At 42.2% G+C, this 144179-nt stretch overlaps 2 protein-coding genes, 1 non-coding gene and 2 pseudogenes across 5 annotated transcripts; 2 read left to right on the forward strand and 3 right to left on the reverse strand.

Moving 5' to 3' along the window:
* Positions 1-4736: 4736 nt before the first annotated feature.
* On the reverse strand, positions 4737-116484 carry INTS4 (integrator complex subunit 4). Of its 2 annotated transcripts, XM_053925291.2 has the most exons (24): positions 116398-116484; positions 102969-103351; positions 100364-100558; positions 94222-94339; positions 89132-89238; positions 75227-75412; positions 74562-74612; positions 71017-71105; positions 69971-70091; positions 59320-59391; positions 57361-57535; positions 50760-50965; positions 46328-46470; positions 43691-43806; positions 42325-42458; positions 40370-40527; positions 27306-27399; positions 24799-24879; positions 22638-22768; positions 16505-16564; positions 14279-14438; positions 13918-14061; positions 8670-8790; positions 4737-5150 (listed from the first exon to the last, which is right to left on the reverse strand). In XM_053925291.2, exons 2-24 carry the CDS (start codon positions 103020-103022, stop codon positions 4972-4974), a joined length of 2895 nt encoding a protein of 964 aa, XP_053781266.1. In that variant the 5' UTR covers positions 103023-103351; positions 116398-116484; the 3' UTR covers positions 4737-4971. The 2 variants fall into 2 exon arrangements, with proteins under 2 accessions (XP_053781266.1, XP_045037723.1); XM_045181788.2 differs by lacking the exons at positions 94222-94339; positions 100364-100558; positions 102969-103351; positions 116398-116484 and adding an exon at positions 89733-89867.
* On the reverse strand, positions 33177-33292 carry LOC112316118 (U5 spliceosomal RNA). Its single transcript, XR_002975960.2, has one exon. It is a non-coding gene; the product is annotated as a U5 spliceosomal RNA (small nuclear RNA).
* Positions 61484-63215, forward strand: LOC139440887 (glycylpeptide N-tetradecanoyltransferase 2-like; annotated as a pseudogene).
* Positions 111035-116529, reverse strand: KCTD14 (potassium channel tetramerization domain containing 14). Of its 2 annotated transcripts, none has more exons than XM_053925292.1 (2): positions 116398-116529; positions 111035-111821 (listed from the first exon to the last, which is right to left on the reverse strand). In XM_053925292.1, exons 1-2 carry the CDS (start codon positions 116464-116466, stop codon positions 111147-111149), a joined length of 744 nt encoding a protein of 247 aa, XP_053781267.1. In that variant the 5' UTR covers positions 116467-116529; the 3' UTR covers positions 111035-111146. The 2 variants fall into 2 exon arrangements, with proteins under 2 accessions (XP_053781267.1, XP_053781268.1); XM_053925293.1 differs by having other exon boundaries at positions 111035-112239; positions 116398-116520.
* A 6338-nt stretch (positions 116530-122867) lies between these two features.
* On the forward strand, positions 122868-123369 carry LOC128781068 (large ribosomal subunit protein eL43-like; annotated as a pseudogene).
* Positions 123370-144179: the final 20810 nt, after the last annotated feature.

Here is a 144179-nt window from a genome sequence, read left to right on the forward strand (position 1 = left end):
CTGGGTTTCAGACATGGCTTCGGCACTTAACTCAGGCTCCCCGGGCTTGCACCTTCGCTTGTAAACTGAAAGCGCCACACCAGGGTGACCTTCAGGCTCCCTTCTATCTTTGCAGTGTGTCGTTTTTTCATTCCGGTGAGAAAGTGTGGAACCAGATGCAGAAATATCAAGATTCTCCTATTTCACAGAACCTGAGAATTCAGTGTAAAAGGAATTTAAAAGGTTGAGCCCCACCCTTCATGTACGTGAATTCCTTTGCAACAAACTTGTCAGGAGCTTGTTCAACCTGTGCTTGAACACATCCAGCACAAATTCCTTATCTCCTAGTGCACTGAATTCTTAGTTTTAAAACACTTATCCTGATACTAAGCCAAAATCTGCCCCTTAGGATACCTCGACCTTTGGTGGAAAAAGTACTATATTTTGTGTTTTAAGACCTAAAATCAAGTCCTAGCTTTGCCTCTTAGGAGAAAGACATTACCTCAAAGCCCCAGTTTTGCCACCTGTAAAAGCATATTATATAACCTGGAAGAATTTTTATAAAAGGAGTACTATATCTGAAGAAGGACCCAACACATTCTTCCCTTAGGAGGCTTTCCACAGCGATGGCGTAAGGGGCTCAGCCAGCAGCCAGGACCTTACTGTGTCTGTCCATGCTCCAACCCAGCAGCAGCAGGAGGCGCTTGTATCCAGGCCACGGTGTCGCTCAGCCTGCTTCGGCTTCATCGTATCTCCAAGGCAGGTACTCTTTTTCAGAGCATCGACTGTCGTCACACAAGGGTCTACTGACGGCACGTCTGAGATGTACAAAACGGATGAGCATGCTAGAAAATAAGGTCCCTGGAGAAGATCCCTCTTCCCTTATTCCCTCTTTAATGGTTATAACCTCCTGAAGACAGACTGCCTGGGTTCAAATCCCAGGTCTGATATTTACTAGTTGTGTGACCCAGGCCAAGTTAATTCTCTGAACTTAAATGGTCTTTAGCAAATGAAGGTAACAGTACTTCACAGGGCAGTTGTGAGGGTTGAATGAATTAACTGATGTAAAGCGACAACAACATGGCTGGGCACACGTTAAAGTGCCTTAAAACCGAAAGTCAAACACGCCTGCATTCAAGCTCCAGCTCCACCTCTGAGTAATTGTATAATCTTGCCATTATTTTAATAAATTTCTAAGTACCGAATATGATCAAGACTGGCTACATATTCAGAGTCTACCAAGCATTATTTAATTAGACCCATCCAATAACCCTTACGGTATAACTGTATCTATTTTACACATTACGAGACTGAGGCATAGAGGGCTGAAGATTTGAAGGCTCTTTCCCTGAGGTGGTAGAACTCAGGCCTTTAGAATCAAGTTAGATTTGAATGAATACAAGCCTAGTACTAGTAACTACACGGTTTTCCTACCAGTGATGTAACTCTAAGTCTCATTGGGCTGTTGTGAGGCTTATGTATCAGGTGAAGAACCAGCACAGACCCTCACCAGTTAACATCTCTGGAGGAGTTACTGTCCCCACACCCCAACTGCACCTTGAACTCATATGCAACTCCAACACTGGACTCCTCAGAGACGTAGTGGGAAGTGACTTTATTTCTCACACTGGATCCCTCTTTCCCATAATCTTGGTTCTCTTCTAAAATTCAGCCTTTCTCTTTTATTTTGGGTCTAAGGATGGTGGCAGACAAGATCAAGACTCTCCCTCAGGGATGAAAATGATTTCTTGTTCAGTTATCATTCAGTCCTTGGCCCAGCTAATTGCCTGAGTTATGGAAGGAGACTCTCAGCAAGATAATCTATGTTAGTTCAAGGAACTATCTATGTGAAAAAGTAAAACTGCGAAAGCTGCCCTGAGTTGTCTTGGCAAACAGACTATTGCTTTAAGAAAAAAAGATTATGGGGGACTTCTGGTCAAGATGGCGCCATAGGTAAACATGGCTCACCTTCTCCCACAACCACATCAAAATTACAACTTCAGAACTGTCAGAAATTGAGCTGAATGGAAGTCCTAGAACTATGGAATTAAAGAAGAAACCACATGGCTTTTTTCCCCAGTGGCTTTTCCATACAAATGGCTTGACTGGTAGGAGGGGCAGAGCTGCAGAACAGGCTGACCTCACACCCATGTGTGGCAGATAAAAATCAGCAGCGGTAGCTCAATTTCATAGGACTCCCCTGAGGAGCAAGGGGTTCCAGCCTCACATCAGACCCCACAGCCCAGGGTTCCAGTGCCAGGAAGAAAAGTCCCCATAACATCTGGCTGTAAAAAGCAGCAGGGATTGAGACTGAGGGAGATGGAAACTTCTGGAGTTCCTCTTAAAGGGCCCATGAATGAACTTAGACTAACTCCCTCTGAGCTCCAGCATGAGGGCAGCAGCTTGAAAGGCACCAGGGACATACATGGAAGAATCGAACTGTCTGGCATCAAGGCAAATGCTGGGGACCAGCTTTCTCCCAGACAGAAGTGTTGGCAGAGGCCATTGTTCCTTTGCTGAGCCCCCCCCCCCCCATAGAACCAGCAGGTGGGCATCATATCTGAGTCTCCAACAACCTGGCTAACAGTGTTTACCCTGCTTGACGATTCCAAGACACTACCCTACCCAACTTTCAGGCCCACCCAAGCTGTTTCTGGTGGCTTTTCCATACAAATGGCTTGTCTTGGCTCATGCTTCAGATTTTCCTAAATTCTCTCAAACAAGCAGCATCTGGTCTCAGCATGCCCTATACCTGTCACCAAGTGGCGCCAGGCCAGGCACTAGCAGCAGCCAGCATTGGCCTTGCCTGGGCATCTCCAAGCCAAGCACAGGTAGCAGCCATCTGTAGATTGTGTTGTAGCTTAATGCTGGATGGCCACAGGCAGAACACAGGTGGTGGATGACCTTGGCCTGCACCTCCCAGGAGGCCCTAGAGTCAGTGTATCCAGGGGACCACCGCAGACCACGTTCAATCACCACCACACAACCACCTGCGCAAGCAACACACTCAAGAGGCAGACTCATTGGGGACCACAGCCCTGCTAAGTAAGTCTTGCTCTGTGGGGTGGGGACCCTACACAGCTGATCCTCCATAGTGGTCTGAGGTCAGTGGACAGTGGTCATAGCCAGTCCTTGCAGCTGACTGCCCTGGCTAAATCCCTCCCACTGATATACCAACAGCAATCAAGGCTCAACTATAAGAGCAGGGTGCATAGCCCACACAGAGGGCACACCTCGCATACCCAGCTTGGGTGATTGGTTGTGCCACTGGACCCTACAGGATACCTACTAGACAAGGTCACTTTACCAAGAGAGGGACAAGTAGCAGCTCTACCTAATACATAGAAACAAACACATGGAGGGTTAAGAGACAAAAGTAAGAGACAAACATGTCTCAAATGAAAAAACAGAACATAACTCCAGAAAAGAAAATGGAGACAAGCAATGTACTAAATGCACAGTTCAAAACACTGATATAAGGATGCTCAATGAACTTAGTGAGAATGTCAACAGCAAAAAAAGAACCAGTCAGAAATGAAGGGCACACTAATTGGCAGATGAAATAATGAAATAATTTACAGGGAATCAACAGTAGCTTTGATGAAGCCAAGAATCAAATCAGTGATTTGAAATATAAGGAAGCAAAAAATACCCAATCAGAAGAGCAAAATAAATAAAAATCCAACCCCCCCAAAATGAGATTATGTAAGGAGCTACTGGGACAACTTCAAATGTACCAACGTTGTCATCATGGGGGTGCTAGAAGGAATAGAGAGCAAAAATTTGAAAACCTATTTGAAAAAATAATGACAGAAAAACTCCCCAAACTTAGTGAAAGAAAAAGACATACAAGTCCAGGAAGCACAGAGTCCCAAACAAGATGAACCTAAAAAGGACCACACCAAGACACATAATTGAAATGCAAAAGGTTAAAGATAAAGAGAGAATCTTAAAAGCAGCAAGAGAATAGCAGTTAGTTACCTACAAGGGAGCTCCCATAAGACTGTCAGCTGATTTCTCAACAGAAACTTTGCAGTCCAGAAGCTTTTTGAAGAAATATTCAAAGTGATTAAAAGCAAGGACCTACAACCAAAATTACTCTATTCAAGAAAGCTATTATTTAGAATCTAAGAACAGATAAAGAGCTTCCCAGACACGAGAAAGCTAAAGTAGTTCACCACCACCAAACCAGCATTATATGAAATGTTAGGGTCTTCTTTAAGTAGATCAAAACTATGAACAATAAAATGGCAATAAGCAGGTATCTATCAACAATTGAATCTAAAAAAAAACAACAATAAATGAACAAGCAGAACATAAACAGAATCATAGATACAGAGAACGTTTTGACGGATGCCAGATGGGAGGGGGGTAGGGGGGATGGGTGAAAAGGTGAAAGGATTAAGAAATTTAAATTGGTTGTTACAGAATAGTCATGGGAATGTAAAGTACAGCATAGGGTATATATTCTATAATAGTCTATAATAGTTTATGTGTAGTGTCAGATGGGTGTGAGATTTATCAAGATAATCACTAAGTTACATAATGTCTAATAACTGGGGTGTACACCTCAAACTAATATAATCATGTATGTCAACTCTAACTGAAAATAAAATATGATTAAAAAATGATTATGACTTTGCTGACTGGTTCTTTGGAGATGGCTAAAATTTGGATCTTTGTTTCAAACCTGAGGAATGGAAGCATATGGAGTAAATGTTGATTTTATAGCCACACAAATTACTTTAAGGACCATCTTGGTGCTTTTTCAACTTTATTATAGAGAGTGATGGCGAAGAGGGAACGGACTGGAAGGTTTTGTTTTCTTAATGCAAAATAATTTATCTTGTGTGATACAAGATGACAGTATAAGGGTCACTTGTTTCTCCTTAGGCCTACACACCATTTCCAGGTGAAGTCCTCCAGGCTTCTGGCTCACTCTGATACCCAAGAAGGGCCTGCAAGGCCACAGGAATAGAGACTGCTTGTGACTCAGCGCCTTGCGGGTTTGGGCATTATGTAAACTTTTACAGACTTGCTGAAGGGGATGGTGCCCTCGATGCTGGTTTCCACCTGGGGTGGTATCTCGCCCCCATCGATCCAGGGGGACTTTGGAATGCGTGAGTTGGAGTTGTAGGCCAGCAGCAGCCTCACTTCCACCTGGCATGGTTCTGGAAAAAAAGACAAAAGAAATCTTCTATGACTGGGCATGGCTAGGAACTGGGATAAAATGTCCTGTAAAAGCAACATGAAAGATGAAAGCAGCAAGGCTTCAAGAACATTTTTTCATCTGTCCACATCCCTTCCTCCCTTCCATCAAACAAAAACACTTTCCCAGCCTGCATCCTCTGAGGCTGATCCTAAGCCTGCTTCTCTGCCACCACCTCCTCCTCAGGTGTCTGTGGGCTCCCTGCAGCTCAGAGCCATGGCTGCTGAGGATGAGAGAGCAAGCTAAAAATCTTCTATAAAGGTCTCCCAGCCTCAAGACAGAGGCCCACAAGGTACACCCATGTGGCTGATTCTCATGCCCAGATAATCATGCTCTTCCTGCGCAGCTGATCTCAGGCCTCAGGGCTGCGTGTACCACAGACTCTACCATTCTAGTAGAGAAGAAGCCTTTGATTTGAAAACAGTCCTCACAACAAATTCTCCCCAGTGAACAGGAACACGTTTCAGGAACCTAAAATCATGTCATTAAACTTTTTGTTCTATGATGTGACATTCCGATACTGATCTGGTGTCTGCAGGTGGCAGGCCCCAGTGAAAGTAAGACCTCCGTCAAGATGATGACCATTTGGTTTAAGAGGAAGAGACAGCTGCATGGAGCACAGAATATGTTCTAATAGAGTCTGTGGGCAGGATTGAGGATTGAGCCCAGGAAGGCCTTGGAATAGAACGTGTGCTCTGTGCAAAACACATAATCCCAAGAATTCTTACCCTGCCACGCCATGAAAGAAAGACTCATAATCCCAAAAAAGTTCCAAGGCTGTGAGAGGTTCTGAGTGATTGCCTAAGTCCACACCAGTGACAGACTTTGGGTCCAGTTCACAAACTGAAGCAATTAATGTTTCTATTAACCATGTGGCTTCAATAAAGGAGAAGGGGGAGAGGGTTTCAGAAAAACCTAAGGTTAAATGCAAAGGCTGGGAACAGCACAAGCTTGGGATGTCTTCCTTAATTTTGTGCCTGGAGCAAAAGGTCCAAGTATTAAAGATGAGCCCAAGGCTACAAGTTCAGCTAGCAGGAATGAGGGCTGGATAGATCAAAATGATCACGGGCAGAGGTCCCAGGACTTCTCAATGCCCCTCCCCCAGACCTCTTCCTACCTTCTCCCTAGAGATGAAAGCAGAGACTGAATTGCTGTCCTCAGTGAAGGGAAAGGTTGGCACTGCAGGCAGCCAGAGCAACCCAGCCAATCCCAGAGAGCAGCCTAAGCATCACCATTTACCAGGGTTCATGTGGTGTGGACATGCTTCTGGCTCACACCACACCTTATACCAGCCTCAAGTGTATCTAATGAAACCAGCATTGCTCTCTGGTACCAGACTCCAGTGTCAGCTCTCCCACCGTTTTCCTCTTTTGTCCCAGATGGCTGCTGCCAACCTCTGAACCCAGCCTCAACTCACAGTACTTTTAGGAGCTAAACCCTGGTAAGGTCAGAGGACACAGGAGCACCTAGTCATTATGCCTTCCCCACCAGCATGTGGTAAGACTGGCAATTCAAGTCACTGCCATCAGAAGAAGGGAGAGAGGAAAGAAAAAAAGAGGGAGGAGACTGGGAGAAGGAGACAAAAGATCATCTGGGACAAAGCATGCAACCTACTTACCATATTCTACAAGAATCTCTTATGAGGTAAAATTCTTACTCCCATCTTGTAGATAAGGAAAATAAGACAGAGAGGTAAAATAACTTTGTCAGGATCACACAGCAAGGGAGGCAGAATTCGCAACCTTGTCTTTGTGACTCAAAGCTTCTGACCTGGCAGCATCCTGCCTCCCTGAGGAGAGGCCGCTGGCAGGGAGCTGCTGAGGGTCTGGATGGAGAAGCTCCCTACCAATACCAGGCCCCACCTCCTGCATTGGCTGAAACAAGGCACAGGCACATTCAGAAGGTTTCACTGTAGGGTCCCAGGTCAGAAGTGCGGTATACTGGAAAACTAAGGGGCTTGGGGGTTAGGGAACTGAAGTGTCAGCCTCAGCTGGACTGGTAAGTGGGCCTCCATTTATTCACCCTAAAATGAAGACTAGGATACTCATCCCCCCCTCCCAGAAAGTTGGTCTAAAGATTAAATAAATTTTAATTGCACATTTAAAATTATATACTCAATTTTCATTTGTTGAGCACCTACTACAATACATGTCAGATACTAGGGACACAGGATACAGAGGGATACAGAGGGATACAGAAGTAAAAATGAGCAAGTCCTCTGCTCTAGAAGAACCTACATTCTAATTGGAGAGAAAGGCAGTAAACAGATGAGAAAACATCCAACATCACTAAGTGCCATGCAGGGAATTATGAAAGAGATCTGTAACAGTGACTGGGTAGCAACCTCTCAGAGGCAGGTGATCCTAAATGAATTTCTCAGGACTAGTGCCAGGCCCAGGGTCACTCGTCCCCCCAGGGGACTGCCCTGACATGCAGCAGCACTTCTTCTTTGTTGAAAACTTTATAAAGTCATCTGTAACTACCATGTATGACCCAGTGATACCCCTGAGAGAGGGAAACCATTAATAAGGACATTCAATAGTTATTGGTATATTTTAAATTACAGTAAAAGAAAATTCCAGAAAGCACCTGTTTCTAAAATAAACCAAGTTTGGTGGCATTAAACACTTTCTTCAGTAACAGCTGTACTCCTGAATCATCCTGAATGACTCAGGAAATACCAGCAAGGCCAATTCTCCCCCGCATTTTAGGTTCTGCTGACTGAGACTTCTTTTAAAGTTTCTGAAGCAGTCTTACTTAGGTTTGAAATGTAATGTCTTTGCGCTTGTGTTCTCCCATTTTGTTCTCCCAAATTAAAATAAATACTTATGCCACTTCCCAGTGTTTCTACAAATTACCGAGGCTCCATTCAGCCACCGTACGGGAGGGCAAAGCATAAGCAGACCAGGCCATCTTGCTTTGCGTTACCCCACACACTAGCCCATGTGGGAGGGGAGGACAGTAGCTGCTGTCATTCATTTTATTTGATTTGGGAGCATGAACTGCATTGTTCATATACAAAGAGAATGAATGACTTCACATTTTTGGTAATAAATATAAAATTCTTTAATTTTCAGACAGAGCAATCCTCAGAACTAACTAGTAGATTGAGAATTATCATCTTCATTTGAAAGGCGAGGAAGCATTTTCAGAAGGGGGAGTGGCTTGTCCAAGGTTATGCAGCAAGTCAGAGGCAGCGTTAGGACAGGAAGACAAGAATCCTGGTACCTAGCCCCAGGGCTCTTTCCGAGAGACTTCATTCTTTTATAATCTGCATTATCTTCTGATAAAATCTTGTGCCTCTTGCAATCAAAGCAATGCAGCAAACTGAATGTTCCTAGTTTGAAATTTTAAGCTCCCTTAGCAATCAAGCACAATCCTCAGCAGCCCTGATTCGACCATGCAAAAAACCAAATGCTTAGGGGTGGGTGTGACGCCAAGAGAGTATTTTCCTGCCCACCTTGGCCCACTGACTCCTTACCTGTCCAGGCACTGTGGGAGAGATACACCTGAGTGATGAGCCGGTGCCGCCCTGGGCCCGGATTCCGGAAGTCTGCAGGCTTGGGGTGGATCATCTGAGCCTGGCCATCTGGATATAAAACCTAAGAGGTGACAGAAATGAGAAGAGGCAGAAAGAACCATGAGCTTTCAACAAAATGGCTGGTGACATCTGTTGTGAAACCCCCATCAAGAGGAAAAGAAAGGTAACAAGAGCCTTCACCAAAGACTGCTCATTGAGGGGAGGGCGATGCTCCTGGCATCGTTAGACCCCTGCCCCAGCAAGGAGCAGTGTTTGGTACATGTTTCCTGAGTCCAGGGTGAACAAGCAAGAGTGATGAAGTGTCTCTAGAAAGTACAGGACAGGTAAAAATATTAATCCTGACGTCAAAAGCCTTCCCAGGCACCGCATCAGGATGACTCTCGCCCTCCCTGGCTCTGAGTCACGTCACGGCCCAGCTGCCATCGCCGTCCACCAGTGTTAAGAGTAATTTGTAACTGTATTCACTCCACTGGATTATTAGCAGTTAGGAAGCTCTTCATCATTCTTTCTGCAGAGACAGTGCTCAATGAAGGGTCTGCTCAAATCACTGACCATTCTTCAAATCTCATAAACTGTCACAGACTTCTTCCCTCAGCATCTCAGAGGCCCTCAAAGCTATCTGTGGAAAGGGTATGCTATACTGCAGTGTACAAAAAACCAGAATGACAAGTGAAGCTTAACCTAGAACCACACAGAACCTGTGCCATGTAAATTATATTGACAAGGTCAAAGTAGAGAAGTGAATGGGTCTTCCAATTTGAACTCTGGGAGGCATGTCTCAGAGCCCCTGCCCCATAATCTCACTTCATCTCTCAGATCTTAGCAACACCCCCTTGTCCCCCACTCTACCCTCTTTTTTAAAGCTGCTATTCATCACTCTATCTCCAGGCCCCAAATCTATACTGAAGCAGAAAGATGTAGGTATCCCAGCTTCCTGATTCTTGTTATCTTTAAAGACAATACGTGGGCTTCATTTTTTAAGAAGGAGGGACAGGGGAGGGCTGAAACAGTAATGAGCATGTCAAAGAAAATGATAAAGGTAGCAGAACCTCTCAGAGTTGTCAGCAAAACTGCCCTTGATGAAAGTGCCTGACCCCTCTGTGAAATGGTCACTGGAAGCCTGCCTTCATTCCTCCCAAGTGCAGCTTAGAAATCTGTGGCCCATGTAGGTGAGGGGAAGAAAATGGCCAGTATGAATTATATTCCGAATTTCAGAAAAACTAAAAAAAAAAAAAAAAAAAAAAATTACACCTCCTCTATCACCAGGTGTAATTCAGACACCTGATTTGGGCTAACCAAAGTGCTACTGAATAAAGTTCCTACATTCTGCTTTAAAAAAATCCTCATCTGAGGATATATTTATCAATTTTAGAGAAAAAGGGAGAGGGAGAAACATCAATTGGTTGCCTCCCATATGTGCCCTGACCAAGGACCGAACCCACAACCTACGTATGTGCCCTGACTGGGAACTGAACTTGCAACCTTTTTCTTTTTAACTTACATTTTATTAATTATGCTGGAACAGTTGTCCCAATTATTTTCCCTCTTTGCCTGCCTCTGTGTGGCACCCCTCTTCCCTCCAGCAACCCCCACACTTAGTTCAAGTCCATGGGTCATGCATATAAGTGCTTTGGCTTCTCCATTTCCTATACTATTCTTAACATCCTCCCATCTACTTTGTACCTACCAATTATGCTTCTTAATCTCTGTGCTTTTCCCCCATTCTCCCCCCTCCCCTGATAACCCTCCATGTGATCTCCATTACTGTGATTCTGTTCCTCATCTAGTTGTTTGCTTAGTTTGTTTTTGCTTTTTTTAGATTCAGTTGTTGACAGTTGTGAGTTTATTGTCATTTTACTCTTCATAGTTTTGATCTTTTTCTTAGACAAGTCCCTTTAACATGTCATATAATAAGGGCTTGGTGATGATGAACTCCTTCAACTTGACCTTATCTGGGAAGCACTTTATCTGCCCTTCCATTCTAAATGATAGCTTTGCCGGAGAGAGTAACCTTGGTTGTAGGTCCTTGCTTTTCATCACTTTGAATACTTCTTGCCAGCAAAGTTTCTTTTGAGAAATCAGCTAATAGTCTATGGAAACTCCCTTGTAACTCTCTTCTTTCTCTTGCTGCTTTTAAGATTCTCTCTTTATCTTTAACCTTGGCATTTTAATTACAGTATGTCTTGGTGTGGTCCTTTTTGGGTCAAACTTGTTTGGGACTCTTTGTGCTTCCTGGACTTGTATATCTATTTCCTTTGCCAAATTAGGGAAGATTTTTTTCATTATTTTTTCAAACACATTTTCAATTTCTTGCTCTTCCTCTTCTCCTTCTGGTATCTCTGTGATTTGGATGTTGGCATGTTTGGGAATGTTCCAGAGTCTTCATGTTCTCTTTTTTTTTTTTTTTTTAATTTTCTTCATTCTGTACTGGTTGACTATTGATTTTTTGGTTCCCTGTGTATTTTATTTCACTTAGTGTAGACTTCATGTCTTCCCTTATGTGTTTGCCATACTCAGTGAGCTCTCTAAGCATCCTTATCACCAGTGTTTTGAACTCTGCATCTGATCGGTTGACTCTTCATTTTGCTTAGTTCTTTTTCAAGGGGTCTTGTTCTGTTCTTTCACTTGGGCCATATTTTCTTTGTCTCCTCAATTCGGCAGCTCCCCCCCCCCCCCCCCCCCGTGCTTGTTTCTGTGTATTGGGTGGATCTGCCTTGGTGTACCTGTTATGTTGTAAGGGGAGGAGCCTTAGGTTTTCGTCAGGGTGAGGCAACTTGGTTTGCTGCTTTGTGGTGCTGTATGTGGGGGAGGGGCCCGAGAGGGAACAATACTTGCTTGGCTCTTGCCCCATTTCCAGTCACTTCCCGTATGTGACTGGCACCCTTCTAGCTGCTGCCCTGGTGCTGAATCCCAGAGTGAGTGGGTTTGCATGCGTTCTAGGGAACTTGTAGGTTCCAAAAAGAGACTGGTGGCAGTCTCTTCCACCAGCCCAACCCCCACTAGCTTTTACAGCAAGAAGTTATGAGGCTTTATTTTCCCAGTGCTGGAACCCTGGGCTGTGCAGTCTGGCCTGGGGCTGGGATGGCTTGCTCCCCAGGTATCCCTCCTGGGTTTTATCTGCCACAGGTGAATATGGGGCTGCCCGTTCCACCGGCTGCCACTGCACAGTGTCCCCTCCACCCCAGCTCCCTGTTTCTGCCCCTCCTACCTGTCTAGATGAATGTTTCTTCTTTAAATACTTGGTTGTCTAACTTCCACACAGTTCGATTTTCTGGCAGGTCTGGTTTGTTTTGTTTTGTGATCCTTCTGATGGTTGTGCAAGGAGGTGAAAGGTGTCCACCTACACCTCCATCTCAGCTGGAAGTCAATCCCGCAACCTTTGGTGTACAGGACAATGCTCCAACCAACCAAACCACCCGGCCTGTACATTCTGCTTTAAAGAGCTGACACACCTTATTTTAACAGATAATAAAATCCTGACGTAACCTCACGCTCACTGCTACATCCCTAACACCAAAAGCATTGTCCAGAACAGGAGAGTTGTTCAGGCGCAGTGGCTGGATTGGACAGCATTTTCCAATCAACAGAGAGCTGCCTCTGACCAAGCATCAGCTTCCCATCTCCCTGACTGTAGAAGCTTCCAAACAGTTTGGCCATGCGTGTAGTGGAGCTGCTTTGGAGGGGACTTTTGGGTAGAGTCCAGCAGATGACCCTTAAATAATCTCTCTACAATTTTATTTATGCTCAGTTGGTCAGTGAGCTCTTTTTCAGGAAGAGTGTAAAACAATAGTTCTCAATGATGGCTGTACATTGGAATCACCTATGAGCTCAGAAAGAAACAAACAATAAAACCTGGCACCCATGGGCCCTACTCTTAGGATTCTGATTTACCTGGTGTAAGCTGAGGCCTGTACATTAGTACTTTTTAATGCTTTGTGAGTAATTGGGAAGTGCAACTAGGATGAAAACCCACTAACATGTATGTGTATTGAGCAGGGAGGGCAGGGGGGTGCAAATCCCTAAAACAAAAAGCCAACTGCAGCACCACTTTACAGCCAGCTCAGAATTAGTTCTCTGTAGGTCTCATGATTTATAATTCCTGCTGGGAAGCCAGAGGTTTTTTTCCTCTACTGTCACCAGAGGCAAATATTACCATCTTTAAGGCCTGATTCATCCGTACCTTTTCCAGGAAGCTTCCCTTGTCTGCTCCAGGCTATTTTCTGTCCTCTCATTAGACCTGCGGCCTGCCTGGAATGCCTCCCTTTTACACGTATCCTTTGCCCTTACTCATCCTTTCAGACCTCACCATGCACCAGCATCTCCATGAAGCCTTCTTTCCCTCAGCCTCCACCACACTCTCCAAATTAAGTGCCAGAGTATTTTCAAAAGTATTTTTAAGTACATTACAAATGTTTTATATTAGCCAAAAATTAGAAATAATGATGTAGGGGAGGAAAAGTAATTTTATCTCTACACTTCTAGGTTCTTGGCTAGAACCATTTGTCTGTCTTTCCTTGAAACTGAGCATCCTGAAGGCAGGAATTCTGACATAATTACCTTTGAGACACTAGCACTCAGCATGTACAACAGAGTACACATTATTGCACGGATAGAAGGAAGACTGGATGGATGGAGAAATGGGTAGTACTCTGTGGGCTTCACTGCAGACTGTACAAACTGATTAGTATCTGCACATCTCTCGTGTCTCTAATAAACCTGTCTCTAACCTGGAAAAAAAGTACTCCCTAGTGTTAGTTTTCCCCACATATAAATTTTGTTCAACAGGCTGACCCACCCACAGCCTGAAAAGGATGTGTTTGTTGCAGCTTGCTGGAAGCCCTGAAAAGACCAAGTCTTAACTTCACATAATTAGAAGAGAAAGGGCCTGCTCATTTAGTGAACCCTTATACTGGGTTCCAGGGACTTTATATATAACATCTCATTTCAATGTCAACTATTCCTGTTTGTTAGTTGTAGAATCTTAGGTTCAGAGTTTGAGATAACTTGCTCCAGACCACACTCAGAAGTAAAGTTGGGCTTCGAGCGTAGGCTCTTTTCTAAAAAGACTCATTTCTTCTCCATTCCCATTTCCCATACCTCAGGTAGAGATTAAAGGGGTGCTAAAGTTAAATGCGAAGTTCAACACAAAGTCAGTACAGAAGCTCTGTGGGGCCACCCCCTGACCCACCTGGACCTTCACAGTGTTCTGGGGATCCCGCACATGTTCCAGGGTTGCGTCAACATCCAGGGCCACCACCAGCCCGGACGTAAACCGCAAAGGGTTGTCTGACTCGCCCGCTGGCTCAATGATGGTAGCCGAGGCCTTGTGGATCTGTAAACAAAAAGAAAATATAATGATTCTAAAGCCAGGTCATCCCTGGATAACAAAACATGACCTTTGCCTTTCTGTCTCCTTATCCAACACGTGGGCATGTGGGAGCCAATCAGAGAAAAGGCCCTAGCCCAGCTGCTCCCAAGATGAAGACCATCCAGGGGAGCAGCTCTGTCTGGCCAGACTTCACCTGAAGGGGAATGACAAAGTCCCCGACCTGCTCTGGAAGGGGGAGGTGCAGGAAGGTACTCTGCCGCAGCATGGTCTGTAGAATTTTGACCACTTCTGCAGGTTTGGAAGTCATGAGCCGAGGCATAAGGTCAAGAAGTTTGTCCACAAAACTATCCTGCAGGTGGGGTAAATCAGCGATGAAACACCTGGAAGAACAAACAGAAGCAAATAACTATGCATTCATTTTCCACAGGCTGAGCCTCAAACACCTGCCAAGCCCCAAGGCAGGAAAAGTAATGAACTGGAGGAGCTCATGGTTCCCCACTGAGGCAGCCCGCTAGTTATGCCTCAGTGACATGATCATCATTAACTGCCTCATTTACTGAATACCCATTATGTGCCAGGTATATTCCTAAGCATTTTACATTATTTCATCTTCCCGGCCATCCTGTGAACTGTTAGAATTTTCTTTGATATTATAAATTCATTAATTAATTTAACAAATATGTCTTTAGGATTTACCAAGTGCCGAGTACTATTCCAGACACTGGGGACATAACAGTGAACAAAAGAGATAAAAAGCTTGTTTTAAGAAAAAAATAAGAGAAAATTTATTTAGAAAGTCACAGAGGTAGAAGAAGTGAGCTGTAGAAGGAATGGACTCAGGAAAAATGTTACAGGGGCAAAAGTAGGGCCCTTGGAGCTTAGGAGAGAGATCCAAGAAAAACATGCCTGAGGAAGTGGGTGCAGAAAGGAGCTGGTATGCTCCAGAGAGGTAGAGATAGATAGATAGACAGATAGATAGATAGATAGACAGACAGACAGACAGACAGAACAAGCCAGATGCCAAAAATGCCTGTCTTAATGGAGCTTATATTGAAGCAACAGGAGCACTGAGACTCAGAGAGGATGATGTTTCATCAAGGCTTAAAAAAGTTAAGACACTTATTCCCAGCTCAAACTGACTCCACTGTACTTCTGCCTTGTGGAAGGGTAGTCAAAATATATTTCACTAGGGTGGTGACATCAGTGTAGGGACTCATAGGCTAAATTAAGAAAAAGTGTGCAGCTCTAAATAGATGAGGAACTTTAGCAATTCAGAGCTGTCACTTTTCCAAAAATCTCTTCAACCCACTACAAAAACAGACTACCTTAAAGAGTTGAAAACCAAAAGGCATGAACTTAGTGCACATTTGAAGGCAGGATCTTAGAGAGCCAAGCTAGACTCTTCATTTGCTAGAGAACAGCACCTATTGGAGGTAGGCACCTATTGGAAGGGCGGCATTGCAACCTAGCCCTATGGGAAGCTATCATCACCCAAATGAAAAAAGAATTGAGACATGTAGTCATTTAAAGCTGGGCTTGGTCAAGTTCATGGTGACAGGGACAAGGGGTGGCAGAATGAAATATCAGATGTAATGGAGTACTTTAAAATCCTATAGATGTCTTCCTCCTGGTATTACACAGCCAGGACGCCACTGGTTTGGTCACTGCCTGGACTCCCACTTCTTCACCAGGCCTTCCACTCATCTACTGCATCTGTTTTAACTGATCTGTAGCATACAGAACTCTGAGAAAACTATTCTACAAAATAAAAGTTATTTGGAACAATTTTTTTGTGGATTACAGAGAAATATACAAGTTTAAAAACAGTGGTTTAAGAAAAGACAAGTTGTGACTTTCCAACAAGAGTTTATGAGTTTTCCCACATAATACTTGTCTTTTTATGGTCTGGGCTCTGAGTGCTGAATCCAAATGATTCCTGATGGTTTTATTATTCTGTTGCTCTATGTTTAGGTTTGAAACTAAGGTTAAAGAGGTTTATATTCCGCTAAAGAAAATACACAAATTAGGACACACTGCTATGGATAATAGCTTGATTTTGTGGGCTAAACCAAGAATTCTGGCTTGTGATCACTCTTGTGGCTCTGTGAGTAATAGTCTCTGCATAACCAAGATTTTTTAAAAGATATATTTTTACTTATTTATTCTTTATCCTCACCGGAGAACATGCTTATTCATTTTAAAGAGAAGGGGAAGGGAGGGGGAAGAGAGACAGAGAGGGAGAGAAATATTGATACGAGAGAGAAACATCCATTGGTTGCCTCTTGCATGAGCCCAAACTGGGTATCAAACCCACAACCTAGGCATAAGGCCCTGACCAGGAATCAAACCAAACCCTTTGGTCTACGGGATGACACTACCAACTGAGCCACGCCCACCAGGGCCATGACCAACATTTAATAAGCTAGAAAAGAGATGAAATACTTACCTCTGAAAAAAATCCACTTCCTGTAAAAATTTTTCACACATCCCAAATAAGGGGTCAACTCTGTAGAAAACAAAAGTTATTTGCTTGTGAAATCTGCAAACTGGAATGAGGACCAAAGTCCCAGGCTCCTGAGCCTACATGAAAGGAGAATGAGAACATTACACTGTAAAAACCATCTTTAAGGGAAATACAGCACCGCTAATGAACCCAGAGGGAAATATTTGCCCGGATCCCAAGACTTATTCAAATACTGCAGGGCCCATTAGGCTCAATGACATTCAGAATCAAAGACCATCACAGGCCACACTTGGCCCCAGATTCACTAGCATATAGGACAGGAGCACAGCTTGCAGATGGTGCATGTCACAGTCCTCCTCTGTGGGAGTCCTTGCAGCGGCCCATGCAGCAGCCCTCCCACACAGCTATCTGGGAGCTTCGACTCTGCAGCTGACAGTTTGGGTGCAAGGAGATGAGATCTGTATCAGGCCAGTGTGGAGATCTTTCTGGCTTGGAAGCTTCATGCTCCATAGGTGTTAGTATGTCTTGAAACAACCCACAGGCACACCTTCCAGGGTCCCCACAAGGGATATGCTCAGTTACAAGAATCGCTGCACTCAATGAAGCCCAAAGCAACAGGGTCCGCATCAGGTAATTATAGTTCCTTCTAGTCTAGTGCAGTTTTGTCAAGAGACCATTTTGACCATAGCAATGCTACCTAACATAGTTGACACCACCAGGTTTCCAAGGAACAGATCTAGAAAGTTAAGCAAAGGTCAAATTCTCATGCAGTAAGGGGAAAGCTTCTGTTACTACTTTTCCCACAAACACCCACTGTGCTCTTTTCTTTGTCTTAACTTCTTCAGTCTCATAGTACTTAACAGTATTTTATTACAGTAAAAACTCACTGCATACATAAATAATCCAGGCAACACACTAGGCCACTGGAAGTTACTAATCACAAAACAGATTTCTCCTTTTGATCTTTGTGCATTTTCTTTCATTTCTTTTAATTTCTGCATGAAACTTCCCATTTTCATATTATTATTATACATATCAATACATTATTTATTGGAGGAGTAAAGTTCCATTGAAGAAAAACAAATGCTCTTTTCTTTATACAAACTATGTAAGAGAATGGTGCCCAGGTTCTCAACGACCTACTTGAGTCTTTCTACTAAAATGTAAGTTCCATGAGGGTAGGGACTTTGTATTGCTCACCATGTATTATCTGACATAAGCAGTTATTCAACAAATGTTTGTTGAATGAATAAATGAGAAATGGCAAATAAAAATTTACTCTACAAGCGACACTCAATTAAGTTAGTTTCCTAAACAGGTAGCACTTGACACTTTCTTAACTCTGATAAACTACCAGAGTGCAACTGAAATTTAACAGTGAGGCTAACTCAGCACAGACCTCCAGGATTGTGAAGGCTGGATAGGAGAACTCCAGCTAAGCGCGACTGAAAGTCAAGCAATTTGGCCAATCAGTGCCATTTTTCAGCCTGCATACTAGAACCAGCTTGGAGAACTTCTGAAGAGTAAAATACAAAAACATTTGGGGAACACTCCCCAAACCCCCAAACAGAGCAGGCAGGCTCACCTACATGCTACATAAAGTGGGCCTCTACCACTGAGAGCTCCCACATCTCCCTTGTGTGAGGAAGGAAAGCAGTGGAAGAGTGAGGCCAATTAGGAGATCAAGCACCGACCGACAACTGTGGGGAAAGCCTACATCAATTACCAATTTAAACTAGTCCAGACTTTCATGTATGCAAAGACAATGGACAATTACGAGATGTTATTAGGATAATCAGGAGCTGTATAGGAGACCAAGCAGACCTCAAAGAGATGAAGTCAAGGCAAGAGAGCAGGGAAACCTTTAAAAAAAATTTCAAATAAGTAACCACGGTGAGATTTAAGAGATTTGAAAGGATACTTCATTGATAAAGCAAGAGAAACTGCTACCAAAAAGGCAGGCAGAATAAAGCACACTGGAAACAACCAGTTTAGCAGCCCCTCTTTATTCACAGTTTCACTTTCTGCACTTTCAGCTACCTGTGGTCAACAGTGGTCTGAAAATATTAAATAGAAAATTCCAGAAATAAACAACTCCTAAGTGTCAAAATGCACACCGTTCTGTGTAGCATGATAAATATCACGGCATCACAGTGGGGACATGAATCAGCCCCCTGTCCAGCATACCTGTTGGGAACCGCCCTGCCTGGTTTTAGAAGCTGTAACCCCCCATGGCTAAGGCTGAGTCAGAGACCTTGGGACCATAAGCTACTAAGGAGACAAAGTTTATCTCCCTGGCAGGGGTGCCACCTCTGCTGCCTTTACTTCACCGTTCTTGGCCCCAGGCAGATGACTGGTTAGTCAATGACAGGTAAGTTTCCTCAAGGGAGGGAGGACCTAAGACAGCCATGGTATTGGAAGAGGCCATCAGGGAAGGACTTAGGGGACCTTATAAAAGGGGTGATGGAACCTCAACCCTCAGCTTTGTCATAGACTGAGTCCTCATTCTATCTGTAAAAAGTCTCCTAATTTCTTGGCTGCCGCATCCCCCATCTGACTTAAGCCTGAAACAATGCAGAAGGCAGGTGTGGCCCTGTGCTGGAATGGGCGGATTCCCTGGGGGCAATCAGGCCTAAGAGAGAATGCATAAAATCCTGTGAAACCTGCTTTGCTAAGAATGTCCTCAATTTAAATGATAAGGGTCCAAGCACAAAATGAGTTTGTTTCCCAAAGTTTTATGGCCCTTTGGCATTCACTCCATGTATCTGACCCTGACTCGGAATAAGCCCTCATAGTTCTTTGAATGTTATCTATTGTTTGATCCTTACTGCCTGACAATGATTGATGAGCTTTACCTGTATTTCTGCGCAAATTAAACCCAATAAAAGCCCACTGAGGAACAGGGTCAAGGCCCTTCTCCTTTGAGAGATCAGCCACCTTTCCTCCTCAAGCAGATCATGTCTTTGTAGAATTATTCTCATTCCTGGCAGCCGGGGTGGGGGGGAGGGCTCTGTGGGTGGAGCGCCCCCAACATGTACCCTCACTGTATATGCTGTGAAACCATCTGTCACTGGCCATCTCAGTTAGCAGACTGACTGAAGTTGAAGTATCACACAGTGTTTATATTTAAGTAATTTTTATTTTACTTAATAGTGTCCCCAAAGCACAAGAGCAGTGATGCTGACAGTTCAAATATGTCAAAAAGAAGCCTAACGTGCTCTCTTAAGTGAAAAGGGATATGTGTATAGGAAAAAACACAGTATACATAGAGTTCAATATTATCTGTGGTTTCAGGCACCCACGAGAGGTCCTGGAAGTATTCCCCTCAGATGAGGGAGGACTACTGTAATAATGAAATCAATATTCAAAGAACACTAGAATGAAAAATGATGAAAACTGAAATGGTAAATTAGAAGAGCATATTAAGGAATTTACTCAGAATACAGAGTACAAAAACAAACAAGAAATTATGACAGAAAAGATAAGATATAGGGAAAACAAACACAGAAGATACAATATCTGGTACGAGAGGCTGGACTGGCCAGAAGAAGTAGTAATTAAAGAAATAATGGAGGGGAAACAAAACCCTGAGCTAAAAACAGAGTTGAGACTTCAAAGTCCCAATAAAGGTCAGTCAGAATACAAGGAAACACACACCTAGACATATCCTGGTGAAATTTCTGAATTCTAAGGAGAAAAAGAAAAGTTCACAGCCCTGAGCCAGGAAAAATAAGCTGCGTACAAAGAAAAGAGAACCAGACTAACTTCAGACACCTTAACTGTAACATTAAATACTAAAAGGCAAAAAGCAATACTTACAGAGTTCTAAAAAACACTACTGGAGAACGTGTTCCAGTCAAATAAACAGTGAATTTGAACAAGAAATTTAAAAAGTCAAATGTGGTACAAAAAGAACAGTGGATGGCAAATTGGAGCTAAATAATGTTGATAATGTATGTAGAAAAATTAACACATGTTTTAAGAAAGGATTCTTAAAATAAGAGCTATATTATAAAAACATAATAAACTGAAACTAAATTCCAAATTAAATAGTATAAGATGATTTAAAAAAGCATGCTAAAACTTCTCATTTTGATCTGAGGTAATCGTGATAGAGGTGATCATAAATTCTATTTAATTTTCTTATGCTGGTAAGATAAGTTCAATATGTTAATTAAAAATATGAAAGTGGCCTTGGCCAGTGTGGCTCTGTTGGCTGGAGTGTCATCCTGTTGACCAAAAGGCTGTGGGTTCAATTCCCAGTCAGGGCACATGCCTGGGTTGCAGGTTCCGTCCCACAGCATGCCAGAGGCAACCAATCGATATTTCTCTCTCACATCAATGTTTCTCTGCCTCTTTCTCCCCCTCCCCTCCCCTCTCTAAGCATATCCTTGAGTGAGGATAAAAAGTATATATATATGTGTGTGAAAATAATATTTAAACAACAAATATGAGCTAACTTTTATCAAGTGTTTACTCTGAATGTGCTAGGAAGTATTTTAAAGGTTTTATGTATAAAATTCAATAATCCTTACAATAACCCTAGGAGGGAGAGGCAAGTACTACTATTAGCCCAGTCTAACTTATGAGGAACAAACTGAGACACAGAAGGTTTATATAGTTTATCCAAGGTCACTAAGTTTGCAGACGGTGGAGTCAATATCTGCACCCCTTCAAAGAGGCACCCCGGTGCCCTTCACTATGATCTGCCTCTCACTCAAATAGGTCAGAATTAGGTACAGAACTTTTAAACCCCTGGGGAAAAGAAAATAATCCACCAAAAAATCAAGATAGAAAAATAGCATACAAATGGAAAATACAAAATAATACAGCATGAGTAAAGACCAAACTAGAATTTTTATATAATGACATGGAAGGATGAAATATATTGTTGGATGAAAAAAAAGGAGGCAGAGCAGCAAAGTATCTTACAATTTGATTTATGTTAATATACACACAGTTATAGTCTACACGTGTTCATCTGGCTTGGGGAAGGTCTGTTGGCAGTTCAGGAGAGGTGGATTGCCAGAGAACCTTCACTCAATCTGCAATGTTTAAATTTTCACAATAACCACACGGAAACTGAAACATACATCTACTTTCTTTAAATATTGATAAAAAGTGTAGATGCCACCTCAAGTACCTATCACCTGCCTCAGCTGTGACTGAGTAGGAGGGATTAAACATCTGTTAAATGAATGCATGGATATCTCTAAGATTAAATTACTACCTGAGTTAATCAGGGCGCCATCAAGATAAGTAAAGAAATAAAATATTCCGAAAGGTCTTTCTGACCTAGTATTTTCAGTGCGTACTTAAACAGCCACATTAGTTCTCTGTGCCACGTGTCGGCTGAAACACCTGCTGAACCGCACATCAGGTACATCTTCGATGTGACGACGAGTTACATAAATGCTGTACTGTATTAAATCTATGATGCCATCTTCTTAAGACGCATCTTTATTTTATGAAACAACAACAAAAAACTCACTTTCAATCAAACTATGGCACAGCGATAGATTTCAGAGAAGTTAAAAAAATGTGCATTTTTGAAATGATGAAATATGGCAATTCCCATTATCAGAAAGTCTAAAAGCTACCATTATATTGAGTTCTTACAATGTACCAAGTACCATGCTAAGTGCTTTTACATGTATTATCCAATTCATGCTTCTCAGAAACCCGTGAGACAGATGCTTTCATCATTCTCATTTTACAGACAGGGAAACAAGGCAACAGAGAGGTTTAAAAACCTGTCCGTGATCAAACAACTAGTACGTGGAGAGGTCGGGGTTTGAAATAAGGTGATTTCACTGTACGGTGGATTCTCTTCATTTGTCTTGAATGCCTTGGAGTTCTTACTAGTCCTTTCAGAAGAGAAAAATTCTAAATTCTGATACTAAATTCTTAAAGAAATTTATCAAGGACCACACAGAATGCCCATGTTTCCAAATGAAGTCCTACGTTGTGCTGTCGACAATAAAAAGCCACTGGAGTGTATTTCCAGGGATCTCCTATGATCCAAGAACAGAACTTGGAATTCTGAAAAAACTAATACTAATACCCCTTAGCTAATGTTTCCACGCCACCCCTCTGGGCGTGCTGCACATCTTACCCTCGAGTCGTTCGCGCCGTTACTACAAGCTGCAAGGCTTTGGCCTGCAGCCTCATGTGATGTATAATCACCACCTGCTTATCCTCCACACCACTGTACATGAACTCCATTTTGTAGGTCTCTTCCATGATCTACAAGGAAAAGGTAATTAACAATCAGTGAAAATATCAACTCTTCCTTGAGAGCAGCATAGAATTGTAGGTGAAACTCTGAGCTGAGTTTTTTTATGCCTATACTTTAATTCTGAACTGAGATTTTTTTTTAAAGATATGTTTGTTTATTGTAGAGAGACAGGAAGAGAAAGAGAGAGAAAACATCAATGTGACAGAGAAACATTGATTGGTTGCCTCCTATACATACCCTGACAGGGGATTGACCCCATAACCTAGGTATGTGCCCAGACTGGGACTCGAACCCCCAACTTTTTGGTGTAGGGGATGACACTCCAACCAACTGATACACTGGCCAGAGCCTGACCTTAGGTTTTTAAGTTCCTATGTTGAGAGAAACTAACATAATTTGAGAGAAATTAATATGTGTCGAGAGAAATGTATAGTATTCCTTACAAAAAAGAAAAATTATTTTGTCAATTGAGAAACAAAAGACTTTCTTCTGGTAATAAAATCATCTTAGTTGATCATGTGATGATATGACAGTTTAATCACTGATGAATTGTGAAGCACGGCTTCTCACCCTAAACCAAACTTACTGTGCTGTGCAAACAAATGAATATATGCTATATATGGAAACGTAATCCCCAAGAAAAGTCCTCAAGGATCTGGCATCCAGAACCAAGAACCGCCTGTTAGTCATCCAGGCAGCCTGTCCTATGGGCCTGGACTTTGGCAGAAGTGCAGAAAACAAGGTCTGTGACCTCAGCTCAAGCTCAGTGCATCTTAAGCTCTTGCTCTATTCTAGCCAAATCAGCCACTCCCACCCAAATGATGCTTCTCTTCCCCTTCCAGGCCTGCCTTCCTTTGCAGACTCTGGGGTCAGAGAAATCATTCCAGGCTCTCCTACAACTCACAGCGAGACAAGGTATTTAATTACATGGCACCTCAGTTTCCCTATCTGGACACAGGGAAGAAGCAGTACCAACATTGTAAAATTTAAAGGATTAAATGGGACATGGAAAGAGCTTAACATGGTATCTGGCACAGAGCAGCTGTAAGTCCTTTCCCCTCTTTCTTCCAGACTACATCTCCCTCTCAACATGGCCCATTTGGGACTCCGGTCATTAAGTTCTACTCCCCTACAATAAGCCACATGGCAGGTCTGAAAGAGTTGAGAGCAGATGAAAGATCTAGCAGAATAAATTCTGGGTATCAGACGATCTCGGCTCAAATCGCTGACTCTACTACCTAGAGATCTATGAATTTAACTTGGCTGAGCCTTAATTGTTTCTCCTATAAAATGGGCTTTATACTTATTCCTACCTAATGGGATTACTGTGAGGGTTAATTAAAATAAACTTGAAGGTTAATTAAAATAAAGTTGAAATCATTGAGTGAACTGTCATGTAACTTCCTAGTGGGTCATAATCACGTGGTTATGCACAGACGCACTACCCACAAGACGTGCGTCAGAAGAGTGCACTAACTCCCAACACCTAGGAATGAGGGGAAATCGCTTAAAGGTAGAAAGAAATAAACTCAAATCAAATGAAGTGAAATGCTACTTAATGAACTGTGGAGAAATGTAAGAACCTTTAACATTCATTTAGTACAGGCTAAAAATAGAAACAACCTGAAAATTAGTTCAACTACATTTTCAGATAAAAGATTCATGATAGTATTTATTGGATTTTAGTATATCTGAAATACCAGTTGATAATATTTTAGAACACAAAAGAACCTTAGATATCATTTAATTGAACTGCCATATTTTACAGAGGAAAAAAATCCAGGGAGGTTAAATAACCTGTTCCATGCTGCCCAGAAAACTAGAGGCACACCTGGGACTAGGACCCAGGTCCCTTGACTCTGAAGCCAGTGCTGTGACCCCTAATTTTATGCTGCTTCTCGCATCACTGACTTGTTACACAGGCTGGAACTGGGGAGGCCACTGCAGAGAGGGGGCCATGTGGAGGCCTCTGGCCTGATGTGAATGAGACAGTGCCAGCACAGAGATCTACTGAGGAGAAGATCTCAAAGCAGCTTACCTGTTTTGCCGCTGCTGAGGCCAAATCACTCTGCTTCACATACAAAGGGGCGGCCACATTCCACAGCTTTTCCTGTAAGGCCTACACAGACAAAGCAGGAGAGGACAGGACACAGGCGTCACAAAGACTGGCATATCATTTAAGATTTACATGTTTATTTTGTTTTGAAAATCTACCAGGATCAGGACTTCCCTTTAGTCTTATCCTTTTAAGCCGGTAAGTCATACAAATGGTTTGTGCTAACTGAACTCCTCCCCATTCAATCTAATTCCTAGCCCAAAGGCCCTCTGTCCCGGACTCCTGCTTGCAGAATGCAGGGGCCTTGAGGGTCTCGCCAGAGTATCCAGGCAAGCCAGCTTCCAAGGCTGGGCCCTCCGTGTTCCCAGAGCCACTGGACTACCCTGACTGCCTAAACCCTTCTTGCTTGACTGTGGCTCTTTTTTCTTTTCCCCATGCTCACTATTCTTTGAACAGCCCCATCACTTTACTGGCACAGCTTTCCTAGATTCCACCCACTCTCAAGCTTTATACATTCAAAACTATCACTTAAAGCCAGCCACAGATTTAACCTTCTATCTCTCTCCACTTCTATCTATCCACATGGCCCCATCTCTCATCTCTTGTCTACACCTTTGTTATAGTGTCTAATTTCCACAATCCTTCTTAATTACAGAAATAATTCAATGACATTACAAAAAACCTAGACTAACGCCATCCAACAGAAATATGAAACAAGCCATATATATAACATTTTCTAGTAGCCACATTTTTTAAAGTAAAAAAAAAGGTGAAATCAATTTTAACAATATAGTTTGTTTAACTCAGTATATCCAAGATAATACCATTTCACTATGCCACTATTTTTAAAATTCCTGAGATAGTTTACATGTTTTCATACAAAGTCTAAGATATCCAGTGTGCACTGTGCATTTAAAGCACAGCTCAATTTGAACTAGCATTTCAAGAGGTCAATACTCACATGTGCCTGGTGACTATCATATTAGACAGTGGCAAGCCTAGACTATAGACATAGAAATCTTTAAACACCCAAAAAACACTGTCTAGTCAGAGTTATTGTTTTTGAGTATTTGCTTCCAGTCATTTCTCAAATGCTTATTTTTATATAGCTGTAGTCAGAAGGCTGAAGTAATTTTGCATGCTTTGTGGGTACATAACATTACACTGTATTTTGTGATGTTGTTATATTATTCTTCATAAAGATCATTACTGGCCACAGACTCTGCTGGGGAGTAGATGTGCCACAACTGGGGTAGCTCCTCCCCGATTTCCAAACACCTGCCTGCCTGCCTTGGGTTCTAGGCCTGGGTCCCTTACCTACCCTGCCACTCCATGACACTGAGTAAACAACATAGTTCTGTGTTCCTGTTAAGGAGTAATCTCTTCTCATTTCCTACTCTAGAAAAGCAGATTCTTTTCAAAGGCCTTCTTGTATTCCATGAATAAGACAGCAAGCCACCGAAGAAGCGAAGAGACCAGCAGTGACACGGCACTCACTAGGCACAGACCCCAGGCGAAGGGCACTCACACACACTGCTTGCTACCAGTCCTCACTTGGGTAGAGCTATTATTAGCCCTGTTTCACAGAAGCTTGAAAAAGCCAAACAACTTTGCAGAGGGGCATAAAGGAACTTTTTGGGGGTAATGGAAATGTGCTGTACCTTGAATGTGGTGGTGGTTATGCAAGTATATACATTTGAAAAATCTATCTTGCTGAACAAGGGCTGTTTAAATCCCAACTTACTCTGGTGTACACACGCACCTTCACATGCCTATATACACTTGCAAAACCCGATGCTCACACATCTTACAGTGGGAACCAGTTTCCGACTTCCATTTATTCTGACTTTGAACAAATATCATTAATTACTTTGAAGACTAACAACATTTGGAACTAAAGCCAAGATAAAGGCTTACCAAGTAAGAAGGGCTCTTCCACATCTTAAGCCTAAATTTATAGCAAAGCTCTGCACTCTGCTGCAGAAGCTGAAAGCTATCTAACTAGTTTAACTGGTTTCAATTCAGTAAACTGAAACAGGTTCTTGGGTACCAATTTTTTGTGTAAATAAATAATCTGACTACCTAGTATGAAACACCAGCAAGTTGGCCCTTTTAAGATCAACTTTTAACTAATTTTACTTTGACAAAGTGAAATTAGTATTAAAAAAAAGTTCATATAAGTTCTTTGCTAATCAAATTAGAAAAACAATGAAAATCCTTGGTACCCTATAAAGAAAATGGCTGTGTATTTGATCTGCTCTAATTACATGATGAAAGAATTCTACCAAATTTTAAAAATTCAAATTCCTATATGAGTTAACAACTCTTTAATTTGAGTCAAGTATAATTACACCACAGAGTGCATAATTCTCCACTGCTAAGTGGCTGCAGAAGACAATATATTTTTCCAGGTATAACCCAAACACTGCCAGGTCTGTTAAAGTACTCTCTTAGCATCATACTCACAAGCATAATGGGCCCAAACCTACCTTGATGAGAAGAAGTTGACACCGAAGATACGTAGCAGAGAAGTCAGCAACTCCTGCCAATTCAGACTGAAGTTCTCCAAGTCTTTGCAGATCCCTGTAGTAAACAAAACCCCAAGACAGACATAGGATAAGGAAAATAATGGCAATATAAAAATCATGTCAAAGCATTTTACCATTTTACACCTAATAAACTGGTCATAAATTTTTAAAATAGCGCCCAGTACTGGGGTGGTTATAATGAAAGGGGTTCACTCACACTATGATAGCAGTTTAAGCTGATACAATTCTTTTGGAAAGTAAAATTGTATTATGTTTTAAAAGTCACACATATGGTCAAGTATTTTGATCAGTAGCTGGATGCTGAGAAGTAATTCTAAGAAGCATCTTCAACAGAAACAAAATGCTCAATGCCTCCTCATATTCATTGTGTGGACTATTATAGTAAATAACTCAGTAACTACTTAAATATTCAATGGTAGAAGAATTTTAAACATTACTGTATATCTAGTCAATGAAATATTCTACAGCCATTAAAATATAAAATGGTAAGAAGGTATATAATGTCAACCATGTAAAAACTATATATAGGAGAAAACTATAGCACAGTGGTTTTCTGGATAGAGGTATTCAGGGGCTTTTTAGTGCCTTCTTCCAACTATGCTTTATTTTCCTATTGTTTTATAAAATGGACAAGTATTTTTTGTGGCATCAGCAAAAAAAATCTGCCTGTGGATGAGAAAATAGAAAGTGGCACACAGATAAAACAGTTGTATTGGGGGCTCAAATTACTAATTTAAAAGTTTTTAAGTTTTTGAATAGATAATACATGCCTATAGAATTACACTGATAAGATACAGAATTCAAAAGATACTGAAGAATATATATCAATTAAATTAGTCCACCTTCCTATACCTGTGCACTGCTATCCAGTACACCCTTCTAGAGGAACCACACTATCAGTTTCTTTTGAATTCTTATAGAAATACGCTATACATCTACAAAAAAGTATTATTTTTCTTTTCTTTTATCTCTTTTGGGGAGGGGTATGTGAGAGTGAGACAGAGACCCCTAACAATCCATCTCAGAAAAAATTCAAAAAAAGCTGCCTCATTTTTAACAGCAATATCAAAACTTCATATGGAAATGGTAACTATTGGAAATGAAGATGGGGTCAAGAGGAAAGCTGTTTCAGGGCTAGCACAATAGTATTAGGATTCATAGTAGCCTATACATATCTCCCCATCGGGTAAGCCCCTCCCTATAATCTCAGGCAAAGTTTTGATAGCTAATGCTGCCTCCTAAGAACCTTGATACCAGGAAGAAGATGCTCTGGAAAGGGGAACAAAGTAAACTATTCCCAAAGTAATTGAAGAAATTGGGGGCTGTACATTATGTATCACTGCTTGTAAGTTTTGGTGGCTTGAGCTGGTTCTGGAAAGCCTGCTCATGTGTGGGAATCCAGTGCAATAAAAGGCAAGACCCTGTACCAGCTAGTCACACCTGTCAAGTGCTATTTTTCTTTCTCTTTACCATCTCTAACATCTCTCTTACAAAAGACAGCCCTGAATCAGTCTACTTCTGAACCGTTTCCTTTCCACGAAGATTCTGCCTGGTGTTACACTGACCTGACTGTACATTATCTGACTGCCGCCATTGCTAAGTCAGTCTACATCCCTCACACTGTAGCAATTGTTCTGAACTGCACGGACCAAGATGTAACCCAACTAGCCATGGGAAATCTGACTTACTGAACAAACAAAAAATGGAAACTCGCTAGTCCTGGGCAAAATGCTCTATGTTCCAGTGTTTCCTCTCCGGACCTCTTTGTGCCCACGACCCTCAAGGACCAGTTCAGACATCCATCAGGAGACTATAGACCCTTTCATGGAAAAGATTACAAACAACACTTTCTATGTGCACTGTACTAGGTGTTTTCTTACTGGAGCTCATGGAATCCTTACAATGTGAACTGCAATTAATCTAATTTCATTGAGAAGGAAACTGAATATGAGAGTTTAAGTAGTGTGCAAAAAAACAGGCCGTGAACTCAGGTCTAACTCCAAAAGTCTTTTTCTTTTTCAACCGTATCATATTGCATTTCATTTATTCACTTGCTATGAAAAATCTTTTCATATCATTATGAACTATATCAAATACAGATGAGATCAAAGCTGATTTAAAATCAGATAAATATTAAGCCACATTTCTAGAGAAGTGATGTGTCAGGGCAAAAGAGCCCCTCCCAGGAACACACACCGTAGCAATCCTGAGTCAACATGATGGCAGTAAATAGCATTTTTAAAAAAATGTTATAAAAATACAAATTTACATATATTACATTTTTTTTAAAGCTTACATAACAAGCGAAATTCATTTTAAAATTATCACATAAAATAGTAAAAAAGACTCTGGATGTGTAAATCAAATGTTTCTGACTAAACATTTCTTTCAATCTCTAAACATCAATTTACAATTAATGTCTCTTAGTAGTTTGGCAGAATAACAAGGAATGTTAGCAAATGCAAAATGAGTACCAAATCCTGATGACTTTTCAAAAGCTATCTTTTCTTTGCACCCAGATGAGTACAAACAGCAAGCATTTTATTTCCACCTCTTTACTTACAAGACTAGTTTCCAAGCTAAAAAAAAGCACTGTTCCTTGGAGACATGAAACTGCACAGCAAGAGGAGGATTTTTAAAAATTTAACCAAGAAATCCCATGTTCTTTAGGGTTGATGTCTTGAAAATCTCCCATAAGGAAAGAAGTGTATTTTTTAAAATATTTTTTTATTTTTCAATTTCAGTTGATATACAATATAGTTTCAGGTGTATAGCTCAGTGATCGGACATTACACAGATGAAGTGATCATCCTCATAAATCCCATACCCACTGGATACTATACAGGGCCCGGCACAAATAACGTTCCCCCCACAAGATAGACAGACAGATTTATTTATTTATTTACTCGCTTACTCATTTATTTAATTTTGGAGAGAGGAGAAGGGAGGGAGAAATAGAGGGAGAGAAGCATCCCTTTTTTATTGCAAAACCATACGAATGTAATTCTGTGATATCACATGATATCACATGCAAGCACGTGACACGTTAGGTGAAATGTTCAAATTAAAACTATAAATTATTACACCCATATTATTACCCTACCAACCACACTCAAGCAGGTGTTACTTCTGCCAGACCCCGTAGCTAATACTGACTACATTCCCCATGCTGTATTTAACATCCTCATGACTATTCTGTAACTACCAACTGGTACTTCTTAATCCCTTCACCTTTTCACCCATTCCCCTAACCTCCTCCCATCCGGCAACCATCAAAATGTTTTCTGTAACTATGATTCTGTTTCTGTTATGCTGCATTTATTTTGTTTTTTTATTTTGTTCATTTATTTTATTTTGTTCATTTATTTTGTTTTTTTAGATTCAATTACTGATATGTATTTATTACCATTTTATTATTCATATTTTTGATCTTTTTAAAATTCTTCTTAAAGAAGACCTTTTAACATTTTATGTAATACTGTCTTGGTAGTAATGAACTTCTTTAGCTTTTTTTTGTCTGGGAAGCTCTTTATATGTCCTTGGATTCTAAACGATAGCTTTGCTGGGTAGAGTGATGTTGGCTGTAGGTCCTTGCTTTTCATCACTTTGAATACTTCTTGCCAATCCCTTCTGGCTTGCAAAGTTAACTTACTGCTTTGAAAGAAATGTATTCCTATTGATACAAGATAAATGAAGCCCCACCTGTTTCAAATTCAAATAAGCTGTTTTACTACAAAAAAGCAATCTCTATTATGAAACATTTCTAACATGGTATGGTTTCTGAAACAATAATATGTATTCCCAGTAACAACACCTTAGTGGACTTACATAAAAAATATGAATTCTGAAAACTGGTTTAGTGTTTGAAAGAACAAATGACTGTAGCATTCCTTAAAAAGACAATCCCTTCTCTCCACCAATGAATGTAAACATGATTACATTCATAAAATTGAACTGGATTTATAAAATATCAAGACCCTGTCTACTGTGCCAAATGAGCCACAATTAGATTTAAATTTTAAAGCAAAATTTCATAAATGCTATACTATTATCTATATAACTACTATTCTCAAAATACTTTCCACATATTATAATCTTCACAACACTCCCAAGACCTTCACAGCACCCTCAATTTATAGATCGGGGAATTGAGCCTGAGATTATGGACCTAGGAAGTGATAAAAGAGAGACTTGAGCCAAGCCCTTTGGATTAGAAGTTTCGTTACACTAGATGTTTCATGTCATACAAACTGTTAACCAGAGACAGCAGTGGAACCAAAGAGAAGGGCTAGAAAGACCCACGTTTTAGTCCAGGACTTTCCGATACCGAGTCCCTGATATGCTCTATTCTTCACTGGACCATCTTCTATTCATTCTTCAGGTCACTGATTAGATCATCCAAGGCAGGATTAGGTGCCTCTTCTGGTCCCCTAGAAGTATAAGTTCTCCTGTACTTACTGTACTGTGGTGTGGAAAGCACGATACTACATCTTATTTACCTAGCTAATTCCCCAACCAGGCTGCAAAGTCTTCACGGCAGATTGTCTTGTTTACTATCGTGTTCCTTCCGCCCACTGAAACGCCTGGCATATGATGGAAAACCACAGCAAACGGATAAACCCCAGCTCTCTCACTCATTATAAAATAAGGTAATTCTCATGGGATTGCTTTTAAATTAATGCACATTTAAAAGAATGTACATTAAGCATTTAAAGGAGTGGGTGCATAGTGGGCACTTGATAGATAATGGCTATTGTCATGACCAAGCTAGCAAAGCCTTACGAAACATCAAATCTATACATCTGCAGGTGAGGTATGTCCATAAAAAAAATCTACAAAAATCTTAAAAGACTTCATTCCTGGTAAAGCTTTCACAGCTAAAGTTTTCAACAAATATTTACTGAGCTCCTATAAGGCACCCAAGGTACAATGGTGAAGACAAAGGACTTATGTCAAGTTCTAGAAACAAACATGCAATCGCCTCCCAGAGCCCTTACAGAACTACAGTAGACTTTCTTTTTTAAAAAAAGATTTTACTTATTTATTTTTAGAGAAAGAGAAAGGGAAGGAGAAAGAGAGGGAGAGAAACATCAATGTGTGGTTGCCTCTTGCACGCCCCTTACTGGGGACCTGGCCCAAAACCCAGGCATGTGCCCTGACTGGTAATTGAACCCGTGACCCTTTGGTTCACAGGCTGGCACTCAATCCACTGAGCTACATCATCCAGGGCTTACTTTCTATAGGTGAGATCTCGGTTGGGTAAAACGGCTGCCTGGATTATCACAAAGGGCATTGTCTAAATGATGAAGTTTGTTTTAAACTAGTGCTAATAGGTAAATGACCAGAGTCCTAAACAGAGAGCATTCTGTATGAAACTTGATAACATTTCAGTTTTCAACAACTACAGAAAATATAGGGGGTGGGCAAACAAAGGTTTATAGTTGTTTGTATGGAAATGTTTAAAAATAATAATAATAATACAGGAATAAACTCTGTGTTTCACACTCACAATTGCAAACCTGCGCTTGCCCATCCCACATGTTCTACTACTTCTCACCACGGTACTGAGATCTGCACAGGTACAAAGAGATAATGGGTTTCTAACACTGGTGTTGACATTGAGTTCTGAAAGATCCAGGGTGGGTTGATGCTTCCTCCCTAAAGGAAGTACATGACTAAAATCATTTGCTGTTGGCTTTTTTGTTTGTTCATTTTTACTTGTTTTTGTTTTTTATGGGTAAGGCAAGTTGTGCCCATCAGTCCTTAGACACACTTCTCATATATGAGTTTTTGTTTTTGTTGGGTTTTTTTAGCCTTGCCAAAACAAGGCCTCAAAAAATTAGGTTAAGACTCAGAGTTGTTCCTCTCCACGGAAATCTTTAGTTAGAGGCGAAAGATTTATACGATCTGAAGAGAAACCAGAGTATCATCATATATGAGTTTTAAAGGTTCCAGCAGTCATGACATCACAACGAACTTGTGATTTCATGGTTGTGACTGGGGCCTTGAGAGCAAGCAGGTATGTGAGAAAGTGGTTCTTTCCCCATTACAGACCATTTGATCTTCACGTATCTCGGTGAGTGCAGTTGGTGGCTCTTATCACACCACGTGTTTTTTGCAGGTAACCTGTTAATGTCTTTGCTCGTTTACAGGATGAGATGATGTGACATTAACTCATTATAGACATTCTCAATTTCAGTATTTTAAAAAATAATGTCTCAGAGACTCTTATATTTACCTGTTTTGTCATGTATGTAGCTTAGAAAAGAATCTCTTCATAATACTAATAATGAGAATGATATTTTTATTAAAGAGAATACGTACTGAACATTACTAATGACAGACAGAGAAGCAGATATTCATGTAATTTTTCCAACTGTCCTTCACAGCTTGATTAACCAGTATCTTATTGCCAGTATCCCAGCAGGAACAGAAGGTGTCTCTTCCCAGGGTTTGACCCTGGCGTTCTGCAAGTACGTCTATAGATAGTGTTAATGGGTCCCAAAATGATACAAGACCAAAGGAATTTACTGGCGTAAAGAAGAATGAGACACATACCAGCCACATTTGCTACAATGGGGTTTTTTTCCAGATTAATGACAGCAACTCGGGGTAAGGCTACTACAGTTGTTAACATTGGACACTGTTGCTATAGAGGTTAGTGATGCTGTGGGCCTTAACCACAGCCTAGATCACCTAACACTCATCTATCTCAGTAAGTGATAATGTCTCCTCACACCAACTGTTACCATATTTTTACAGGGAGTCAGGTAAGATATTAGAGAGACCTTATAGACACTAACAACCATATTTAATCTACAGTTTGATTTTAAGAGAAAATTTATGTTTAACCACAGTATTGAGCGAATTGCAGATATCCATGTAATCATCATGGATCTCCAAGTAACATTAAAAACTTGATTCATTTTTTACATGAGCAGCCAACAGACGATGGTGTCTCTAACAATGGCATGGATCTTAGAGGACTGCAAGATGCCAGGTAGAGCTGATGGGTCTGCAGTGGTGGCACAGAACAAGGCTATTTTCAGGATCCAGGTTTAGAAGCTATGACTTTACACATGTATGTCATGTGTTTTCCAGGTTGCAGTGTAGATACCATGGTGAAGCTCATAATGACCATTACAGGTAAGTGGTGACATGCTGTCTTAAGCATCCTTATAAGCCATGTGATCTTCAGAAATCTATGCACGTGAGTATGGTTTCCCTAACACAACATTATCGTTTTGCAGCTATCATGTTACGTCTTGTCCTAGCATACACATGTAAGAGTATGTAACATTAACTCATGAGAGCGGTCTTATTTTGTTGTATGTGAAGAATGATGTTTTCAGGACTCTCTATTAACTCATTCAAGGCATGTATGCTGTTCAGAATTGATTTGACACAAACAATACTAACAAGCATGGGATGTTACTGTCTTTCTGCTCAGAGATTGTGTTTTATATACCCATAGGATAGATGGACAGGCAGACATCCAGGTAATTTATCATATGGTCCTGATATCACTACGTTATTGACCATGAGATTTTTGCAGGCACCCCTTCAAGAAAATGTCTCTACTAGGCTTTAACCTCAGGTTTCTGCAATTATCCAGGTAACCCTGTTGAGTTTCAAAATGATACAACTGACCAAGGAATCTGCAGATATATGGGCAGCATAAGATGGGTACCAAACACATATTCCACACCTTTTTCAGGTACATGTGAAGACAACTACCTATCAAGTGGTAGTTAGCAAGGCAGAGAGTGGGTATGGAGGTGAAGTGAGGATGTGGGTCTAAACCACAGTACGGATTGCACGATCTTCATGTAGATAAGTGAGGATGGCATCCCTAACACTTGTGTTACCAAATTTTTTTGCAAATATCCTGTTCAGGTCTTTGGTGTAACACAGGTATGTAATGATGTGACCTAAGCTCATTGTAGATGTTCTTGTTTTCAGATGTCAATGTGATCATTTTTAAGACTCTCGTGCTTCCCTAATTTTTGGCTAGTAGAAGGTGATTTGTCCCTAATAAAACTAGCAGGCACTAGTTTTCCCTGTGTTCCTGTATAAACAGGCATTTTTCACTCCCATTGGTAGACAGATTGTGAGTGTCCAGGTAGTTTATCACATTGTTCTACCTGAGTCATTAACCATGGAATATTTGCAGGTATCCTTTCAAGAGAGAAAGATACATCTTACCAGTGTTTAACCTCAGAGTTCTGCAGGAATGCAGGTAATGTTGATGGGTTCCAAAATGATCCCAGTGACAAGGAAATTTGTAGCAAACATATTTTCCACAATGTGTTTTTTTCAGGGCATTCCAAGAGATCAAAGTGAGCCTGTCAGTGGCAAGTAATGGGTGGGGGGACATTGCTGGTATTGAGGTAAGGGCTGCTGTGAGCCTATGCACCACATGGACCATCTGATCCTCACATATCTGGCTAAGGGATGGTGTGTGCTAACACTTCTTGTTACCATGATTTTGTTGCAGGTATTCAGGTAAGATATGATGGATTCCTGGCCAACTCTATTAACCATGAGTTTACACTTTTATATTTTAGAGAAAATTTAGGTTTTATACTGTGAATATTAAAGGGCTGCAGGCACACAAGTACTTATCGTGGCTTTCCCCAACAAAGTATTAATCATAGGATTTTCACAGGTGTCCCGTCCAGGAGTGATGATTTTGTGACACTGGTGTAGACTTTGGATTTCTGCAAGTATACATGTAGAGCTGATGTGTCTCATAATGAACAAAGTTATTCATGGGTGCCCTAGTATAGAAAGTTATGTCATTCACACACATTTCATAATGCCTCTCAGGGTCCCGCGAGGAAATCATTAATACAGGATGCTGCCGTTGTGCAGGTAAGTGACGAAGCGGGCTTAAACCACAGCACCAGCCATCTGATCTCCAGATTGCTAAGTAAGTGATGATGGTTTCCCTAACAACTGAGGTTACCCTTTTCTCTCTGTAGATAGTCAGATAGTAAATGATAGCTCTTACCAATCAAGCAACCTTGAGGTTATTCATTTTATATTCAAGAGAAAATTTTCTTTATCCCTGTAAGTAATGAGGGATTGTCATTATCTAGGTAATTTTCGTAATGTTCCAAACTAAAGCAGTAACCATGGAAATTTTGTAAGTGTCCCATCATGAACTGTTGTCATATCTGATAATGGTCTTGACCTTGGAGTTCTGCAAGTATTCAGGTAGAGCTGATGTTCTCTTTGAAAAGGAAGTGTCCGGGTATTCCGAGGTGTCCTGCTGCAACAAGGACTGTGTTTGCACACGTACATCACATGTTTTTCCAGGTCTTGTGAAGAGATCAAGATGAACTTAGATGGTTAACGCCAGACATGTCTCACATCCGGGTAAATGACGATGTGTGTCTCTACCACATCAGACCATGTGATACCCCCATGTCCAGGTAAGTGACATCGATGGGCTAAACTTGTTTTAGCACGTGATTTATTTCAGGTATTCAGGTAAGCAACAATAGTGCTTTATCATTCTGGCAATCATGGTGACATAACATTTTATATTTTGAGAGACTTATATTTAACCACGTGAGTGTTGAGCCATTTGGGGATATCCAAGTAATGCTGATGGAGCTGTGTGTCACAGGAGTAACCATGCAGTTGTCACAGGTGAGCAGGGAAGAGATGATGGTGTTTAGTACAAAGGCACAGACCCTGGCGTGCGGCAAGAATTCAGGTAAAGTTGAGGATAGGTCGTGTAGTGATGGCACTGAACAGTGTCATCTGCAGTGCCATTTGCAGTGTCTAGTAGAAAAGACGGGCCCATAGATTTTAACATTGTTTATTTTAAATGTGTTTTTCAGGCTCCTGACAAAGATGTCATGGTAAACACCACTGTGATCCACAAGGAGACTTTGCTTGTATCCAGGTAAGTGATGATATGTGCCTTTAGCAACCTGTGAACAATCTGATCCTCAGAAATATATAAAAGTGTGGACAGGATGCCTAACTTTTCCATGACTACACTTTCATGCAGATACTCAGTTAAGAAATTACTCTGTCCCAATCACTGGTAGTAAGCATTAGCCCATATTTTTTGTTAAGAGTTTTACATGCAATGTGGGCTTAACCTTAGATGTGACAGAAGGGTATACACGTATGTGGATGAGCTTTCCTACTATTTCGTACCACAGTATTGGCCAAAAGATTTGCACAGGTACAGGGAGATGATGGAGTTCTACCACTGGTGTTGACAGTGAGTTCTGAAAGATCCAGGTGTGTTGATGCTCCTTCCCTAAATGATGTACATCACTAAGATCATATGCTGTTAGCTTGTTTATTTTACTTATGCCTTTGTTTTTGTTTTTTACAGGTAAGGCAAGTTGTGTCCTTCAGTCCTTAGACAAACTTGTCATATACTCTAAGTTCTGAAGAACCCGAGGGGCCAACTGATCTATTCTCCACTTGATACAGAAATCCTCTTCACTGCTGCGTATCACAGAAAATCAATTTTAGAGTCAAACAAATCTAGATTTAAATCCTGGTTCTGCCACTTCCTAGTAAATTGCTTTACTTCCCCAAATTTCCATTTCTTCTCTGTGAAATGGGAACAACATCTAACTGCAATTATATTTGTGAAATGTCATTGGTCATCAATGACAGCGACACCATCTGCTTTCTTTCCTGAGTCTTTCCCTGTCTGGCCATACTCCTCAGAACACACTTAAGTCACAAAGTAGCTCCCAGGCCTGACCACAGTGCTAGAACAGATCTGACCAGCCGGAAGCCCACCAGGGCTATCACCTCATAAAACCCAGATCATGAGGACCACTCAAATCAAGGGGTGTTTACTGAGCACCTACTGATGGCCAACTGATGACCAAATTGACTTACTTCTGTGCATTTTGCACTTGCTTTAGTGCTAAAAGGATAAAGAAAAAAACCTGTCAAAGATAAAACCTGAATGTTTATTTAGGTGGGCCTGAGTCAGGAAATGGAGCTTACCATAATTTTCTGACTATAAGACGCACCGGACCATAAGATGCACCTAGGTTTTAGAAGAGGAAAATAGGGAAAAAACCCTGCTCCACCACCGACCCTACCCCACCAAGTGAGCCAGGTAACTACATTCGGATTATAAGACGAACCCCCATACCCGCCCCCCAATTGGGGGGGTGCATCTTATAGTCCGACCAATACAGTATTTTCCTGGGCTCAAAACTAACACCTTCAGACAGTGGCCTCTAAATCTAACACTCTGATGTGGGAAAAAATGTGACAGAGGCATGTCTTCAGAGTCAGCAAACTTTTTCTGTAAAGGGTCAGATTGTAAATATTTTAGGTTTTGCAGGCCATGCAGTCTCCATGGCAACTACTCAACTCTGCCATTACAGCATGAAAGCAGCCCAAGATAGTACCTAAAAGTGTGGTTCTGTTTCAATCAAACCTTATTTACAAAAGCAGACAGATATTGCTCTTGCTAAGGGCCCTTTCGATTCTTTGCATATCATTCAGGACATTTAATAAGATCTGGCAGAGTCTGCTGGTTGTTTCCCAATATCCTCCCCTTCTCCCTAAGTAACAAGGTCACCAAATGTTAACTAAGCACTGGTCACACAACATAAAGACTGTATTTCCTAGCTCCTTACAGCTAGACAGAGCCTTGTAGCTCAAGTTCTAGTCAATGAGATGCAAGCAAAATTAAAACATGCAACTTTGGGGAAGTGTCTTTACAGAGGGTGGAGGTAGAAATGATATTGTTCTCCTGCTCTTTCCTTTTTCCTGCAGGAACACAAAGGAGAGAGAGTTTGGGTCCTTAGGCCTAGGCCACTGGTGACCATCTTAACTCTGCCCTGCCTAGGAGAGAGAATTAACCTTTTCTCCTGTTTAAACTGTTATCTGAAAGGGTCTGGCCCTGAGCGGGTCTGCCTAGGGCCAGCTGTAGTATGTGGGCTCTTGACTTCGTGTAGGAGAGATTTCACAACACAAGTCCAGGTGACTATTAGGGTACCTTTATTAAGGCTGGGGACAGAGAAACCAGGATGGGCTTAGCAAAGAAGAAGCAACAAGACAGCCTAGGCTGGGCTGCTTTAGCTCACTGGGAACTCAGAGAAAAGGGGCTTTAGGGACAGGTTCAGGGGATTTACCTGGGACAAGCTGCCAGGGTTTAGGAGACACCTGCCTATAAAGAAAGAAGTGGCAAAGGAAGAAGTAGTGGAGAGGAGAAGAAAGGAAAGAAAATGGGGAGGCCTGCTCTCCAGAGGAAGGGTATGCCCTGGGTCCTTTATCTGAGAATTATATCTCTTTCTTGTAGGTGGGATTCTCAGGGGAGGTCTCAGGGGAAGGTGTCAGTAAAATATTCATTAGTTCTCCAGGTGAGCCCTTTCAGGGTCATAAAGTCTTCTCTGATTGGACAGTAACAGGGCAGGGTCTTTAGTCATTGCACTTAGTCCTGGCATCACCCACATAGTTTTGCTGCTTTTCTGGGCCTGGAGCTGAAATGCAACTGAGGCCTAGATGTTATCTCCAGGGAGGAAAGGCCAGGGGAGAAGGGGGTAAGGTCCTTGTTTTCCCAGTTTTGCCCCCTGCCAGGCACTGCGGTCTTCCACCCTGGTGAACATCCGCACCTGGCTGTAAATGCCCAGCCACTGGGTGCAGCTATCTGTCTCAGTTTCCCTATTCCACTTGCCAAGGGATTTTCCTAGGTTCTCACTATCCTGTTTCAAAACCAGTTATTTTGCATTTTTTATCACATCCTAAATCATACACAAGGGAAGAAAAGTTAAAAACAGCTTCTTTGTAACTCTTTCTAGTTTTGTACTAATCATCCATCTGGTCATGTACAGAGTTTTTCTTTGTACATAAACAGATCATAAAACCATGTGTGAGTGTAGGACTATACACTCACTAGCCTGTAGCCTATCAGAAAAACTAGCCTATAACAAACACTGGAAATCAAAATGGTCAAGCTGAGCACAATAACAATGTTAACTCTGTCGAAGGGATGATCACCTTACCTGATGGTGAACTCTAGCAGTTCCTGGGTTCCCTGAGGGTCCAGGTGCTGAAGACTGTACACCCTTTCCAGACTCTGCTGCAGGAACTGATGGGAAGGATCCTCATGAGGCGTGATATTGGGGGAAACGGCTGATGACACTAGTTTCCTACCTGGCAACTAAGCAAACACAGTGGGATTATATAGTGCCAACAAATTCTGTGGCTCAACTTTTCATAACACAAACCAAAAGAAAAAAGCCAAACAAAGCAAAGGGAACGAAAGGCTAAGTGATTCTGTAATTAACACTCTCTCCTTCCCCAGCTTCAGTGGGAGAAAGGGAAAGAGAGAGAAAACGAACATGGTCTACTCAACATAGCCACAAGCTCCAAGGAGGAAAAGAAGAGAGAATGGTATACTATTATTTTCTATTGCTAACTGACATAAATGGGCTAACCATAGAAATGGGGCTAAAAATTAATCTTATCACATTTATTTTTAAACTTTATTTGATCTTTCACTTCATAGAAGAGTGATGATTTATTCATAAATTAGTTTATAAAAATGTTTTACATAATGATAATTCTTGTTCTTACTACTAAAAGTGGTATTTTGTCAAGAAAAGGATGGGGAGGGGAGAGCAAAGAGAATTTCACTTTTAATTTTATACCTTCCATACAGTTTAAATTTTCTAACATGTACATATTGAGTTGGCCAAAAAGTCCATTTAGTTTTTTCCATAAAATAAATGACATATTTTTCATTTTTACCAAAACTTTATTGATTTGGATACTTTGAGTATGTCAGCTATCTTCCATGTGTTGTAACATTGACTGGTCTCAATTAATGTCTCGATTTGATCGTTATCAACTTCAACTGGTCTACCCAACCATGGAGCATCATCCAACAACAAATCTCCAGCATGAAACTTCACAAACCACTTCTGACACATTCAATCAGTCACAGCACATTCTCCATATACTGCACAAATCATTTTTTTTTTGCATTTCAGTTGCATTTTTACTTTTTTAAATAATAAAGCATAATATGAATATGTTGCATTATTTCTTCCATCTTCAATATTAAAATGGCTCCATAAGAATTCAATTCTGATTAAATTTTTCTAATGCATGCTGATATGACAGCTGTCACAATAGAGTCTAACAAAATTGTTTTGAATTAAGTTAAAAACAAATAAGCATGACTAGAGCCATCTTACTGAAAAAACAAATGAACTCTTTGGGCCAACCCAATATATTATTCTAAATAAAGTTATTTACAGTAACCTAAGCTGGGATTAGTTAATACAAATAAAGAGCGTTAAAAAGTGCCTGCGCACAGTTAGCATTCATGAAGTGTTTTCTATTGTTATCACTATGGTTCATTTTAAAGTGTTTTTCTTTTTGCCCTGGCTGCTGTGGCTCAGTGGATTGAGTGCCAGCTTGCAATCCGAAGGTCATTGGTTCGATTCCCAGTCTGGGTTGTGGGCCAGGTCCCCAGTTGGGCTGTGCAAGAGGCAACAGATTGATTTATCTTTGCACATTAATGTTTCTCTCCCTCTCTTTCTCCTTCCGCTCCCCTCTCTCTAAAAGTGAATCAATACTTTTTAAAAAATATTTTTTTCTTTCTGTAGCTCTAAGATTTTAAAAATAATAGTTTTTATTATTAAAAATAAACTCTTTGAGAACCATGGCTTTATGTATTACAACTGTTAAAATACATCACAATCTAATCCTTGGTTAGATTGTTCTGGATTCCCTTTTTCTTGCCTAACATAGCATAATATTATAGGGACATCTAAAAAATGAATCTTCTTAAAAGATAGTAAGCAAAGTATAACACAATGGGAGAGAGCCCAAGAGAGAAAGACAATGAGTTTTCACAAAATAATACAGTCTACTTTCTGCTATTTAACAACCACAAAGAACCAAAAAGTCAAAAAAACAAAAACAAGGACAAAAGATGTTTTCAACATACCCTCAAGGCAGGAACCAGATGAGAAAGACTGTCCCGGAGGTAGGCATAGTGCCTGAAGGTATGATCCGAGAACAATGCTGGCATTGTTGGACAGGTTTTAGCAGCATTGAAGATAAGAACCAAAACTGCAATGTCTGATGGATGAGTGAGTTAAGTAAAACTGGAAGTATAAAAAGAAGAGTTTGGCCAGAGTCTGATGTCCCCAGTTCCCACCCCCAATATTCCCATCAATAACTGTAATTTTCTAATAATGAAGTGCAAATTCAAAGACAGATTATACTACTTCAAACTATCCCAATTACTAAAGGTTTTTTAAAAATAATCCCTGATGCTGTTGAGAATACTTACAAATGGAAACTTTTGGTACAATGACTACTAAAATCCATACTGGTACGATCCCTTTGGTAAGAATTTGGTACTAGACAATAAGAGTCTTACGAATGTTGAGTAATTCCACATCTCGAAATCTATTCTAGTGAATAATCAAATAGCACAGAAAAGTTTATAATAGCAAATAATCAGAAATAACGTAAATATCCCAAACCAGGAGAATAACTGTACAACTTGTGCTTCATCTACTTGATGGAATATCATACAATCCTCAAAAATTATAAACAATTTATAATTCTGTATCATAAGCATTTTGTCGGAAGTAAAAAAAGCAGGCTCTAAAATACATGTAGGAATTAAGAGAGAATACAATGGTCATCTGAAAACAGCCAGTTATTTGGCTAACCCCCAAGTCCCAATAAATACCCCTAAACTTCACCAAGGATCTGCCACAGAGTAAAAAGAACCATGGGAAAGCGTGGATGCACTGATATAAATGTATTCCCGTGACTGGAAAACAACTGAATTGCACAGCATTCTGTCCATGGCTGTCACAAACCCAATGAACTTGTAACAGAGGCGGAGGAGCTCAGCCCCATCCACTCATTCAGGTTGCAGATCAAATTAAACATGGAATAAGACATAGGAGAAAGTCCACAGTCTTTAACACCAAAGATGTCTGGAGAGGTATTTAGCCTCTCTGAGCCTCAGTTTTCTCATCTGTAAGCTGGGAATAATTCCTCTTTCCAAGGTTGCTTGGAAGACCAGTGATAAAATGTATAAAGCATTTAAACAGTATGTGGAATATAGTAGGTGCTCAATAAATGGTGTAAAAAATTATTAGTATTAAATGGTAAAGGCGAATTACTGTAAAATCAAGAAAGAAATCTGAGAACAACCACAAGGCTCCCTCAGCATACACTCTTAACTGAAAGAAATGAAAAAAATAACATCAGAGTGGCTAAGCTACACTACAGAAAAAGATGCTAGAATCCCCTGTCAAGTCAGCAGAATCTGTCCCAGGCACAGAGGATACATGCTGGATCGTCCATGTCTGGTTCAGCTGTATCAAAATATGGGTGGGTGCTCAGGAGCTCTGGCACCAAGGGAAGCACCAGGGTCGGATGTCGACTTCCCAGGAACTTTAGGCATCTGAAATAAACCAAGTGAGAGTCCACTTTAGTAAGTTAATAAATGCTTTTAAAAGTACTAGGATTTAGAATAAGAAAACCTGATTCAGACTTGCAAATTCTCAATCATCTACTTTTGCTACCTCAATGAGTTCAGATAAGCCACTCAATTATTCTGAAACTGTTAATTCATCTAAAAAATTGGTTATTATGTAGATAAAAAAGCTGGTATGGCAGATATTACTACTGGTTATTTAACCAATGGCCATATCCCCCATCTTCCTCCCCAAGGGAACCCTGATTTCACTACTCAGGTATCAGAGGTAGGTAGCAAAGTGTTCAGAGAAGGCAGATCCAGCCCAAGGGCTCAACCACAACTGGTCTAAAGCCACCACGGCAACCCCACCCCCATTTTCCAGTGACTGGTTTGCAGGCAATCAAGTAATCCAGTTCTGGTCAGTGGAGCAAGGAAGTGTGCTGAAGAGATTCTTGGAGCTGTCTGTCATATAGTAAGACCTCAACTGGCTATTAGTTAACTATTAACTGGCTATCAGTTAACTATTATGACTACATTAAGGTCTTTTATAAGCTATCAAGAGCTACATGTGTGCTGATAATTATGCATTTTTATTATTTTGTTAAGTTCTGGTTTAGAAGGTGTACTGAAAAGAAATATAAATCTTAATTTCTGTTCTCAATGAGTTTAAAATCCAGCTGAGGCAACGATTAACTATCAAATAAACGATACTCTGCTTTCTGTCAAAGGTAGAAGAGATTACTACGATCAGAGAAAGTTTCAAAAGGAGACAGGATTCCACTAGGGACTGGTAAAAGAGAGAAAGCAAACACCACAAACGAATTCAAATGGATATATGGGTTATGAAAGGTATCACATTTAAAAACCCTTGATATTGTTACAAAACTTTTCCCCAGTCCTGTTTTACCTTCTACGTGGAACCAATTTAATTCACTAACTTTCTGACCTCCCTCAGCCCTTTTACTCACTGTGCCTCAGGGGACACTGTAAAGGTTATAGTTTGGCCTCCACATGTCACTCCTTTATTTTCTCTCTCATTCTATTCAGATCTCACATGCAGCATACAAGAGCTGAGTCCCCTTAGAGACCCCTAAGTACCTGGGCCTCTCTAAAGCCAGACTTCAAGTCTGACTTGGAATATTTTTTACTATCTCATCCACCTCCCCATCTACACATTTCTTTCTACTCCCTCTTCCAGCTGTTTGAGGGCTAGGTCTCTGAGTTGAATCCATTTTTAAATCTCCATGGCACCTACCACAGTGACTGGTTTATAGCAAGTGTTCAATAAGCACTTATTGAATGAACTAAAGGTATATAAACAGAACAAACTATCTCCTTCGAAACTTTCATTTATGTACCTATCTTTAGCTAGGTGTTAAAAACATGCCACTGTGACTATTCAGTCTTTTATCATATATATTTTTTGATAGTTCTGAATAAAACCACCATTCATGATAAGAAATGAAAAAAAAACAGGTAATAATTAGGTCACTTCAACATCTTTTGGAGCACTGTGAGGTGGAGGAGTTTTCTGTCTACAATCATCCAGTAATGACGGTCTTAACAGACATATTCTGGGTGAACCAAGCAACCACAAATCTTATTTTAAGGCAAGAAGAATGTTCTGCTAAACACTCTAATAGTCCCTTCCATCAAGCAGAATTTATTCTTTCTGCATCCCCAAGTAAGTACAGGTGCTGATACAGGTGTTTCTCCCCACCCCAAGCCCCGCACACCAAATGACTGAGTGCTCCCTGAAGATGATCAATGAATGTACATTGAATAGAGTTGAGTTGAACTGGACTTTTTATATATGAAGAAACAGCAAAACAGGTACCCCAGATATCAAAAATGTCACCTGCAGCAAGACTTCCCTGGTATTTTTAGTTTTTAATATATCTTTCAAGTACCTCATTCGATCAACTTTTTCTACTCTTAGTAACAAATATTTTTGAAAATCAAGAAACTATACAGCTGGAGTGATCTCATTACATAAGCTCATTTAAATATGTGGAACACACACATTTTTATATTAAATGTAAGAAAGTAGTTCTTCAAACAGCAATTCATTAAAAGTTAACAGTCTGACTCTAGTCACTAAAGCTAGAGGTAATTAGGGAAAAAACGACTGAGATTTTCAATCTGTAGACCAAGTGCTGGCCCTGCCTCTAATCTCTACAGCGACGGCTGTGATCCTGCACAAAATGTAAACCAGACGCAGCAACGATTAACAACAGTACACAGGAGAAGAAGGAAATCTAACCAGCTCACCCCTGCACCTCCCACACACACCACGGGACTTGGCACACGGTGAACAGATAGCAGGTATATATTTGCTAGGTAAACAGACAAAAAAAAAAAATAATAATCTAAAACAATATTCCATTTAGGAATCACACTCCTGAGAGTTCGGTTAATTTGAATAAGATGATCCAATGAAAATGTCAACACTGTACGTTTAAGACATTATTTGACTCAGTGAGCAAATAAGCAAAAAGGCCCTTACTTCCATATGGAGTCCCTGTCAGTAGGGTACTTGGTTAAATTTTTCAGCAGCTCCACCAGTGCAAGATGAATTCCTTCTTTGGTTGAAACATTGGTACAGCACAAGAGTTCATGAAGGGCCTCTCTAATATCTCTGGATGAATCCTTAAAAAAACAAAAAGATGACAATGATAATAATAGCAGTCACTGTGGATTAGTTATTATGGAGGAGTGTACAAGTTACAAAGGATAAAAAGTCAATTCTGGGGGAGAAGAGGGGCTGGTAGTTAAGACAGAGGTAACATATGAACTGAGATTTGAAGAATTCATTCATTTGTTCATTTGTTTACACATTCAACATTTACTGAGCACTTAGTAAACAGTCAAACATTCATCAGGCTCCTACTATGCACCAAGTTCTAGAAATGTAGCAGTAATGAAAATCAAATCCCTGCTCTCAGGAGCTTCATTTTAGCGCAAAGACAAAAATGATTAAATATACATACACAAGGTCTGCCCAGAAGGTATCCATCCATGTAATATGAAAAATAAAGACATTTATTGAAGAAGATACAAGATACAAGAAACACTGTGCATAGGACAATGATACCTCAGTCCCCTTCAAAGTAGCACCTTGGGACCTCACACAGTTCTCCCAATCGCCATCCAATGTGCCCTGTCATATTTTCCTGAATCTCACCAATGGTCTGAAATCTTCCCTTTCAAAGGTGATTTTAGTTTTGGGAAAAGCCAGAAGTTATAGAATTTTTGGGCCAGAAGCCCAAATCTGGGCTGTAGGGGAACTGAGTCAAGTGGGTGATTTGATGTTTCACCAAAAAACTCTGTATAAGACTTGATACATGAGAGGGTGTGTTGTCATGATGAAGCTGCCAATCACCAGTTGCCCATAGCTGCAGCCTTCCGAATCATCAAAATAGTCTCCACGGAGGAATGTTCAAGCTTAATGCAAAATCTGTACTCAGATTTATTGCTGTACTCAGTCAGTCATTTTGAAGGCGATGGCCACACAGTACACATGCTCACTCAACTTTGTCTACCGCCCCCACTGACTAGTCCAGTGAAGTCAACATTGTTCACACATGCGCATTCCAGTCCACTCTCCTTGGCTGCCAGGTTACATCAATGTTGCTGCACACCGTTCTCATTATGTTAACAATGGCTGCACTTTTTCTAGACAGACCTCATAGGCCAGGTAGTGTTAATTATCACATAATGTGAAGTATTATGAAGACACTACAAAGCAGGTTAAGGGAAAGAGTGCTGGGTTAGGTGGGGTATTTTACACCAGATAATCAAAGGGAACAGCACACATAACAGCCATGAGGTGGAAATGTATTTGAAAATAGTAAGGAAGCCCTGTGGCCACAGCAGAGTAAACACAAGAGAGTAGTACGAGATGAGGTCCGGGAAGTGGCCTCTTCCCTCCCCAACATCTGCTAACCTCACTGAAAGGATTAGAAAAGGTCACCAAAAACTTCTTAATGCTAAAGTCAATGGACACATCAGTTCTACTCTTATTTAATATCTCCATAGCATTTTTACCAGTTTTTCAGTTTTTTAATATAGACCATTTGAAACATAGATAAAAGTAGACAATAAATCCCCCCCGTTTCAGCAATTAACTCTAACCAACTGTTTCATCTGTACCTTTACTGACTCCTCTAGATTATTTTAAAGGCAGTCACAGAAATCATAACATTTCTCAGCAAATATTTTCATAAATATGTCTTTTAAAAATAATTATTTTAAATAAAACAGTAAACCAATACTATACCAAAAAATTTAATAATTCCTTAATTTCAAATATGTAGTCAGTACCCAAATTTCTCCGATTGACTCAAACAGTTTTTGTTCTAATTGGGCTCCGATTACGGTCCACATGCTGTGACTGGGTAGTATGTGTCACAGTGTCTTTTAATATGTAAAATCCCTTTACAGCCCTGGCCAGTGTGGCTCACTTGCTCGGGCGTCGTCCCAAAAAGTAAAAGGTTGCTGGTTCAATTCCCAGTCAGGTCACATGCCTGGTTGCAGGTTCAGTCCCCTCGGGCATGTATGGGAGGCAACCAACCAATGTTCTCTCACACGTCGATGCTTCTCACCCTCTCTTTCTCCCTCCCTTCTCCACTCTCTAAAAATCAAAAATAAAATATTAAAATCCCTTTGCATCTCATTTTTTATTTTTCCCTTAAAATCTCTCCCCTGCACCTGTGATAGTAGTTAGATTTGGAGGCCTGCTAGATTCAGGTTCAATATTTTGTATAGGTAATACTTCAGAGGTAATACTGTTTACTTCCCTCAGGAACTATATGGTGTCTATTTCTTGTGATGTCAGTAACCACTGATTAATTTAAACATATTTGAAGTTAAACATAATCCTTAATGATGTGTTTCACTTTGGCCAGTGAGAAGATATTGAAGTTGCCTCCTGGGTCTTTTTAATAAGACCCTAGAGGTCTTTGATAGGTAATATTTTCTTTCTGTATGACGAGGTGGTACAACCTCATCTTATTACATTTCCTGTGACAGAAATGTAATAAGCCATTACATTTCTGAATGTAATCAGAATGTACATTTCTGAAATGGAATCAGCCATTTCTCTTAAAAATTTTGGTTCCTTTTAGTGGAAAATGGGATCTACAAAGCATTTTTTAGAGTCAGATTTACTGACATATAATTTACATCCTGTAAAATTTATCCTTTTTAGTGTATACTTCTGTGAGTTTAACAACACATATAGTTATGTAACTACCCTCACAATCAAGACATAAAACACTTCCGTCATCCAAACCTCCCTGGTGTCCCTTGGTAATCTACCCATCGCCCCCAGCTTCTGGCAACCACTGACATATTTTCTGCTTCAGTTTTGTCTTTTCCAAAACGACATATAAGTGGAATCCTAGAGTATGCTGATTCTTGAGTCTGGCTACTTTCACTTAGCATAATGCATCTGAGATTCATACATTGTGTTATGAGTATCAGCAGCTCATTCCTTTTTATTATTGAGTAGTACTCCACTGAATAGATTACCACGGTTCATTTACCCCTTCAACTGAAGGAGTTTGTCGTGTTTCCAGTTTGGGTCTATTATAACTAAAACTGCAATAAACATTTGCATAGAGGTTTTTCAAACATAAGTTTTCAATTCTCCTTAGTAAACACTTCCGAGTGGGACTGTGGGATCACATGGTAAGTGTATGTTTAACTTTCTCAGGAACTGTCACTGGTTTCCAAAGTGGCTCTACCATTCTGCATCCCCGTCAGCAGTGTATCAGAGTGCCGGTTCCTCCCTGTCCTCACAGCACTCAGCATTGTCAGGGTTTCTTCTTTCTGGTTCTTAGTATCACACTGTGGTATAATCTGCATTTCCCTGACGACTAAGGTTTGTCCCCTTGAGAAGCTCATAATCTTATAGTATAAAGAATTAAATAAGCTGAACACATACATAGGGTATTAAAAAATACAGAGAAGTGCTATTTAGCCCACGTGAGGTAACTCAAGAAAAATCTTAATAGAAGTGCTAAGGAACTGAGAGAACTTCACAATCAAAGCACCCAGGCTGTTTTCTGAGGTTTGTAGCAGAAATCTGTAACAAGTGCTAATGACTAAACATCAAGTTGTTATCCCTTTCACAATATCTGAAAAGCAAACAAAAGCAGCAACAACAACAAAAAGAAACCAGAGGCCAAATCTCATTTACTAGCATTTTGAAAAACGTGAGTACTTGCAAATAAAATCCAGACACTTCAGAAAAATAATTCAAAACAGCAGCCTGGGAGGCCAATCTGTGTTTATAACGTAGTACAGGCACTTACTAGCTGTGTGACATCAAATAAATTACTTTTTTCACTGTAAAACGCCAGGGTTGAATGAACTGACCCCTTAGATCCCTTCCTGCTATAGCATCCTATGATTCACTAGAAGAAAGAAATCAAAGGATAAGAAGAATTATTATTTAGTCCCTGTCTTATCTATAGACGCTTCCTTCCTCTCCTCCATCTCTTTAACTCTGCTACAATTACAATAAAGTCCGTTTAATTCCTTGAATATAGCACACTCATTCTTACACCCGGATGCTTAGCCATTATTCCTTCTGTTTGGTACTCTTGCCCTCTCCCATCAGTGCTACTCCTTCCTGAGAAAATGCCTCATTAATTCCTACTCGTCCTTTACGTGGCCACTACATTCCTTCTTCCCTACCTCCCCACCGTGCCCTGACAATTCAGGTTAGATACTCTCTGCATTCCCAGGGCACCCCGTCCTTTCCTAACCATCCTGTTCAGTAGTTCCCTCCATCTTGGCAGAGCTGCGTGATCAAAAGGCAGACAGCACTGCCTGTGTGCTCCTGTGGCACCAAAACCTAGCACAGCAAACAAGCAAGTAAGTGGTGTCCAGTAGTTACTGATGAAGAAATGAGTAAAGCTGTAAACACTCACCTCTAACACGGCCAGGACAGTGTCGAGCTGATCCTCTCGGAGGGTGATGTTGTTAGAGATTTTTCTCATGGTATGTATGGACTGCAGGCGGACTTCCTCGATTTCATCATTAAACATGTCCACCAGAAAATCAAGGCACTTCTCAGCAAAGGAGGGTGAGGACTGGGCCAGCATGCAGAGCGCCTCCACAGCAGCAATGCGGACCTCTAGACCAAGGAGACAAATAAAACTGCATCAAGTTAAGAGCTGTGGAAAAAAAATCCAAGAAGAATTCCTTCACATTCAGGTTTGTCTTTTGCTCTCTACTCCTCTCTCTGTACAACCTCTCTCTGAAAGGTCCCCCTCCATGACCACAGGTTCAGCTTCCGCCTTCACTTTAACCTACGAACAAGAATTTTAATGTCACAGAGGTTAAGGTTTAGATCCTGACTCTGAAGACAAGTGATCAAGTCGAGTCACACTTCTGTCTCCATTAACTGAATTTCTTGAAAATTAGTTCTTATTTATCTCAGTATTACAACCACAGTAAAGTACTTTTTTAAAAAGGCAGTTTTTAAATAATATTATTAAGAGTAAAACAGGCTAGATGCCATGATTTTCATTTTAGATACGAGGTTCAGCGAAGTGCACTAACTTGCCTCAAAGTGAGTACGAGCGGAGGTAAGACGAGAACCCAGGTGTGTTGATTACATAGACCAGCATCACACAGCGGTTAAGGGTGCATGCCCTGGAATGATAGAGGTTCCACAGCGAATTGTGAAGAGTAATCCCGCCACAAACTTGCAGGTGATTCAAATAAGTAACTTAACTTCCTAGCACCTCAATTTTCTCACCTGTTCAAAGGAGTTAATACTCATTTCCTTACAGAGCAGTTAGGATGACTAAATGACATTATAAGTAAAGCACATAGCACACTGCCTGGCGTATGCTAAAAGCTCAATAAATATTAGCCACAGCAAGGTCTTAAAAGCACCTTGAAAACAAAGGCATGTCTTTTACCTCTGCATGCTTAGTAGTGAAGTTACTGAATCTAGGAAGCCCTGGGTTCATGCACCAATGTTTCCCCAATGTTTACTACACGGCAGGCAGGCCCTGTGCTAAATGCTGGGACACAGATGAGAGATGAGTAAGCTACAGACAGTGCTCACAAGCCTTTTATAAATGCTCGTTTTGTTCCAGTGGTCCCCCGTGGTTCTGCAACACAATGTACAGTTTTAAAAAAGAAAAGAAAAACAATGAAATTGTGGTTAAAACTCACTAATATAATTTGTTTTGAATAAGAAATTTTTATAGACAGTTTGAAAGCAGAGTTACTACACTAAAAGGACGTGACTCAGGTTTTTCTGGTAGTTATGAATTCCTCCTTTTAATCAGAAGGGAAGGATTTTCTCCACTTCACAATAATGTAAATTAAATATGAAATTGCTAATTACAAATGGACCCGAAGAGAGAAATGGACCCAAATGTGTTAACTGCTGGCTTTTCTTCCTAGGGCTTTATCTACTATACCACACTGATTCCTGTGTAACTCTTACAACCCTTATCAAAGGACTCACAGAGAAACTCCAGTCAGGATGAGATAATCCTTAGGACCTGAGATGATAACATTCCAAAGAGAAACAAAGAAACTTGGTGTTTTACTTTGCATGTACTGCCTGCCCACAGGCAGGTAAATTAACAATTTCTGCTGGAGTTTTTGGGATGTTGAAAATATGTTAGTCTCCTTAAGGGTCCAGGGCAGAGGAAAGGAATTTACTATGTTAGGAGGGGGAAAAAACACTGTTCCTCTGGCGTCTTAACATGTGTAATTAGATCCTGGTTTTGCTACTCACTAGCTTTGTGCTCAATACTTAAGTTACAAAGACCAACAAGAACAAGACTTCTCTCAGAGCCTACCTTCAAGAATAATTAATTGCACTACAGCATGATGAATGGTATCATGGAAAAGCACAGGGATATAAGAAAATGCAGAAGAGGCACAAAAACCCACTCCACAGGATCAGAAGCAGTTTTCTGGAATAAGTGGTACCGAAAACAATGCCTGAAGGAGCAGTTGGGCCAAAAGAAAGAAAAAGACCTTCCTAGGCAGAGGCACCACAGGTACAAAGGCCCAGAAGTGAGGGAGGAAATGTTACAACTAGAGGATTAAACGTACAGGTGATACTCCAGACTACAACCAATGAAATAGTCTCTTTACTTTCCACAATTCCTTTAATTACGCCTTAGTGACAAACTGAAAACTGTTGAACAAAACCACATGAACATTCATAGTGATGAAATTCAACTGCAGAAACTAAAGAAAGCTGGGAACGGGGTATAGAAGACTAAATGTTCATGGAAAAAGTATACAATAAAGATTATATACTTAAAAAGAAACTAAACAAAGCAAAAATGCTAGTAGAAACAAAACAGATTCCAGTTACTTAAGATAAAACAGGTTTTAATAACTGAACTTATCTAATACTTTTCAATTATAATTCATTTATCAAGTTCATAGAGAACAAAAAGCAGAAGTATTAATAACTTTAACTAATTTTTGCATAGACAAAAAGCCTTACAGCAAATTGTATAGAATAATCCAATTCTTATACCTACTAATAGAGTGCTGTCTTTCAAAAATAATTTTCTTGCCCTTCTAAGAAGCAGTCCTATTGTGGGGTAATTTTTATTGGCATTGTGAAGGCCTAAGTTCTAATTCTCTGATACAAATTTACTGTAAAGTGTGGGCAGACAACAGCCCACACCCCCGGATCACTGGGAACGAGGAGACCGCGGTCAGTCATGTCAAAGCGCTGACACTCTGTGACCTGCATGGGATGGGCAGCGCCGTATCGCAAGAGCTTTGCAGGGCTTCTATCGCTGGCTGAGACGTCGTAACGAGGGCCAGATTTATCTTTCTGCATGAAACAACTAAAAACAGAGATAAAACCTATGAAACACGAGTATTCAACACATTAGGCATCAGGCAATAAAGGGTAGTGATTACTGAGAGATGGGAAATAAAGGAGGTGAGTTCTACGATTATACCAGTTAATTGTCTGGAGAGAGTCTCCAGGTTGTGGGTCTTCTGAGTTGAGAAGACAGAGCTGAGGATCTGGAAAGGCCAATGTGGCTAGAATTCATAGGGCAAAGCAACCAGAAAGGAGAGAACTGCACAGAGACAGTGAGCTTGAGAGATCTATAGAAGGTCCTCCTCAAGTTGAAGGCTGAGTTCTGATCCATGAACAAACAATCCATGGTCTGAGAAAGAACTACTCAACAGGATTAGAGGGACCAATCGCCAAAGCACACGCATGGTCTACAATTGGTTTTTCAGAAGAGTTTGTTTCGGTAGTGGACAAAAATAAGCCTTAGCTGCTTGGGTCTGAAGCTGAAATAACTGCATCCCAGAACAAAGCCCCAGAATATGTGTAGTAATATGACTATATTCTGCCTCCAATAAAGTAATATTCACAATGATTAGCATCCAACTGAAAATTAGCAGGCATACATGGAAGCAGGAAAATATAATCCATAATGAAGGAAAAAAACAACCAACCAAAACCAACCCAGAAATCACACGTATAATAGACCAAGTAGACAAGAACATTAGGACAGTTATTGTAAAAGCACTCTCTGTTGACAAACCTAGAGAATGCAGGTATTATGTACAAAACCCTATTATACAGATATGTGGAAGACACTAAACAAAACCACATTCTCACAGAATTTCTAGGGATGAAAAACTATATATATTGAATGGGATTAACAGCAGCTTAGACATTGCAGAAAAAAAGATTAGAGAACTCTAAGACAAAGCAATAAATATCCAAAATGAAACAAAGAGAAGAAGGGACTAGGAGAAAAAGAGAAAAGAGGAGAACCAAGATGGCGGCGTAGGTAGACACACTGCGCCTCCTCGCACAACCAGAACCAACAGAGAATCGAACAGCAAGGGGGACCAACACCAAGGAAACAGAAAATAATCATTCATCCAGACTGGTAGGAGGGGCGGAGACGGCACTGGGGTGGAGAGGACTCGCGTGGCTGTGGCGGGACTGAGACTGGCGGAGTGTGGGACAAATGGCGCAGGCAGTCTGAGCACTAGCAGACCCTGCGGCCCCACATTTGCACAGATAAACCCAGAGGGCCGGACTCAGAGTGGCGGAGAGTGGGGCAGGCAGAGTGGCGGATAGCACATTGCGGCACCACATTCGCCCACAGATAAACCTGACGAACGGCGGGCAGAGAAGCAGACCGCTGCGCAACCCAGGGCTCCAGCTCGGGGAAATAAAGCCTCAAACCTCTGATTGAAAGCGCCCCTGGGGGTTGGGGCGGCAGGAGAGACTCCCAGCCTCACAGGAGAGGTTGTTGGAGAGACCCACAGGGGCCTAGAGTGTGCACAGGCCCACTTACTCGGGAACCAGCACCAGAGGGGCCAAGTTTGATTGTGGGTAGCGGAGTGAAAGACTGAAGTCCGGAGGAGAGTGAGGCGGGCGCCATTGCTCCCTCTCGGCCCCCCCACCACGTACAGCATCACAGCGCAGCGACCAGCATTACCCAGCCCCGGTGAACACCTAAGGCTCCTCCCCTTAAAGTAACAGACGCGCCAAGACAAACAAACAAAAAAAATGGCCCAAATGACAGAACACTTCAAAGCTCCAGAAAAAATACAACTAAGCGACGAAGAGATAGCCAACCTATCGGATGCACAGTTCAAAGCACTGGTTATCAATATGCTCACAGACTTGGTTGAATCTATTCGAAAAACAGATGAAAAAATGAAGCCTATGCTAAGAGAAACAAAGGAAAATGTTCAGGGAACCAATAGTGATGAGAAGGAAACTGGGACTCAAATCAATGGTGTGGACCAGAAGGAAGAAACAAACATCCAAGCAGAAAAGAATGAAGAAACAAGAACTTGGAAAAATGAGGAGAGGCTTAGGAACCTCCAGGACACCTTGAAACGTTCCAACATCCGAATTACAGGGGTGCCAGAAGGAGAAGAGGAAGAACAAAAAATTGAAAACTTATTTGAACAAATAATGGAGAACTTCCCCGATCTGGCAAAGGAAATAGACTTCCGGGAAGTCCAGGAAGCTCAGAGAGTCCCAAAGAAGCTGGACCCAAGGAGGAACACAACAAGACACATCATAATTACATTACCCAAGATTAAACGCAAGGACCTACGTCCAAGATTACTGTATCCAGCAAAGCTATCATTTAGAATGGAAGGGAGGATAAAGTGCTTCTCAGATAAGGTCAAGTTGAAGAGGCTCATCATCACCAAGCCCTTATTATATGAAATGTTAAAGGGAGTTACCTAAGAAAAAGATCAAAAATAGGAACAGTAAAAATGACAGCAAACTCACAGTTATTAACGACCACACATAAAACAAAAACGAGAGCAAACTAGGCAAACAACTAGAACATGAGGGTTGTCAATAAGGGAGTGGGAGGGGGAGAGGGGGGTAAAGGTACAGAGAATAAGTAGCATAGATGATAGGTGGAAAATAGACAGGGGGACGGTAAAAATAGTGTAGGAAATGTAGAAGCCAAAGAACTTATAAGTATGACCCATGGACATGAACTATGGGGGGGGAATGTGGGAGGGAGGGGGGTGGGCAGGATGGAGTGGAGTGGGGGGGGAAATGGGACAACTGTAATAGCATAATCAATAAATATATTTAAAAAAAAAAAAAAAAAAAAAGAGAAAAGAGAGCACCAGTCACCTGCAGGACAACCTCTGTAACCTCCAATGTGTGTAACTGCAGCATGGGGCCAGAAAACTGTTTAAAGAAATAATGACCAAGGACTTCCCATAGTGCTAAGAAGCTCAACAAATTCCAAGCATAAGAAACATAAAGAAAATTAAACCAAGATACATCAGAATTAAATCATTTAAAACCAGTGATAATAAGAAAATCTTAAAAGCATCTAGAAAAGACATATCATGTACACAAGAAAATATTTTTTTAAATGATAGCAGACTTCTCAACAGAAGCAATACAAATGAAAAAATATGGAATACCCTTAAAAGACTAAAAAACAAAACAAATAAACAAAAAAACAAAAAAACCCAACCCTATTATTTTAGAATTCAATTGCCAGTAACAGTATCTTTCAAAAATGAAGTTGTAACAGTCTCTGTTAGTCATACAAAGGCTTTGAGGTCAGACATACTTGGGTTGAAATCTTGTTTCTATCTCATGTTAGTGGGGTGACTAATAACAAGTTATTATTGTTATCAGTATCAATAATATCCACTCGTACTACCAATATATTAAGTGCTTACCATAATGAGTCATGTACTGTGCCAAGTGTTTTATGTATATATAATCTCATTTAATTCTCACTATTCAGAAATGCCTACTATTAAGCTTGTTTTATTAAAATGTTGCAATGTGAACCCAGATTGACTGAACTCAAAGTCCATGCTCTTAACCACTCTATTGTATTTCCCCTGGACCTCAACCTCATCTGTTTGTAAAACTGAAATAATAGTAGGTACATCTGTGACTCTGAAGACTAAATGAGACAATGTGTGTATATCAATCAGTACAATCCCTTACATGTAGCGGTCACTCAGTAAAGAGGACTGATATCATGCAGTCATACTTACCATACATTTCATCTTCCAATCCATGAACAAAGGCTCCACAAGCTCCTGACTCGATCAAGTTCACAGCCCCTGTGTCTATTTCTTCCTTGGGAGCATCATCTCCCCACTTCCTGCCACTGGAAAACTCCCCTGAACTGTAAAGTTCCTTGGCGCGCTCATGTGCAGTGCGTTTCCTCTGCAGAGGACAACAACAATTACCACTTGCAGGAGGTTCAGAAGGAACACCAAGATGCACCCTGAGGACAGGGGGAGACACGACATAAGGCTGCTCTCTCAGACTTAAACTTCCAAAAAAATAATAAACTCAATAGTTCAGAGCAGAGAAATGCAAATTCAACTTAAAAACCAAAGATTGCTAATAGTAACCTTATTAGGGATCATAAGCTTATTAAAGACAGTGAAAGAATGTGTCGATCAGACAGGTGCTCATGTTTGCAATGACAACACAGGAAAGGAAGAACCAGAGAGGTAAATGACTGCGGTATCCCTCTAAGCAACACCCTGGGCAGATAATACACTAGGCCTACAAAAGAACTGTTTTCAGTCCCATTAGAACTAAGTTTCTATTTGACAACCCTGTGCTCTATTTTAGCAACATGGTGCTCCCAAGTACCCTTCTAGTAAATTCATTTTCTGCACAGAATGCCTAATGGGAAATATACTAGTTAGCTAACGTAAATATACAGTCCACTTGAGAGTTACAACTCATCATACATGATCACTTTATACATCTAGTTCTTATGAACATTCTTCTTGGTGAGAATCTACCTCCTTGTGGCTGATCATCTGAAAGGCACTGATGAATTACAGCACCTGAGCCTACAGATATGGGTCAGACCCAGCCGTAAAGTTTATACCTGTGATGTGTCTGAGGATCGCCAATCCCTAACCACTCACCATGAGAATGTCCTTCTTTACACTTCAGTCCCAGTATACACAAAGAACACTTCATCAATCACCCACCTCAAATGAAGGCATGCCCTTCAGGAATATCATACGGCACTATTTCATATCAACTCCTCAACCATTCCTTAGAATTTATCTTATTTTACCAAATAACTCAAAAGAAGAAAAGATCTAATATGAACAAAGATCATATTCTTTACATAATTTATTCAGATGGAAAAAATAGGAGAACCTAAATGTATAATAAAGAGCTAAAAAATGACGGCAAATCTACTTAACAGAATACTATGAAATCAGTAGAAATGCTAAGTATAAAGTTGGGAATATGGAAAAAAAGCATATGATATAGGGGCAAATGTAAAAAGCAGACTACAAAACCAGAATGCAGACTATAAAACTATCTGCATACAGTATTTAACACATACAAAAGAAAAAGAGCTGGAGAAAAATACACCAAAGTGGCAAAAATCACTGTATTAGAGGAATGGCAAAGAGGGTACATTTCTTTCCCTTTTCCTTCTACTTATCAAAGTTCTGTATGTTTTTATTATTGATTTTATAATTAAAAAATTAAGATATTGACAGTGAATGTATGTATCATATTCTCAGACTCATATTTAATCCTGGCAACTATATCAGAGAACTATTACAGTAAGAGGCTAAAGGCATTCCGTAAGAGGCATTCTGTTACAGTGCAAGGAAAAACTTACTCACTCCTCTACGGGAACTGCCGCTGGAAAGAAGTCATAAAATGTCACAATCCCAAAAATAAGACCAGACCTTTGTAATTTCTAACAAACAGAAAATCAATACTGGCTCTTCTTCGTAAAACACAACTTGTGCAAAGTATTTCATTATAATTTAAAATTTAATGAAGAAACTTGTAATTTGGTTCAAGTTACTAAGATTTTATATTAAAATGTAATCTAATCACCCCACATTAATTTAACAAATGCATGGGCTGCAAAATTAAATCAACATCAACTTGGCGTATGTTGTTACGTTGATGTTAGTTACAGAAACCCAGTTTAAACAACAAAGAATTCAAGTTACCCTCAGATCTGACATGAGCTTCTTGTCAAGTGTCTGCTCCAGGAAATGAGAACTGACTTGCTCCATGGAGCCCTGTAAAAACAAAGAACCCAGAACAAATTGAACATCTTTTAAGACCTGAACATTATCTTAGTACAAATGTTTGCAGCCAACTTAAATGTGGTAACATTATTCTTGATACTAAAGGTACCTATGGGTTCTGAATCATCAGGAAAATAATTAAAAACAGCAGCAGCAGCAGCTAGCCTAAATAGAGCTTATTGTGTTACGTACTTTTTAAGTGCTTTATACATACATTAACTCATTTAGTCCCCCTCCAAAGTAAATACTATTATTAATTCCACTTTAAATATGGGGGAAAAGAAGGTACAAAAAGATTAAGTAACTCATTCAATGTTGCAAGGAGTGTAAGTTACAGAACTGGGCTATAAACCCAGGTCCAGAATCCTTTGCCTTAACTCTGCACTGTCTCTCCATTCCCCTTCACTTCACTTTCCATTCATTTGTTCATTGTTCATTCTTTCAATAAAACAAATATTTATTTGCCAACCATTCAATTATATGCCTACAGATACCAGGAGCAGGAATACAAAAACTAAGACATCAGTTTTATACTCAGTGACTTCAGACTAGTAACAGAAACTGACAAGAGATAATTTCATTATGGTATGAATTGTAATACACATTTATAAACGGCACTATGGGAACTCAGAAAACAAGTAGTAAGGGGTGATGGCAGGGAGAACTGGAAATCACAAGCGCAAATGCACGAAGTGAGAATGTCATGTGGGAATCATCAAGCAGTTCTATGAAGAGAACACAAGATGGGGGGACTGAAAATGAGGCAATGAGTACAGATAGGTAGGGCTAAGATTATAAAGGGTCTGTTTGCGGAAGTAAGGCACTTACCTTGTGATTAATGACTAGATAATCTCTGTCAAATATTTAATGAGCTCAATGATGTACAAAATATTTCACTTTTATTTTAAAACTGTATTCCCCCCCATCATCCCACGAAGAACATACATGGTCCTCATTTTTTAGATGAGAAATTGAGGCTGAGAGATTTGGTAACTTGCTCTTTTCAAATAAGGGAGAAATAGAGATTTACACCTCATAAACATCATCTTGGCAGCTATGTGGTTAATGGACCAAAAGGAATGAAAAACAAGCAGGGACCAGTTAAGAGGCTATTAAAGTCCTAGATATCTTAAGGAATATATTGGAGACCTTCTCTAATTCCCAAGTTAGAAATGTTTAAACAGGCTCAGATTTTTTTTTTCAAGCACATTTTCCATGGAAAGTTACATGTTCTTTGGAAATAGCCCCACCCACGTTAACACCTTTCCTGCAACTCTAGGAGAGCAGCAGTGGTACTGTTTTGACGTAGGGAGTTTCAAAGCCGCTTTTTCTTATCTCTACACAGTACAGTTGGTGGCCTTGTATGTTACACAGATCTGAGTCAATACGAGATCTAGCATTAATTTTTTTAAATCCCAAACATCAATCTTATGAATAAGAACTATAAAAGCTCCTCACTCTCTCTAGTTTTACCACCAGTGTTAACAGTTGGCTTTTTAAGCAGCACTTTTTTTCCTACAAAGAAAGTTTTAATGACTTCACACTACATTACTCAATCCACGGTTTCAATGCTCTTCAATGCCTTCAGCTAAACTCTCCCAACACAGCTGGCAAAAGGGGGTACTATTAAATTCTGGTCTTACACATTTTGATATCATTATTTGTAACAAATTTCTAGTGTTATCTAAGAATATCCAAAGCTTTCCATTTCAAATCCACAAATACCAAGAGCCCTACACAGCAGTCATCTACTTTAAAAACGGTCAGACCTGAACTGGTACAGGCCTAGCAGAAATAGAGAAGGGGAAGATCTGAGTAGATTCACAGTCTGTCAAGAAGGCAGAACTGATAACAGCTGATGACTCAGGGGTATGGGACACAAAAAGATAATTCCAAATACCTCTGGGTTCGTGACTGCATAGACCATTAATCACTCATGAAAGCACGGGAAAAGCAGAGTTGGACCAAAAAGATATAAAGTGTATCTCAGCAATCATAAAAACATCCATAGTTCTGGCTGCCACCTCCACATCCGTGCTGCCCCCAGGTTCCCAGTGCCACCTCCGCAGCCTGCACTGCAACGATGGTGGAGGACAGCAAGTCTTCGGATGACCAGGACACGTGTGGAATAGACAGGGACAGTGAAGAGGAGACGGAACATGCCAAAGGAAGTCTCAGAGGCAATTTGGGTGCCAAAGAAGAAAAAGAAGAGAGAGAAGAGGAAAAAATGAGGAAACCAAATTCTGGAGGCACCCAGTCAGACACTGCAACTGATTCCCAGGACGTTAAGCCTTAACAGCCATCAAAAAAATCCCACCATTCTGATGTGTAAGTTGCAGGACGTTCAGAAAGCCATGGAGCTGTTAATGGCGTTTGAGGGCCCCACCGGGAACATCGATGAGGCTGCCAAACACAGATACCAGTTTGGGGACACACAGCCAGTACCCAAATCAAATTAAGTAGTCATATCTCATGGTGCAATTGAGGCAGATAAAGACAACGTGCGTCAAGAACTATACTCCATTCCGCAGGGTTTTACGTGGGACACATTAGATTTGGGTAATGCTGAAGTGCTCAAGGGGTTGCCCACTTTGTTCAGTGAGAATTATATAGAGGAGGACATGTTCTGGTTTGACTATTCGTCCAAGTGCCCGCTTGGGCTCTGCATCCCCCAGGCCGGTTTCTTCAGTGGCACTGTGGGGTCACGGTGTCTTCAAATAAGAAACTGGTAGGATTCATAAATGCCATCCCAGAAACCATTGGGATTTATGGCAGGATAAATGTGTCAAATGTGTTGCATTTTTGCTCTGGGTCTCCAGTCTAGAAAATCAAAGATCCCATTGTAAAAGTCAAAGATCTAAGAATATAGTATGAAGATAGTTGAAATCAACTTTCTTTGTGTTCACAAGAAATTGAGTTCAAAACGAGTAGCCCAGTGTTAATTTGAGCAATAACTAGAAGAGCGGAACTGGAAGGGATGTTCCAGGCCGTTTATACCACAGACGGGTTCTTCCTAAGGCAGTGCCATGTGCAGAGACTGGCACTGATCACTAAACCCCCCAAAATTGGTAGAAGTGAAATTTTCCCACTAGAGTAGAAATACGACTTTACAGCGAACAATGAGGCTGTACAGATTTCTGGATGTGAAAAGACTTTGGGCTTGAGATGGATGGAACCAAGAGATATCAAAGCAGTGTGAGAATTAACCAACAGTTACCTGAATAGGTTTCATCTGGCCCCCGTGATGGATGAAGAGAAAGCAGCCTACTGGTTTCTCCCCCATGAACACATTATTGACATGTTTACAGTGCAGAACTCCAGGGGTAAACTGACTTCCTGAGCTTTTGCACACTTCCCTCCACAGTCATACACCACCCTGCTCACAAGAGCCTCAAAGCTGCCTACTCCTTCCACAACATACACACGGAGATGCTCCTGGCAGACTTTATGAATGGTGTGTTCATTATAGCTCAACTGAAAGGATTTGGTATTCAATGCATTAGGTTTGATGGAAAATTAGACATTCTTGGAAAAACCTCAAGTTTGGTATAGGAGATGGCAATTTACAATATTATTTATACAACTGGAGGTGTCCAGGAACAGATTCTGAAAAGGCTGAACTTGTATTACAGTAGGTGGATATTTCCATTTCTAGAACCCTGACACCATCACTTGTGAATATTCTATTTAATGATTCCAGGAACTGTCATTCCAAAGAAGAATAAAAGCACAAGTGAAATCAATGCAGTTGATAACAATCAGAAAAGATGAAAAAACATTCATGTGACCAATACTATGCATTTCTAGGTAGAATGTAACATTCTTCCCTTTTGTCACTGTTAAGAAGATAAAAGGGTACAAAGAGCACATTCTTAGAATTTTCAAACTTTTGGCTGTCTCTTAATAAGGAGAAGGTATTTTCTTATAGAAAAGACTTTTGTTTAATGGATGGAACAAAAGTGTCAGAAGGATGCAAGAAAAATCTTTGCTATTGTGTGGAGATAAACTGCTGCTTTATTATTTATTGAGTGGTAATCTGTCCGTGTAACAGAATGAAGTATCCATTTGGAATATTTTCCCACATATCCCCTTCCATGCTATCGTTGGGAACATTTCTGGAATCAGCACTTCCATAACTCAGTGATGAGTGGTGGATGTTTACGTGTACAGCAAGAACAACAAACTGGTGACTAGTACATTTCTTTCTTCAGAAGCAAAGTTTTGTGCAAACAAGAAGTGTGTTCTCTGAAAAAGTATGCATGTACCCATGACTGACTAGACTTTGTTGCTGCTGTACAAACTTGTTTCTTCTCAGCAACAGCAAGAATATGTGAGAAAAAGAAATTGGAAGCACTAAAGTGAAACGAAATGGCTGTGGAATTTATTAGTGCTATCAGGAATACTGGTAGTCTGAACGTTATTACTTATGCAGAATTGCACGTACTCCTTCACAGTGACTTTATCAAAATAATGGAAAATGTCTTACGTAAGAGTATTTATAATTTTGTTATGGTGTTTTTATATAGAATTTGAAAACCCTGTGTGTGCATATATATTATCTATCTATCATCTATCTATCTATCTATCTATCTATCTATCTAATCTCCAACAGTCCCAGAGGAAAAAAGATGCTAAATGAGCCCAGAAAAAGTGGCTTTGACTCAAATAACACAAAGCAGACATTTCTTCCTGCCTTCCTTTTTCCAGTCTCAAGGCTGTTCAGTCCAGAAAATTTTAATTATTTTAGACTATATGCTGGCTTTTCCTCCATGTTATAAGTAGCCGAATGACACCAATTGTACCTTACACAAGGCAGGAGCTAGCAAACTATGACCTATTGGGAACCACCCTGCCTGGTTTCAGAAGCTTTAACCCTCCATGGCTAAGGCTGAGTAAGAGACCTTGGGAGCATAAGCCACTAAGGAGACAAAGCTTATCTCCCTGGCAGGGTTGCAGCCTCTGCTCCCTTTTACTTTACCCTGCTTGGCCCTAGGCGGATGACTGGTTAGCCAATGAAGGGTAAGATTCCTCAAGGGAGGGATGATCTAAGACAGGCATGGTCAGGAAGGGGCCCTCAGGGAAGGACTTGGGGGTCTATAGAAAAAGGGAGTGATGGACCCTTGCCCCTGGCTTTGACATAGCCTGAGTCATCATTCTGTCTGTGAAAAGTCTCCTAATCTCTTGGCTGCCTTACTTCCCCTGCCTGACTTAAGCCTGAAACAATGACAGAGGTGGGTGCAGCCCAGTTCAGGAAAGGGCAGGTTCCCCAGGGCGATCAGGCCTAAGAAAGAATGCATAAAATCCTGTGAAACCTGCTTTGCTAAGAATGCCCTGTTTTCTGATAAGGGTCCAAGCATAAAATGAATTTGTTCCCCAAAGTTTTACAGCCCTTTAGCTAACTGACCCTGACTCAGAATAAGCCCTCATAGTTCTTTTAATGTTATCTATTGTTTGATCCTTACTGCTTGACAATGATTGATGAGCTTTACCTGTATTCCTGTGCAAATTAAACCCAAGAAAAGCCCATTGAGGAAAAGGTTCCTGGCCCTTCTCCTTTGAGAGATCAGCCACCTTTCCTCCCCAAGCAGATCATGTCTTGGTAGACTTATTCTCATCCATGGGGGCTGGTGGGAGGGCCTGTGGGCAGAGCTCCTCCATTATGGCCCGTCAGCCAAATCCCACCCACTGCCTGTTTCTGTAGGTGTGGGCGGGATTAACAGCCTACCAGCTAAGGATGGTTTTTACATTTTTGAGTGGTTGGGGAAAAATAACAGTTTGTGATACATGAAAATTATACTAAATTCAAATTTCAATATCCATAAATAGTTTCATTGAAACAAATACACACAAAAGGAAAACATCTATATTCTTGTCTACTTTAATCAAAACAAACATATTCAGGTAAGTTCTCTCCAAATGTACTATCACCACTACTTCACAACCTATAAACATAACACTAAGAACGCCATGATATTTAACAAACAACTGTGTCAAGCCTGCTTTCAGAGCAAAAACTGCTCCATTAGTGTAATAAGTCTTATGCACTCTTTGAAGGCTCCTAGCCTCTACTCAATTAGGTGACAAAAAGAGAAGCAAACCAAAAAAAAGAAAAGAAAAAGGAAGAAAACAATGCATTACTATGTGAGATGTAAAACTGCCCCTGACTAGGACATCTTCATTTGCCCCGGGAAAGCATAGCCCTGAGAAGACTTAATAGAGATAAAAGCCTACAACCTGTCTGAAAATGTTATGATTTAAGGTCAAAGACTTCTGGAGGCTTATAAGTAAACCTAACTGAATAAGAGAAATGAAACATCTTAAGAAGGAATTATTGAACTAAGGGCCATATTTTAGACAGAACACCAATTATCATGATTATTTAGAAAGTAGTGACTGTATTCTAAATAATCGAATGGAGCTATGTACTTGGAAATCACATTTCTTTGCCTTATTAGTGCAGTTACAGATAACCAAAAGTCAACCTTTTACATAGTTTTGGATTTTCTTATACAGGTCACATCTGAAAATGTTTATCCTACTATAAGCTAAGAATGGGGACTATTTCTGTTTTGTGCACAATGCTTCACAGTCTGGTACTCAATCCACTGAGCCACATCAGCCAGGGCTGTTATGTGCACAATGGACTTAAGTTCTTAAAGAACCTGATTTCAGCTTTCTTCTTGTGCTTTACCTGCTGTGCATCCCCCACACTGAACATTATTTCCCCACACCAAGAAGTACTAAACTGTTTATGATTTAGTATGCTAGTACAGTGTAGTATGATATTGGTAGGTATACTATTATACTTCTTCTATGTTTCTGATCGTATTTTTTCCTTCCCTACTTCTTTACTTAGCTAATTCATATTCAACCTTCAAAACTCAGCCCAGAAATTGCCTCCTCCAAAAAGCCTTCTGTGGCTGTTAGGTGCTCTTCCCTAAAGCACCAGGGATTATGATGGACTGACTGCCTGTGTCAACCTACCAGACTACTAACTCTTTTGAAGATGCAGACTATGGCTTAGTGTTTGTTAACTTGATGCACATGCGGGCTGAAGACAACATGCAGTTTGCCTGAACACAGGTTTTGTCTACTCAAGAGTTAGTGCAGGCAGTTTAGTTTGCCTCTTCAATTACACAGAGGAACTAGAAAACCAGCAGGGCCTCAACTGCACAACCACAGCTCCCAATGTGTGACTGTACCCTCACTAGGAAGGGATTCCACGTGGGCTATAGATCATGAGGTGCTATTTACTACCTACATGGCTGTGAACAAATTATATCACTTTCCTAAACCTTAGTTTTTATTACACAGGGTGGGCAAAAGTAGGCTTACAGTTATTCATATGGATAATACATTAATTAACAAATAATAATACAAGAATAAACTCTGCCCTGGCCGGGTGGCTCAATTGGTTGGAATGTCATCTTGTGCACCAAAAGGTTGAAGGTTCAATCACCAGTTGGGGCATTAATGGAAGACAGCTGATGGATGTTTCTCTCTCACATCAATGTGTTGTTGTTCCTTCCTTCCTCTCTTTCTCTCTCTCTTTCTCTCTGTCTCTCTCTTTCCCCCTGCCTTCCTCTCTCTCTACAATCAATAAGTATATCCTTGGGTGAGGATTAAAAAGCAGAATAAACTCTGCTTCATGTACTTACACTCTAAACTCACTTTGCCCCACCGTGTATATAAAATGAGTAATATAATCCTTCTCTGAGAGTTTACATACAGGTGAGCCCAACCCACGGCCCACAGGCCACATGCAGCTCAGGATGGCTATGAATGCAGCCCAACACAAAATCGTAAATTTACTTAAAATCTTTTTTTTTTTTTTTGCTGACCTCCTTTCATTACTGTTTGTGTATTTAGTGTGTAGCCCAAGACAGCTGTTCTTCCAGTGTGGCCAAAAAGCTGGACGCCTCTGTAAGGATTAAAAGTTATTTGCAAAAGGTGAGTATGTACATGAGTGTGTGTGTGTCTGTATAAGGAAGCAGGTGTACTGTGTGTGTGTGTGTGTGTATAACAAAAAGTGTCTCGCTTCGTAGGCTAGAAACTCTATAAAGGTAACAGTTATTATTATTAGCAAAATTAGAATATTAATTACCTTTGAAGTACAAACATAATTACTTAAATAATTTGGAACTGTTCGAATTTGAAATTACTAAAATTATAACATAAGGCACCTAACTCAAGTAAGAGTCATCTAAGTGGAAACCTTTCAATTCACCACTGTAATTCCATACTTATACAGCTTTACATAAATGAACTTCAGACCCTGTAGGGTACAAACTGAAAAATCTGAATGACCCAGCTTAAGGACTATTTTTCTGAGCTGTCTACTCAGATAAAGATATATCATTAAATTATTTCTCTACAGTCCTCCCTTCTCTCATGCGTGCACTCTTTTGCTCTCTCTCACACACACAAACACCACATACAGTAAATGCTCAGTAAATGTTAAACAAAAGAATTTGATGAGCCCTGATTGGTGTGGCTCAGTGGATTGAGTGCCTGAAAAGCAAAGGGTCACTGGTTCAATTCCCAGTCAGGGCACATGCCTGGCTTGTGGGCCAGGTCCCCAGTGGGCCCCAGTAGGGGGTGTGCTAAAGGCAACCACACATTGGTGTTTCTCTCCCTCTCTTTCTCCCTCCCTTCCCTTCCCTCTAAAAATAAATTTTAAAAATCTTAAAAAAAAAAAAAAAGTTTGATAAATGAATGGATTGTTCTAAATTTTAAAATATTAACAGACCGAAACAAAGTTTTAAAATGTGAATTCAAAAAACCAGTAACAACTGGTTTAATTCTGTATTTTATTATGAACGAGCAGTATAATTTATAAGCAGAAAATACTAAAATCATCCAAATTCCTTATCATTTCATGAAAATACTTCACATAGGTTTTAGCAATTACCCGATAAACGCTGGTCATAGAATAGGACTATCACTGGTTCTATGTCCAGTACAATCAGGTCCAAAAGTATTTAACCAGCAATCTTACCAAGACTGGCAGAGTTGGAGGTCCTCAGAAAGAAGTGTCCAAAAAGAATCTCAGATTTTCTTGCTGTGATATTTACAAAAAAAAAATTTTATTTTTGTTTTTATTTATTTTCAGAGAGAGGAGAGGGGAGGAAGAACGAGAGGGAGAGAAAAATCCATGTGTGAGAGATACATCCATAGGTTGCCTCTCATATACCCCCTCCCAACTGGGAACCTGGCCCTCAACCCTGGCACCTGCCCGACTGGGAATCAAAGCAGTGACCCGTCAGTTCGCAGGCCAGCACTCAATCCACTGAGCCACACCAGCCAGGGCCTTACAAAATCTTACAGATACTTACATATATTTATATACTATAACCACCTCCACTATCCCACACAGTAGAATACCTTACAATTTATAAACATTTTCATAGACAGTATCTCATTTGAACATCATGACAACCAGTGAGGTAAATAAGAGTTATTAACACCCACTGAACAGATGAGGAAACTGAAACTAAGACCAAGTGATAGCTCAAAGGTCAACACTCCTTCTACAAGACAACTGCATCTCTGAAAAGTTAAAATTTTTTTATAAATGTACTACGAGTCCCTAAAGGCAAAACAGTAGCAAGTACCAGCCTAAAGGTAGGAGATTAGTATCTGAATACCACTCTACAATTTTCTATTTGTGTAAGTTGGGTAAGTTGGACAATTTCCTTCTCAGAGCCTCAGTTTTCTCACCTGAAAAATGGGAATAACAACATCTACCTTGCTGGGTTACTGTGAAAAGTAAATAAGATCATGTATATGGAATCATAGCAAAGTACCTAGGTCATAATGGGTGCTTAATAAATGGTAGAAACTATTTTTATTATTATTTCCATTTTTCTCTAGGCCTTGGCTATCTCATATGCTAACAAGTTTAAATAGAATTGTCTTTAAAATTCTTTCTAGTTCTAAAAGACTGCTTCTCCATTGGAAAGCAAGCCATTTCTTTTTATTTTAAAAATACTAGGATTTTGCCGTGGCTGGTGTGGCTCAGTGGATTGAGCACTGGCCTGCAAACCAAAGGGTCACTGTTCGATTCCCAGTCAGGGCACATGCCTGGGTTTGCAGGCCAAGTCTCCAGTGGGGGGCGCTCGAGAGGCAACCACATATTGATGTTTCTCTCTCTCTTTCTCCCTCCCTTCCCCTTTCTCTAAAAATAAATAAAATCTTTTTTTAAAAAAAAAACCTAGGATTTCTGATAGTGGGTTACAACGGTCCCTATCAGTAGTTTCTCAAAATGTGTGTGTAAGTGTTAACAGGTAATGTGCTCATTAAACAAAGTGTAACTTATCCTGACTGGTGTGGCTCAGTGGGCTAGGCATTGTCGCACAAATGGAAACGTTGCCGGTTCAATTCCCAGTCAGGGCACACACCTGGGTTGCCGGCCAGGTCCCTGGCTGGGGTGTGCAAGAGGCAACTGATCCATGTTTCTCTCCCTCTCTTTCTCCCTCCCTTCCCCTCTCTCTAAAAATAAATAAATCTTTAAAAATAAAGAGAGACAGATCTTTAAAAAAAAAAAAGAAAGAAAGAAAGTGTAACATACCAATAGCTTTGCAGCTTGAACTCGAACCACCCAGGAGCCATCGCTGACCATGTGACAAATTTTTCCAAATGCATCATCAACTAAGCGAATTTCTTCATTAGAAGAAGGGATTGGGACAATGCTAAATTAAAAGAAAAAAAACCGCAAATGGCAAAGCATACCTCTTAAGCTTCAGGTTCAATAAAATGGAAATGACCAATGAAAACTGGCATAAGTAGAAATGATAATTAAATAATTAAAATCCCAGAATGATGAAATACATTTCACAGTAAACAAATAACTCTGGGAGTATAAACCAACCCTTTTAGTTGCACTGCAAATTTTCACTATATTGAATGCAAGTGTTTAAATTATCAAAGGTACAAAGATTTGTGAAGATACTAAAAACTAGCTTCCACAGAGTACTTTATATTCTTTATATTATTTATATCTTTATTCTGTATTTGCATTGCTGTCAATATAGTAAATCTCGCAATAAATGTACATAAAACATACTTGCATATCTGTTCCTAAAAGAGGAGGCAGATTCTAATTAGTCTTACATATATATTTGTCTCTCCACTTTAAAGAATCACTGTGAGAATAAATGATTTGATTACTATGAAAATATTTTTAACCAGGAAAACACTACATAAGGGATCATTACTCTCAAACCACCTGGTATTTTTATCTGGCCCTTGTATTTACTGAAATGGGCCCCAGCCAATTTTAAAGATTTCAAAAGGGTGGGGAGGGAGTAAGGGAGACTCTGCAAAGCACGTGAGACAAGACAGTCTCATCCCTTCATTCACTCTTCATTTCTCGAAGAGGTTGGGACCCAGAGAGTTGAAATATCTTTCCCGAGATACACAGAAAGTTCATGGATGACAGAGCTAAAGAACAAGGACCAGGCATCCTGATTTTCAGGGTCTGTGCTTTTCCCCTAATTCATACTGCCTTCCAAAAATCCAACTGACATTCCTTTCCTGGAGGTGGGCTTTTTGCATGGTAGGAGGAGAGAAAAATGGCTTAGCAATGGAAAAAAGCCGGCTCACACCCACACTGACCTTTCAGGATAGAGCTGACTGACAACCCAGATAAGCTGGACTGCAGCACTGCGCACTTGTTCATAGTCATCAGAGAGCAATTTACAGGCCTGCAAATAAGGATTTCAAAAGTATGTTAGTGTTGTTTCCCCGCAGGTGATTTTCAAACTATTTTGACAATGAAGACTGGGTGGCTAGATAAGGATGCCAATCATAATACTTGTGGATGCTTTTAACTCCTTAGGCCTTTGTCCAACAAAGAATTCTTGGCTTCTGTCAGCTGCTGGGTCTGTGTTCTGTGAACCCTCCTACCCCACATCTGCAAGCAGAGCCACAGACTGACAGCACAAAAGCCATCTAGAATAGCGCAATTCCAGAAAAGCGGGGGCAGCCCACATTGCTGCTCTCACAGGCTCAAACAGCAGAGAGAGTTTTTTCTCTATCTGTAAAATCAAAGTATGAATTTCTGATTGACAATCCATCTGAAATAAATGTACAATTTTAATACTAAGCTGCCAAAAGAAGCCAGGTTTTTCTGTTTTCCTTTGGTCTGAAATGGAATATCCCTACTCCACCCAGTCATAGCAACACTCTAGACTTCAACAACACCCAGAACTCCTCCACATCTGAGATTTTCAAATCCTATATTCCATGCTCTGAGCAGAACATGCTACTCCACCAGCTCTTCCATTTCCACGACTTAATCCATCATACCTGCTCTTCAATCCCACTTAAACTACCTAACCATTTCACCAGGGTTTCTCAATCCTGGTACTACCGACATTTTAGACCAAATAATTTTTTGTGAGGAGCTGTCTTGTGCATTGTAAGATGTTTAGCAGCATCCCTGGCCTCTACCCACTAGACGATTGCAGCACGGCCCTCTCTCCCTCCCCCCAGAGTTTCAACAGTCAAAAATACCTCCTATCCTAACTGACCTTTCCCCAGCATCTGACACTGTCTCATTTAACATGAGACCATGAGACCTCCCTCCTGCCTTTTCTGGAATGTACTGTTTCTCTTCCTCCATCTGGCTGCTCCTCAGTGCCATTCTAGGGCTGTTTTCTTCTACCTCTTAAATACTGGACTTTGCCCAAAGCTCCATCCTTCGTTTTTTCCAATCTTCTTACTCTCCCTGAGTATCCTCATGCTCGCTCTATATTCAGGGCTCCAGCTCTGATCTCTCCTGACCTCCAGACCTTCACACCTATTTATGGCCTGAAATTCTCAACCCCTCAAACACAACAAAACAATTCATTAGGTACCTAATTCTACCTTCTATTTCAAAATCTACATCATCATTCCATCCTTACTCCCTTAAGGCTCTTATCAGTTGCTTACTTAGTGTTTAAAAAAATGAAAAACAGGCCCAAACTGGAATCACTTTTGCTAACCCCCACCAAGATTTAATACCTAACTCAGCTAGTTTCACCTTGTCCCAGGAATGGAATTTTAAACCAATCAGTCTGGAATTTCCTGTTCAGCACTATTGAGGTGATCTCCCTGGTAAGACCCCCTGCCTTCCCCTAAGGGAAGGTAACCTTGCCCAAAGTAATCCACTCTTTTAATTTCCTGCCCCACCTGCTTTCTGCCTACAAAAACCTTCCATTTTGGAAAACTCCTCCAAACACCTTCCTAATTTACTATATGGGACGTTGTCCGATTCATGAATCATTCAATGAAGCCAATTAGATCTTTAAATTTACTTGGTTAAATTTACTTTCTTAATGATTTGGCTTCCCACATAGTTTTCCAATAGGGAGAGAAGGGGCTGCTCACACCCACCAACGATTCTGAACTCATTCTACCTCATTTTCTGAAAGAATAAATTTGGTGCACATAACAGTCACAGGGGCTTAGTTATCATCTTCCTCTGAAAGATAAAACCACTTCGATAGGCTAATAAAATCTGGTCTTTGACCATGGATTTAGATTGATTGTCTAGATTCCTGCAATTATTCTACAAGAGAAATGCCACTCTGTAAGGCCTTCATCGGGTGAGGCAATCCGCTTCTCCTAGTTATACTATGAATTCATTGTGCCTTTCTTTACCAATACTACAAAGAAATACTACAATAACCATGTGATAACGTCTCATATGATCCCAGGATCTTGGTTATCCTCCTCCAGTGTGTCAAGTGTGGTGCCCAGAAGTGACTTCAAGTTTGGCCCAAGCAACCAAAGATCAGCAAGACTACCACTTTCTTTATTCTGAACACTGACTGACCTTCCCTTTCTATATTCTTGCTGTTTTGCAGATAACCTCTAGAACAGTCTTTTAACATATCTATAGCCTTTAACTGGTTTCATAGATATGTTAATAGCTGTGGCCATGCTTTGAGCCAGGGGGATGGGTGTGACTTCCACCCAGGATGTAACTGGGAGGCAACTCCCCCTGGTTACAGAGCCTACAGTAAGAGCTTGGAGATGATTGGCTCCACACCAGGGGGCCACACCTGCCTGGACTTACTATGGCAGCCCAGAAAAGCTGGACAAATACAGGAATGCTTGCAAGTGTAGCCAATTGTGGGAGGAGTCAGAAATGGGGCTGCAGAGGAAGACTGGCACTGGAATTTAAGCCCAGGTGCGGCAGCCATGAAGAGAAGAACCACGCAGCTTAGGAAGCTGGAAAGCAAGATGCAGCAGCAATGCAGAACTCTCTTAGCATCTCGGAAGAATGCAGGAGAGACACTGTGGGAAGGAAAGGCATGAAAGGACTCTTGCTGATGGGCAATGAGAAGATGCCACGTGATTCTGTGTTAAGAACTGGAGATCCTGGTGACACAGCTGGTGGTGCTGGGAACTGAGGGAGGCCTGCCAGCTGAGCACGAATTACTGGGAAGAGCCAGGGGCTACCTGACCCACGGACTTCTATTTCTTTTACTGAGATACGGTACCCCAGACTGAGCAAAGGGGGGAAGGAAGGACTGTGTGTTTGTGGGTGTTTTAAGGGACTTTGGGATTTTAGTGCAGGCATTAAGTCGTTACTCTTAAGTCTGTATAACTTTTGAAAAAATAATTCTTTTCCTTTTCACCAATCTCTGACATGGAGAGCTATAATTCCCTGGCAGCAGGCAAGGTGAACCTAGTACAGGGGACCCCAGAAGGGGGGATCCATTCGGTAACATTGTGCGACCCCTTCTTCCAGGGAAAATCATGGGAGACCATATGCGCAGTAGCTTTAAAGTAATACAACTACTTGCACGTGTGCAGTAAAAGCCCACCAAAACTAGCCAGGAAGGATCTGCCCTAAAATAGAATGCCTCCAGCCCATGAGGTCAATCTCTGCTTGGAGGTGACCTGCTCCCATGTTCTCTGCTATAAACTCTGGGTGTTTGGTTCAAATCTTTGTCCTGATCACCAAGAACCTGGTTACCTATGCCCACGTGTGACACTAGTGCTATTCTGTTGCATATCCCTCTTTCTCTTAGAATGTATGTTTTGAATACAACCTCACATTCATCCCAATCCATGCTACACTATTAGCGAGATGAAGCTGACAACCAGTGTGCCGCCCTCCCAGTTCCATACCTCCCCTTCCCTAGCAGATAAGTCACTTAAGGTACCTGATTATAAATTGTTTGGTGTAACTTCAGTCCTCTTTCATGGAGCTGCAACTATAAAATAAAGATATAGTTTACGTGATCGGGGAAAAAAACCCATACTTACAATATATCCCCACAATCTCATATATTTTCCATTATATCAGATTAACATGGTTCCTTTCCTGTTATTCAAAATCACGGCTATGTAAATAAGAAACCTGGTCAAAGACTATTTGGTAGACATACTCAAACACTTAATAAATCTAACCAATGGATTCTCCCAAAGGGATATTAGAAAAATATGAAACAATGATAAGGCTGAGGAAAAACTGATTAACACCATCTCCTCCTAAAAAGTACCCAACCAAGTGGGTAAATTTCTCCTATATTTCTGAAACATAGGAGGTACAGTACCACCTGAATCTGATGTAATACAATATGCAGGGGGGCTTCCATGTTCCAGAAATACAAAAGAAAGCTACCAGAGAAGCCCAAAGAAAATCACATTTGTTATGCAGAAATGTCTGCTTTTGAGCTCTGTGATGCCACCAAGCCTTCCTGAAAAGTATGCACAAGTCGTACCCTGGCGAGGAGATTCAGGATGTATGTAAGGTAGCATTAGCCATACACAAATGAAAAACAAACAAACAAAACTGTCCCCACTTAGTTTCCATGACCCTGTTTACCATTGCTTTTATAGCTGCTGTTCTGACACGGGGGTCTTGGTCACTGAAGTAATCCCCTATAATCTTCTGGACATCTCTGACAGCTAGGCCTTCTGTATCCTTTGTGACACTTTTCTCCAAAGAGCCAAGGTTGCCTAGTAATTGCAGGCACTTATTTCTTACACCGTGGGAAGTATCTGTCAGGTGCTATAAAAAGACAGAAATAAAGGACATGATTAAGATGTGTTTTAAAAAAAACCCAGAAACAAAACCATTCTATCAGCTTTAGGAATGACTTTGAACACTACATTCTCCCCACAGCCTGCCTAATATCACGTTACTTGAGTATGTATCTTCCAAAAACAATCATAAGTCCTTAGAAAATAAAAAATAAGACTCCTATTTGTTCATCACTCTGGTCCCATCAGCTGGCATTTTGCCTTGTAAAGATAGGACTGAATACTTTTAAAATGGCCTCTAAATTGCATTTATTTGTTATCAAATCTAAAAACAAAACAAAAATTTATAAATTTTAAAAACTTTTAATATCCATACAGTTTTATGTAAAAATCTTAAGTGTACTGCTCAATTAAATTTCACAAATTAAATACACACATATAAGTCACCCAGATAAAGAAATAGAACATGACCAACACCCCAGAAACCCCCTGGGTCCCTTCCCAGTAACTACTCCACCACCATCAAAAATAGCCAGTATCTTCTTAATGTCTTTTTTTTTTAACAGATTTTATTTTATTTTTAGAGTGAGAGGAAGGAAGAGAGAGGGAGAGAAACATCAATGTGTGATTGGTTGCTTCTCATATGCCCCCAGGTGGGGACCTAGCCTGCAACCCAGGCACGTGCCCTGACTGGGGATCGAACCCTTTGGTTCGCAGGCCGGCACTCAATCCACTGAGCTACACCAGCTAGCGCATTAACTTCTAACACACAGATTTATTTTATGTATTTTTGTATTTATAAAATTAAATACTGTCTGGTTCCTTTTGCTTAATATTATCTTTGTGAGATTGGAGATTACAGTATGCCATACAGATATGGTTCAATCACTCCCATTTACTGTATAGTATTCCATTTGTGGATACACCACAATCCATTAATCCTTCCTATTGTTGATACATATTTGAGTTATTTCCAGTTTGGGGCTACTCTGAATAATGCTACTACGATTGTTCTTGAATATGGCTTTTGGTGTACATGTTCACATTTCTGTTGGATAGATACTTAGGAATACAACTGCTGAGTCATAGGGCATGCGTATGTTCAGTTTAAGAAGACACTGCCAAATAGTTTCACAAAGACTTCGTACTAATTTACACGTCTATCCCTAATTCATAGATGTTCCAATTTTGCCACATCCTTGTCAACACTTAGTACTGTCAGCCTTTTTTCATTTTAGCTCTTGTCATCACATTTTTAACAAATTATCAGTTATCTCTTTCTTATACCTAGTCCAAATCTACTAAAATAAGTTATTTGCATAACGCAATAACAAGAACAAAAATACCTTAATAAAATGAGGTTCCACGGTAAGTCATAACATGGTGTGGAACTATGCCTTTTAAACTTTTTAGACTGAGGCCCAAAGTAAGAAACGTCCATTACCCTACAACATAGCACTCACACACAAATATATACACAGAAAGTTTAACAAAACAATATTTACTATTATATCGTGTGATGTACTCTTGATATTTGAATTCTATTTTTTTCTTTGTTATTGAATTTATTGGGGTGACATTGGTTAAGAAAATGTACAGGTGTCAGGTGTACAATTCTGTAACAAACCATCTGTGTACTGCATTGTGTGTTCACCATCCCAAATCGTCTCCGTCTGTCACCACCTATCACCCTATTCCCTCATCTACCACCCTTCCCCACCCCTGTGGGAGTCACCAAACTGCTGTCTGTGTCTATGAGCTTTCTTCTTCCTTTGCTTAATCCCTCCACCTTTCTCCCTAGTCGCACAACCTCCGTCTCCTCTGACAGCAGTCAGTCTGTCCTCTGTTTTTTTTGTTAGTTTATTTTGTTCATTAGTGAAATCATATGGTACATGTCTTTCTCCGACTGGCTTATTTTACTTAGCATAATACTCCAGGTCCATCCTGGGGAGCTGTTGCAAAGAGTAAGATTTCCTTCTTTTTAATAGCCAATAGAATTCCATTGTATAAACGTGCCACAGTTTTAATGCACCCATCTACTGTGGGAAATTTGGGCTGTGTCCAAATTGTGTCTATTGTAAATAATGCTGCAGTGAATACAGGAGTGCATATATTCTTTTGCAGTAGTGTTTTAGTTTCTTTGGATATATTCCCAGAAGTGGAATTGCTGGGTCATAAGGCAGTTATATTTTAATTTTTTTAGGTACTTCCATACTGCCTTCCACAGTGGCTGTACCAATCTGTATTCTCACCAATAGTGCACACAGGTTCTCTTTCTTCCTTTTCTCCAATTCTCACCAACACTTCTTGTTTGCTGATTTATTGATGACAGCCATTCTGATAGGTGTGAGGTGACATGTCATTGTGTCTTTAATGTGCATTTCTCTAATTAGTCACATTTTCTATTGTCCTCTTTGAGAAGTGCCTATTCGGGTCCTTTGCCCATTTTTAAATTAGACTGTTTCTTTCTTTGGTGTTGAATTTTGTAAGTTTTTTATAAATTGTGGATATTAACCGCTTATCAGATGTGTCATTGATGAATACATTCTCCCATTCAGTGGGCTGACTTTTCATTTTGTTGGTTTCCTGTGCTGTACAAAAAATTTTTAGTTTGATGTAGTTCCATTTTTTCTTTTTTCTTATTTACTGATTTTAGAGAAAGAGAGGAAGAAAAAGAGAGAGAAACATCAATTTGTTATTCCACTTATTTATGCATTCATTGGTTGCTTCTTGTATGTACCCTGACTAGAGATCGAACCTGCAACCTTGGCATATCAGGACAACGTGCTAGCCCTGGCAGGTGTGGCTAATCAGATTGCGTGCAGGCCTGCAAACCACAGGGTTGCCGGTTTGATTCCTAGTCAGGGCACATGGCTGGGTTGTGGGCCAGGTCCCCAGCGGAGGTAGCACAAGAGGCAACCACACATTCATGTTTCTCTCCCTCCCTATCCTTCTCACGATAAATTAAAAAAAAAAAAAAAAAAAAAGGACAACGCTCTAACCAACTAAGCTACCCAAACAGGGCTGTTTATTTATTTTTGTTTCCCTTGCTCAGGGCAATATATCAGAAAAATATATTGCAATGAGAAACGTCTGCAATTTTTTTGAAGATTTTATTTATTTATTCTAGAAAAAGGGGAAGGGAGGGAGAAAGAGAGCGAGAAAAACATTGATTAGTTACCTCTCATATGGGGACCAAACTTACAATCCACGCATGTACCCCGACTGGGAATTGAACCTGTGACCCTTCACCCTGCAGGACAATGCCCACCTAACTGAGTTACACCGGTCAAGGCAAGAAATGTCTGAGATTTCACTGCCTATGTTTTCTTCCAGGATTTTTATGGTTTTAAGTATAACCTATAAATTTTTAATCCATTTTAAGCTTATTCTTGTGTACAGTGTAAGAATGTGGTCTAGTTTCATTTGTTTTTTTGCATGTATCTGTCAATTTTTCTAACACCATTTATTGACTAGACTATCTTTACCCCATTGTATATTTTTGCCTCTTTTGTCAAATGCTACTTGACCATAAAAGTGTAAGTTTATTTCAGAACTCTCTATTCTGTTCCACTGATCTATATGTCTGTTTTTATTCCAGTATCTGGCTCTCCTCATATGAATCTCATCTGCTGCACCATCCAGAGACCAGGGTAAGTGGCTACAAACAAAATTATTGTGCCTTGGCCCTTTAAGAGGGAGCCTGTGTCTCTTAGAAGACTCCTGTCTCTCCATTATGGACAGAAACCCTATGGCTTTTCTTTTTTTCTTTTAAAGACTTTATTTATTTATTTTCAAAGAGAAGGGAAGGGAAGGAGAAAGGGAGGGAGAGAAACATCAATGCATGGCTGCCTCCCACGCCCTGCCCCCCACTAGGGATCTGGCCTGCAACACAGGCATGCACCCCAACCGAGAATCAAACTGATTCACAGGCCCGCATTCTATCCACTGAGCCACACCAGCCAGGGCTGAAACTCTATTGGCTTTTCAAAGTCAGATCTTATGTGGACACCTGTTTCCAGCTCTGGTGCTCTGGAATGGGTATCCTTGCTTGGGATTTAGACTCTACACTTCTCAGAGGGAATCCCCGCAAGCTGAGATATCCCTTCAAAACCTCAGCCACAGGTTGAGTGTGGCCAGCCCTTCCTGCATCTCCATACTTCCTACCAGTTTTGATGTGACTTCTTCTGTAAGTCCTTGGTTATACGAGCTCTTCAGCTAGTGTGCAGTTGGTTATTCAGGATGACCACTCTATAATTCAGTTGTAGTTCCAGTTTGTTCCTGGGAGGACGTAAATGTGGCTTCCACATACTCCACATTGAGACAGGTAGGAGGCACAGAGATGAGGAATGGCTGTTCTCACACCCAAGCATGGTGGATAAAAATCAGGAGAAACATCTCAGCTTCACGGGTGCCCACTGAGGAGCAAGAGGTCCCAGCCCCACACCAGCCTCCCTAGCCCAGGGTTCCCAGCCCAGGAACAAAGTCCCCGTAACTTCTGACTGTAAAAACCAATGGCAGAAGAATCCCTCAGCAGAAGAACCTGAGGGATTCTCAGGCTCTCCTCTAAAGGGCCTTGCACCACACACACACTTGCTCAGATTCACTCCGTCTGAGCTCCAGCACCAGGTCAGCACCTTGGAGGGCACTAGTGGCACATGGAAGGAATTGAGGTGTCTGGCATCAGAGTGAGAGCTGGGGGACAGCTTCCTCTCAGACTGAACTGCAGACAGTGGCCATGGTACCTCTTCTGAGCCCTCTCCAGACAGAACCACAGTGCAGCAGCACCATATCTAAATCTCCATCACCCTAGCTTACATGGTGAGCCCTGCCCAGACAATTACCTAAGGGACCTCCATATCTAAATTACGAGCCCACCCAGGCTGTTAACAGTGGCTTTTCCACTGTTGGAGGAAGGCCTGGGTGCAGGCATCAGACCTTCCTAAGTCAGATCAAACAAGCAACAGCTGAACCCCACCCCCAACCTGTACCTCTCATTGAGGGGTCCCAGGCCCAGCACTAGCAGCAGCCACCTGCAGATTGCTATATAGCTTATGCCAAGGGGCCCCAGACAGAACACAGGTAGAGGCTGACCTTGGCCTGTACCACCTCAGAAACCCCAGAGCCTGCACACCCAGGGGACAGCTACAGACCATGTCGGAGCTCCACCCAACTACTTCCACAAGCCAGGGAGGGAGGTGGTGGATACCCAGGGGTCAGAGCTAGTCCTACCAGCTGACTGGACTGGGTAAATCCTGCCCATTGACTTACTGACAGCAATCAAGACTCACCTGCAAGAGAAGAAAGTACTCATTTCACACAAAGGGCGCACCTGAAGTACACAGCTTGGGTGATAGGACAGGCTGTGCCACTGGACACTACAGGACATGTACTTTAGGCCATGCTACCAAGACAAGGAATCAAAGCAGCTCTACCTAATACATAGAAACAAACGCAAGGAGGCTGCCAAAATGAGGAGAGAAAGAAACACGGCCCAAATAAAAAAAACAGAACAAAACTCCAGAAAAAGAACAAAACAAAATGGAAATGAACAGTCTACAGATGCAGAATTCAAAACACTGGTTATAAGGATGCTCAAGGAACTCAGCAGGTTCTTCAACAGAATAAAAATGATCCAATCAGAAATGAAGGAGACACTAATTGAAATAAGGGAATCAACAGTGGAGAGGGTGAAGCTGAGAATCAAATCAATGATGTGGAACATACGAAAGAAAAAGACATCCTATCAGTACAGCAAGAAAAAAGAATCTAAAAAATGGAGAATAGTGTAAGGAGCCTCTAGGACAACTTCAAACATTCCAACATTCGCATCATAGGGGTGACAGAAGGAGAAGAGAAAGAGCAAGAAATTGGAAACCTATTTAAAAAAATAATAAAAGAAAACTTCCCTAATTTAGTGAAGAAAATAGACATACAAGTACAGGAAGCACAAAGAGCACCAAACAAGATAGATGCAAAGAGGCCCACACCAAGACACATCATAATTAAAATGCCAAAGGTTGAAAGTTGAGAGAATCTTAAAAGCAGCAAGAGAAAAGCAGATAACCATCTACAAAGGAGTTCCCATAAGACTGTCAGCTGATTTCTCAAAAGAAACTTTGTAGGCTAGAAGGGATTTTCAAGAAGTATTCAAAGTAATGAAAAGTAAGGACCTACAATCCAGATGACCCTATCCCAGCAAAGCTATCATTTAGAATCAAAGGGCAAATAAAGTGCTTCCCAGACAAGGTAAAGCTAAAGGAATTCATTATTACCAGATCAGTATTATATGAAATGTTAAAGGCACTTATTTAAGAAAAACAAGATCAAAACTATGAACATTAAAATGGCAATAAATATATAACTATCCAATTGAATCTAAAAAACAAACCAAGCAAACCAGCATAACAGAAACAGAATCACAGATATGGAGAACATCAGGACGGTGGCCCATCGGGATGGATAAAGAGGTGAGGGGATTCAGAAGTACAAATTCGTAGTTACAAAATAGCCATGGATATGTAAAGACCAAAATAGCCATGGATAAAGGAAATGGAGTAGCTAAAGAACTTATATGCATGACCCATGGACATGAACAAAGAAGGGGGAATCGCTGGAGGAAGTAGGAGGTGCTGTGTGTAGGGGGGAAAAACAATTGTAATAGCATAATCAATTAAGAAAGAGAGAGAACCACAGGTCTTGCTTTACTGCCATCTTAAATTATTCAAATACAATGTGCTCCTTTCTAACCATTGGATCTTTACATGTCCTATTTCCCCAGGCTTTTCCCACCCACTCCTCCTTCCATTCTCTTTGCGTAATTAACTCTTAGTACACATTAAGATCTTAAAGTCTAAGCTCAACTATCACTTCCTCTGGAAAACCTTCCCTAATTAGGTTAAACACCACCCACCACACCATATCCCTATTTTAGAGCAATTAAAACAATACTAGTTAAGAAACCTTGCCCTAATCTTACCTATCTGACAAATTATTTCTTTCAAAACCTAAGTAAGGTAACATCTATTCCAGAATGCTCTTCTTAATACTTCTCTCACCCCAAACACTTTTTCTACTCCTTCCTCCTGGCAACTTTTATACCTCACAGTTACTTCTGTTATTCCAAGAAACATAGTATAATATATTATGTATCTATTCCAAGCCTGACTGTTGGCTCATGAGTCCTTAAAGGCTGTAATCTCATTTGTCCAAGGAAGATATAGAAATGGACAATAAGCACATGAAAATATGCTTATCACAGATGAAGGCGTAGGTAGACACACTGTGCCTCCTTGCACAACCAAAAGAAGGACAACAACAATTAAAAAAAAAATAAATAACCAGAACTGACAGAAAATCGAACTGCATGGAAGTCCGACAACCAAGGAGTTAAAGAAGAAACATTCATCCAGACCTATAGGAGGGGCGGAGATGGGCAACTGGGCAGAGGGGACTCTTGGCAAGGCAGCTGCTGGCGGGCCCGGCAAGGCGGTGGCTGGCAGACAGGGTGGTCCCACATTCACATGCAGATAAACCGGGAGAAACAACTGGGGAGCCAGACAGACCCCGCAACCCAGTTCCAGTGAGGGGAAATAACACATCAAAGCCTCTGATTGAAAACACCTGTGGGGGTTGAGATAGGAGAAACCAGTAGGAGAAACTCCCAGACTCACAGGAGAGTTAGTTGGAGAGACCAGCAGGGTCCTAGAATGTACACAAACCCATCTACCTGGGAATCAGCACCAGAAGAGCCAAATGTGAAATCTGGCAGAGGAGCAAGCAGCATTGTTCCCTCTTGGACCCCTCCCCCACATACAGTGTCACAACACAGCAAAGTGGGTTGCCCCACCCTGGTGAACACCTCAGGCTTCACCCCTTTCTATGTAACAGGTGTGCCAAGACAAAAAAAAAAAAAAAAAAAAAAGGCCCAGATGAAAGGACAGATCGAAGCTCCAGGAAAAAATACAACTAAGCAATGAAGAGACAGCCAACCTATCAGATGCACTACTCAAAACACTGGTAATCAGGAAGCTCACAGAATTGGTTGAATATGGTCGCAAATTAGAGGAAAAAATGAAAGTTATGCTAAGTGAAATAAAGGAAAATGTACAGGGAACCAACAGTGATGGGAAGGAAACTGGGACTCAAATCAATGGCATGGAATAGAATAAAGAAAGAAACATTCAACCAGAACAGAATGAAGAAACAAGAACTCATAAAAATGAGGAGAGGCTTAGGAACCTCCAGGACATCTTTAAATGTTCCAACATCTGAACCATAGGGGTGCCAGAAGGAGAAGAGGAAGAGCAAAAAATTGAAAACTTATTTGAACAAATAATGGATAACTTCCCCAATCTGGCAAAGGAAAGAGACTTCCAGGAAGTCCAAGAAGCTCAGAGTCCCAAAGAAGTTGGACCCAAGGAGGAACACACCAAAGCACATCATAATTGCATTACCCAAGATTAAAGATAAGGAGAGAATCTTAAAAGCAGCAAGAGAAAAGGAGACAGTTACCTACAAAGGAGTGCCCATAAGACTGACAGCGGATTTCTCAAAAGAAACCTTGCAGGCAAGAAGGGACTGGAAAGAAGTATTCCAAGTCATGAAAGGCAAGGACCTACATCCAAGATTACCCAGCAAAGCTATCATTTAGTATGGGAGGGCAGATAAAATTCTTCCCAGATAAGGTCAAGTTAAAGGAGTTCTTCATCGCCAACCTTTATTATATGATATGTTAAAGGGACTTATCTAAGAAAAAAGATGAAAAATATGAACAGTAAAATGACAACAAAATCACAGCCATTAACAACCAAACCTAAAACAAAAACAAACTAAGCAAACAACTAGAACAGGAACAGAATCACAGAAATGGAGATCACATGGAAGGTTATCAGTGAGGAGGGGGAGGGAGGAGGTACAGAGAATAAGTAGCATAAGTGGTAGGTAGAAAATAGACAGGGGGAGGTTAAGAATAGTATAGGAAATGCAGAAGCCAAAGAATTTATATATATGACCCATGGACATGAACTAAAGCAGGGGAATGTGGGTAGGAGGGGGTGTGCAGGGTGGAGGGGAATAAAGAGGGGAAAATGGGACAACTGTAATAGCATAACGAAAAAAATATTTAAAAAAATAAAAGTTCACAAAAAAATAAATTAAAAAAAGAAAATATGCTTATCATCACTAATCACTCATCATTACAGAAAAACAAATCAAAACCACAAGATACCACTTATACCCATTAGGATGGCTAGGGCCAAAAAAGAAAAGAAAAAATGTTGGCTAGGATATGGAGAAATTAGAACCCTTGTGCATTGCTGGTGATAAGGTAAAATTGATACAGTCACTGTGGAAAACAGTATGGCAGTTCCTCAAATAATTAAAAATAAAATTATCATATGATCCAGTAAATTCTACTTCTCAGTATATACCTGCATTGGTCTGCATTGGCTGCCATAACAAAATATCACAGGCTGGGTGGCTTAACGAACAGTAAGTTTATTTTCTCCCAGTTTTGGAGGCCAAAAGTCCAACAAATGCCAGCAAACTGGGTTCCTAAGGAGGGCCCTGTTACTGGCTTGCAGATAGCCACCTTCTTGCTGTGCCCTCACATGGCCTTTCCTATATGCACACACAGACACAGTCTGGTCTCTCTTCCTCTTCTCATTAGGACACCAGTCCTACCTGATTAGAATGGGCCTTTTGGTCTCATTCAACCTGAACTATGTCCTTAAAGGCCCCATCTGAAAATACAATCACATTGGGTCAGAGCTTCAACATATAAATATGGAAGAGCACAATTCAGTCCATAACAATACCCAAAAGAATTGAAAGCAGGGGCTTGAAGAGATATTTGTACAACCTTGTTCACAGCAGCATTATTTGCTCTAGCCAAAAGGTGGAAGCAACCAAACTGACCATCAGTTGATGAATGGATAAACAAAATGTGGTATACACATATAATGGAATATTATTCAGCCTTAAGAAAGAATGGAATTCTGACACATTACAACATGGACAAACTTTGAGAACATGTTATAAACTGAATGTTTGTGTTTCCCGAAAATTCTTAGGTTAAAATCTAATCCCTGGTGTGATGGTATTTGGAGGTAGAGATTTGGGGAGGTGATTAGGTCATGAGGATGGAGCCATCATAAACGGGATAAGTGCCCTTATAAAAGAGACTCCAGAGAGCTCCCTTCTACCATGCAGGGACACAGAAGACGGTCATCTATTATCCAGAAAGGCAGCCTTCACCAGACACCAAATCTGCTGGTGACTCCATCTTGCGTTTGTCAGCCAGAAATGTGAGAAATAAAGGTTTAAGTTAAGCCTCCCTATTTACAGTATTTTTGTTATAGCTGCCAAAACAGTAAGGCAGTTGCTAAGTAAAATAAGTCAGACAACACAAAAGAATAAATACTATGTATGACAGCAGTTATATGATGTACCTAGAGTAGTCTAATTCATAAAGTCCTAATATAAAAAGGTGGTTGCTAGGGACTGGGGCAAAGGGGCAATGGGCAGTTACAGTTAATGGGTACAGTTTCAGTTTTACAAACTGAAGAGTTCTGTGAATGAATGATGGTGATGGCAGCACAGTTTCATGCTACTGAACTATACATTAATATGGTTATTAATGGTTACTATGGTAAATTTCATGTTATATGCATTCTTTCTCCATCCATTGGCATTAAAATCAGTTGACAAAAGACATACAGGTTTATTTTTGGACTCTCAATTACATTTCATTGAGCTTTATAACTATCTTTATGCAGTAACCTGTCTTGCTTACTGGTGCTTTGTACTAAGTTCTGACATCAGCAAGTGTAAAGCCAAAATTTTGTTGTTCTTTTTCAAGACTGTTTTAACTATTATGGTTCCCTCTAAAATGTTATTATTAAGTATAAGTTTTATACTTCTTTTGCTAAATTTATTAGTATTTTATTACTCTTGATGCTATTGTAAATAGGTTGTTCTTCATTTTCATATTGCTCACGGCAAGTATATAGAAATACAATTGCTTTTTGTATATTAATTTTGTATCCTGCAACCTTGCTGAACTTGTTTACTCTAATAGTTTTTTGGGGGATTCCTTAGGATTTTTTATGGACAAGATCACATCATACAAACAAACAGGGAGAGTTTTACTTCTTCCCTTCCAATACGGCTACCTTTTGTTTCTTTTCCTTGCACAACTGCCCTGGCTGTTAGGGCCTCTTAGTATAATGCTGAAAGAAATGAAGGCAGACACAAGGACATATTTGTTTTATTCCTGATCTAAGATGGGGAAAGGGTAGTCTTTCATTATTAGGATGATGCTGTCAGTTTTTCACAGAGACCCTTTATCAAGTTGAGGAAGTTCCATTCTATTCTCAGTACCTTTAGTGTTTTTGTACTGAAGTGTGGTTGAATTTTCTCAAATGCTTTTTCTGTGTCTATTGAGATAATCATGTGGTTTTCATACTTTACTCTATTTTTATTATACACTACATTAATTTTCTTGCATTCCTGGGATAAATCCCACTTGTCATGGAGTATAATCCTATTTACATATTGCTGGGTTTGATCTGCTGTATTTTGTTAAGGATTTTTGCACTCATGTTCATGAGACACATTGGTCTACAATTTGCTTTTCTTGCGTATCTTTGTCTGGTTTTGGTATTGGGGTTTATTAACTTCAGAAAATGAATTGAGAATATCTCCTCCTCTTCTATTTTTTGGTACAGTTTGTAAAGAACTGGTATTACTTCTTATTGAAGTATTTGATTTGAAGACATCTGGGCCTGAATTTTCTTTGTGGGTAGATTTTTGTTCTGTTTTTCATTACTAATTCAATTTCTTTACTTCTCATCAGTTTATTCACATTGTGTAATAATTCATTTAGTACAACACCTTTCTTACAAGCGCGACCTCACAGATATATACAAGGTCTGTCCAGAAGGTATTTAGCCACATAATATGAAAAAATAGAGACATTTACTGAAGAAGATACAAGATACAAGGAACATTGTGGTAGGACAATGACACCTTAGTCCCCTTCCAAGTAGGCACCTTGGGACCTCACACAGTTCTCCCAATCGCCATCAATATGCCGTCATATTTTCCTTAACCTCACTGATGGTCTGAAATGTCTTCCCTTTCAAAGGTGATTTTAGTTTGGGGAATAGCCAGACATCGCAGGGCACCAAATCTGGGCTGTAGGGGGCCTGAGTCACCTGGGTGATTTGATGTTTTGCCTAAAAATTCTGCACCAGACGTGATGCATGAGGGTGTGTGTTGTGGTGATGAAGCTGCCAATCACCAGTTGCCGGCCTTCATGGCAACTGAAGGCCACAACCATGGCAATCATGGTTGCGGCCTTCTGAATCATCTCAATAGTTTCCACGGAGGAATGTTCAAGCTTAATGCAGAATTTGATGCAGATTCGTTGCTCTATCGCTTAGTCATTTTGAAGGCAATGGCCAGAGAGTACACATGCTCACTCAATGGCATCCACTGCCCACACCGACTAGTACAATGGAACCATCATTATCACACATGAGCACTCCAGTCCACTCTCACTGGCTGCCAGGTTACATAGATGTTGCACAAACCATTCTCTTTATATTACAGTAATGGCTGGACTTTTTCCAGACAGACCTCATAAATACATTCTCTCACACGGAGATATACTTACTCTCTCAGTACAATCCCTAGCTTTTTCCACTTTGGCTCTTAATGTTATACTTGCCAAAGTGTTTTGTGTTTGTTGTTGTTCTTTATTAAGAAAACTAGAACATTCTTTTCTAAGCTCAGAAGTTGTGTTCTTTTTATTTTATTTATTTATTTATTTTTAGAGAGGGGAAAGGAGGGAGGAAGAGAGGGAGAGAAACATCAACGTGTGGCTGCCTCCTTCAAGACCCCACCAGGGACCTGGACCATAACCCAGGCATGCACCCTAGACTGGGTTTAGAACCGCGACCCCTTGGTCCTCAAACCAGCACCTAATCCACTGAGCCACACCAGCCAGGGCAGAAATAGTGTCCTAATTCTATGAATATAATACTGTTTTTAATTCAAACATACTTGTCTTCCCATAACCTCAAAATCAATTTATCACAAAGATTAAAAGTAAAACCAATTCTACAAGCTTTAATAGCTGTTGTTATATACAAAAGGCAACTAATTAAAAGCTCCAAATTAAATCAAAATAATCTGAAAAAAGAAACTTAAAAAAACCTTTCTCAAACACTTGTTTGGGCCTAGTTGATCTGTTTATTGAAGCAACAAAGCATAATGAAAAGAGCATAGGCTTTGGAATCAGACAAACCAGAGTTTATACACTGGTTCTGCAAGTGCCTAGCTATGAAAACTTGGACAAGTTAAACTCCCTAAACCTCAATTCCCGCCTTTATAAATAGGGATAACAGTACTTACCTAAAGGACTGTGAGGAACAAATGAAGAACTAAATATAAGGTACCATAATAAGCAGAGTGCTTGCATTTAGCACTGTATACACAGTAGCTACTATAATTCTTTTCATTTCTTTTGGGAAAATGAGGAAGTTAATTTTATAAGAAATTTCTCAACTTTATTCCTAATCCAACATCAAAAAACAACAAAATGAGATGGCTCTTAAAACCATTAAAAATCCTTGGCAATTCTCAGTTACAAATTGATACTGTAGATCTAAGCAGTTCTTGCAGCTCATATCAAAACTGTTCAAGAAAAAAGCAACCATGTTTCTAACCATTTTACTCTTACCTTGCAGGCTACATCAACTAATCGCATCTGGATAGCTTGATTCTCTGGGAGTTTAGTGCCAATTGCAAGCAAAGTGTCCAACAGTTGAGCTAGGACTTGATGAGACTCTAGAAAGGAAGATGGAAAGTTGTGTTATAGAATTTCAAAAGGAGATCACGAAAGAAACTAAGTTTACTTGGGTAAAGAATGTAGTTTTTTGTCAGCTAAGTTCTACTATTTGATACTTGTTTCCCCTAAACTAAAAGCTAAGTTCCTAAACAGATCATATCTAAATACATGAGTCCTCCACAGGTGAGCCATATTGCTCCAAAAACGTTTAGTGCCTGATTAATTCAGGGCTTTTCAGTGCCTTCAAGATAAACTGCAAATTCCTTAGCAGGGCACGCATGCACACACACATACATATATACATACTAGTCCCTCTACAATGTGCAGCCCTGCCTACCTTTCTAGCCTCATCTCTTTCAAACCTCCTCTAGCACGCTTTTTTCCAATTACTTAGATTTCATGTACCACTATCTTTGCTCAGGACAACTTCCCTACCTAGAATGACTTCGCCCCACACCCAACTCCATTCTCAACCCCACTCCTCAGGGAGTACCTGCTAAATCTTGAAATGTCACTTCCTGTATGGAGTTTTTCCTCTTCCCCAAGAATGGACCATTTCCTTCTTAGTGTTTCCACTGCACCCTCTACATTAGCTCTTAATACTTTACTAACTTATTTTTATATCTAGTTAAACCAGGAAACTGAAAGAACCTTGAGAGCACAGATTGTATTTTATTCACCTTTGTATTCTTAGAACCTAGCATGACTCATTATATGCCCAATGAATATTTAACAAATGGGCAAAAAGCCAAATCCAAATAAATCAATATCAATCACCTTAGCCAGATTCTCTTCTTTGTTTCAGAATATGGTTCTTATGATGCTAGTGATATACAAAAGGATTTTAGGTGGCATTCAGATCACTGTTTTTATATTAATAACCATGTATACATTTTAATGTGCATAATAAAAACCGCTGTTACTACCTATTGATGTCACATGTCACTAATTTCCTTTTAATATAGAGCCTCTTTAATTTTATTTTTAAAAACTACCCACTAAGCACTGGAGGTAAAGGGCTTCAGTTACACCATGGTCTAGTGGATAGTTTTTAAAATGATAAAAACTATCATTTTAAGTTTTAAAAAACAGTTTAGAAACAAGTATGTTTAAACTATTTTTAAAAACTTAGGAAAAATGTTAAGTAAACCACAGTATAGATGTGAAGCAAATATGTGAAAAGTGGTATGCCTGATACACAAATGACTAACGCTCAGAAAACTCTGGTTAAATCATCTCTTAGTAAGACCTTCAGTTAAAGATAGTAGACTGAACACATCTGTTTATCATTATTTTTTCTAAAACATCATTAACATAAGAACAAAGAAATTAAAAGGCATAAATTTACAAATACAAAGAAAATAGGACAATAAAGGTAGGCAGAGGAGAAAAATCTATAAATCTTTTCAACGTAGAAAGATGATTTGCAACAACATGGATGGACCTAGAGGGTATTATGCTAAGTTAAATAAGTCAGTCAGAGAAAGACAAAATGACTTTACTTACATGTGGAATCTAAAGAATATAAACAAACAAAAACAGAAACAGACTCACAGATAGAGAACAGACTGATGGTTGCCAAAGGGGAGTGGGGTTGGGGGACTGGGTGAAAAGGATGAACGGGTTAAGAAGTACAGATTGGTAGTTACAAAACAGTCATGGGATATAAAAGACAGCGTAGGAAATATAGTCAATAACATTGTAATAACTATGTATGGTGCCAGGTGGATTCTGGAAATATCAGGGTGAACACTTTTTAAAGTATGTGACTATCTAACCACTATGCTGCACCTGAAACTGATACAAAATAATATTGAATGTAAGCTGTAATTGGGGGGAAAAAAGAAAGCAGATGAAAACCTCTTTGGTAAAACTGAGAAATTTAATACTAAATAACTACTGAGAAAAATGTCAGTATAAAGCACATCAATTCTAGCCATAACATCCCAGGAAGATACAGGAACTGGAGAGTTAAAAGAAAATTTAAGACCCAAACAGGGAAGAGGCAGGGATTTGAGGCCTCTATATAACTGGTCGGATACCTTTCTCCTTCCATCGACCATTAAAATAAGCCGTTTACTCTACATAGAAATTGGACCAGAAAAGATCCAATTAGGGGGATACCACTGAAGACCGAGGAGATGTCAGGATGAAGAGATTAGAAGATAGTCAACTACTGATGACATTCCCTCCTTCTCCTGAGATCCCTTCAGCTGCTTCAGCACCAAACACATGGTAGCCAGGCATTTCTCTGCCTTCCTAGAAGGAGAGTTATGAACTTCTAACTGGAAAACTGATGAGTGGAAGGGTCAGGCCACTTTCCCAACCCACCAGACTGCTCAAGACCCAGTCAGGCCAGTTTTCCAACCCACTTGACTGCTCATGGCTCAGTTATCCCGACTCGCTTGGTAGCCTGCGGCTTAATTGAAACTCTCTCCCACCTCCCACAATAGACATCTGGTGCCAGCCACAATGACCAGTGGTCAGACTGACCCTCCTGTACCTGGGAACAGCCCGCCCTTTACCCAACTCATAGTCCTGGCTCACATCCTGGAACCCTGAGGCACCCTCGAGGAAGCACAAGAAACTAACCCCTCCCCTATGCCCCCACAAACCCCACTCCTGCCTCCCCTTGGGGCTGCAGTCAATCCAGACTCAGCTGCTGCAATTGCAGAGTCAAATAAAGGCACTTGGATCAGATCATCCGGTTCCTCCCACCTCCACTCCTCCTGCACTTCTAACAATGAGCCCTAAGGAAAAACACTGAAAAACACTCCTAAATTCATGACCCTTAACTAAATCTACTTAACTCTAGGCCACAACAATAAAGAATTACTTTAGTAGTCACTTTATCTCCCTAGAGTTTATCTTCTTTGGCTATGAAATAAAGGGCTGAACTAGATGATCTCTATGGTTCCTTTCAGTTCTATTTTCTATGACTCTGGGTAGGTAGGCCAGTAACTGGAAACTAGTAAAGGCCTTGATCAAATCTCTTACAATTAAGTGAGAAACAGACTCAGAATACCTAACAAAAAGTTAAACAGTTATTTCTATGTATACTGCATAATTTGATTCTCTTTTAAAGGCTAATATATTTGCAACAAAATTAACTCCCACATAATGTTCTATTTTGGAGGTAAAGTGCTTCAGTTACACCATGGTCTATGAGATAGGGCACAACACTAAGTTCTCGGTTCAGCTACTTATTAGCTAAATGAGCTCACTTAAACTCCCTTCATCTTTCTGGGATTTAGTTTCTGTCGTCTTCAAAATAAAGGATTTAGACAAGATGATTTCCGTAAAGCCATTTATAGCTCAAAAAGTCTATAGCTCTATGAAATTCCCAATCTTAACATATGAAATTCTTGCATGCATATAGCTAGCTCCTTTAAGAACTTTCCATGGGGAAAAAAAAAGATACTTCTGTACCGAGGCAATGTGATTATTTTGGTGATTTTAAAAGAAATGGATTTTTTTAATCACTTATCTCTAAAAGCAAAAAATTAGAAATATGCTCTTGTACCTGTTGGTGTTTAACATATTATCCACACTATACATATTATGAAGGTAACGTAGAAACATGAAAAAATTATATGCAATGTTAAGTGAAAACAGTAAAACACACAAATAGTACACTCACTGTAAGTACAACCATATAAAATGTATATAAGTAAAAGTAATATGTAAAACAAATTGTTTTATGGAAATAGTAGAAATTTTTAAAAATCTTTAATGTCATTAAGGAAAATTTTCTTTATATTGTCATTACAATAACACAGACTCCCCTCTCAAAATCAATTTAAAAAAAGTATTTTCATTGTTTCCTGTGAATTAAAAGTCTACTCGAAACTCTGTACAGGGACAGACTCACAGAGAGCAGGATGACAGCTAGTGGTGAGGGGAGGGGAAGGGTGGAGGGACTGAGCAAAAAAGAAAAAGGACTCATTGACACGGACAACAGTGTGGTGATTGCTGGGGGGATGGGGGTATCAGGGGATTAAAAGGTAATGTAAAAAATATACAATAAAGATTTTAAAAAATAAATTCAATACAAGTACGATTTTAATATAAAGTTGTTTCTAACAAAATTTTTAAAAAGTTCTCAACTTCAGCTAATGAGCCACATATGTAAAATATCTGTTAACATTAAACAGTTGTACAATAAATAAATTTAGATTGTCTGAGTTCACTTGCCCTTTATTTCTCTAATAACCTCTTAAGTTTATAGTCTAAATGTTGTCCAATATTTAAAGTCACATTTGTTTATATATGTATACCCAGAATGAAATAAAACTATTCTCTGAAACCACAACTAATTCAAACAAATTAAAATATTTTCAGAAACAGCAATAAAAGATTTCTTTTATTTAATTTTAAAATAAGCATTAAGGTAACTAAGGGACTAACTCTGTAACAGAATCTTGTACATAAATAAAACCAGAAAAAGAATCAAAACCATTAAAAAGATGAAGTAGTTTCCCATTTTACCTTAACACTGACAAATAATGTTAGTGGGCATCCACAAGGAACAAATAGAAAACGCAACAACACATGAGACCTGGGTGATGTCACTGTTATAGGAGCTGGACCGTGAGAGCCACGTGACCAGGACAGCACCCGTCGTAGTTTCTGAGTTAATGTGCACACTCAACAATCACCTCTGTCTTATATTATTTAACCTTTAACAAGTTAGTTAACTTCTCTGAACTTCAGTTTCCCCACTTATAAAATAGCAACAATAACATCTATCTCCTATCATATGTAGAATAGTATAAGCATACGGCACTTGGTAGAATCAACAAATAATAGCTCTTAAGAGACAAAAACTATATTTTAACTCTAATGTAAATATATGTACATAGTTTTATTGAATTACCCTCCAATTCTTTTTTAATATCAACACAAGAAAATTTTTGATTTAAATTCTATACAAAAGGAACTAAAGACTTCTGCTCTAATTGTGCTTTTAAATTACAACTTACTTTCATTCTGTAGGATATTAATGGCGTCATCCATAATACAGTCTGGTGAAAATCCTGAAGTCTTCGACAATAACCCCAATAATGATGCAATTTTCAGTCTCACAGATGGATCATTCTCCTGCAACAAAAGAAGCTATTGTTACCTTGATGTTCTACTCTCAGCTAGCCAACAAACAGAACATGAGAAACTAACATTTCAAGAGATTCAATGACCCAAGTATTCTAAGGCTTAACTATATACAGTACTTCAGAGGAGAGAGCTTTCTTAATCAGTATGTTATGCCCGGATACTGCAAAGTTAATGGGAATTTTTTTATGCCTTCCTCATGTCATTAACTTCTAACAAGAAATGTGCTTTTGGGATTAAAAAGCACTTTCCTCTCCTGTGCAGTTAGAAATGGGTTGCGCCAACATGTGCTACCAATACGGCCAGCCTGGCCACCCAACAATGCTGCCAGCACCACTGCTCTTACAGCCCCTGGAAACCGGGTGCTCCAGCTACCAATGCTATCACCTGGTTTTTGGATCACCACATCCTCATTAGAAGTTTGGGGCAAGTAAGTGTCATTAACTGGGTCTAGCTCTTGCACCTAGGCTATAGGTACAAGCAAGACTAAGAAATGAGTAGTCCGGTCCTTTCACTTTCAATATTGGGAGATGGTCTCTAACTTACGCCAAGATTCCTATGGTGAGAAATTTCCCCCAAAGACAAAAAGAACCATGTCCTTTTGTTCATCCCCCATTCTCAAGTATGTAGTACAATGTCCTAAGTTCCTAAGGAGGTAACTGAGCACAACAAGGAGGCCTCAGGAGGGAAAGGCACAATAGATATAAAGTCAAAAGGCCTAGAATCCTGGCACATCTCTTATCATGTGTATATAACCTTGGGAAAGTCATTTTGAAATACCAATCCAGCATCGATAAAATGGTTAAAATGGAAAGCCCAAATCTAAGTATATTGCAAAGGTCCAGCAGAAGACAATGGCAAGACTCCCGTTCCTAGTAAGGGCAGACTAGATAATTCAGACCAATCTTCCTGCAGAGGAAAGTAGAAAAGTATATGGATGTCAAAAAAGAAAAAAGTGTGCACTGGCTGAGTGGCTCAGTTGGGTGGAGTGTCATCCTGTACACCAAAAGGTTGCGGGTTTGATCCCCAGTCAGGGCACATACCTAGATTGCAGGTTTGATCCCCAGTCTGGGCACTTATCGGAGGTGACTGATCGATTTTTCTATCTCACACAGATGCCTTTCTCTCTCTCTGTCTCTCTCTCTCCCCTGCTTCCTCTCTATATAAAATCAACTTTTTAAAAATCCGTGGGTATGGACTAAAAAAAAAAAAGTGTGTGTGTGCATTTAAAGGTGTAAGAAAACAAAAAGATAAAATGAAGAATTAAAGAATGAGAATCATGCAAGGATGGTCACAGACCCAGGAAGATTCACTTAAGATTTTGGGGCTGTTTCGTCTTGGAAGTTCTGCCAACTGCAGGAAGTGAGGAGATGGATGGATGACAAGCAAAGTAAGTAGTGCTTCTGACAGCCAGGTGAGGCCAAGGGAACAAGAACTACAGTGTAAGGCTGAAGGCATAGGAGAGGGAGCAGAGGCAGCCTAATAAACTCCATTTGATTCCAAAAGGATACAACAGTGTAAGTAAGAATGAAATAAAAATACATAGACTTTGGTAGGGACTGCTGCTCAGTTTGAATCACCTCAATGCCTGAAATAAGGTTTTCCTACAGTGAAGGAAGCCATCAACAAAACAAAAGACAACTTATTGACTAAAAGACGATATTTGCCAATGATACATCAGATAAGGGGTTAATATCCAAAATTTATAAAGAACTCATACTACTCAAATCCAAAAAAACAAACAATCCACCCTGGCTGGTGTGGATGAGAGGTAGATGGACCCGAGAATTATATAGAAAATAAAACCAACAAGACTTGGTAAGAAAGACAATACGGGAGGAGGAAAGGGTGAAGGTGGTATGAAGAATCTTTCTCAGGTGTCTGATTTACGAGTCTACATTAATGGTGGTGCCATTTCCTGGGATAAGGCAGACTGGAGAATGAAAGGAGATACTGAATTCAGTTTTAAATAGAGAGGAAAGCCAATTCTTTTATTGATTTCAAATCACTGAAATAACATCACAGAATCAACTAACTGTCTTTCAGAGGCAATGGACTAGTCAAATACCCTGATCCTGCAGTGAGAGAGGAAAGAAGAGCCAGAATGAAGTCCTACACCCGCGAAGACGAGGGAGTTGCAGAGCAAGCGGAATAGTAAGTAAACCTAGCAGACGAGGGAGGCAAGAAGAAAAGAATGAGAATAAATAGAATACAAGAGTATGTATAACGGGGATAAATGGCAATGAACAAAATATAATAAATTAAATTTAAAATTTTAAAAAAAGAATACAAGAGTACCTAACCGAGTGACATTCTTTATCCATCTGGATACTTTACTCAAATTTTTCTCCTTTCTCAAATAATCCCTTAGTACCCCTTCTACACATAAATCACCACCTTCACGCCTGTGCTTAAACTGCCCCCAGGGAAACCCTCTCTAATAACTGCTCTTCTCACCATTAAAACTGTCCTGCTTCAGACTTACCAGTCTGCTATTTTGTCCCTCTAACGCCTGTCTTAGCCCCAGCCAATTCCACCATCCTCCATGTGGTGCCCAGAGTGACAGGTCTAAAACAAAACCCACAGGATAGAACACAAGGCCCTTCAGGATCAGACCCCTTTCAATTTTTCTAGTCTTCTCTCTCAACGAGCTCTCAACCTAAAACCTATACCAGCCAACTGCTCCTTCTCTCTAAAATGCCTTTCCCCCTGTTTTCCAACTGGCCAAAATCTGTTTTTTAAGCATCACTACTACTATATAATGCCTTTCTAGACCCAGGCTCCCAAGTAGAAGTGATAACCCTCTTCTTTGGGGTCATATCATAACCTGTCCCAGATTTCAGAACATCTACAACACTGTATTGTTATTATCCATTTATAGTCTTATCTACCCAACTAAACTCAAATTAGGGATCTTCTATTCATCTCTGCATCACCAATATGAAGCACAAGTCCTAGCAGAGTTAATATTTAGAACATTTTGAGTGAATGAAAACAATGAACAAACTAGTGACTTTAGCCCTTACTATCTATAGGCTACCTATATTATTTGGTCTTCCAACTATACTCTTAGCCCCTAAGGAACAAGGAACATGTTTCATAGCTCTACATGCTCCACAGCAGCTAGCACAGTAGTGTAGGTGAAGAACCTCTCATCATTCAGATACTGCTGCCTGAGCTCAGAAAGACTTGGGAGAAGAAAAGCAGAAGCCAAAGTAATTTATCTACTTAAAATACCAGATACCACATTTCTGATTGCCAAATTAAAAACGACAACAGCCCTGGCCAGGTGGCTCAGTTGGTTGGAGCATCATCCCATACACCAAAAGGTTGCAGGTGGAATCCCCCGGTCAGGGCACGTACCTAGGTTGTGGGTTCAATCCTCAGTCGAGGTACAGAAGGAGGCAACCAATTGATGTCTATCTGTTTGTCTCTCTCCCTCTCCCTCCCTCCTCTTTCTCAAAAATCAGGAGATACATCCTCAGGAGAAGACTGAAAAAAATTAATGACAATAGCCAACACAATAGCTGTCCAGTGTGAATGAACCAAAATTACACTTATTTTTTTGTTAGATAGGCAAAAAATATACTGGTGTGCCACAGAATTTTAGTAATTAGTCTATTTGTGCCATGAGATGAAAAAGGTTGAAAATCACTGAGCTAGACCAATGTAAGCAACATGACCTAGTCAGTCAAAGGGTGTGGCGTCTGACATCACATTGCCAGAATTCAATTTTTTTAGACATGATAATGGTTTTGTGACTGTTTTAGAAGTGTTTATGGTTCAGAGATATACACTGAAACTTATAAATAAAATTATAAGATGCCCAGGATTTGTTTTCACAAGAATCTGATAGTGAGGGTCAGAGCGGGGGAAGTGGAAGTGGACAGTGGGCACGGGGAGGGGTGGGAACGAAACAAGTTTGGCCATTAAATGATCATTGTTAAAGCTGGGTAATGAGTACACAGGAATTAAACTAGTCTCTCTACGTGTGTGTGTGTGTGTGTGTGTATTTTAAATGTTCCAATACTAAAAGTTGGGGGGGGGGACCAATCCACATTCAAATCCAGACTCCCCATTTACTTATCTTGGGGTCCTTGGACACTAAACCACTCAAAGTCTAGTTCCTTATCTGGAATACAGAGATAGCAAGAGTGGCCATCAGGATTAAATAAAATATTACATGTGGAAAGAGCTTTCTAAACTCTAATGAACTATATAAATGTTAACTGCTCTGAGAAGTATTATTAGAGATGATTATTGGTAACAGAGGTGTATCATTAATTTCCCACACACTGTTGAAAAAGCAAACAAAAATGCTGCTCAAGAGCAGCTTACATTCTAGTATGGAGAAATAGATAAGAAAAAAATGAGAATATTATATAGAATATTAGAAGATGGTAAGTGCTAATGGAGAAAACAAAATCAAGGAAGGGCTAGGAAGTGTTGGGAGTGGGACAGGCAGTTTCAATTTCAAATAAAGGGACAAAGGAAGGTCTCAGTGAAAAAGTGCCATTTGAGCAAAGACCTAAATGAAGTGTGGGAAGCAGATGTATGAACCTCTAAGAGAAGTGTTCCGGGCAGAAGAAAAGGGTCCCTAAAGGCTCTGAGGAAAGAATGTGCTTAGCAGAGAACATGGCAGACCAGGGAGAAGGGTTCTGAGCTGAGGGAACAGCATGTGAAAAGACACTGATTACTGAAAACACACAAGGTTTGATAAACTGTAAATATTTGGACTGAGCTAGAATATTACATGTGTAAAGAAAATGACCTTTTTATGTCAGATATAAAAGATTCAAATACAGACAGTTTGTAGAAAGAAGAGACAGAAGGGGAGGAGGTAAGAAGCCATTGCAAGGTAGGACTCCAAGACATTAATTGCCTCCTGACCGATGCAACATGAAGTACAAATCATCTATAAAGTATTCTCAAAATCCTCACAAATAAGCTTAACCTGATTCTAACAAATAGATCTGACTTCCAGTTCATAGTTAATACAAGGGATAGAGAAGCAAGTTACAAGTTAACCCCCAAAGAAGGAAATAAACTCAGAAAACAAGACATTTTACAAAACTGACCGAGTTTCTTCAACAGGTCAATGTCATCAAAATAAAATGAAATTGTTCTAGATTTAAAAAAGAGCATATGCCATGTACGGACACTGTTTGCATTTTGATCTGAACACATCAACTATAAAAAGATATGTTGGGAAAACTAAAGAAATACGAATATGGGCTAGTTAATAACATTAAATAATTATTTAATTTTACTTGATGTGATTAGGTGGTTATGGCTTTAAGTCCCTTTTGTAGAGATTTTACTGAATTATTTAGGAAAACCATTATGATACTTTAAAAGCTTCAGGAAGACAGCCCTGGCCAGTGTGGCTCGGTTGGTGGGAGTGTCATCTTGTAGGACCAAAATGCTGTGGCTTTGGTCCCCAGTCAGGGCCCGTGTGAGAGGGCAACCAACTGGTGTCTCCCTCCCCCATTAGTGTTGTTCTCTCTCCTTCTCTTTCTCTCGCTCCATCTCCCCACCCTTTCCCTCTCTTAAAAACAATGAAAAAAAATGTCCTTGGATGAGTATTTAAAAAACAAATAAACATCAAAAACAAATGGAAGGAGCAAATTTGGCAAAATATTTATAGCTGCTTAATCCCAGAGATGGGTATTTGGCATGTGGGTAGGCTGGAGGAGCGCAGTGGAGGCAGGAGTATCGGTGCATAGTACTTATCCAGTGACCACCCAGGGAGCTGAGGTCCATGGTAAAGGAGGGGGAAATCTGGAGAAGCCAGCAGAAACCCCCATCTCAACCAAAAGTTCTAAATACTGTAAACTTCTGAGGACAGGATTTGCATCTTTTTTATTTCTATCCACAATGCCTAGTACTTGGAAGACACTCAGTAGAAGATTGTTGAAGGAACACCTTATTTATTTTGCAATATTAACCCATTCTGCAGACATGATACAACTCTCATACACATTTCCACCAGGTAGATTCACAAGGCCCTCTTACCTTATAATAATGTTCCAAGAGAATCCTGACTACTCCCTCCACACTTTCTGCTTCAACTGGCTTCCGGGCAAACTGAAGTAGGTACTGCAAAGCATCTGCTGGAGAGGCGGCTTTACACAGATCTATGTGGAGTGCTGCAGATTTACTTGGTTTTGTTAGTCGGAGTTTCTTAGTAGCAATTTCCTCCTGTTGTTGCTGCAAAGGGGTAAGAAAGGTAAGGCTGAAAACACAGAGTCTGCAAATTTTACTTTACCTCATTTGATGGAAATAATTTTCCCTTACAGCAAACAATGTACTTAGATAACAGACCTAGCCTTAGGACAAAGCAGTGCTATGAACTGGAAAAAGAGCACTGGACTGGAGACAAGACTTATGAGTCCCAATTTTGCTTTTCACTAGCTCCTACAACATTGGGCAGGTCATTTAATTTTTCCAAGTCTCCATTTCCTTCTCTGTAAAGTAGGTTCACTAACATTTTGTTCTGCCTATCATGGCATGATAAAAAGACCAGGGGCTTCAAAATCAGAGAAATATAGGTTCAATTACTACTTACCCATTTCCATCCTACTCCATGCAAATTCAGTCTTCAGTGTTATCTGGGGTGCAGTTAGGTCAAAAGCTGAGAAAAGCTTTTTTCCATAGAGAGTATATAAAGGGGAGGACAAACCAATATCTGCAATTGATCAACCATCAATAACATTTTAGTGAGCCAGGCCCCAGGGTCTATCCAGGGGACACAGAGATGAACCAGACATCATCTCTGCCTTCAAAGAACCCAGACTGACATTGGTAATTACTCAGTAGCACTGAGTGGCAGGTACAAACAGATGAGCATGACAGAATGCCATAGAAGCACGGAAGGGAGGGACTAAACTTTTGCTAAGGTTTCAACTGGATCTTAAAGCAAAAATATAAGCCCACTGGGTGGAGAAGAAAAAGAAAGGAAGAATGACATCCATTCTATGTAAAAGAGACAACAGGTACAAAAGTTTGGGGACATGCAAACATACCACACGCTGGAGGAGGGCTGAGTAGTCTTTGAGAAGGGGAAACAACAGAGTGTTGGAACGAAGGTGACACTGCACAACAATATGAATGTATCTAACGCCAATGAACTGGTTAAAAATGGTTACAATGGTAAGTTTTATGTTATACATATTTACCACAATTTCTTTAAAAAATGGGCAAGAGAAACAGAACCAGAAAATCCCAGAAAGCAAGCCACAGAAGAGGGAGCTCTGTGAAGTTAGAAAAGCTTTCCTTAATCTTGACTCATTCTAAAAGTTCGGGAGAACTAAGTTCACATAAAAAGGAGCAAAAAAAAAAAAAAAAAGTCAAAGTTAAATCTCAAAGTTATTTTAAGAAAACACAAGAATAAGGATTAGGCTAGCTTGCCTACAATGGGAATGTGCTACAAAGATGTGTCTGCAAAACAAAAAGGAAAGTGACACAGCTGGAAGGAATACTGTCAAATCATGAAGGGTTAGGAAGTTTGGCTCGGCAACTTTTATAAAAAGGAGGCATAGTGAAAGAGGAAGGCTTAATGTGTCCTGGCAATTATCTCTCTGCAGTATAACTCACACATATGCTGTTCTCTCTCCCCCTAGCCTGTGACCTGCTAAAGGACAGGGACCCTAAGGTATACCGGACATTGTTGCTGAACAACTTGCACTATACCTGATGCATAGTGACCACTCATTCACTCAACAGTCTTGTTAAAGGAATGAAGAAAATGTTTAAGCCATCCTGCTGGGTGGTCTGTCTTGCTGCTCTCCAAGCAGAAGGATCTAAGGGTGGTCTATGGTTCTAAGGATGCTGCTGATCCACTGGCATCAATGGAGGCTTGTCAGAAATACAGATTATTGCCTCATCTCCCCTGCCGGACTCACTGAGTAGAATCCACATTTTAATAAGATCCTCAGTGGATTGGTTTACACATAAAGTCTGTGAAGCACGACACAAGGGATGACTTGGGATCAACCTCCACTTTAGCGACCTCGACAAGGAGACACACGTGAGAATCACTGACTGCTCGGACAAAGGCTGAGCCCACCAGTCCTTACACAACTCCTTCCTAGGTGAGCTGTTCCACCAGTGGAGAGTTCCAGCCCCGTGAAGACTGTACCCCTCGCCTGCTTTGACTGGGTCTTGAGGATTTCAACAGACTTCTCTCCCAACCCCTTAGAGCTTTGCATACAGCCAATTAGTCCCAGGGAGATTTCTTTGTAACGGGGATAGGGGGGTGGGGCTCCGCCTCTAATTGGTTCTGTGTCCTTGTACGCCTCAAGAAGCTTCTAAGTACACATCTGTAAAACAAAGATGCTAATGCAACCTGAATAAGATGACGGACAAGATATTTTCACAAACTGTAAGGCATTTTTTTGTTTCTGCTAATAAAATTTTTAAGTGACAGACTACACATACTAGTTCATCATAATGACAACAGCAGCTGCAAACGAACACGCCCACTAAAGTGTGTTCTCGAAGAGCCTATCAAAGTAGTCGGCGCTCAAGTTCGTGGCGCCAGTTTTGGAAAAGTGCCTGGGGCGTGGACAACCTTCCCCAATCCACAACCGGCCCCCGGACCTTTCCTTTCCGAGCTTACCTGAACTACCTTAGTGAATTCCTCGTACACGCGCTTCTTAAGATGCGCCGCCATGGCTGCTCGCGGACCCTCTCAGCTTCCGTACTTGACGAGGAGGTGGGCAGTGGTGGTAGGGGGAAGGAATCCGGAAAACTAGCCCAGACCGAAGGATCCCGCCACCGGCCCACAAGGCAGTGGGATTCCAGGAAAGAGAAGCCGCTTCCGGCTGCTCGACTGCTCCACCGCAGTAAAGCCCGATTTGGCAACCTACTCCTCGAGCGCCGGGGGAACGGAAAGGAGAGCGTGGCGCGCAGGGGGCGGAGCCTCTGGAGACGGGCGAACCAATGGGAGCTTTCGGGGACTTGCTGGTGGTCTTAGAACGTCCAGGGGACTGGCGCGGAACACTGTGAAATGAGGAAGGAAGCAGGAGGTAAAGGGCAGAGGCGGGGCGAACCGGAGCGAGAAGGAAAACCCGGAGCTACGTGACGATTTTGACTACCAAGATAACAGAGGCAGGCTGACGTTCCCATCATCCTCTGTTGTTGACTGTGTGTGCTGCTTGTATTTCCCTGAGTTGTCTTTCTGGCCAGTCTGTGCGCCACCCCTCCCCAGGCCTGGGGTGCATTTCCCTGCCTCTACCCTCCCAGTTTTCAAAAGCTACCCAGCCTTTAAGGAATCAACCCCTCCTCTGATAGCTATGGTAGAATGGAAGGAATCCTCAGGCCAAGGTCGAAGCAACAAAGCTTCAGACTTCAGCTGGCATCTAATAAAAAGTAGCCTCAACTACAAATGGGATGAGAACACCTGACAAGTGTAATGACAATATAATGGGGCAGTGCAAAAACAGTTTCCAGACTCTGAATGAAGTGTAGTTCACGTGTTAGTGTTAATACATCCAAGGTCAATTTTACATCATATTAAACTTCAGCTGTTCATTCTTTCCTCTTTGAAGAGTTGACGTGGTATGCTTAGAAAAAGCAGCAGGCCTGAAACTAAAACAAAATAATATTGAATGTAAACTGTAATTGAAAAGGAAAAGTAAAGGCAGCAAGCTGTGGTTGTACAGAAGACCCAAAAATGCACTGAAAGATTGTCTTTATCCCTAAGGCCCTACAGCCTAACTGGGAAGAGAAACACGCAAGCTCATAATTAGTGGGCACCCAAAGCGTGCTGGATAACAGGAAGGTGGTTCAAACAGACCTGACTTCAGGATGTCTAAGCGGAAGTTTCACAGAAGGAAAGATTTGTAACCTGGTTCAAACAATAGGCTTCTCTAGGAGACAGTGGTCCCAGGCCACGGCAATAAAGCGACTATTACATACCACTTGAAGGTTTGGTTTCCCAGTGTGTATAAAAGTTACCTTTATATTTTACTACAACATATATTTATATACGTTATATAAATAAGCGTCTATTTAAGTGCGCAGTAGCATTATGTCTTAAAATAATGTAATGCCTTAATTAAAAAAAAAAGTTATTGCTTTAAAAATGCCATCATCTGAGACTTCAGGCAAGTCATAATATTTTTGTTGGTAGAGAGTTTTCCATTTGTAAGAAACAGTAAAGTGGAGGAGTATAAAATGAGGATGCCTATGGTAAATTTTCCAGAAAGAAAGGCATCCCAGGCCACAGAGACTACTACATATACAAATATATTGAGCGAACTGAAAAGCACTTAGCAAACAGTGCATTTAATAAATGTTAACAGCTGTTATTATTATCATTGCCATAATCTATCAGATCTAAGCTGCCAGGAATTGTAAAGAAAATCATTATTTTATATAACACATTAAGAAAAATGCTGATATTAAAAACAATGGTTTCTTATTGCTTAGATTTGTTATGTGTATTTACTGAGTGAAGAGCTCTTTGGATCCTTTGTCATGTTGCTGTGGTTCCATGCTTTGTGTGCACATAAAACTTTTCATATAAAGCAATTTTTAGGGTAATCTCGTTGAAGATACATTAAATGGCAATTAAAGACAACACATGCACAGAGCTCAACGGAAGTGATGACGACATGAACTGTTAGGACCCTGTCTACACATGAAAACCTGGCCGACAGTGATCTTAAAATGTGTCCTAATTTCAGAGATGTCAAATGTGCGTCTAAGCATTAATGATACAAAGTTTATCATTGATAGATACGAGAGTGCAGGAGGAAGTTTGGTGCACTCAGAAAACCAAAGAAAATTCAGTTCATGTTGAGAGTAAAGTGCTACAGGGAACAGAGAGGAGCAATAGAAATAAAGTTGAGAAGCTGAAGCCAGATGGGTATAGAAGCTACAACAGTCCACATTCTTTAATATTTGCCATGTTTGTGATGCTAAGATGTATTTTCTCATAATCAAATCACATTCTTTAATTTTGAAATGAAACCTCTTTACTGAATTGACATTTGTCCTGGACCTTCATTATTGCACATGAGAATACAATGAAATGCCCTAGTGAAGACACTGGGCTTCTTCATACAGAGTCTTCCCTGTCCCTATTGTATAACAGCAACCCAATTTCCCCTTGGAAATTAGGGTCAGTCCCTCATACTGGTATAGTAACCCCTTCTCTGCCTGTTGGCTGAGAAAGAAGAGCCTCATATGACCAGGGGCAGTCTCCTTACATGTTCCAATGTAACAGAACAGTGATAGTGTTCTTTAGTGAAAGTGCTCCTCCCTTGGGGACTAAGTACTCCTAACTCACTGAACCCAAGAATTCATAAATGAGTTAGTAGGTGTAAAAGTGACAAGAACTACTAACTCCACCCATTAGTTCCCAAACCCATGCATTGTCACTGTGGGAGAAATAGGAGCATAATTTAGCTGTTGGTGTAAGGCAGTGATTTTCAACCCTTTTCATCTCATGGCACACATAAACTACTAAAATTCTGCAGCACACCAAAAATTATATTTTTTGCTGACTTGACAAAACATAGGTATAATTTTGATTAATTCACACCAGATGGCTACTGTTGTGTTAGCTGTTGTTGTTTTTTTTTATTTAACAATTTTAAGGGAAAAGAGGTCAGTGCCCCTGACTAAATAGTCAGGTATTGCATATTTTTAAATTTTTTGTGGCTCACTGGTTGAAAATCACTGCCGTATACCACAAACCTCTAGGACAGTACCCCAAATTCACAATGTGTTGTCTCTCAGCTAGCACCATAACAGAGTCCACAAAAGGTCATTGCACTGTTTTTATAATAGCAATTACATCTGCCCTGGCCAGTGTGGCTCATTTGGTTGGAGCGTCATCCCATGAACCAAAAGGTCACTGGTTCAATTCCCGGTCAGGGCACATGCTGAGGCTGTGGGTTTGCTCCCTAGTCAGGGTGCATGTGAGAGGCAGCTGATCATTTTGATGTGTTTCTCACATGAGTGTTCCTCTCCCTCTCTCTCACTCCCTTCCCCTCTCTCTGAAATCAATGGGCATTGCCCTGGCTGGTGTGGCTCAGTGGATTGAGCGCCAGCCTACAAACCAAAAGGTCACCGGTTTGATTCCCAGTCAGAGCACATGCCTAGGATGCAGGCCAGGTTCCCCAGTTGGGGGCATGCAAGAGGCAACTGATCAATGTATCTCTTGTACATTGATGTTTCTCTCCCACTCTTTCTCCCTCTCCTCCCCTCTCTCTAAAAAGTAAATAAATAAAAGCTTTAAAAAATAAAATAAAATAAATGGGCATGTCCTCAGGAGAGGATCAAATATGTGTGTGTGTGTATACACATATGTATGTGTGTGTGTGTATATATATGGCATACATATACATGGCAACTACATTTGAGTGATAGGACGCCTGGAAAGACCAATGAGTTTCTTTGCCAAAATTCTTTCACCATAAAGTAAGCTCCTTAATCAGAAGCAATGTGTGGAATACCATAAAAATGAATAGGTCATAGTAGGGCTGTGTACAGAGAGAGATCTGAGTCAGAAGACCCTCCCTCCCCCACCTTGGTTCCTGTCACGCTCGCAAGAGACGAATTCAAGTGAGAGACAAACACATAGTGGAAATGAGATAGCAAGTTGATTCATGAAACACATACAAGCACAAAAGCAGGAATCCAGCAAGTCTAAATGCCTCACATACAGAGGAAATAAAGTTGTTGGTAAGTTTGTTAGTAAGTTAGTGAGTTTGTTTTATACACTTGAGCTGAGGCTACAAGTGGGTACTTAGCTAATTTAAGTATGCCAGCTGTTGGGGTTTGGGGGTTATATATCTTAGCTAACTTCCAGAGGTACCCCTCCTTCTTCCCGTTCTAAATCTTGGGAATAATGTACGGCTACAAAAGCTTTCTTTCTCAGTAAATGTCCTTTGTCTTAGTGAAATTGTTTCAGAGGATCCCTTTCCCAGCAGTCTCAAGGACTCCCCTCCTCCTGTACTATCCCTGCTTGTCATGTTCGGAACCCCTGGTGATCTTATCAAACCAGGCTTAGGACTGCTGAGTTAACTGCTGCGACATGTCTCCCTTTCGCTTCTAGCCTTCTGTATTAAATTCTTTGTTAGATTGTAATGGCAAGGGCCCTGCTTTATTTCCCCTGTGGCCACTCATTCCTAGCTGCTACCTAACAGGGCTGCCAGAAACATAGCAGTTAAGTATTAGGGTTCTCCAGGAAAATAGAACCAATGAGAGAGGGAGAGGGAGAGAGATATATTAGGTTAACATAACAATATATAAACTAAGTGGCTAATAAACGGAAATTTATTTCTTACAGTCCTGGAGGCTGGGAAGTGCAAGATCAAGGTGCAGGCAGATTCAGTCTCTTTTGAGAGCCCACTTCCTGGTTCATTGCTGTCTTTTCATGAATCCATGCATGGGAGGAGAAGCAAGGAATCTCTCTGGGGTCTCTTTTATGAGGGCACTAATCACATTCATGAGGGCTCTACCCTTATGACCTAATCATTTCCCAGTGGCTCTATCTCCTAATACACGTTGAGGGTTAGGATTTCAACATATGAATGCAGGAGGGGACACAAACGTTCAGTTTATGGCAGTAGGGAAGTCAAATCTGAACCTGAATCCTGTAAGAATAAATCACTCCCTCCCTGATGGAAAGGATCCAGTGTGTAGTAGAATGATTGCAAAAATGGCCCCAATTCTCCCCAGCTCTGTAAACTCCTTGAAATAACTTTGAAGCCACTTCTATTAAGAGATGGAATCTGTATCTTCACCTATTGAATTGGATTAGTCTTGTGCCTGACCAGTAGAATGTAGCAAAAGGGACAGTGTGCTAGTTTTGAGCCTAGGGCTCTAGGTCAATCCACATACCAATTCTTCAGGCCTTTTGCTTGATTTTGGAACCCTATCATTTTTACGAGAGTAAGTCCAACCTAGCCTGTTGGAGAGTGAGTGACCATGTGGAATCAAGCCAAGCTGACCCAGCTGAGGCCCTCTTAGACCAGCTCCAGCCCAGCTGATCCACCATCTGACTACAGATGCATGAGTGAGCCCAACGAAGACCAGAAGAACTGACCCATCTGTAGGCTTATGGAAAATAATTAATGATTGTAGTCTTAAGGCTTTAAGTTTTGGGGTCAGGGGCATGTCCTGTGATCAGCAGTCCCTTAACTGGTCACCCAAAATTACATAGGTTTCAGGCATACGATTCTATAATACATTGTTGTCTATATACTGTATTCTGTGTTCACCACCCTAAGTCAAGTCTCCTTCCATCACCATTTGTGCCCCCTTTACCCTCTTCTACCTCCCCCCCACTCCCCATTCCCTCTCGTAATGAACGTACTATATTGTCTGTGTCTATGAGGGGTTTGGTTTTTTTTTGGCTTAATCCCTTCACCTTTTTCACCCAGCCTCCCAAACCCCCACCCCTGACAGCTGTCCATCTGTTCTCTGTATCTATGAGTCTGTTCTGCTTTGTTTTTTTATTGTTAATTTGATTCCACATATAAGTGAAATCATGATACTTGTCTTTCTATAAATATAATTTTAATTTCTTCCTAACATTGCATTATGTAGATGCAACACAACCAATGACTTATTTCTAACTGTAAATTAACTGAGATTTTAAAAAGTATGTAATTGTATTATGGATTGGGAGTTGGAGGGGGATATTGGATTTGCCTTTGTTTAATAAAACAGTTTGGTAGTTTGCTTAGGAAGAGTCAGATCCTGAGGGATGCAGGCTAAAGCCAAAGCAATAAAGAGAGGTAGCTAAACTGGAACGGGGTCTTCTGGCAAATGTCAGGGCTGGTAGAAACTTGGCGTGCCTCTAAAGTCTGTTTGGAATGGGCACACTGTCACTTCCACACGTACTCCATTGGCCAGATTAAGTCATGGGGCCAAGCAGGAAGTCAGTGGGATGGGGAAGATTACTCCCACCTACCGAGAAGCATAACAAGAACAGGGAGGGAAGAAAGAATAGGAAACAAATACAATCTACTAGTGAAAAGCCTCTAGTGATGTGGGTGACTGACACATTTTTAAGAATAGATATGTCCAATGTTCAATTTGAAGTTATTTGCATTTGCGTTGTAAACTCCCTTGTTTATTTGCCTCTATTTTCCACAGTCTGTTATATGGACAAATAGCTCATGGGAGTGGATTGTAAAAATTAAGAAAAAGATCTGAGTTAAATCTGGGTGAGCATTGTGCAGAATAGCAACAACAGGTTCAAGATACCTAGATGATCCCTATGCTGAAGGAATCCAGCAGGAGCAGAGACCCAGAGCTGACTATAAGAAGACACTACTCCTCTGGGGATGTGGAAAAATCTTAGGGAGGACACTGACCTTCCCATAACTCATGAAATTGAGATTTAAGCAATTCTATTTACATCTTAAGAAGCAGGGTTTCTCCTTGGAATCTAATCTCATGATGACTGATCAAAGGTTATGAACTTTTTTTCAGACACTTGATAAATAATGTTGAATAGCTTCATGATAACAAGTTCAAATAGACATTCAGGATTTTTCCACTTTAAATTGTCAGTCATATTAAATACCAAAAAAAAGAAAATGTAAAACAAGCTTTGAAAACAAGAAAAAAATATGCAAGCAGATGAACTTTGTTCTGAGTAATTTTATGTTCAAATTTGAAACTCCCTGAGTCAGTACTAATTTCTTAAACCTTGACAGTTAAACTTGACCTTGAGTCCTGGGAATCCCAGGATGGCTGGTCACCCTCCTAGGCAGGGAAGGGAGCCATCCATCGCAGACCTGGATTTGGGGAAGGATGAATGTCTACACGTGTCCTCCTTAAAGCCATGTTTTAGGTTGACAAGCTGAACCTGAAACAATCTCTTGCGCAAGCATTTTACTGCCGATGTCCGGTGCGCAGGACGGGGAGTGAGGGAAGCAGGGCAGATAGAGCAGAGGGAAGATGCTAGGCAAGGACGTGGTGTCAGATGAAGACTGACTGCAGTCCCATCCCACAAGGAGCTCTGGAACAGAAACTGTACCAGAGTTTGTTCCGCCTTGAGGTAAGGGGGCACCATGCAAACAAAAGGGCCATTACTTTCCAGAGCAGGTCTCAATTGGAGTGCATCAGAATCACCTGGAGGACTGACTTGTTAAAACAGATTGCTGGGCCAACCCCCAGAGTTTTTGATGCTGTGGGTCCGAGGAGGGGGACAGAGAATTTATAGTTCTAACAAGTTCCCAGGTGTTGCTGATGCTGCTGGTCTAGCGACCACACTTTGAGAACCACTGTTTTAGAGACAGGGCAGCTGTGAGGCTTTAGCAGCCAACACTCAGAGCATCTGGGAAAGAGGATCTCAGAGGCATCTACTACAGGTACTAACTTGGCATCTTCCTCACGAAGGCACACACCTGGGCCAGAGTTCTGGTCCATAGGCAGAGTTCTGGGTAGATTGCATTTTTAGGTCAGACTATTTAGATTCATAGTGTCCAATTACATTACTGTTGACATCCTGCAGCTCCAGATGAAGCATTTTTGAAACATTCCAAGTCATCTCAGACTTGCTATTGGACTTCAAGGGAAGGGTCTGGCAGGTACAGGAGGCTTCAAAGAGGGAGCTGCTGCACCTCACTAGGCATGTACAGTGGAGTCAGTTGTATTGAGTCGAAGGTCCTCACGGGGGAGATACATATTTGGGGGCAAGCTCTACAGACCATCCGGGAAGTTGTTTCATGTTTATTTTTAAAGTTAAAGTAGTATGATTTTTCAAGGCATCTTTTAATTTCGTTAAGTCCCACCAGAACCCATAACAAACCACCCCCGGCCCTGAGAATCACCACCAAGTGAATCGGAACGTATAGAAGTATTCACAGGCTCCTGACTTAGGCTGGAATGTCTTCTTGGAGCAGTGCTCATAGGCCACCTGATACCCCTGCGCCTCAATGTCCATACGCACTGAATCCAGGAGGTCCCTGATGGCCGGAGCAGCCTTCCAAGGCCCGAACTTGACAGCCAACCTCTTGTCCGCCTCCAGGACGCGCAATGATTCTGCGCAGTGCGCGGCATCCTCCTCCGTGCGCATAGCGCACACCAGCACGTTGGAGCAGCGCGCCGCCAAGGCCTCTGCGCGCGCCAGGCGCACCATGAGCTCCAGGTTCTCGCTGTAACCTGGCACCCGCAGCAAGAACTGCTTCCGAGCCACCTGCTCACCGAAGATCTGTGGCATGTCCTCTAGGAGTTTGACTAAAGGCTTGATTTCGTAGAACTGAGCCTCACGGTACACCTCTGGAATGTGCTGCGTCGGCAGCTGACCGCTGCGTAGGTATTCTAGGATGGCTCCGAAATAGGTGCCGGCGCGATCGATGAAGAAGCGGCCCTCCGCATCAGTGCAGGCCTTGGCTGAGCTGGAGAACATATCTGCCAGCTTTGAGCCCGGGAGTTTTCTTAGGGTGCCCACGGTAGTGGTGTAGACCTCGCCCCCTACGTTCAGCTCCACGACCGGAGATATCTGGGGGCACAAGAGGCAATGAACCAATAGCGCCACCTCCGGGGAGCTCATGACGTATTTTCATCCAAAGAATAACCCCATAGAGAATTTAGGAAAGCCATGATTGGCTTCAGCTATTATGGAAAGGCCCATCTTAAGTGAAGGGGGTTATATTTATGCCGTATAGCTGCAGAGAATGGGAATTTCAAGGAAGACAAAATTTTCAGTTTGATATAAGAATACCTATTCAAGCATTTTAACTTTCTCATCGAGGTCACAGAATATTAGATAGGAGGCTGCTGTGGAAGCAAGTCCTAGCAACAATACTCCCAAAGTCTGTGGCCTTTGCCGAGGCTCTTCCCCATCCTGGGCCTCTTGTATAAAATGGGGATATGGAGCTGTTGTGAAGTCAGAAGTTCTCAACGTGGGATGCACAGGCCTAAGATACAATAAAGAAAGGGGCAGGAGAGCAAACCATTTTCAACTTTCAGAAAGGCTAAGGAACCATATTCTATTCAGGAAGCGTTTCTTCAGTACTTACTGTGTCCACATCCTGTGCTGGGGGCTGGGGATAAAAATTCTGATTAGCAGTTGGCATGACTTTGATTAACAAATGGAATTTGTTTGATGGATTTCTTTCAAAATATGGACTCAAGGAGATTAAATAACAGGAATATCCTTGGTGAAAAGGCCAATAACACCAGATACAATGGGCGTAAAATGGCCTCATAAACTGTGAGGTTGGTACAAATGTGAGTTAGGTTTAGCTGTTCAGCAGAATTTGTAGAGGCCTCTTCTCTCTGCAAGACCTTGGGCTGAGCACTACAGATGTGGGTGCGAGCCACGCAGCACCTGCGTGGAGACGCCCACCGTCCAGTGCAGGAAGACGTGGAAAGAGCCCGGCAGGCTGCATTTGGGGACACTAAGTGCTGTCACACAGACCAGCAACAATACCGGAAGAACATATAGCAATTACTACATGTGAGGTGATATACCAGCTGTTATCCTTACAAACCAGCTCCCGGAACAACCTTCATTATTTAAAATTCACTCACTCATTTAATAAAATATGTATTGCCCATTTTTGTGTCAGGTATCTGGGACACAGTGAGCAACAAGCAGAACACAGCCCCTCCCCTCAGAGTCTAGCCACTGTGCAAAGCGCTTTGCATACAATCTCTCAATTCTCATAGCTATCCTGTGAAAAAGTATTAAATCCCCATTTTACATATAAAAAAACTAAGGCTTAAGGAAGTGAAGTTTCCTACAGTCAACCAGCTCTTAAGCAATGATGCAGCATTTGAACTCAGGTCTGATTTACCCTAAAGCTTGTGCTCTCAGTCATTGTATAAATTAGTTTTCAAATACATTTCCACTCTTATTTTTCCCTTAGTTACTCATTCATTTTTAAAAAGTGTAAGGTGGACTTATTCCATTCCAGCCGCCTCCCAAGCAGACGAACACCACATAGTCCCTGCCCACAAGGAGCTCAAGGGGAGAGAGGGAAACAGATGGCTTGGGTGTGTAGGAGCCAAGAAGGAAGATGCAGAGGTAGAGGGGTCAGCTTTTGTGGATGTGTGTTGGAGGCTGGTCAGGGAAGGTTTCCTAGGGGATGTGATGGCTGCTGCCGCATTTATCTGTGCAGTGTTGGAAGGCTGAATTACCAACCTGAGAACTCTAAACACAGGCTGTGGCAAGTCCAGAGCTCAGGAATGTCCTTCCATCTGATTTAGGTGTGACTTCATTCTCAATTTGTCTGTGAGCTCTACCTCGAATATTAAAGTACTGGGATTAACAGAGCCACAGACAGCCAAACTGCTGGGGGAGAATTGAGTTCCCATGGCAACCGCTCCTACCAGGGGACAGTTCTGCTGACTGGAGGGGAGAAGAGAGAGGAGAGGATGCACTCTGACAGCCGCCAAGCAATACAGCCATGAGAAAAATAAGCCCGGAACCTGTGACTCCCCCTTTTGTCCATAAACCTCAAGGTCCTTTGGCAAAGCTCTTTGGTTAACCCTAAGGTCCCTCTGTGCAGCTGGTAGTTAAATGCAAAGTTGCAGACTTTAACCCTTGAGTGGATCGATGTGCTCTCATCACTCCTGCACCACTGAAAGCTCACAGGTGCTCTTAACATCCCCACATTACAGGTTAGGAAAGCTCAGAAAGAAGAGTCACACAGCCAAGAAGTGATGAAGTCAGAACTGGGACCGACCCATGTCAGTCTGGCTCCAGTATACATGGGGCCCTACCTCCACCCCTCCCAACATCCAGTCCCACCGATGCCAATACTTAGCTATGTGCTTGGGGCAGCTCACTTCCTTCTCTGAGCCTAAGGTTAGTCACCTATGAAATAGGGAGGCAAAATGGATGAAGAGAACTCTAAGTCTCTACAGCTCTGAAAGTCTAATGAATACAATCACTTCAAATGTCATTTCTGAAGTTCATTTCTAGATGCTTCACTAAATAGCTTCCTGCCCTGATATGCTCAGCCACATTCCTTTGTTTATCAAATAAGAACTTGGCCCTGTTCCCAAGCTTCCTTTTTCCCCTTAAGCTTCTTAATTCCGTCCCTCTTCCCTTCTTTTTTCCCCCCAAAGCTCCCAGTCTCTTTGGAAATCCCAGACCTCCAACCTCATCCATAAGTATTATAGTATCTGTTTCTGGCAGATTAAGACTTCTTTTGCACCCTTCTTGGGGACCACCTGCCCTTCCTTATGGCACCTATTCCCCACCTTTTCTACCAGTCACCCTGCCAAACCAATTCTGGGTGGGAAAGCCTATCCTAGGCTCTGTGTGCACGAGCTGGGGACACGTGGTGGTTAGGAGCCCCTGCTGAGTTGCCAGGCCAGTGCTGGCCATAAGGACACAGGGATGAATCAGACAGGCCCAGCCCTGACGTTCGAGTCAAAAGGATCCCAAACATGGGCAACCCCCACCATTCATACATTTCCTTAGGTCACCCTCAGTGGAGCCAATGGAGGGACATCTCCATTCATATGTACCCCAAGGGCTCTCCCCCAAAGCCTTGACCTTTTCCATTACTTCCTATCTCAGTTGTCTGAGCCAACAACTCAGGCTGTAATCTTGCATTCTGCTCCCAACCTCAACTCCTCCTGCCACAATCACACTCACCTTGAAATACACACAAATAATAAGTGACCAAATCCTGGTGATTCTAAGTGTTTGGTCAGTTCCAGGGCACACTGCCTTGCTCAAGTGCCCTCCCCCAATCCAATCTCTACTCTGAAAATAAAGTAGTTCTTCTTAAGTGCAAATCTGATCTGTCTCCCCTGCATTAAACACTTCAGTGACCCTACCTTCCTTTTCAGATAAACTCTAGACTCCTTAACAAGGTTCACTGGGCCCTTTGCAAGGCTGACAATCAACTACCAGAACTGCTTGCTCCCTCCCCGTCCCTTCCCAACCAGAGCAGTGTGGGCACCCCTTGCCTCCAGCACTTCACTCCTTGCATGCTCCCTTCACTTAGCCCACTCATCCTACAAGTTAATTCCTCCAGGAATCCTTCTATTGTAGATGGGTTGTCTCCTCGTGATCCCAGGGGGCCCTGTACTTCCACAGTCTGGTAATTACCTATCTTGTAATTTCCTTTATCATCTGTATCCTCCATTAGACTGTGAGGTTGCTAAGGAAAGACTATCCCTGATTCATCTTTATAGCAGCAGTACCTACTACAGGGCTCAGCACACCAGGGATGTTAATAAAAACTGCACGGAGTTTAATTGAATGGCGCTTACCTGCAGCACTGATTTACAAGAGCACCTGGTATTCTGAAAAAAGCCAATCTTGCCCTACCTGGCACGATGCACTTGCTGGCTCCCTCCATGGCCCAGCACTTCATTCAGACATTTATTGAGCACTTAAGGGCAGCCCTGCCACTGAGCAGGTGACTTTGTCAATAGCCAACAATGACGTTAACATCTCTCTATGGGGAAGAGCCAGTCTCCCCACTCCTGGATTTGCTTTCCCTTCCCACAAGGCTTCAGGATGGCACCTAGCCCAAGAGAGATTGGAATGCTCTGCTCCTAGAGTGCACTGGGCCTTTTCCTGATACCGCACCCCCAAACTCCCCTCACCCAAGCCGTGGGAGGGGACAGGCGGCCTCAGGACCCAGCCAGAGGGCAGGTGCAGGCTGGAGAGGGTGGGGGTCTGACAGCCTTTGGTTGGGTCTGCCTCTTCCACCGGCAGGAGGGAGGGGGGACGGGGAGAGGGAGAGACAGCGAAACGGCGGTGGACTAGGACCAGCCAGGGGACAGAGAGGACACACACAGAGAAGCTAAAACAAAGAGAAGAGAAGGAGACAAACTAAGGCAGCCAGGCTGTAAATAGCACAAAGAGGAGAAGCTAGACCGAGCCAGAATGGGAATGAAGACTGTGGCGAGGAAGGGGAGAGAGAAAAACGGCAGGAACGGCCAGGAGAAAAGAGCGCCCAGCCAGAGGTGGAGACGGCGCGCCAGAAGCGATAGGGGTGTGGAATCAGACTGGGGAAGAGACAGACGGGGGACAATAGAAGGACTGAAAGACGGGAACAGGCGCGGCAACGGTGCCGGCCCCCGCCCGCCCCGAGCTGTGCACTCACGATCGGCGGGCTGGCGGGGGGTGCGGCTCGGCGGGGCCGTGGGGAGCGGGATGTCGGGGTCAGGCTCATCGTGCTGTCCTTGCAGGCAGCTGGCACTGCGCAGCCTGGCCGTCGCTCCTGCAACCCGCCCAACCCGCCACGTGCGAGGTACCTGCAGCGGGCGGAAGTGCACCTGCTCCCCGCCCTGGGGTGGGGAAGCTAGCCCCAGGGTGTGGTTAGCACTCCGGCTTGGCCTGGACTGGGCCTCGCTTCCCGTGAGACCCTTGGCTGGCCACTGCCCGGTCTCCCACCGGGGTATTCCCCGACAGCCCAATGGGGGAGGCAGAGGGAACTAACGTTGCAAGCAGGAGACTCTCTACTTACTACAGCCTTAGGGGGAAAACGATCACCACCACCCTACTTGCAGATGAGAAACGTGAGGCCTCAGGGGATAGGATGGCCAGGGCAGACTATGCACCACAGATCAGTTGCTAAAAGTGCTAAGCATGACCTGGAAAGAAGAGCTAAGAAGCCTGTTGTGTGGGTTATTTTGCCTGTTAAAACTGTGAAAATTACTAAAGGAAACCTCAACTGAAAATGGAGTCCCTACTGCCTGTAAGGGAGGTCTCAAGCTTTACTACTACCGATCAACTACCGTCAAACAGGGAGAAATGGATACCTCGCATCTCCAGCAGGAAGACGTTTTCTGTGTTACTACCCCCGTAGGAGGAAGGAAGGGTTTCTCCTTGCCTGGCAATAGCTCAGCCAATGAGAGTCTGTCACAACTTAGCTAATGACAAGCCACTACTTTTGAATTCCCAGTTTATTCCAATAGACTCTTTGTAACAGCTCCTCCTAACTCCGCCCTTTCCTCTATGAAAGAAGGATCCTCTCCTTTGTTTTCCCGGTTTGCCTATGGTTTTGCCACAACTCGAATGTCCCAAATCACAGTTCTTTGCTACTCCCTAATATGCCCATTTTTTCTGGCACACTGACTGTTTTATTTTTTATGTCAACAAAGCACATACATAAAGAAGGGGGGGCATAACTCCCACTCCTAAAGTATGCGCTGTGCACGGTGACTTTCTTCCAAAGAGGAAACGTAGCCCTGGCCGCCTCGGGCTGTGCACTCACAGTTGGCGGGCTGGTGCGGGGCTGGGAGAGACGGGTGGCTGGGCCACAGGGAGCTGGACTTCGAGGTCAGGCTCATCGTCCTGTCCTTGCAGGCAACTGGCACTGCGCAGCCTGGTCCTCGCTCCTGCAACCCGCCACGTTCTGAAAGGGGGAGAAAGAAGAGTAGCTTTACAATGGAGAAACTGACAAACACTACTTCAGCCAGGTGTTGCCGTCAACATCGAGTCATAAATCATGATGATAGTAAGTACCCTTCATATGATGAAATGAAAATGGCACTTTACCTATTTGATATTTCTCTCCAAGCCCCATAATCCTATTCTAATGATGAGAAAAAATATCGAACATATTCCAATCGAGGGGCATCCTATGATATATCAGACCAGTGATCCTCAAAACTGTCAAGGTCATCAATAACAAGGAAAATCTGAGAAAATGTCACAGCCAAGAGTATCCTAAGGAGACATAACAACTAAATGTAATATAATGTGGTATCCTGGGTGGAATCTTGGAACAGAAAATAGACATTAGGTAAAAACTAATATGAATAAGTTGTTGGCTTTAGTTAATAATAATGTATTAATATTAGTTCATTAATTGTAACAAATATACCATACTAATGTGTTATTCTAAGAATAGGGGAAAGAGCATAGGGTATAGGAACCCTCTTCTTAATTTCTCTATTAATTTTTTAAATATATTTTATTTATTATACTATTACAGTTGTCCCATTTCTCCCTTTCACTCCACTTCATCCTGCTCTATCCTGCCTACGGTTCATGTTCATGGGTCATACTTATAAGTTCTTTGGCTTCTACATTTCCTATACTATTCTTACCCTCCCCCTGTCTATTTTCCACCCATCATTTATGGTACTTATTCTCTGTACCTTTCCCCCCTCTCTCCCCCTCCCACTCCCCTGTTGATAACCCTCCATGTGATCTCCATTTCTGTGGTTCTGGTCCTGTTCTAGTTGTTTGCTTAGTTTGCTTTTGTTTTTGTTTTAGGTGTGGTTGTTAATAACTGTGTTTGCTGTCATTTTTACTGTTCATATTTTTTATCTTCTTTTTCTTAGGTAATTCCCTTTAACATTTCATATAATAAGGGCTTGGTGATGATGAACTCCTTGAACTTGACCTTATCTGAGAAGCACTTTATCTTCCCTTCCATTCTAAATGATAGCTTTGCTGGATAAAGCAATCTTGGATGTAGGTCCTTGCCTTTCATGACTTGGAATACTTCTTGCCAGCCCCTTCTTGCCTGTAAGGTCTCTTTTGAGAAATCAGCTGACAGTCTTATGGGCATTCCTTTGTAGGTAACTGTCTCCTTTTCTCCTACTGCTTCTAAGATTCTCTCCTTATCTTTAATCTTGGGTAATGTAAGTATGATGTGCCTTGGTGTGTTCCTCCTTGAGTTCAACTTCTTTGGAACTCTCTGAACTTCCTGGACTTCCTGGAAGTCTATTTCCTTTGCCAGATTGGGGAAGTTCTCCTTCATTATTTGTTCAAATAAGTTTTCAATTTTTTGTTCTTCCTCTTCTCCTTCTTGCACCCCTATGATTCAGATGTTGGAACATTTAAAGATGCCCTGGAGGTTCCCAAGCCTCTCCTCATTTTTTTGAATTCTTGTTTCTTCATTCTGTTCTGGTTGAATGTTTCTTTCTTCCTTCCTTCTGGTCCACACCGTTGATTTGAGTCCCTGTTTCCTTCCTGTCACTGTTGCTTCCCTGTACATTTTCCTTTATTTCACTTAGCATAGCCTTCATTTTTTTCCTCTAATTTGTGACCATATTCAATCAATTCTGTGAGCAACCTGATTACGAGTGTTTAGAACTGTGCATCTGATACGTTGGCTATCTCTTCATTACTTACTTGTATTTTTTCAGGAGCTTTGATGTGTTCTTTCATTTGGGCCATTTTTTTCTCTCTGCTGCCTGTTATGTAGTAAGGGGCGGAGCCTTAGGTATTCATCAGGGTGGGGCAACCCACTTCCTCTGTTGTGATGCCGTACATGGGGGAGGTGTCCAAGAGGGAACAATGCTACTTGCTCCTCTCTCTGCTGAATTTCAGTCACTCCCTCCACTACCCACAATCAAATTGGGCCCCTCTGGTGCTGATTCCCAGGTGGGTGGGCTTGTGTACATTCTAGGACCCTGTAGGTCTCTCCAGTGAACTCTCTTGTGAAGCTGGGAGTTTCTCCTGCTGCCGCCCCAACCCCCACAGGAGTTTTCAATCAGAGGTTTTGAGGCTTTATTTCCCTGCACTCAAACTCTGGGTCGTGCGGTCTGTCTCACTCTGGTTGTTCCCCTCGGGTGAATGTGGAACTGCCCAGTCTGCAAGTCACCACCTTGCCCGATCCACCAGCCACAGCCTTGTCTCCAGCTGGCTGCTTGTCTCAGCCCCTCCTACCGGTCTGGATGAGTGTTTCTCCTTTATCTCCTCGGTTGTCAGACTTCCATACAGTTCGATTTTCTGTCATTTCTCGTTGTTTTTGTTTTTTAATTTGTTGTTGTTCTTCTTTTGGTTGTGCGAGGAGGCACAGTGTGTCTACCTATGCCTCCATCTTGGCCGGAAGTCCTAATTTCTCTGTAAATTTAAAACTGTACTAAAAAATAGTTTAAACATTTTTGACTCAATAACAATACAACTGCTATGGAAAACAGTATGGAGTTTCCTCAAAAAATTAAAAATAGAACTACCATGTGATTCAGCAATTCCACTTGGTATATATGGGCATATATCCAAAAGAATTAAAAGCAGCCCTAACCAGTATGACTCCATTGGTTGGACATCTTTCTGCAAAGCAAAAGGTCACTGGTTCAATTCCTGGTCAGGGCACGTGCCTAGGTTGCGGGTTTGGTCCCAGGTCTGGGCACCTCTGTGAGAAGCAACCTGTTGATGTTTCTCTCTCATGTCAATGTTTCCCTCCCTCTCCTTTCCCCTCCCTTCCCCTCTCTCTAAAAATAAATAAATAAATAAAATCTTTTAAAAATAAATAAAAGCAGGATCTTAAAAATATATTTGCATATCCCTTTCACAGCAACATTATTCACAACAGACAAGAGATGGAAGCAGCCTCAATGTCTACCAATGGATGAATGGATAACCAATGTGATATATATGTACAATGGACTGTTACTCAGCCTTACAAAGGAAGGGAATTCTGTCACATGCTATAACATGGATGAAACTTGAGGCTGTTATGTTAAGTGAAATGAGCCAGTAACAAAAAGACAAGTACTGTATGATTCCTCTTCTATGAGGTATCTAAAGTGATCAAATTAATAGAAATAAAAAGTAGAATGGTGCTTACCAAGGGGTGGAGGGAGAGGAGAAAGGGGAATTTTTTTTAATGGGTATGGAGTTTCAGTTTTGCAAGATGCAAAAGTTCTGGAGATCCTTTTCACAACAATGTGACTATATTTAGCACCACTGAGCTGTACACTTAAGAATGGTTAAGATGTAATTCAATGTCATATGTTTTTATACCGCAGTAAAAAAAGAAAAAAAGATGACTCTTGGCCATAAACTGATGGTGCAGGAACTTGAAAAATATGGTAACAATAATAATCAATTTCTATCTGGTGAAAAAAGTTAAAGCTTTGGAGTGAGACAACCAGGAATGGAACTTTGAACCTACTATTTGTCAGCTGTGTGACCATCTGTCACTTTCCCCCTCTGAGACCAAATTGCTTCTTTTGTAAAATACATTCAAGTACTTACTTTGCTGGATTGTTGGGAAATAATCTGTGGTGTTTCCCAAACTGCCCTGAGGCTAAGACTCAGGGTGCTTGTTAGATATCAATCTGGATCCCCATTTCCAGAGTACTGAGACCAAGGAAGGACCTGGGGACCTGTATATTTAACAAGCATCTTGTCATTGTGGATATTTTAGAAACCCTAGAATGATGTATTCACAAATCTTTCTTAGAGTGGGGCTCAGTGAATGTCAGCACCCATCCCCCCCAGACTCCATGGCACCTCCCATCCAGCATCACCCCATCCAATGGTGGGTACCTTTCCAATCCCTTCTCTCCCCTCTGCCCCATGAGAGTTGTCACTTTATGTATTCAACCAAGAGTTACTGATACTGACCTTGGCTAGGGTTGGGGGCTAGGGACACACAGATGGCTGAAACATGTCTTTGTCCTAAAGATGTGAGCACAAGGAACTTTAATGAAAAAGTAATTGAGCATACACAAATATTGTAGGCCTCTGCTACCAGTGATGTGGAAGACTAGATATTCTGAAAGCCTCTTGCTACAAGGCATCTCAAAATATTGAGTATGTGTTTATCTCTATGTCTGAGCTGGCACAGAAGTCAAGGAAATGTTCTGAGGTGCTCTGAAATGATTGGGCACCAATTCCATGAGCTTCCCTGAGGTTACTTTCAACCCTGAGTGACCTAGAACTTTATTTCAAGGGGAGAGAGAGGAGGAGGAAGAGTCTGGGCCACTCACAGGGTAGGAGGTCAGATCAGAGACCACACAATGGTAAATTATTTTAAAATGTGCCGCTCAAGGGCGAATGTTGTGGAAAGTTGCCTGTCCCATCCCTTGGCTCTAGGTGAGCAGTCTTCTCTGAAAGTGTTTGCCTATAGGCTAGGACTCGAGTAGATCTCAGGGCCAGATATTCACTTTTTTCATGGTCAAAACCAGCAACAACAATCAGAAATTTAATTAAAAAGGAACCTGGGTTGGCAGTGCCCTCAGATGCCTGACAAAGAGAATGAAAGCCCTTCCTGGAGGAAAGTACAGTCAAACCAAGCCCCAGACTCCACACAGACAGTCCAACAAACACAAGCTCACAGTGTAAGTCACTCACCATGGAAGGCACCAGGTGCCGTGAGCAAGAGTCAACAGATCCACCATCACCTCAGATATTGAGATTACTGGGTATAGATATGTGTGTCCTGTGTTTAAATAAGTACAAGGGTGTATTTAAAACATGAATGAAGAGCAAGAACATACGATTGAAAATGACCAGGCAGATTTGGAAAAAGCCGAATAGAACTTCTAGAAATGAACAAATAAAATGACTGAAATGAAAAGTTACTGAAACTTAGTAAGAGCTGAGGACATCAATCAGAGGAGCAGTGTTGTACTGTTTTTCATCATTTTGACAAAATTGCTAATAATAATAACATGCCAGAGGTGGTAAGAATGCGGAGAAACAGCTCCTCAAACTTAGGTAAATGGAATGTGAACTGCTGTGGGGTTTTTTTGGAAAGTAATATGGCAATGGCTGCGAAAATTTTTTAAAAATACAAAACCCAGACATCATTTGGCCCAATATTTTTACTTTTGAGAATCTATCCATCAGAAATAAAAGCACTACGCTGAAAGGATATATGAACAGACATGTTTATCACTGTTTTGTTTGTGGGGGCAAAAATTAGAAACACAGAGGTATGGTTGAATAAACTGTGATTTGTTTGTGCCTTGGAATACTATGCAACTATTAAAATGAATAAGGTAGATCCTACATCTATTCATTTATCCATGATTTATTAAGCAATTAAAAGTAAATATTAGAGCTCTCTGGGTTCCTACCTAGTTTGCGACGGCATGGCTAAAGGTGCCAAGGAGGTCGGAATCGCCGGTAAATATGGGAGCCATTATAGCGCCTCCCCGGGAGATGGTGAAGAAAATTGAGATCAGCCAGCATGCCAAGAACACTTGCTCCTCTGAGGCGTAACCAAGATGAAGAGATGAGCTGTGGGGGTCTGGCCCTGGGGTTCCTGCATGGCCACAGTAGCTGGTGTTGCCTGGACCTACAACACACTTCTGCCATCCCAGTAAAGTCGACCATCAGAAGACTGAAGGAATTGAAAGACCAGTAGAAGCTCCACGATGCGAAACATTGGTGACCTGTAATAAATGGGTTAATTTATGTAACAAAAAATAAATAAATATCAGAGCATTGTATACTGTGGGAATCCATTTGTGTAAAAACACAAACATAACAAACCTCTTCTATAAATTTATATCTGTGTATGTGAGCAAATAATCAGAAAGGTGTAGAATGATACACAGTGGGTGTTACCAGTGGTTATTTAGTAGGGTGGAGGTTGAAAGGGAGAGGGGTGATTATTGTTTTGTTTTGTTTTATCATGTATCCTTCTATTATGTCACTAGTGTCAGTGAACATGAAAAACCATAAATTATGAAAAAGCAGCATAAGAGAAGCACAAGGTATTCCAGGAGGAAGTCAGCTTTTCAATTTAGGGAATCTGGGAAGGCTTCATGGAGGAGGTGGTAGGTAAACCGGGTCTTGAAGGAGGGAGAGGTTTGTTGAGAAGCCTGTAAGGAATTCTTCCCAGCACGGGGTCAGCTGTGCCAAGGGAAGAAGGGAAATGGGAAGAAAATGATTATGTGCTGAGCACATGCACTGAACACAGATACTTGTATCAGTCCTTCCAAGCAGTTAGATTTGCTCGACAGATGAGGAAACTGAGTCTGAGAGAAGTTAAGTGAGTGGCTAAAAGGCCACACAACTGGTAACTAACAAAGCCACGCTCCATCTCTTACTCACTCCAAAATTCTCTTTCTGTGACTGAATAATTGTTTTGTATCTGGGTTCTATGGTCTGAATGTTTGTACCCCTCCAAAATTTGTATGTTGAAAGCTAACACCCAATGTGATGGTGTTAGGAGGTGAGGCCTTTGGGAGGTGAGGGTGCAGCTCTCGTGAACAGGATTAGCGCTTTCATAAAAAAGAGCCCAGAGAGTTCTTTCCTTCCACCATATGGAGGCACAGCAAGAAGATGGCCATCTATGACCAGGAAGTGGGCTCTTACCAGACATCAAATCCGCCACCAGCAGCATCTTGGACTTAGAGCCTTCAGATTTCTGTGGGGGGAAAGGTTTGCTCTTTACAGGCTGCCCAGTTTATGGCATCTTTGCTGTAGCAGCCCAAAGGGGCAAAAACACTGGACAACGTATGTACTTTGAACATTATGACTCTGCAAACAGGACTGGGTGATGGTGAAGCAGCTGTGATCTCCTCAAGGCAGGCTTCTTGCCTGCAGTGTCTGGGTTGGGGGGTCTCCCACAGGCTCCGCACAGCCCACCTGCCCACTTCCCCTTCCGTATAATTCCACTTTCCCCAGGGGGGCTGATCAGCTGCAAGGGTCAGGATGATTCCACAGGGAGGCTGAGTTCTGAAGGCTCATCACCCAGAAAAGAGGGCTGGACCTTTGGAGGGACCGTATCAAGCAGCCTGGGCTTTTAGTCCTGTTTTCTGTTTATTCCCCAGCCCCAGCTGCCCTGGAACACAACCTGCACTCCCACGCCTTACTGCCTTTGCTTATGCTGTTGCTTCTGCCAGAGTGCCTTTCCCCACCAGCTCGTTCTCTCTGGAAAACTCCTCCATAGCTTTCAAGAACCGATTCAAATGGTTTTCCTCTTCCTTTTATAGCCATTAGGGTATTTATTTGGCCCTCACCATTCAAAATAGAAGTTAGCACCTCCACTTTGTGTATGAGGACCCTGAGGCTCCTGGAGATGAAGTGGCTCTTTCAGAGTCCTTTAGCACCTGGAAACAAGAGACCAGGGTTCTAGTTCTGGCTTTGCCATTCATGTGTCACCTTTGGCAAATTTCTGACCCTCTCTGGGCCTCAGTTCTTCACTTGTAACATGGTGGGGATTGGGATGTTGTCTGAGATGGTCTCTGTAATCCTGTCTTGCTTGATACTATGGCAACAAAATAATTCAGCCCTGGCTGACGTGGCTCTGTGGATTGAGCACAAGCCTGCAAACCAGAAAAATTGCCAGTTCAATTCCCAGTCAGGGCACATGCCTGGGTTGTGGGCCAGGTCCCCAGTAGGGGGTGTGCAAGAGGCAACCAATTGATAATGTTTCTCTCCCTCTTTCTCCCGCCCTTCTCCTCTCTCTGAAAATAAATAAATAAAATCTTTAAAAAAGAGAGAATTCAAACAGCTCCTTGGTGTTACCTATGACTGGATCTTGTTTCCCTTTGGCCTAATTCCAAGAGCCAGCACTGCTTCCCTCTGCCCTCCTCCCATTCGCCCCACTCTTTGTTCTTCTTCCTAGGACAGAGCTGCCAGCCCTTCTCCTCTCTAGGAGACTGGGCTTGAGGCCAGCAAGCCAAGTGGCAGCTGGGACTCAGATGAAAAGGCCCTCAGAGGGCTGCCTGTGGCTGAGTGCCCAGCCCAGCTCAGCCCAGGCCTGGCAGCCCTGGGCCCAGCTGTCTCCCACAAGGCATCCCGCCACCACTCCCACACAAGGCTCCCTTTGTGAATCCCCCAGCAAGGGAGGCCCCTGCCAACCCGCAAGGACCCTCTTCCCTTCCCTCTGCTCCATGCCTGTTTGAAAAATACGCAGATCTTTAGAGAATGGTCCAGGCCTGGCCCACACTGGCCTGACGTTGGACCCCCACTTTGGGAGATTTGTTCTATTTACTCTTCAGAACAGCACTGGTAGCAGGTAGGGCCATTCTCCTTTAGAGACGAGGGACACGGGTATCTGAGGGCCTGCTGTGTGTCAATCATGGCACAAGGCATGGGGAAAAGAGTAGTGAACAAGACTATAGCTGCGCTCCTGGAGCTCATGACCAGTGGGGACACAGACTAACTGAATAGCCGCACAAATAAGTACCTGGTTACACAGCGTTATCAGCGCTCTGAGAGGAGACAGCAAGGAATCATGAGCGCACACAGATGATGGTGGGCTCCGGGTGGTGTGCAAGCGCAGGGAAGCCTTCCCAGGGCTGAGGTGCGAAAACAGGTACCTAGGGCCCTGAGGTAGGGAGAAGGTGCTGAGTTAGAGGGGGAGCTGAAGGAAAGAGGTCTGTGACAGGAGAATAAGGAATCCCGTCTCTTTTTGATTGTCTTTGGCTGAGGCTGCCTCTGGATGGAAAGGCCACATTATAAACTCCAAAGAATGCAAGTGCCTTAATGAATCAATATCATAATCAATCAGTGTGTGCTCCTTTGCCCCAGGGAAGTCCCCCTCTCTGCCCTGGGAATTCTTGATTTAGAAGCAAATCTCTTTAACTCTGGGAGCCTCATATTCTTTACCTCGGAAATGGGAGTTGTGATGACAATACAGAGTTTCTGGGAGGAATCTGGGAAATAGTGTGTGGTCAGTGCCAGGCACAGGTGCCTGTCCCTGGAGACCCTTATAGGTAAGAGGCATGGCTGGGCTTCCCTTTGAAGCCCTCTTGCTGAACTTCCCCAGACCTAGCAAGCTGCACTCAGCAAGGAAGGGGCAGCCAGAGCTTCTGGGTAGAGGTTAGAACCTGCTCGGCTTGGCCTTGGCTGCAGGGAAACAGACTGTGGCTGGAGGCCAGGTGTGCCCTGAGTTCATCAGCTCATGGACCTTTTAAGCCCAAGGATGACCAGAGTAGGGAATGGCACGAATAGGTAACTCTTGTTTCATAGGCGTGATCTCTTTTATCTTCGCTGCAACTCTATAAGGAAGATTAAAATCATCCCTATTTTCCAGGTGAATAAATTGAAGCTTAGAAAGGCCGCTTTTCTAAGCCATGATTCAGATCCATGCAATCTGGCTCCAGAGCCTGCAGTGTTAACCAATCCCTGCACTGTCAGGCCCGGTCACAACGCCAGCGCTGTCCCGACCACGCCCCCTTTTCTCCGCTTCTAGTTCAGTTCTACTACTGGCATACTGTCAGGCCCCCGGCCTCAGTATTCTTGTCTGCAAAAGGTTGAGGGAATAACTGGGCTTGACAACCGTTAAGATCCCTCCCAACATCATCAGTCTTGCTTCCTTCTAGTGAAAGTGATGTCAGGATGAGCCCCTTAAAGCCATGAAGTGCCATTTCCGCTCTTGGGATTAGCCCCTAGAGCAAAAGTGTACAAAGACACCATGTGTACCGAGATGTCCATTGCAGTATTGTGTATAAAAGCAAAAGACTAAAACCAGCCTAAATGTTCATCAACTGGGAACTGTTTGGATAAATTAGACTGCATACTCATTTTAGAATACTCTACATCCACTACAAAAAATGAGGTAGATCTCCATGTGCTAATATAGAAAGTTCTCCAACATAGTAATAATAACGTTATCTTATACATATGCACACCACTACGTTTGCAATGATAATTTCCAGAAGGGAAGAGGACTGGGAGTCTGCCACGGGAAGAAAATTACTTTTCATTGTATATCTTCCTATGTTGTCTTATTTTTATTACCAATGTTTCCCTTCCTTTCTTTCTTTTTTTTTCATCCAAACATGATCTAAGGGTTCTTTTACTTTTTTTAAGATTTTATTTATTTATTTTTAGACAGCGAGGGTAAGGGAAAGAGAAAAAGAGGGAGAGAAACATCAATGTGTGGTTGCCTCTCACACTCCCCTCACTGGGGACCTGGCCTACAGCCAAGGTATGTGCCCTGATTGGGAATCAAACCAGCAACCCTTTGGTTCACAAGCTGGCGCTCAGTCCACTGAGCCAACCAGCCAGGGTTACTTCTTTTAAAAAGAAATCATGTACTTATCAAGGTGATCACTTTGTAAGTTATATAAAAGTCTAATCACTATAATCGTATACTTGAAACTAATATAATATTGTATGTCAACTATAATTAATTTTTTTGAATGTTTAAATAAAGAAGTTATGAGAAAGACAGACTGTGTGACCTGAGTTCAACTTCTGGCCTTGACGTTAATTGCATGGTCTTGTGCAGAGCCCTTCTTGTCACTGGGCCTGTTTTGCTACCTGTCTAATGGGGACACTAGATAGGTGATTGAGTCCCTTTAGTGCGGAGATGGGAATGGGTGGCTGCTCACCTGGCATCAGAAGTACCAACCCCTGTCAACTGAGTTTATCGACCATGAGCACAGAGTGGACAGCGTCTACTGCCTCTCCTTGATAGAGAGCCACAGTTTTCCTTGGGGGACTGCCTCCTCCTTTACTCTCTACTGCCATCAGCTTGCCACTACCTGTAGCTTGAGAGTAAAGTTGACATGAAGGGAAATAGGATTGAGAGATGATGAGAGATTGGTTCCTGACTATCCACTGAGCACTGATTAAGCTGTGCCCCAGGCTGTACCCTGGAGTTTCCAGTTAGGTGGCCTGAGGCATCCCCTTTTGACTTAAGTCATTTTACACTGGATCCATCTGTCACTTTCATTCTAAAGAGACCCAGTGATATGGATCCTGTGCTGTGGCTCTGCCATTGGTCCCTCCAGATCTACTGTACCCTTTGTCCCCTGCTCTCCACCCTGGGCAGCTGACCCTAATGGGTTACATCCAAGAGCTCTCAGGCCCTCTGGCTTCCACCCGTTTGGCCAGTGGGAGGCCTAGCAAAAGAGCAGAGGGCAAGGGGAAGCTGAGGTCAGAGTATTTAATCCCTTGGCTCTCTCCTTGTCCAATCCCTGCAATTCAGCTGTGTCTCTCAGGCCCCCCTTCCACGGGCCGTTCCCTCAGGTTCTGATCATTGCTAACTTCCTCACCCCCTTTAGGACCCCACTGTCGCTAGTCCTGAGGGACTGCACTGTTCCTTCTTGCTACCCCCAATCCTGCCATACCTTTATCAAGTCCCTTTATTAACCTCTCCTCGAATACCCAGCTCGAGGAGCCACCTGTGTCCTGCCTATAGGTGTTCTTGAGTGCATGTATTGTCTCTGTGCCAGTCACTTGACAATTAGTCATGAGCTGGGACAGGAAGGGGACTGGTTTTACTGAGTATTTGCCATGAAGGGCACTTTATATGCACAATTGGGTTCCATCCTCTGAATTCTATGTAGAAGGTATTTTTAGCCACACTTTACGAAAGATAAAACTAAGACTCAGATTAATAAAGGGACTCATCTAAAGTCCCATGGCTGAATAAGTGGAACCGGAATTTCAAATCCATGTACACTTGCTCTAAAACCTGTGCCTTTTCTCCCCGTCAGGGTACTGTTTTCCAAAATGCCTTGTTCATTCTCCTCTTTACATCTCAGCTTAACCATCACCTTCCCCAGGGGGCCTTCCTAATAGCCACCACTCTGTTTGGAGGAAGTCACCACTGATATTCTTTCTGATAACACGTCATTCTTTTCCTCGATAACATGCATTTTTTAAATTGGTTTAGTGTCTGTCCCACTGGTTAGATTCTGGGCTCCGTGAGGGCGGCCAGTCTTCCCGTCTTTGTTCGCCATCCTCCTCCTGGTACCTAGCAAAAGTACCTGCTACACACCGGGCCCCAAACAAACACAGCATCCCTCTTGCCTGCCATTTCGCTTTCTGCAGATTCCGTGGCCCGTGGACAACTGTGGTCCAAAAATATTAAATGGGAAATTCCAGCAGGAAAAATTCATACTTTTTAATTGTGTGCCATTCTGAGTAGCGTGAGAAAATCTTGCACCGTTCCTCTCCATCCCACCTGGGATGTAAATCATCCCTTTGTCCCTCGACTTCATGCTGTGCACGGGAGGGGCCGTCCAGGTTAGCAGACCGACTGTCTCGGCACAGGGCTTGTGTTCCCGTGACCCTTACGTCACTTAATAGTGGCCCCACATCACAAAAGCAGTGATGCTGGCAATTTGGATACGCCAAAGAGAAGCCAGAACGTGCTTCCTTTAAGTGAAAAGGTGAAATTTCTCAACTTAATAAGGAAAGAAAAAATCATATGCTGAGGTTGCTAAGATCTACAGTAAGAATGAATCTTCTACCTGTGAAATCGTACAGAAGAAAACTTGCTAGTTTTGCTGTTGCACCTCAAACTGTAAAAGTTACAACCCTAATGTGTGATAAGTGCTTAGTTAAGATGGAAAAGACATGAAATTTATCATAGTTATATACATCCAGGGCAAGCATCGTACATGTAGGGTTTGGTACTGTCTGTGGTTTCAGGTGTCCACTGGGGGCCTTGCAATGTATCCACTGTGAGTAGAGGGGACTACCGTGTCTACTCAATGAAAAAGTGTCAAAGGATAGGAACAAACATTTATAAAGTGCCTGCCCAATGTCAGGCATTTTACATAAATGATCTTATTTCCTCTTCAAAACCGTCTCCTGAGGTACACGTTGTAGCCCTGTTGTGCTGGTGAGGAAACCAAGGTAGAAGAGGGACTGTGACTTTCCCAACGTCACAGAGCCCAGAGCCGAGGGTCAAACACAGGCCTCTCTGATGCCGCAGCTGTGCTTGTTCCACGGTACCTCAGTATCCCCCCAAAAGGAGCTCACAGTGGGGGGAGGTGAGAAGGGACTGATGAGTGGAGCTCAGGTGAACCATTCCTGGACAAACAGAAACTTCAGGGAGCAAACAGTGTTTGCTGAGGCCACTCCCCTGGGACCAGCCACTCCTAGGCCCCTGTGAGCACACACCCTCCCAGCCCAGCCAGGAAGCACCCCTTTCCCTGTTTGCCCTCAGGCTCTTGGCTCAGCCCTATTTGGTCTGTGAACCTCTGCAAAACCCCTGTTCCTTGTCTTGTTTTGTAGGGCCACCTGTGTCTGATAGTCTCCCCACCAAGTTCTCAAGGGCAGACCCTGAACACTGGATGCGGGGTGTGTTCCGAGCCCTGCAGTTCGTTGGCTGGTGCTAATAAAGAAGGGGGCGCTCCTGCTCAGCCTCTAGGACCACACATCAGGCCAGGCTGGTACCTGCCAAGATCTCGTCCTTCCTCCCTCTTTTGCTAATCCACCCTCCTTTGCCGCCCAAAGGAGGGATTTCTGGCATTCTGGGTAATGTTCTTTGTCTTGAGCTGGGGGATGGTTATCTTACCAGACCAAACCAGGTCCGAATGCTGGGTAGTTGCCAGCCCAAAGATAACTCTGAGATGATTTCAGGAACATTATGGCAATCCAGCAAACAAGAACACACCAGGGATTGTTCCCAGAGCGTTGTGTCCCTGAACAAAATATCAAATCCTTCTTTATTAAGGGAAATCACGCGTAAACAGCGAGGTAGACTTTGTCATTGCATGTATCGGTGGAGACATTCCAGGGCACTGGAAGTCAGGGAACATGGTTATACATACACCACAAGCTCAAGTATGTAATAAGGATATAACGGGAAAGTTCTCAGGGAGGCCCCTGGGGGGTCCTTCAGGCTGCTCCAGCTGGTCTCGCAGTTTAGCGTGTTCCCCCCACCCCAGGACCTGCAAAACATTCTGGGTTTGTTCCTGAAAAACAGTCTGGCAATCAACGTCAGGAACTGAGCAGGTGTGAGTAAACACCTAAGTCTTGGTCTTTCTGTGAGACTTTCAGCAAATTGCAACATAGCATCACACAAACCTGTAAACTTCAGAGTGATCTAAGTGGGCTTACATGTGCATCAAGGCAAAGTTAGAAACTGGAGACAAATGTTAATCTATGCCAGATTCCTACCAGGCTACACGTGTGAGTCAGGTTACAATTACACAGGTGTGTTTACTTTTTGAACTACTTGGGAGAATTACTTGGGTGAATTCCTCTGTATATACTTCAATAAAATGTTCATACAAAGAAAAGAAAGAAAAGTCGTGCTACCCACTCCTGCCCCAGGTTTCCCCTACCAGACTAGCTGTGAAACAGGGCACTATATTTCCACCCATCTTCCCTTAAAATTCCCCAAAACACACCCAGAGACTCTTTTCATCTAAGAGTTGCTGGCAAAGACAGGCTAGTACAAAGTAACCAACATGGGCAGACGCCAAGTCCTGGGACCTCCACAGTCGTGGAGGGTCTGCTCCTGGTGGGCAGCTTGTCCCTCCTTCTCTGAGATATCCCGGTGCCTGTGTGAGTGGAGATTGGATCCCTTCCTTATTCTCCACCAGATCATCTTTTTCAGGGCATGCTGCCAGCTTCTGGCTCAGGTGCTATGCGGGGGGGCTAGTTATTGTTGATCCACTGTCACCAAGTGGAGCCCCTCCCAGGGCCTGTACCCAGGACCTTTGCCAGCTCCTCCTTCTCAGTTTCCAGGACAGAAATTAACTGCAGCCCATCCAGCTCCTCATTCACTGGCTGCCCAGGCCCAGTGAGAGGCCCTAAGCGATCACCCCATGTAGACACCTTTTCACGCAGCCCCAGGACACCTGAACCCTGAGGAAGGGAGGGGCTCTGCACACCTGGTGAGTGGGGATAGCAGAACTCCTTGCTACTGAGCACAGCCAGAGGGTCAGACCTGGCTCCTGGGGGCAAGCCACAGAGGCCAATGCCAGCTCCTCACACAAAAAGAGATTTTCTTTCAAGACTATCAATATTCACCGAGAATGGGGGTCAGGAGGTCACAGGGCCCAGTGGCAGGGGCCTGGCCGGGATCATGTGGCAGCACGGGCTTCTGCTGGTCACAGGCAGGCCCCTGGCTACACCAGGGCAGGTAGAAGAATCCAGTTACTTGGGCTTCTATAGTTGGAGCACAGACTAGGACTTACCCGGCAAGACTTTAAGGGAATTTCCCCAAGAGGGAAAGCATGGGGTAAGAGGAAAGGTTTAGGGTCTGGACTTGAGATCGTCAAAAAACAGCTGTCTCTAAGCACAGAGTTTTGAACTGGGCTGAACTTCGAGAAGACTTTGAGCCAGGGTAGAGGTTGTGCCGCCCCCATTACTCCCGTCCCCACGTCATTTACACATGTATGAGCTTATTATATTTTCACCCAATATTATGAGGATTTCTCCGTATTATTAAGAATTCTGTACCATTATTTTTAATGGCCGTATAAGATGGTGTTCTATGATATATCATAAATGTATAAAGCCTCATTTCTTCCTTTCCGCCTTTACCATAAATAGCATTGGAACAAGCATCCTCTATAGCTAAGGAACTGTGCAAGAAGTATGCACCTTTTGAGGATATTATTCCTTGTTGCCAAGTGACCAGAAAGGCTGTGTCTACCACTGGGCACCCAGGATGTGGCTGCCCTGAGGACTTTTTGCCCCACGTTCATAGTCTGCCTCCCAGCACGGCAGCCAGGGCTGCAGCCAAGGGCTGAAAACACGAGCTAGCTCATCGCCGAGGACCAAGCCAGGCCACCTCCACCAACGTCTTGCTGGGACCAGAAGCACAAGCAGTTTTTTCTGGATGGATCCAAAATGGCAGCTAAGGAACTCGCCCTACTTCCTGCTTTGTGTTCTCTTTCCTTTTGTCTTCTCTTTCTTCTTACCCCCACCCCCTTGTCTCTGTTTTCTCCTTTCTCATTTCCATGCCTGCCCGCCCTCTAACTCTCATGTTCTCTCCCTCTGCCTCTTAACTCTCTGTGTGTCTCTTTGCTTTAATTTCCTCTCTACTCTTTCTCCTTCACCTTTTAATTTTTACCCCTGGAATCCAGCCTTGTTTCTGCCTCTTTTCTCTTGCTCCTGGTGGCTCTTGGTCCTCCACCCACCCACCCTCCAAGTAGTGTGAATCATAATTTCCCCAGGCTAGATCAGGCACCACTTTCCTTGGTAGGCCTGGGTTTGAGTGAGTGGTGATTTTGCCTCCCACGAATGGCAAAGCTAACAGATCGTGGTATTGGGAGCTGCCTGGTAAACCAGGGTGACTCGAGGCTTCCAGGTTGGAAGACAAACAATCCATCAAGCTTCCCTTACAGGCTCTGTCATCCCGAGGACCAACACGCTGTGCCTGCTGACTCACCGCGGCCTGGTGGCAGCGGAGTGTGGGTGGGAGCCAGGAGTTTAGGACGCTGCTCCAGTGAGCAAACCCACTCTCTGTGGGCAGGCTCAGGGCTGGGTGCTGGGGATCCGGGAATGAAGCGGCTCCAGGCCCCACAGCCGTGACTCCCACTGTGTGGTCTCACATCACAATGGTCAAGTAGGATGTTTTAAAAACCTAAATTCCTGGGCCCTGCTTGTCCTTATTAAGCCAGAATATCTGGGGGTGGGGTGCAGGAGCCTTCCTGTTAAAGGTAATTGTGATGCACAGGCACTTGTTGCAACATTATTTGCATTATCAAAAACCAGGGAAGGCCCTGAATGCCCATTAGTAGAGAATGATTACGTAAATGATGGTGTCTCCTACTGCAGAATAATATTCAGGCACTGAAAAAGGAGGAGGCATTCCTGGGGACAGAAAGTAGATTAGAGGTTGCCAGGAGGTGGGGTATGTGTGTACAGGGGTGGGGAGTTATTGCTTAATGGGTACAGAGGTCCTGTTTGGGATGACGAAAGAGTTTCAGAAAAAGATAGTAGTGGTGTTTGTACAACATTATAAATGTAAGTAATACCACTAAGTCATAACTTAAAATGGTTAAAATGACACACGTTATGTTATATATAAATATATGCACATACTTTTTTTAAAAAGAATGAGGATGAACCATATGCATTAACATAAAAAATGCTCAAGTTAGCCCATTAAGCAAAAGTGAAAATTGCAGACCAAGAATAAGAATTATAAAAGAGCGTGTGTGTGTGTGTGCCAGGAAAACAAACCACCCTGTTGAAAGTAGTGCCACTAGAGGTAGGACTGGCAGGACAGGCAGGAGAAGGAAGATTCTGTGTCCTTCCTGTGATATCAAAATAGCGGTGGGATTATGGGTGATTTTGATTTTCTTTTTGGTGTTTTCATATAAAAAACCTAAACACACTCCACAAAACACTTTGTCCTCAAAGTGTTCAGAATCGAGTGAGGAGATACTACAGACTGAGGTAATTACAACGGAACACTATTTGGGATAAAGCCTGTGTAAGCACAGTGGAGGTGCTGTTGGGAAGGCTTCCTGGAGGAAGTGACATTCTGATGCTGGTCTTCAAAGTCCACAAGGAGTTGGCCAAGTGGAAAAGCAAACCCAGAACTCTTCTGGCAGAAGGAAAGGAAGAAGAGCGAGAGAAAGCGTAAAGTGCCCAAAGTGTTTACAAAGCCCCAGTTGTTGAAAGGCAGCATGCCTACCAGAGAGGCTGGGAGTGCTTTAGGCAGAGGAGTGACGTCAGATTTGTATTTGTGTAAATCCTCTGACAGGTCTCTTCTGGATTGAGTTTGGAGACACTGCTCTCAGGCAAAGGCTGGAAACTAATACAATGTAAACAAAGACTTTTGCAGTCGCCTCAGAATTTCAGCCTCGGCCCCACAGAGAGAAACAATGCCAGAGCTGCTGACCTTAAAGAGGCTGTAATATGTTTTGGGAGAATCCCTGGGATTAAAGTTTTGTTTACAAATTGTTGTTTAACATGAAAGCCTGTTTTCCTTGCAAAACTAAAATCTGTGAGCTTGGTATCAAGTTAAGCTGTAACATTCCTATTGGAAGCCATACTTATACTTTCTTGTAAAGTGCTTTTGAATTAATAAAACAATAGCATAACTGTGTAATAGTCAGAGAGAGAGAGAGAGAGAAAGACTGGATCACCTTTGCAGAACCACCTGAGAGGGAGAACAGAGCTAAAATTTGCCTCCTGCCCTCACAGAGAAAGCCAAAATCCCCCAGGAATTTGGGAGGATTATCTCTTTGGACAGAGTTTTCAGGACTCTCATTTTGTCTGTCCTCCAACCCACCCCCACCAGGGAGCACAAGGAGCTGCTCCCTTTCACCTCAAACCGGGGGAGACAGGCTTTAGGAGAACAATTGGGGAGTCTTGGAGGGTCTGTAGCCTGGAATCTGGTGAGAGCTGGTGAGAAGCGGGCTGCTAGGCAGGGGTGTGTGTGCGTGCTTGTGTGTGTGTGTGTCCTGCAGGGGCACATACAGACCCCACAGAAAGGAACTGAATGGAGGCCTTCTTGAAAAAAAACCCATGGAAGAGGGCTCCCATTTAGGTGTGATGGGCCCCCAGCAGAATGAGGCTGGAAGTGCGAGGAGGGATGCCTGAAGCCATGGGGACTATAAGCAGCCTTTAGGGGGAGGCAACCCGGCCCTGTTTCTGGGGTACTACAGGTGAATGGTGTGGTGGGTCTCCAAGGAGCTCATCAAAGGGCTCCTGATAGGAAGTGTCTGCCTTGGGATCCTGCCACGCCCTGAGGGCCCTGGTGTAGTCAGACCTCGCCCCCATCCAGCCCTGGAGAGCCAGGCCCAGTCCTGGAGAGACAGGAGGAGCAGAACAGCGATGGAGATTAGAGAGAGGCTGCCCAGGCCGCCAGCCCTTCCCCAGCCACCGAGTGTCCCTGCCAGAGAAGGCCTGGATGGGGGTGGGGGTGGGGGGGGTGAAATTTGGCTTCAACATTGGCCTACACTTAGCTTATTCACGAGTTGAAATTGCAGGACAATAAACGGGAGACTCTCAGAAAAGCCAGTGGAGCTGCGAGATTGCATCCAGTAACAGTATTGAATAAGTTCACAGAATCCATTCGAAAGGGCAGTGGCTGGCAGAAGGAAAGAAATCGGGGGGATTGGCTTGGTGCTTTTACCTGCTGAGTCAAGCACCTTGAATAAACTGCTGCAAAACATTCAGAACACCTATCTGGGGAGTAGGGTCTTGGAAGGAGGAGAGGATTTTTCTCCCACTCTCTTCCCTACCCTCTAACCCTTCTCTTTTTAAAAAGACTTTATTTATTTACTTTTAGAGAGGAGAAAGGAGGGAGAAAGAGAGGATGTGTGAGAGATACATCAATGGGTTGCCACTAGCTCGCCCCCAACTGGGGACCTAGCCCAGAACCTAGGTATATGCCCTGACTGGGAATCGAACCAGCGATCTTTCCATTTGCAGGCTTACACCTAATCCACCGAGCCATACCAGCCATGTCTAGCCTTTTTCTCTTAAAAGGAGACACACAATTATCACCTGGAAACTCCTGTGTTTCCGCGGGCGACGTCCTAGAGGGAGTTCAGGGATTGTGTTGCTCACGGGTGCAGAGCTGAGCCACGCTTCAACACGGCCGGAGCCCAGGTCCTGGCCTGCCCCGCAGCGCCCCCTGCTGGCCGGAACTGCTGCAGCCGGCCCCAGCGTCGGGGCCGAACCCTGGTGCTGCGTGCGGCTCAACATTGCCACAGTCTGAGTCTGCGTTCTGCGGGGGACACGCAGGCGCTCTTGAACTGAACCAGCTGATGAGAAGTGTACACTTCCCAGGGGGGTGACAACCTATCCGATAGGGAGGGGCGGATCTTGTCAGAACGGTCAGCCGCGGGGCGTGAGGCTGGGCAAAAGCAGGCGAGGCAGGAAGAGGGGCGAGAGAAGACTGGAAACGTTACTGTGGAGTTTGGGACAGGGCAGGCATGTTGAGGACTCATCAGTATTCTTGCTATTTCGTGTCTTGGCTTTTGCTCAAGCTAATACTTCTGCCTGGAAAACGTTTCCCACTTTCCTTTCTTTTTTAAATAAGTATGCAATATATTTAAAAATACTAGAGAGTGAATAAATAAATATCCACGTATCCATCACTGATCTTGAGAAATAAGGCCTAGCAAATGTAAAGTGTACTCTTCCCTTTCACCCCCCAAAGATGGCTCCTTAAATTCGTGTTTTTATTTTCTGCATATGTATGTATTCATAAATAATATATAGATGCATGAAATCAGAAAAGTTATAATATGTATATCCTTTATTATAGGTACTATAAAGATTATATGTGCTATGTATACTTTAATATATAATACATACCTATATAGTAAATGTATTGTGTGTGTAGAAAAATACATCTAATATTGAGAGATAAAGAGAGAGAGAGAGAAACATTTTTCCCCCTTACCATCCTGCATTTAAGATTATTTCCTTTGTCTGCCTTGCTAACTCCACAAAGTTGTTACACTTTCAGGAAGCTTCCCCAAGCGCCTCTCTTCTCTGCTCCCTGTGCTCTTCATACTCACCCAGGTAGGATGAAGTGGCCTGGTTAGTTGTCTGTTCCCCTCCCTCATCAGGTGCTGAGCTTCCTGGGGACAGGGACTGTGAATCCAGGTGCCCCTCCTGCCCACTTCAGAGCCTGGCCCAGATGTGGGGCTCAGGTCTGTTGTCCTGATGGCAGAGAATAAAACCAGAAAGGCTAGTTGAGGCCTTGAACATCAAGGTTAGACTTTGGACTTCACTGTGCCTGGTAATTGCCAGCTGTGCTCTGTGGAGTAGCCTAGGGGCTCTGGCAGTGACCTAAGGGCTAGTGAGAGATGGTCAGCTATAGCCCCTTTTTCCTGCTTCAGCAAAATCAATTTCTTTTCAGTTTGTTTTATTCATTGGGTTTCTATGAAAACGTTAATTTAAAGAATCGTCACGGCATGTAAAAACCAAGTGAAAGGGATGAGGAGTGTGGTGGGTACAATAATGGCTCCCAAAGATGCCAATGTCCAAATCCCTGGCACCTGTGAACATATGTTAGGTTACCTGGCAAAGGGGAATTAAGGATGCAGGTGGAATTAAGATTGCTAATCAGCTGATCTTGAGATGGGGAGATTATCCTGGATTATGTGGTTGGGCCTGTGTAGTTGAGGCAGGAGATAGGATGGAAAACCCTGAGACGCTGCAGCTGTCCTCAGCATCCTGATAATAATTAGCATTGTGGTTTCCTCCCCCAGCGGATAATCAAGGACTGTGGGGAATCCAATGTGTAGAAACTTAAGTAAAAACTCTATAAATCCTCTAACAGTTCAGTAGAAGAGAGCCATTCCCTGGCCAGAGACGGCCCCACTTCCAAGTCTTGGGATGATGAAGACAAGAGAACCAAGGCTGAAGCTACTATCCCTTTGGTTCCTGGAAGAAATGAGGACTTGGTGAGTCAGGATGATCTTGACTTGGAATTTGTAAGATATGTTGTTTATTGGAATTATTTTGAAACTTGTCAGATATGTGTTTACTTTGGAATTAAATATTATTTTAACTTTTAAATATTTGGAATTAAATATTGTTTGACTTTCATTATGACTAAATTTCTGCACATAATTCTTAATTGGTAAAATGCAATTCTTGATGCTTTCTGTATAATTTGAGTCCCTATTTTCTTTTCTTCTTTTCCTTTTCCTTTATCTCCTGATGATTAGGCCCAGGGCTGGGAGGAGGGAAGGAGCTAGCCACTAGGAGCAAAGAAAGAATTAACTTGGAACGCTTGAGATGATCCCTAACATACTGTAAGGATGTGCTTTCTGTCAAGTGGCTATTTGCCTTGGTTTGCCATGTTAACACCGTAAACACAACAGATCATGGCATTCCTCTCTAACCGGATTGGGTTTTTCCTGTCCTTTTGCCTGACCACTTCAGCTACAGGAAGGTGTGGGGCCATTGCAGCATTTGGTCTCTCTCTAATTAAGTGGATCCTGATTGTCAGGTTTCCTACTTATTTCCCTGGATATTTTGATGGTCAGTATCAGCTCTGGTGGGTGTTCTGGGGATTTAGGCTTTTTCCTGTTTCTCAGAGGATTTATCAGTTATGATGCCAGAAACTTTCTCTCACTTGCTTTGTTTATCTTTGTTTACATGGTCTGTTCAGTTCTTTGTTCCCAGCCACCCAGCACTTGGACCCCATCTCCATTTGCAACATAATGACAAATGTTCTGGCAATTGGAAGAGGGAGGACCTGAGGGGTGGCAGCTTGAGAAGGTGTTGCTGGCTTTGAAGATGGAGGGAGGGGCCTCAAACCAAGGAGTGCCAGCAACCTCTAAAGTCTGGCAGAGGCAAGGGAATGGATTCTTCCCTAGAGTTGCCAGAAAGGAACACAGCCCTGCTGACACCTTGGCTTTAGGTCAGGAAGATTCATTCTGCACTTTTGACCTCTGGGGCTGAGATAGTGCATTTGCGTTGCTTTAAACCACTAAATTTGTGAGGTGTTATGGTTCCACAGGAAGCTTCTACAAGGAACTATTGAAGGTATTTGAGCTAGGGAGGGGTGAGTCTTTTTTGTAGCAAAGGAAGGTTGATTATGTATGGAAGAATCCATGGAGAAGCCAGAGCAGGAGTCACTGTGAACGCCAGGCTGGAAAGGGAAGGAAGCCCCAAATGGTGGCTTAGGAAGGCTCCAGGGCTGGGAGGCCTGAGAAGACCTGGAAGGAGGGTGTTTATGGGCTGAGTTTTGTGTATAAGCTCATGGCTCTTGATCAGTGTGTCCTACTTCCCCAACCAAGCCCCCTCCCACATCTGTTCAGAGTGGGAATGGGGTCCTTGGTCACTCCCTGGACTCCGGCCTGGGTCCCAGCCTGGGGGCCAGCCCTGTGGGCAGAGTGATAGCCTCCCCCTCCACCCCCCCCCTGCAGAGTGACTCATGGAGGTAGCCGAGCCCAGGCCCCATCACACTTGAGCTCTCTGGAGCCCTGGGCCTGCCTCCTCCACCCCCCAGCACCATTTGTGGCCAGGTTTCCTCTGTAGAGAATTCAGTAAAAGTACACTGAAAGAAAAAAAAAGGAGGAAGGAGTGAAGAAATATCTGGGGAACACACCAAAGGTAGACAAATTCCCACAGCTTTCATTTATTCATCCTTTCAGTCAACCAACTGAGGAAACTTTACTGAGCTCCTAGGGTTCTGGGGTCACAGGAAAGGCCTATTTGTCTTATTTCTTGCCCTCAGGGGATCTCAGGTAGCGGAGAGACATATTATCTGTGTGAGTCACTAGTCTCACCACAGAATTTTAAAATGTCACAGGCTTGCCCTGGCTGGTGTGGCTCGGCTGGGTCGAGAGCGGCCTGAGAACCAAAAGGTTGTCAGGTGGTTCCTGGTCTGGGCACAGGCCTGGGGTGTGGGCCAGGTTCCTGGTTGGGGACGTGCGAGAGGCAGCCGATGTTTCTCTCGCACGTTGACGTTTCTCACCCTCTCTTTCTCCCTCGCTTCCCCTCTCTCTAAAAGATAAATAAAATCTTTAAAAACTATTGTAGAGTTGTAGTGATATACATGGCAGGTGACATTTTTCCAGAGGAGTGAACAAAGCCTGATTGGAAATAGAAGTTGGATGCTCAGTTCCCTCAGTAATGAGGTAGAGGTAGGGTGGCAGGATCTCTGCAGTACATCCAGCTCTGATAATCCAGACCTTTGTGACCGACCGAGACTTGCCAGCTCCTCTCTCTACTCTTCAGCAAGGCAAGAGCCCTGGGCTGCCCTGGGAGCTTGTTACATCAGTTGGAGGAAGGACCGGGTTTTCCCAGAACTGCAGGAGGAGTGTAACAAGGAGGAATTTGGGAGGAGAGGCCGGTCCAAAGACTTGCCAGCTTCCTGGGGCTGTTCCCGTCAGCTATCCACACAGAGCCTTTGTATCAGCAGAGTTTGCAGTGGATTCTCAGAACAACAGACATCCCCGTATTCCCGAGTAACAGAAAAGGCCTGGGCCTCCTGAGGTGACCTGAGGATTCCAGAGAGGGGGGCCCTGCCGCTCGCTCAAATAGCCCTTTCTTCACTGGACATCTGACTCTTGATGCCCAAAATTCTCTGTTCAGATAATGGGATTTTGTTTGCTTTTTACCTTGAAAGAAGCTTTATTTAGTTTCTCAAACACTCCTCAGTTTTCCGAGTGGGACACAGAGGCCTAGAGAAGTGGAGGGACTTGCTATGGTTGCCCGGTGCGGTAGGTGTGCCTTCAAGGAGAATATTTTATGCTCAGCAGCACTGGCTGTCCCCTCTGCCCGGAAGACAGATCTTGCAGAAGCTGAGAACATTGAGGTCTTGCCACAAACATTTATTCTTCCTTGGGATAATAATTGTTGGTTTGGAGTGAATTCCTGACCCCCTAGCCACAGGCATTCCCCCCGGGGATCTTGTTGAAATGCAGCTTCTGATTTGGAAATCCTGGACAGAGCCTGGGAATCTGCGTTTCTGATGAGCTCCCTGGGGATTAGAAGCTGCCTGCCAGTCTGCTAGCCACACTTGCAAGCAGCAAGGCTCTAACTCACTGTTTTACTTTCCTCTCTTCCTAGTACATGCCACAATGTGATCTTATCATATTTATCTGACATGCTTGTAGCTTTCTTCTCACTAGATATAAATTGCCTGAGTGGGGTGCCTCGTCTGCCTCCTGCCCTGTTACAGCCGCAGGCCCAGCACAGTGCAGACACACAGTAGGCTGTCAACCCATGAGGTTCACTGGGTGACAGAGGGGGTCAGGTTCTAGAGGGCAGGGACCACGTCCTGTTTTCTCAGGCCTCTTCCTGGCCCAGCAGGGGATAAGGGCACACGGGGGACAGGAGGTGGAGCAGATCCTGACCTTTGGGCTCAAGTGTTCCCCAATAGGTCAGGAGTGGAGGAGGCACAAGGGAAAAAAATCAGCCTAAAGTCCATAGATATCAGGCGACGTGTGTGTGTATAAAATTCATTTTTTTTTATCCTCACCCGAGGACTCGCTGATTGATTTATAGAGAGAGGTGAAGGGAGGGAGAGAGAAGGAGAGAAACATCGAGATTGAATCAGTCGCTTCTTGTATGCGCCCCACCTGGGGACCGAACCCACAACCTTGGCACGTGCCCTGACTCAGTATCAAACCTGTGGCGTTTTAGTTTCGAAGATGACACTCCAATTAACTGAGCCTCACTGGCCAGGGCTAAGATTCACTTTTAAAACCAGCGAACTTGCTGCAACCTTTGTCTGAGTCCCTTCTGTAGCTGCCTGGGCTCCAGCCCAGCTGGGGTTACTTGGAGTCAGGCAGTCCCTTGCACCACAGTTACGTGGTGTTCCTGGCCTGGCCCTTGGGTGCCTTGATTCCAGTCCATCTGGAGTCAGTTCACTTTGTCCAACTTGGGCCACGCAGGTGCCCTGAGCATGAGGCCACAGGTAGTTCTGTGGAGGCCATTCCAGTGAGGTGCCTCACCCCTCCTCAGTTTCCCCCAACTCAAGGGAAGGAGAGAAGTCCGGGGAAACGGAGCAATGCTCCAGGTCTCGTCCAGCTTCTGCTAGTCCCCTCCCTTCCACTGCCAGGATTTCCCTCCTGCAGCGCCCAATTGGACCAGATAGCCTCCCAGCCCTGGGACAGGGTGTCTTGAGATCAGGGACACCTGAGTCCATTGCACCCCCCTGAGAAGACCTCACATTGCTTCTTTTCTGCCTTCCTCCTCGCCCCACTCCTAGAACTTGTCTGAGTCCAGCCTATCCTCTTGGATCTGTGCTGTCTGTCTTCTAGTCAGGGAGGACTGGCAGCTGCTCATTCAGCAACATTTTATCCAGGGCCTTCTATCTGATGGGTAGACCTAGGGCCAGTCTCTGTCTGTAGCCTGCTGAGGATGACCCTGGTCATGCGGGTCCTCCTCGTCCTCCTTCCCAGGGCGACTCATGAGCTCTGCACTCATTCACTGACACAACTCATTTGTCCCCCAATCATCAGTTTGTCCCTGCTCTCCCCTTTTCACTAATATACCCACTTACTCACTTACACAGTCCTTCTGGACCGGGTCCAGCAACAAGTCTGGGAATAGACTGGCTTTAGTGTGCAGACACAGAGGCAGAATGACATAGCGGGACCAGGGCCCGAGTGCTCAGGTGGAGTTCCCCAAAGTCTGAGCTGAGGAGGCTCCAACAAAGATTGGCCCCCTTGTCGAGTAGAAGAGGTCGGGATGGCCCACAGAGGCCCCAGGTGGCTCCAGGCTTCAGGGTGAAAGAGGAAGGAGGCCACCACTGGGCTGGCACTCCTGACCCGCCCAGTGTGCCAGAGTCAGCTCTCCCAACCCTGTGCGCAGAACGGGAACACTGAGTTTCCAGTTCTGAGATGGCGACCTGGGGCTGGGTACGAACACAAGAACTAAGACAGGGAATGTGTAGACACCTGCCCACGGGTTCAGAAGAGTTATTAAACTGGGGCTGGAAAGGCCTTCCCTTCAGAGATCTTGAAACCGTTTGCGGCCGGAGGCACGGGAGCTCAGGGAGCCTGTTCACAAGTGGACTGGGCAGCGGTCCTCCAAACCCAAACCACAACGTCTAGCCTCCTGGTCGTGGGCCATACTTACTGTTCAGCCATCCTGGATGTTCAAACA

This window comes from Desmodus rotundus, chromosome 5, assembly GCF_022682495.2.
Source record: "Desmodus rotundus isolate HL8 chromosome 5, HLdesRot8A.1, whole genome shotgun sequence".
In the NCBI taxonomy this organism is placed as follows: domain Eukaryota; kingdom Metazoa; phylum Chordata; class Mammalia; order Chiroptera; family Phyllostomidae; genus Desmodus; species Desmodus rotundus.

Coding starts and splice junctions, on each gene's coding strand:
- KCTD14 (XM_053925292.1), bottom strand. CDS start 116,466: ATGAGCCTGACCCCGACATCCCGCTCCCCACGGCCCCGCCGAGCCGCA. Junction 111,822..116,397: donor CCCCCGCCAGCCCGCCGATC/GTGAGTGCACAG, acceptor TTGTGCCCCCAG/ATATCTCCGGTCGTGGAGCT.
- INTS4 (XM_053925291.2), bottom strand. CDS start 103,022: ATGGCGGCGCATCTTAAGAAGCGCGTGTACGAGGAATTCACTAAGGTA. Junction 75,413..89,131: donor TAGTTGATGTAGCCTGCAAG/GTAAGAGTAAAA, acceptor GTCTTTTTATAG/CACCTGACAGATACTTCCCA. Junction 70,092..71,016: donor AGTCAGCTCTATCCTGAAAG/GTCAGTGTGGGT, acceptor CTTTTAATTTAG/CATTGTCCCAATCCCTTCTT.